The sequence below is a fragment of the Gorilla gorilla genome, chromosome 22 (genome assembly GCF_029281585.2).
Source record: "Gorilla gorilla gorilla isolate KB3781 chromosome 22, NHGRI_mGorGor1-v2.1_pri, whole genome shotgun sequence".
Lineage (NCBI taxonomy): Eukaryota > Metazoa > Chordata > Mammalia > Primates > Hominidae > Gorilla > Gorilla gorilla.
This window is the reverse complement of record NC_073246.2, coordinates 6,475,660-6,608,151: the sequence shown is the minus strand read 5'-3', so window position 1 is coordinate 6,608,151 and position 132,492 is coordinate 6,475,660. Positions and strand designations below refer to the sequence as shown.

Genomic DNA, 132,492 nt, shown 5'->3' with positions numbered 1-132,492 from the left:
TTCCCACTCAAGACTCCCCTGCTGACCTCCTGCCTTCTGGCTCAGATACTGTTCTCCAAGGTTACTTCTGCCTGCCTTCTCCTTGTTCTTCTTAAAGTGGCATGGTGAGTTTCTCATTTCATGCCAACTCAACACTGATTGTGCCTGAGCCACTCAGAAGGTGGGAGGGGCACACCGCTGCCTCTTCATTTCGGCAGTGGTCACGTACTGCAGGTTGTGAAAAGCGCAGGTGAGTTATAGGCGCAGCTTTGCCACCAATTAGAGCTGGTTGTGTCATCTCAGACAACTTGCTTTTCTTCTCCAGACCTTGATCTTCTCATCTATCACATGATTTCTAAGAAGGCTTTAGAGAGGACTAGCATGGGTTCCAATGCTGGCTTTGTCACTTATTAACTGTGGTCTTGGATAAGCTGCTTAACCTCTCTAAGCCTCAGTTTTCTCATCAGTAAGATGGGGATAATAATGCCTGTCTCATAGGGTTATTGAGAAGATTTAGTAACATCTGTAAAGACCCTAGCACAGAGCCTAGCCCACAATCAGTCCTCAATAAAGAGCTGCTGGCTAAGACATATTTCTGCTGGAACATTCTGTGGCTCTGGATCCATAGAGGACAGGATTTGGCCAATGACTGCTTAAGGACATTTCAATGGCCCCTTGACGATGACACCATCGCTGGGCTGCCCACCTCATCCCACAGCTGCAGCCCATTCTTGTGATAGCTTCCCTTTTCCCCCACAAATGGGAATGGCGGCTGCCCTGGCTATGCCTATCTGAAGTGGATCCAGCTGGTGAACAGCCGGGACAGCTCAAATACTAGTGGAGTGCAGCTCTCTGCCCAGCCCAGCAGGTGACTGTGCCTCAGTGTAAGCTAATCTAATCTGCAAGATGACAGACCTCAAAACGGTCCATACAATGAAATGCCCATGGCTTGCAAAAGTTTAACTCATGCAGAACCTTTCCTCACAAACAAAATCTTACACAGAACCCCATCTTGGCTTCAGCAGAATCAGGAAAAATAAAAAATTGGCAGGGGAAGGAAATAAACAGAACAAGTGGTATCTGAATTTATTTGATATATTCTGGTTGATGGCATTAATTATGATATTTAAAGTCACCATGAGGACAACTCATTAGTAATATCAGTATGTTAAAATATGCTGCATAACATTTTTACTATATGTACAGTCATGCACTGAATAACATTTCAGTCAATGAGGAAACACATGTGCAACAGTGATCCTGTAAGATTATAATGGAGCATATATAGAGATCTAATATATGGCACTTAATGTTGGCGTGGCAGATCAAGTAGGGGAAATGACTGATATTTAGTAACAGTGCTGGGACATTTGATTTTCCATAATAAAATATATAAATGAAAATATATATCCCATCTAGGTTTGTTGAAATACACCTTATGATGTTCACACAAGAATGAAATTGCCTAACGAAACATTTCTTAAAACATGTCCCCATCATTAAGTGACCCATGACTGTATACACACACACATATGGTGACATTTGAATCAAATGATTGCAGTATTCCTGAAACACAGAACATTTTGCAAACCTTTTACCTACATTCATAACATTAGGTATCCTTTGAATTGCAGTGTTCTATGACAGAGCAACTACAACCAACCTCCATCCATCTCCTGCAAAGAAGGCTGGAGGCAGGTCAGGGTACACCAGCATCTTCAAGGACTGCTTCTCAGTCCTGGACCTACACTGGAATCACCTGGGGAGCTTTAAAAAAATAACAGTGCCTGGACCCCACCTGGCATAACTGGTCTTAGGATTAATTAGGATTTTTTTTGAAGCTCCACAGATGATTCAAATCAGGTGTAGTAAAGCACTGTTACTTTAAAGTGTCTCTACCTACATGGTGCCAGCCAAGTGCTCAAATGAAATATCTTAAGGCTCTCACTAGCTTTAAGTTTCTCTCTTTGGTAGAGACCCAATCACTGGTTCAAGGAAGTTTCATTCTCCTCCAGTCTTCCCCAGTGCAAAAGAAAAGAGCTGAGACCCATCAGATACTGGCTTTTGTGATGCAATAATGAGTTTAACCAGAATGCATCCTATTTACAGACCTTACAAAGGCACTTGGTCAGCGGATCATGCAGGTCCTCCCCACCCAAACGTAAACAGTGTTAAGTGGCCTGAATGAGCCAGGACAGCAGGGTCAAATCTACTTGTCTAGGCTGGAAGCAGGTTATAAACAATCCGGACAAATAAATAACTACTGGATTGCACTTCAACCACACACATTCAGCTGCACCTGTTTATCAAATACCTCCTTAATTTCCCTCTGCCCCACAAAGGGCTTCTGACCCCTGAAAATAATGCTTCTCAACATAAAAATAATTGTTTTCTTCTTGGCAGTTTAATTCCCCTTCCACACATCCCACCCCACCCCCCATTTCCCTATAATGGTAATACACTGCTGTGCAGACCTCTGCTGCCTCCAAAAAGACACAGGCACCCAACCCTGACCAGGGCATCCTCTGACCCACAGCCCCTCTATCTCCCCTCTCAACCTACAATAGAAAGTTCCTCCCAGGCAAGGATCATTTTTTTTAAATAACTTTTTTAACTTTAGACATTCTGTACTCTTTGGATTACTCTGCAATAAGCAAATATGACTTCTGTAACATAAAAAGAAAGATCAAAATGTTATATATAACTGCATGAAAAGAACTAGAAAGAAAATACTAGGTGACAGGATGGCAAGTGATTTTTATTTTTTTCTTAATATTTTACTCCTTCCCCCAGTCCTCTGCAATGAGTGTGTACCAGTTTTATAACTAGAAAAAAATTTTAGCCGAAAAGAAAAATAATGCATGTTTGCTATATAAAATTCACTACTGTAGTATTTATATATATATATACATATTTGGTCTTTGTCCCCAGTTCCTGGCACTGAGCTTCTAAACCCTTTGGAACTTCCTAAGCAATGGGAATACCTTTTGTTATTTATAAGAAGCCCCTTTTGGCCATCCCAGAGTTTATGCTAATGAGGTGACTGAAGGTGAGCACGGAGGCAGTTTCAAGGAAGGAGCTGGCCACGCTTAGAGTTGTGGAGTTTTCAGCCCCACCCTTAGACCTCCAAGGACAAGAGGGGGACCGCAGATTGATCCAATCAGCATTGGTCAGTGATTTGATCAGTCATACCCATGTAATGAAATCCCATATGAAAACCCTAAATAACGGAGTTAGGAGAGCTTCTGGGTGCTGGAAGCGGCATGCACCAGGAAAGGGCATGGGCAGTCAGCACTACTCCCCTCTCAGACCTTGCCCTATGCACTAAATAGGACTGACCTATGTGACCAATAGGAAATGCACAAATGGTGGAATGTGACTTCCAGGGCTAGGTCATAAAAAGACAAGCACGATGTTATGAGGACATCAAAGCAGCCATATGGGGAGGACTGCATGAGGCCTCCTGCCAACAGCTAGCACTAACTTGCTAGCATGTGACTGGAAGTAGATTCTCCAGCCTCAGTCAACTCAGTCAAGCCTTCAGATAATGTCAACCCCAGGCATCTTTTTGTTGTTGTTGAGACAGGGTCTCACTCTGTCACCCAGGCTGGAGTGCAGTGGTGCAATCATAGCTCACTGCAGCCTTGACCTCCGAGGCTCAAGTGATCCTCCCACATCAGCCTCCTGAGTATCTGGGACCACCAGCACACACCACCATGCCTGGCTAACTTTTTTATTTCTTATAGAGACGGGATGATATGGTTGGGGTCTGTGTACCCACCTAAATCTCAGGTTCAATTATAATCCCCAATGTTAGAGGTGGGGCCTGGTGGGAGGTGACTGGATCACAGGAATGGATCTTTCATGAATGATTTAGCATCACCCTTTTGGTGCTGTGCTCATTAGAGTTCTCACAGTATCTAACTGTTTAAAAGTGTGTGGCACCTCCCCCTCTCTCTCTTGCTCCTGCTTTGGCCATGTAAGGCGTGCTTGCTTCCCCTTCACCTTCCACCATGATTGAAAGTTTCCTGTGGTTGCCCCAGACGCCGAGCAGATGCCAGCATTATGCTCCCTGAACAGCCTGTGGAACTGTGAGACAATTAAACCTCTTTTCTTTATAAATTCTCCAGTCTCATGTATTTATAGCAATGTGAGAACTGACTAATACATAGGGTCTCACTGTGTTGCCCAGGCTGGTCTCAAACTCCTGGGCTCAAGTAATCCTCCTGGCTTTGCTTCCCAGAGTGCAGAGATTACAGGCATGAGCCACTGAACCTGCCCCTTTCCCCCCAACAACATCTTGATTGCAACCTCCTGGGAGACTCTGAGTCAGAAGTATCCAGTTAAGATGTTACTGACTTTCTGAACCACAGAAACTGTGAGATAATAAACATCTATTGTTCCTTTAAGCCTTAAGTTTGGGGCTTTTTTTTTTACACCAATATATAACTAATATCCCTAAGATTGGATGCAAAATTGTGTTACATACACATGAGAGTGTTCTTCTGGGAAAAGAGTCCATAAACTTCAAAAGATTCTCAAAGGCCAAGACCCAAAAAGATTAAGAAACATTGCATCAGACAATAAATTGTCAATGAGCAAGGTCCTGTCCTTTTAGACTGGGTTTTGAAATCACCCATCCCACAAATATATGATACCACTTAACTAGTTTTTCAAGATATTTCTTGTTCAAAGATGCTCCCACTTTTTCTTTGTGCTCAAGTCCTAGATAAACCTGGCTAGGGGCAGGAGGTATGATTCAGGAGTTAGTGAGCCGGGAGGGCTCACTGTGCCTGGGAAAGCCAGCTTCTCATGCAATTTTTGGAATATGCCTTGGCTCAGAAACCTACCTCTCTAGGCACAGGATCCAACTTACATGTTCAAGATGCGTGACTGAGCATGTGAAAGTGTCAGAGGGATCAACCTCACCATTTTACATCTACTTTTCCAGTTGTGGCCCCTACAATCATCAAAGCCCATTCGGCACCATGCTCCTCCAAATTCTGCATGCGACTCAGCCACACTAGTATCTTTCTTCATCTATAAGATGAAAGTAATACAATGCACCATGTAGCAAACTCACAGGAGACCCTAGAGATCAAATAATACTGTGAAAGCCACCAAATGAATATTTTAAAATTTTATCTCATTTCTGTCAAGGTGAGATATCAATCTAAAAACAGGATAAATCTTTGTAAGTACAAGAACATTAAAAAGAACATTAAGTTTGGGTTAAAAATGCAAAACTGCATATGCAGGAAAATTACGTTTAAAAAAAAAAAAAAATCCTACACCTACAAAAACAACCAAACAAAACATTGATGATACTGGGCTGAATCACTGAATGGTGAGAATATGAGTGATTTTCTCCTCTCCTATTTTTCTCAATACCTTTTCTCTATTACCTCCTTTTTTAAATAAGCAAGTATATATTGTTCTAAACTGAAGATAAATGATCATGAGTAGCACTTTCCCAGGCACTGTCCTAGTTGCTCTGCATACATCATCTCATTTAATCCTCACAACAGTGAATGGGGTCGATTTCATTACAGCCGCATTTACCAGACAAGGAAATGGTTTTCAAGGTTAAGTAACCTTCTCATGACACAGAATGTGACTAAGAGTTTTCTTATTCCGTGGCAACAGCCCTCTGAGTTAAATACTCCTAGTGACCTCACTTTACGGATGCAGAACCTGAGGCAAGGAGTTAGGGAGTAAATGAAGCTGGCTAAAGACACTTGCACTGGCCAGGCACAGTGGCTCATGCCTGTAATCCCAGCACTTTGTGCTGGCCAACATGATGAATCCCCAGCTCTACTAAAAATACAAAAATTAGCTGGGTGTGGTGGCACACACCTGTAGTCCCAGCTACTCGGGAGGCTGAGGCAGGAGAATCGCTTGAACCCGGGAGCTGGAGGTTGCAGTGAGCCGAGATTGTGCCACTGCACTCCAGCCTGGTGAAAGAGTGAGACTACGTCTCAAAACAAAAACAAAAACAAAAACAAACAAACAAAAAAAAAAACTAAGCATCAGTCAATAAATCAGACAGAGAACAAGTTAAATTCAAAGAAAGAAAAAGGAAAAACATAACAAACAAATGAAATACAAAAGAAACACACAATAGAATCAGCCAAGCTAAAACTTGTGGTTTTTTTGGTTTTCAGATAGGGTCTCATTCTGTTGCCCAGGCTGGAGTGCAGTGGCTCAATCACAGCTTAGTACAGCCTCCCCCTTACAGGCTCAAGCGATCCTCCCACCTGTGCCTCTCAAAGTGCTGGGATTACAGGTATGAGCCACCATGCCCTACTAAAACCTGGTTCTTTAAAAATACATTATAAAATTCACAGACCTTTAGCAAGATTTGTCAAGAAAAAACATTCAAAAAACAATCTTGCACAGGAGGACTGTACTACAGATAGAAAGACTCTGAAAGGGAGTCATAACTTGCAGGCCAAGAACGATGGCTCACACCTGTAATCCCAGCACTTTGGGAGACCAAAGTGGAAGGAATGCTCAAATTCAGGAGTTTGAGACCAGCCTGGGCAATATGGCAAAACCCCGTCTCTACCAAAAATACAAAAATTAGCTGGGCATGGTGGCACGTGCCTGTGGTCCCAGCTGCTTGGGAGGCTGAATCAAGATGGTGGCTTGAGCCTGGGAGGTGGAGGCTGCAGTGAGCCATGATTGCACCACTGTACTCCAGCCTGGGCAACAGAGTGAGACCCTGTCTCAAATAAACAAATTCATAATGTAAAATTATGAATACCTTTATGCCAACAGACTTTAAAGCATAGATGAAAAATCTTTTTTTTTTTTTTTTGAGACAAGGTCTCATTCTGCCACTCAGGCTGGAGTGCAGTGGCACAATCACAGCTCACTGCAGTCTCGACCTTCCAGGCTCAAATGATCCTCCCACCTCAACATTCCAAATAGCTCACACTACAGGCACCCACCACAACACCAAGCTAATTTTTATTTTTTTTGTAGAGATGGAGTCTCACTATATTGCCCAGGCTGGTCTTGAACTACTGTAGTCAAGTGGTCCTCCCACCTGAACCTCCCAAAGTGCTGGGATTACAAGCATAATCCACCATACTTGGTGAGATATGAATTTCTAGGGAAAAAAATCAAAATTGACTCAAAAAGTAGAAAAAAAACTTACATAGATTAACTATATTGAATCAGTAATGAAAAAACTTCCCATAAAGAAATTTCCAGGCCCAACTGCCTTCACCTAAAAGTTCCATGAAACATACAAGAGAAACAAACCAACCAACCAAACAAAAAAAAAAAACTCTGCCACCAACACAAACAGAGAATAAAAAAAGAAGACTCCCCAGTTCATTTTACAAGGTTAAAATAAAAATAACCTTGATATCAAAACCCAGCAAGGCAAGTGCAAGAAAAAATATTTACAGGCCATCATTATTCAACATGGATCAGCAATTATTTTTAAGATGTACTGGCCAGGTGTGGTGGTCATGCCTATAATCCTAGTATTTTGGGAGGTCCGAGTGAGAGGATGGCCGGAGCTCAGGAGTTTGAGACCAGCCTGGGCAACAAGGCAAAATCCCGTCTTTATAAAAAATACAAAAATTAGCTGGGCAGGGCAGCCCACCTATAGACCCATCCATTTGGGAGGCTGAGGTGGGAGGATCACTTGAGCCTAGCAGGTTGAGAATGCAGTGATCCCTGATCATGCCACTGTGCTCCAGCCTGGGCAACAGAGTGAGACCCTGTCTCAAAACAACAACAGAAAGATATGCTGACCGCCTGTGATGCTGGCCAGGATGGCGTATGCATGCTACGGCCTGTCATTTCCACTGATCACAATTTGAAACTCTGGACAAAATATAAATAGCAATGACCCAAGTACTCTGAAAAGTAACCAGCAGACAGGTTTGGAAACATCAAAACCTGAAGAATTATCTGGATGGCGGTGGTGAGAGATCATATTCTGGGTCATAAAACAAACCCTAAAGTTAAACAATTAAAATTCAGTGAATTATTTTCTCTGATGACAGAATTAAACTAGGAATCTAGAACATTTCTAGAACATCCCCAAATATGAGAAGTTAAATGGCGTACTTCTAAATGGCCCATAGGTCAAAGAGAATATCTTAAGACAAACTGGAAAACAGTTTGAACTTAATAAATATGACATCATCTTATCAAAATGTGTGCTTACATGGCAATTTATAGCACTAAATTATGAGAAATGAAGCATCAAATCAATAATGTAAGCATTTACTTTAAGTAAAAAAAGAACCAAATAAACTCAAATCAGGCATAAGAAAAACAGAGTAAATCAGTAATATTTAAACAAAGACAGTAAAGGAAAAAAATTCAACGAAATCCAAAGTTGGTTCTTTGCAGGGGTGGTGGGAGGTGGAAATCAATCAAATGAGGAAGCCTCTAGCAGACTGACAAAGGAAGAAGAGAAAACACAAATTGCCAATACCAGAAATGAAAGGAATATTATTACAAATCCTGTAGACACTAGAAGGCTATAATGGATACTACAAAAACAAAACAAACTATATGCTTCTAAATTCTACAAATTAGGTGAAATAGATCAATTCCTTGAAAGACAGACTACCAAAACTCAAGAAGAAACAGACAGCTTGAATACCCCTGTATTTATTAAAGAAACAGAAGTGGCACAGCACTTTGGAAGACAATTTGGCAGGTTCTGATAAAGTCAAACGTACATGGACCATGTGACTCGGCAATCCTACCCTTAGGCATTTGCACAAGTGAAATGAAAACCTATGCTCAGACAAAAAGCACTTTGTGAATTCCAATCCACTTATAATTTACCAAAAAGTGAAAATAGTCCATATTCCTCCAATGACAAACCAATAAGCAAACCATGTAGTATTTATACAATGGATTACTATTTGGCAATAAAAAGGAATAACTGTTGATACAGTACATGAAAGTAGCCAGACTCAAAAGGCTACATCCTGAACGATTCCATTTGTATAAAATTCTGAAAAAAAAAGCAATGCTAGAGGAACACAGATCAGTGATTGCCAGAAGTTTACAATGGAAGGTTTTACTATAAAGGGCAAGGTAATTTTTGGAGTGATCATATAATTTTGTAATCTACCAAAAACAAACATAATAAATGGGCAGATAAGTAAAGTTCATGGATTGGAAAGTTCAGTATTGCAAAGGTCTCCCAAAAATGACCTATCAATTTAATCCCGGTGGAAATTCCAATCAGTTTTGTGAAGGCTGCTAAGTCAACTCTGAAATGGCCAAGAATAGACAAGATCACCAGAGAGGAAGCAGGGAGGTGAACACAAATATCTTCTGATTGATGAGTGAAATCATTAGAAGGCCAGCAAAAATACAAGCAAGCCAGAATTTCTAAAGCACCACAAAAGAACACTAGTTAGTAGTGCATATAGGTATCTCTCAAATTTGTTGTAAACATAGGCCTTTAAAAAAATATTAGAAACTGATATTTAAAGAGATATAAACTCATATTAAGCTTTTGAAAAATTCTAAGCAAGGGCCTCACCTAATTTCATAAAAGGTTGTGTAGAACCAACCGTTGCTGCAAACGATGTGCTGCCCTGAGATGTGAGGATCCCAGTGGTCCCTCTGGGTCAACAGCAGCTACCACGGCTGAGCCCAAACTCTGATACATTGTCTATCTACAATCTTTATTTTTAACAATTTATATCAATGCTACCCATAAGGCACAGAGAAGCAGAAATGTTTATGTGGCCTCCTGCCAAAAACAATCACTTGCACTTATTTCTAGTACTCCAGAAGACAGTAATAGAAGTTTTTCAATTTAGAAAAACATTTACAGCAAAGAAAAAAATCTCTGTAAACTTCCTGCTTAACCAATCTAGTGAATTGTGATGAGCCATATAAATTCATTTAGCCACCTTATGAAAGACTTAATCCAAAGTCACTTCTAACTTCTAGAAGAGCTAATGTATTATAATCACAGTTGTGAAAGACTCAAAGGCCAGAAATGTCAAGGTGTGGTCTATATCCTAAGTCCAGAAAAAAAACAAAAAGCAACATGTACAGGCCAAATGACTGCCAATTTCTTCTGCCTATGTCATCTTTCTTCACTATAGCCTGAAATTACATTTCATGTTTGACAATTCTCAGCAAGGAGACAAAACAAGCTTATGAGTAAAATAATAGAAAGCAGAGCCACAGAGAGGACGAGAGGCAGGAGTCATCTCCCAAGTCCAAGTTCAACTTCTATATTATTAGACAGGGCCTCAGTGTCTTTGAACTGCAAGGAATTAATATTGATTGTAGCATGAGTAAAACCTATCTTCTACTCATCATGAAAAGTCACAGTCGTTTTGTTTAAAGACTCCAGAATTATTATAGGCAGAAACAAGAAGGTTACACACCTATTTGGTGAAACGAGGAATCAGGAATGAGCATTCCCAAGAGAATACAATTACAAAAGTAAAATCACCTAGAGTTTTTGGGCTGCTTAAAAAACCCAGAAAGAAGTGCCAAATGAGAAAATAATCAAATTCAGTGGAAAAACTCACTTGAAGGTATCATGGTCAGCTGGGTTTCCACCCCTTTGTTGCACTTCAAATCCTGTGTATTCCACAAAGACTTGCTCCTTTCTAAAGGCTATGGTTCACGTTCAACAGAATAGCAGCAACCACCATGAGCCTGAGGGCTGGCTAGTCTTTAGTATTCTGCCTTATTCAAAGAAATGATCATTTCCCTCATTCCTAAAGATCTCCCAGGTCCATTACAAAAAAAGGAGCAGCAGCCAGGCCCAGTGGCTCACACCTGTAATCCCAGCACTTTGAGAGGCCAAGGGGGGAGGATCACCTGAGGTCGAGAGTTCAAGACCAGCCTGGCCAACATGATGAAACTAAAAATACAAAAATCAGCCGGGTGTGGTGGTGTGTGCCTGTAATCCCAGCTACTTTGGAGCTGGGTAACTGGCAGAGGTTGAACAATTTGCAGGTCTCAGAAGACAGGAAAATGTGGGAAAGTTTGAAATTCCAACAGACTTGTTGAATGGCTTTGACCAAAATGCTGATAATGATATGGACAATGAAATCCATGCTGAGGCAGTCTCTGATGGAGATGAGGAACTTGCTGGGAACTGGAGCAAAGGTGACTCTTGTCACCTTTGATAAGATGGTGGTTGAGGAGAGGTCTTGGCAAGCGGTGATGTGTGAATGTAGTGAGGGGCCTGAAAACGGAACTCAGAGAGGACACTGGGTTTTAGAGGCTGAAACTACAGAAAGTCCGCTGCGTTCAAGGCCTGCTTCCACCAAAATCTAGCAGTGTGGCCTCAAGCAAACCATTTCACTTCTCTTGGCCTCAGTTTCTACATCTGCAAAATGGGATTTATAATCCTACCCCAGCCCACAGAATTCAGAGTTATATGAGAAGGCTAGAAGAGCTCACCTACCAAGGGACTCTTTTAATGGCAAGGTGGGGAAACTGAGGCACCGAGAGGGCTAGGGCTCTGCTAGCTGTCACCCAGAGTCTGATGGACCTGCGATGAGAAACCAGAACTCCTGCCCCTAGTTCCCCCGGCTTTCCTCAGGCTGGGGAGCGAGTGCGGTGAATAGAAAGGGCAAGCCCTCCTGCTGTTTCTCTCTGGACAGGGGCGGGATGCTGGGTGAAGGGTGAAAGGAAGAGGCTGGAGAAGGGAGAAAAGCTCCAGCTCACACTAAGTCTGAAATTTTTTAAAATGCGGACTCCGTGGCCCCTCCCTTACCCGCCCCATTCCTCTCTGAAGTCCTGGTTGTGAAGGGCCAAGTCCCAAAGTCTGCTGCTCCGCCTCTCTGTGTGCAGAGCCATGGGGCCTTCACAGGCTGCAGTGGGTCCCGAGCCCCCAGGGCTGTGCCCAATGGTCCTGACCAAGATCGCGGCTGCCGAGGTCTGTCCAGCGCCAAGGGCACAGGGCCAGGGCAGGCAGGGCAGGGCTACCCGAAGCGCATAGAGGCTGCTGGTGTCAACGTGACGTCTTCTGGGGCGCCTGGCATCCCTAGGAGTGGAAGCCGCTGATGAAGTCAAAGCTGCCTCCTCCTTCAGGAAGACTTTACTCCCACAGCTGGCGAACAGGAAGCGGAGCAGCGCCAGGAGGATCTGCGGGCGCTGCTGAGGGCTTCTTTGCAGGGACAGTGCAGCAGGCAGCGAGGGACAAGACTGCACGGCAGCCCCCCATGGCCAGGGGAAGTTCAGAACCGGAGTCGCCCGCCGCCCGGCGATTCTCCATCCCTGGATCGGTACAGGGGCATTTGGACGCTGTGGGGAAGTCGCGGTCTGGGGATATTGGGTCCAGCCTTCGGGTAGAAGCAGGTGATAAACGCAGTCAGGCCAGCCCGGAGCGTCAGCCACACTGCGGTGCCCACGATGCCCAGGGTGAGCGCCACGAGGCGCAGGAAATTGGCTAGGGTGGGAGCTCACTGGTAGGCGGCCCTGGAAGTCAAAGATCTGCTGCTCCAGTGCTGCCACCAGTTGCAGGCAGCAGAAGGCGAGGAGCGAGTGGCACCCGCGTACTCGCCCATCGCGGACCTCTTTATCCAACCTTCAATAATTATTCTTTTTATTATATTCAATGATTATCTACTTTTCATAGAGAGCAGCTGTCAGTCCAATAACACACTTAATAAATGATATACCTAGTCCTCAAGGTTAACAAACACATGAAGACCAGCCCAACACTGAAAATCAGTTTGCAAACCTTCGCTATGTCTGATGCCATTCCTAAAAATTTTTAGGGACAAGTTTTGTTTGTGGTAAACAACATAAGGTGGGGTGTGTGCTGAGCCCAAAGCTGACCGATTGCTCACAATTACTCATAACTACCCATTGACTTGATTTTATCAAACTTCAGACAGTCTTGTCTCCTCTCCTCAGGCCCCTGGACCTTGGCTCACCACCTAAGACTGAACAAGCACTAAAGGACAGACCAGCCCGCTAACAGCTCACTCCAAAAATGAGCGGGACTCCCAGAGAAACTATTTTTATTGGAGCATCCTGGTTTTGCCACCTGCTCACCCCGCTGCCTGTCCTTCTCTCCAAGGAGGCTTCTGCCAGCCCTGCTTGTCCTTCCCTAGAAAAGGAAAGCCTTTTCCTGTTTGATCCTGAGACACCTGTAGATTGAGTTTGGAATATTCTCCCTATTGCAACAGTATTTTTGAATAAGTTTTATTTTTCCCTACCTCTGGTTGATTTTTAATTAATACCAGTAAGCTTGGATGAAAGCCTGCGCACCTTAGGGGTGTGTGTGTGTGTGTGTGTGTGTGTATGTATGTACTTTAGCATTACCATGAATGTAATAACAGTAAAATCAAACAAACATAGATGGATAAGCAATATGTTGGACTAGTATGAAAACGGCATTGGCAGCAGTGATATGATTTTTTTTCAAAATGGTACGCTTTTTGAAGTGTAATCTTATTTTAACCTAAAATCTTACTATCAGAAAATGCAGTGTACATTAAAATGTTCTGAACTGCTTTTATTCATATATTAAATGGTTGTACTCAAATATCTACAAATTTGTTTTTCACTTATGTAATTGTCTTATAGAATGTTCAAAAGTCATGCAGAATGTGAGACAATTTTCTATTGAATACGATTGCTTTATCATTGCAAGACATCAAACATCCCTGTTTCCCGCCAAATAAATGTACAATAGCAATAAATGTAAAGATGTGTTTTGTAAAAAAAGATATATTTTTGAGTTACAAAACAAGGATTTTAAAACTTGAATTGTTACAGTGAATATGTCTTAATACAGGCCAGAGTCATTTAGGTAAAAAATTACCTCACATCTATTCTTTGCAGTATCACTTAAAGGTGTTTATTTAGCGGCAAAGATTTTTTTTTGTGCCTAGAGGCAGATATTTTGCCCCATGGCTATTTACGGTATGAAACTGTATTTAAATGAGTGTACATATATAAAAGCTGCCATTCTGGCTGTAAACTATTGCAGGTTATCAAGATTAAAAAATAAACAAATAAAAATATTTCTGTTTTTCTATGAAATGTCTTTACTCGAGTCCAAATGTAGAGATATAAAATGCTTGAAATTCATAAAACCAAGTGTTTCACATATTTCAGTTGTGATGGCCTTTGTCCTACTTTTGTTAGTGAAGCAGGCAGACTGCATTTTTTCCCTCTCATACACCTTCAAATGGTGGACAGAAAAATTTGATAAAACTTCTAGGGCATTATCTGATGAAACACATTAAACACTAAAGGAGAAATACAACTTCATTGTTTATAAAAGACGTATAAGAAGGAAACCTACATACATATATCTATCAGTTTTGTATTTTCAAGAAATATTTGCCTTAAAATGAACTTCATTAGAATATGTTTTCTCCCACAGAGCCAAGGAAAGTAAGTTAGACACAGGATCTGGAAGTCTACCTGTGTGATGTAATTACATTGAAAACATTCCACAAATAACGCAGAAATGTATCATTGTGACCCAAAATATTCTCTAAATTTTCTCAAAGCAATGTGGCCACATCTATTATCTTTTACTATGACTAGTCATCATTCCATGCATTTGAACATTACCTCACCCATTTGCAGCCTCCTATCTCTGCAATTAATTATGGCTAACATTCTCAGCAGTCCAAACATCTTGCAAGTGACAGCTTGAAAAAGCCTACCAGAATGATGTTCACTCTGCCACCTGACTAGCTTGTCTTCCATCTAGACATTGCAGTATATAGAAGAGTGCTTTTAGTATTATAAATTTGACCCAACACGTGTTCAATTAGATGAAATCTTAAATATTGCACTACATGTGAATTGGGAAAATGTTAATTTGCTTCTGTAGTTTTAAGTGTATTCTCAGAGGCAGATGAAGACATATTACATCACTGAGTTCAAGAAATAAAGTAAATAGAAGAAAAAAGGTGTTATTTTAGTTTGGTTATGTTTATATTTGAAGTTTTCTTTTCCAGATTTAGGAGAACCTACTAAATACACTGAAAAAAATGTGGTAGCCCTGGGTTAAATATCATACCTTATTTTTTGTTTATTAATCCCAGGGTAGAGTAGAAAAATATGCTCTCTTATATAATATAAAAATGATATGGGGAAAAGAAGTAAAAAATTAACTTAGAGACACCATTAATTAATTTCTTTTATAAATGAAACACTAGATAGTTTCTATTTGTTTTGACAAATAGAGAATATATTTAGAATCAATGCTTTATTTCTTGGAAAGTGGAGTAAAAAATTTAAATGTAGTATTCAGATTGTATTATAACTATGCACTACAGATCACATACATTTGTCTTTTCTTTGTATTAGACATTATTTAATGGTAAGCATCCTTTCAAGGGCTATTTTATATAAGTAGTAAGGTATCTGGAATTTCTGAAATAATAAAAGTGACCTAAATCACTGTGTTTGGTAAATTCACCATATCCAAATAGCAGGAGGGGAGTGCTAGAGGTAGGGAGGGGAATGCTCATGTTCTCATTATTCCCAAACAGATTCTTAAAGTCTTCTCACTGGACACATGGATGCACCTCTGTAATACCCAATGTCTTAGCCACAACTGTCTGCACTTTTTAATGAGATACATTTCAACATTATTCCTTGTCACCTCAATATCAGATACTTTCTCATGTAATCTTTTACTTCTGAGGAGTTGAATTCTTGATCCATAAACTGAATCCATAGCTATGTATCTGTGGATTTTTTAAATTATGTGAAAATTTTGTATATGCATTTTGTATATGCATTTTTCAGGGGAAAGTATCAGATCACCCACCTGGTGATTGTAACAAAACAATCACTCCTGTTGATATTTAAGTCTTAATTAATTAATTCAGAAAAATTTGCACACACCTTAAGGTCAGATAGTATTTTGTACCCTACATATAAAAACTCCTTTTTTTTTTTTGAGATGGAGTCTCACTCTGTTGCCCAGGTTGGAGTGCACTGGCATGATCTCTGCTCACTGCAAACTCCGCCTTGGGAGTAATGAATATAATAATAAGGAAATATTTTAAAAATTGTGAAGATTACCAAAGTGTGAAACCAAGACACAAAGTGAGCACAGGCTGTTTGTTAAATGGCACAAATAGACTTGCTTCACCAGGGTTGTCACAAACATCTCATTTGTAAATAAAAGAAAAAAATGTTCCTATCTGTGAAGCACAATAAAGAGAAGTGCAATAAAATATGTTTGTATTAATTTGGTTAACTTTATTCCAACTTAATGTAAATTAGTTTTAAAACAGTTTATAAAATTCTAAAATGAACCTGGCAAATTTAGAGCAATAATAAAATGATTTAAATTAGAAAAGCCTTTTTTAAAAAGGATAAATAACAAATGTCTCATTGGAATTATTAAAGTTGTTTCAAGTTCAGCTCTGAGGTTCTTAGAAACTAAAGTAAAAAAGTATGACCAGTTTCTGAAGTCAAGATAAAATCATACAATCTTTAACTTAGAAAATTATCTTCTGTGTTGTGTCCTAAGCATAAACAAATGTAAGGACTTGCCCTGACACTCTGTAAGTAGTTCCACTCCAATACACCCTGCAGAAATGTTTCCTGGCAAGAACAGCAAGTCAGAAGCCTTTTCAGCATGGCAAGGAGGGAGAGAGACTATGCTATTAAAAAAAAAAAAAAAGATGAGCAGGAACAATAGCATCTTAGACAAGTGAGAAGTTTCAAAAGAGACATGTATAAGGAGAGCAGTTGCAATTATAAGGAGCAAAATATGGAATGATGAAAAAAGATACTTTAAAGAAAGTTTTCCTCAGTACTTTGCAATGCACTTGCCACCTTCTGAAGAAAGCTGGCTCCTCCTGGAACCTTAGGGTATTTGGACCCATGCTTTGGAATGGGGTGACCATCTGCATCAAGCTAACTTAAATCCAAATTTGTGTGCATAGGATAAGAATAATTGGGTTAAATAAAATTCACTTTTAATCTAAAATGTCATTCATTAGTTTGACCAACTTTCCTTACCACTGGACACTTGGTCCTTGTCTTGTTTGACAGGGTTGTCAAACAAGGTTTGTTGTTTCCTTCTTTGAAGGAAAGAGTCAGTGTTTCTTCCATTCCAATGCATCCACTTGAGGAATTTTTAATAAAGTGGGCAATGAATGGGCAGCAGAAGAATTTACAGGCCTGCTACTCAAATGCTAAGTAATAAACCCTGGAAATTCTAAACTCGTTTGCATGAAGACCTTGCTTATTTTGTAACTATTATGTATTATCAAACGTATACTTAATTCTTTGAATGTGTTAGTATGTGTTCAAAGTACACCTTAATTTTATATATACATATATTTAAATTACATAAAATAAATAAGCCACTAAAAATTTTTAAACATTTTCTTATATTTCCTTTCAGTATTTTTATGTGCATGCATCTGTACTTGGTAATATTGCTGAATGCATGTTTGCATTGACAAAGCCTCTCCGCTTGCCCAAACTCTAGTCAGGATCCTCTAAGCCTCCTCTCAGCCTCAGCCTTCAGTGTTCATCCTAGTCTGGCCCACATCTCTCAGGTTTAGGAAGAAACTTGCAAAGAATCCCCCACTCTCAGTACTGATCACCTTTGATATCTGATCAAATTTGTTATCTCCCACCACCCTCCAGATGATTTCTGATCAGTCTGGCCTGCCTTCAGTAAGAATCCTGTTCGATCTGTTTAACCCAAATCCCCTTTGCCCCTGATGTTTCCTCTTAGTATCCCCAGTTGAGCCAATTTTTAACCATTAAAAAAATCTTGGAAAAATTAAGTTCAGATAGGTTCCAGAGTGCTTATGTTCATTTCTTGGCTTTCTGAAGACCTGGCGTATCCTCTTTAAATTGCCTCAATACAAGAAAATACAAAATGGAAAGAAGTAGACATTAGAAATTGGAAAAATGGAGAAACACAGGAATGAACATAAGTTTCTATTTCAAGTAATTAGGTAAATTGTAAGGTGTTTATATTTAACTTTTTCTCATTAGCTTTAGCCCCTTGAACCTTTGAGAACATGTTATTACTATATTTATCGAATGTCATATTTTTTATTTTAACATAGAATGGTATTTTCACTCAAATCTCTTGAAACATATATTTATAGTCAATAGTTAAATTTTATTTAATATCAATTGTTTCTTTTTATTAGTATTTTCTTAAAAAATAATATTGGCCCAACGCAGTGGTTCACACCTGTAATCCCAGCACTTTGGGAGGCTAAGGTGGGCAGATCACTTGAGGTCGGGAGTTGGAGACCAGCCTGAGCAACTTGGAGACAACCTTTCTCTACTAAAAATACAAAAAGTAGCCGGGCGTGGTGGTGCATGCCTGTAATCCCAGCTACTCAGGAGGCTTGAGGCAGGAGAATTGCTTGAACCTGGGAGGTAGAGGTTGCAGTGAGCCGAGATCGCACCACCGCACTCTAGCCTGGGTGACAGTGCGAGACTCCATCTCAAAAAAAAAAAGAAAGAAAGAAAATGCCAGACATTTATTGAAGGGCTAGAATGGTATAGTGAAGTGTTCTGAGTCAGTTGGGCTCTGATTGATAAAGAGCTTGGCATGTTTGAAGGACAGCAAGGAAGCCAGAATAGCTGGAGCATAGCAGCAGGGAGACAAGTGCCACAAGATGAGTTGGGGAAAGGTTTGTCTTTTAAGTGCTCTGAGAAGCAATTGAAGATTTGAAATAGAATAGTGACTTGCTTGATCACATTTGTACTTTTGAAAAGTTCCTCTGGCTGCTGTGGGGAAAGGCTTGAGTAGATGCAGGGTGGGAGAAGCATAACCAGCAGTAGACTCTTGTGGCAGGTTAGGTGAGAGATGGTGGTGGCCACGACTGGGCTGCTAGTGGTGGAAGTGACAAGAAGTAGAAGGATCGGAGACAAAACTTGAAGATAAAAAGTCTTGAATTTGCTGATGATTTGCATTGACGAAGTGTTGGGGGAGAGGACTGAAGGAGCAGAGGAGAGTGACAAGGGACTGGATGCCATTTATAAGGATGGGGAAGACTGGGATGAAACCGGTTAAGGGAGAAATTTTAAACATGGCAAAATTAAGAGGGGTTTTATGTGAGAAAATGGAAATGCTAAGAAGGAAGTTGAAAATCCTGCTAATTTGGAGATCTTTGATTAAAACTAGAAATAAGAATGTGGGAAGCATCAACTTCCAAGATGCCCTCATTGTAGATAACACCATTTAGGATCTAGGCTCAAGCCCTGGGAAACTCCAGGGCTTCGGAAGTCAAATAGAGGAAGAACACGTACAGGAGATGAAGAAAGATTAGCGAGGAAGTCAGTGAAATATCCACAGGTGGGCTGCTGCCAAATCCAGCAGAACAGTATGCCAGATGTTAGGAGCATGAGTAAAATGAGAAAAGAGAAATGGCTTTTGACAACACTTCCCTACTAATAGTAGGGAAGAAGACATATGTACAGATTCAAGTTGATTTCAAATTATGAAAGTGAGGTAATTGACCTGCAGTGTTTGCTTCTCAGTGAAATCAGCATAGTGATTACCTGAGCTAGGTTAGAGATTTGATGGGTAAGAAAGAACACCTGAGGGTAATCCTGGAAGGGAAAAAAATAAAGTGTTTGCTGGAGAGAATGAGTTGGATTGCTGGACTTCAATGTGTGTGGGTTGAGTTTGTGACTTAAAAATGAAACCAGTCTATTGCTTGTGTGGCTTTTCCAAAATACTGTTATTCCATTATCTATCTCTTACCCCAAGAGTAGTCACATTCTTATTTCTGGTTATTTTAATTCCTGGTATTTGTATGTGATTAATGAGATAGTACTTGTTAATTTGATGATATTCTAGAAACCTGGAAAGTACTATGTACCTTGTCTTAAGTTTTGGTTACTTGATTGGTAAAATTATGCATGCACCATTGAATTACCTAATTCAAAATATATTCTTTTATTGTTTGACATTTGTCTTGTTTTTCTTTAAAATGTTATATTTGTGGAGTAAACATTTTTCTTTATTGCTGTTTAGCATCTTCAGATTAGTTCAGGGTATTGCTGAATGTGGTTGTTTGGAAGTAAAATGCTTTAGTTTTAGTTATATAGATTTTAATAAGATAATACTTTCTATATAATTTATCAGGTACTTTAGGCATTTTAATTTGCAAATTTAGGACTATTTGCTTTAACGTTTCTTCACTTTTGTCCATTGGATGTAATTTCCATAAAGTATTCATTTCTCTAAGTAAAAACCAAAACCAAACCGACAACTAATGGTCACTGAAGAAAGAGTGATTAAATGCTAAGGTTATAATGGTATTTGCATTTGAATGTTACCAGCTCTCTACAGTGTAAAGTTTATGCATTTATCGATTGCTTATGTTTCTCATTGCATTCTTTGGCCTACTGGTTTTGGTTGTTTATAGCTATAGAATATAGAATTCCTTATGGTTATCCATTTCTCCTTTTAAGTAGAGTGATAGTTGTTAGAAGAAAAATAACCCCCCAATACTTTCTTCTAGTGTTAATTCTTAAAGTGTGATTGACTTTTATTTACTTTTTGGTGCAGTAATTGCAGTTCATGAGTCAATGTTGATATCATATAAACCTTAATTTTTAAAGTTTCATTGTAGTGATGTCTCTGTAGCAGCAAACATTTAAGTTATTTAAGTTATACTTAAATGTTTAAATCACTGTTAGAGATTAGCTTATTTTGCCTTCCTTGAAGCAATTTGTCCTAAATTTCCATACGTTTGCATTTGTTTTTGCTGTTCTAAAATTCCTTAGTTGCTGGATTTGACCTTTTATGTTGCTGAGTTTTACACATCTATTTTCTCAACTGCCATATCCTAGGAGGCTTGGAGTACCCATAATACAGTGAGCCCACCTTCCTGGTCCCCAGACATTTCAGAAGGTCGGGAAATTTTTAAACCCAGGCAGCTTCCTGGCAGTGCCATTTGGAGCATCAAAGTGGTAAATAAAATTGCATTTACATTCATATATCATTTCTGTCTGATTTGTTTTGCCCTACTGGGTGTTAAGAATTAAATCTTTCTTTTCTAGATTGAGCTTCTAGAAACACTATTTAAATCTAAAAATTTTAATGTAAAGAAATAATATGCTTGCATTTAAAAATCAAGTATACATTTTTAATACCTCTTTTTATGGTTAATTCCTTTTGTTGTGATTACTACTGGTTTTATGAAGGAGAAGTCCTTGACATGTAGACCAAAAGGTAATTAAGGACCTTTTCATTCATGATATCATAAAACTTTGTTGCTTAGAAAAAAGCAGAAGAAAAAACTCCATTAATTTATTATGTTCTCATGGAGAAGAAATAGCAAAATTGTGGCAGATTTCATTGTCTGTTTAATACCTTAAAATGACAAGGCTTTTTCCCCCATGACATTGGTTGATGGCTCTGCCAGTCCTTGAAGTGAGTTAAGTAGTGTGATGCATTTTGAAGAGAAAAAAATTAATTTGAAAAAGTATTAACTCAAAAGTTAAAATACTTCATTGACTGGAGATGACAGTTTTTCCTCATATTCTATATTTAATATTCTGGAATATGGCTGTTTAATTCAGACTAATCAAGGATTTTAAGGAATTCTAGATTATACTTTATTTTCTTTCATGACTGGAAGAACTATTTTTTTTTAACCTCCCTACCTCCCCATGATATCATCCAAGATATTGAGGTATAAATATACCTCATTTGACAGTTTGATAATATAGATCACCAATTTGTACTTACTTTTTTTCTGGGTCAGCATTTCATGTTTGAGAAAATAAATTGAGAGACTACTGTAGTCTTGATTTTTAATCGCTGACAATTTTTCAAAAATCTTTTATACCAATTTAATAACAAAACAAACTCGGCCTGGCGCAGTGGCTCACGCCTGTAATCCCAGCACTTTGAGAGGCTGAGGGGGCAGATCACTGGAGGTCAGGAGTTCGAGGCCAACCTGGCCAACGTGGTGAAACCCCGTCTTACTAAAAATACAAGGAGATTTAGCTGTGCGTGGTGGCATGTGCCTGTAATCTCAGCTGCTAGGGAGGCTGAGGCAGGAGAATAGCTTGAACCCAGGAGACGGAGGTTGCAGTGAGCCAAGATCACACCATTGCACTCCAGCCTGGGCAAAGAAGCGAGACTCCATCTCAAAAACAAACAAACAAACAAAAAACCCAAAAAACTAACCTGACCCCATCCATCTGTTGTGCAAAGAAGCTGATGCACTTCTCAAAAGGGATCTCAAGGAGAGCAGGGTAAGAGAAGACAGGAGTGGCAGTTTGAAGCTGGGAGCTGGCTGTATTTATTACATCCAAAGGGAAAAAAGCCATTCCTCCCATTCCTTTTGTTCATGTGTTTCTATTTTATGCTTACAGTATCACCATCAATTTTTGACTTGGAAACCATTCTGCTAAATAGGGAATAAGTTCATTTCAAACTATGATAGGGACATCAGTTGAAGATATGACATATTATTTAACTTATGGTGAGGGAAACACCTAAGTATTTTTCTGAGCATCTGGATAATTTTAAATATACATAATTCATCTACTTACGTAGGTGCCAGGTTTTTTCAAGGAGTAATTAATTAGTACAAACAAGGGTGAGGGGGCAGGGAACACCATACTCTGGTACTTAATGTCTGAAATTATCAGGGAATTTAACACATTTTCCAATAGGTTTATTTCTTGTGTAAGAAGTCAGATAAATTATTTCCATTTCAAGTATTTATTATTCAGATTATTTAAAGCAAAGCTTTCACAAAGCCTTTTGTCAGCTTTCCTGTAATCCTCAAATAATTTTTCCTGGCTGGACGCTTTGGCTTACTCCTGTAATCCTGGCACTTTGGGAGGCAGAAGCAGGAGGATCACTTAAGCCCAAGAGTTCTAGGCTGCAGTGAGCTGTGATCACACAACTGCACTCCAACCTGAGTGACGAAGAAAGTTCCTGTCTCAAAAATAAAAGTAATAACAATAATAATAAATTTTCCTCTAAATACAATGGTGAATGAGGTAGAAATGTTGAGTTCATAAGAGAACTGTTGAATAGTGAAGGAAACTGACTTAATTTTAGTGACAGGAAGAATACTGTTACACACTAGCAAAAATGAACTTTCATGCTGATGTAGCAGTACAGAATATGCTTCCAACCCAGGGACGCTGGAGCCAGACTTGCTAGCTAAGCGACCTTGGACAAGTTACTTAACCCTTTTATTCCTCAGCACACTCATCTCAAATGAGGATAATAAAACCTACTATATGGGATTGTTGAGAGTAAAAAATACTTAGATTAGTACATAGTAAGTACTCAACAGATGTTAGCTATTACTGTAATCACCGCGAGACCAGTTAATGAGAGAGTTCTTCCTTATCCTTACTCTATATTGAATACAATTTGTTGCACTTCGAAATATCTGGATAAGGCTATAGTTGTTGTCGTCACCGAGAATGTAGGAGTGGGAAAGAGAAAAATCATGCAAAGGCTTGCTGATAGCGTTCACAGTGACAGCCCGAAGGTATGATTCTAAGGTTGTAAGCATTTTATATTTAGATTTTTAAGTTGTGGAGTATACTTTTAAAGATAAAAATAATAAGCCAGGTCTCTTAATACTTATCTAAAGAAGTGTTTGTATAACATTTAATAAAATGTTTTATCTCAGTGGCATTTGGATTTAAAAATTATTTTGGGCTGTCACAGAATGTTGACTTTTCCTAATCTATTACATAGGGCCGTGGGTCTGGATTTCCAGGAAAGCGGAGACCTCGAGGTGCAGGACTGTCGGGGCGAGGTGGCCGAGGCAGGTCAAAGCTGAAAAGTGGAATCGGAGCTGTTGTATTGCCTGGGGTGAGGCTTGCTTCATGTATATTTTCTCTAATCTAAATGTCAGTTAATGATTAAAATCTCATAGCAAGTTATTTTGAACTTAAGAGTCATATAAATAGGTCAAAATGTTTATTTTACTGTCCTACTTTGCTTTTTTTTTGAGCCTCTGGTTACGTTTTCTTGTATATTTACTTTCTCATCCTTTCTCTTTTCTTACCTTCCTCTTTGACTCCTTATCTTTCTATGCCAACCCTCTCTAAAAAGTCAGTATGTAATATAGTTGCTCTTTAATTTAAAAAATTTTAAGATTGATATTTGCTTACTATCATGTTATGAGTCTTTATTTATATGTGTATTACAAATATATTTGCTAACTACTAGCAAATATTTTATGTAATAACTTTGCTATTTATTAAAATCCTGTTTTTAAAATTCTGAAATGTCATTTTAAGTATAGGAGACAGGTGAAATTGTTCAAGTTTACTACTAAACCAGGAATAAGGAAGCTTAGATTCTCGTCCTTTTTTCAAAAAGAAAAATTTTCAAACCAGGCTTATTGAGGTATAGTTGATATAAGCTATATTTGACATGTACAATTCCATAAGCTTTGATATATACATATACACCCTTGAAAACGACACCACAATCATGATAGTGAATATGTTCATCTCCCAACGTTTCTTCATGTCCCTCTGTAATTTTCTGCATTCCCCATGCCATCCGTCCTTGTCCCCAAGATTAGTTTGCATTTTCTAGAGTTGTATATAAGTGGAATCATACAGAACTGTATGCTTTTTGGACTGATTTATTTCAGCACAATTATTTGGAGATTCATCTATGCTGTTGTACTTGTTAACAGTGTACTCCCTTTTCTTGCTGAGTATTAATAAAACTGTGGATGCACCACAGTTGTAGACCTGTGCACTTTTTTTCTTCTTTTTTTTTTTTTTTTTTTTGTGAGACAGGTTCTCTTTCTAATTCCTGGCTGGAGTGCAGTGGTGCGATCATAGCTAACTCCAGCTTTGACCTCCCACCTCTGTCTCCCAAGTAGCTGGGACCATAGCTGTGTGCCAACACACCCAACTACTTTTTAAAAATTTTTAATAGAGACAGCATCTCACTATGTTGTCCAGGCTGGTCTCGAACTTCTGAGCTCAAGCAATTTTCCCACCTTGGCTTCCCAAAATGCTGGGATTACAGGCGTGAGTCACCATGCCCCAGCCTGTAGTCTTACATTCTTGTAATGTCTTCATCTGGTTTTGGTATCAGCATAACTCCAGCTTCATAGAATGAATCAGAAAGTATATTCTCATCTTCAGTTTTCTGGAAAAGTTGTGTAGTAGTGGAAATGTATCTTCTTATATTATACATGAATTTATTAGTGAAAGCATCTTGGCCTGAAATTTTCTTTGTGGGGGGTTTTTGTTGTGTTTTCTTTTTTTTTTTCTTTCTTTCTTTTGAGATGGAGTTTTGCTCTTGTTGCCTAGGCTGGAGTGCAATGGCACAATCTCAGCTCATGCAACCTCTGCCTCCCAGGTTCAAGTGATTCCCCTGCCTCAGCCCCCTGGTTCACCATGTTGGCCAGGCTGGTCTCGAACTCCTGACCTCAGGTGATCCACCTGCCTTGACCTCCCAAAGTGTTGGGATTACAGGCGTGAGCCACCATGCCCAGGCTGGAGTGCAGTGGCATGATCTCTGCTCACTACAGACTCCACCTCCCAGGTTCAAGCAATTCTCCTGCCTCAGCCTTCTGAGTAGCTGGGATTACTGGCATGCACCAACATGCCTAGCTAATTTTTGTGTTTTGGGTAGAGATGGGGTTTCGCCATGTTGGCCAGGCTGGTCTCGAACTCCTGACCTCAGGTGATCCATCTCCCAAAGTGCTGGGATTACTGGATGAGCCACCGGTGCCCAGCCTGTGGGACAGTTTTTAACAACAAATTGTATTTCTTTAATAGGTACCTATTTAGGTTATCTGTCTCTCCTTGCATAAATTTGCACCTTTCAAGAAATTTGTTCATTTTGTCCATCTTGACAAATTAAAGGAATGGAGTTGATCATAATGTTTCTTATTATTTTAATACCTGTAGAATCTGTAGTGATTTCACCTTCCTCATTCTTGATACTAATAATTTGTATCTTGTCTTATTTTTTTCCTGATCAGTCTGGCTAGAGATTTATCAATCTTATTGATCTTCTTGAGTCAGCCTTTGTTTTCATGGACTTTTCTCTGTTTTCTTTCCTCTTTCTGTTTTATTGATTTATATTCTCATCTTTATTTTTTCCTATCTTCTCACTTTGAGTTTAATTTGATCTTCTTTTTTTGTTTACTCTTACGTGTCCCTGCTTGGAAGGGACACTTGTGAAGTTTAGGTCAGAGCTTTCTATTCTCCTTGGCTTATATCTGTGGTCTAGGAAAATGAAATTTCTATCACTTTCTGGATAAATCACACTATTATCTATGCAGGCAACAATAGCACATATTTTCTCAAAGATTACCTTTGCCCTCAAGTTAGGTTTTATTTTTCTAGCAGTCTAAAGGTCATGAAATAAATTATAAAATAAAAACAGTGGGTTTTCAAGCTAGATGATACTGTTTTCTTTCTTGCGTGGACAATTATTTTAAAATATTTTGGTTTTTCTGCACTTATTATTTAAATATGACTCCCCACCCCCACTTGAATCTAGGGACATTGCAGTTTTCTACTGCAGACTTTGTTTCTGGTTTATACTGGGAATATATTGCTTATCATTTTCAGTGAAAGCATCCACTGGTTAAATTTCCTTTTAAAAATAATAATGGATCTTTACAATTTCTTTGAGCTGCTCAGTGTGTATAATGTGTTGAATTTTCTGTTAGTAGTTGGGAGGTAGAAATAGATACTTTATCTCTATTTTAGCCATTTCCCTAATTATATATCTCAATAGTCTTGTCAATGCATCATTAGTCCTATGACTGAATTAATGATTACTTTTAGTAGTCACTTAATTTCTTACTGATGATGATGATTCTACTTCTGTGAATCATCTTGGATGATTCTCTAAAATCTTAGAAAGCTAATTTTGTTAATGCTATGCATATAACACATCAATACATTTTCTCTATTAAAAAAATTAAAGCGCTATAGGTAGATCAGAATTTACCATTACTAACTCCTCAGTCCTCCTTATTTCCCTGTTACCAGTTTGGTATATTTATATATTAGGTTGATCCATATGAAATTGCCAATATTATTTCTGAACTGATGAAAAGCAGCAATTTCTTATGATTCAACCTATTATATGTGCCCATAGACTACATATAATGACTTTGCAGGTTTTTATATTATAGTGCTATACCTCAAATACTGTTCTGCAATTTATTTTTTCACTCAACAACGTCTTTTGTAATTTCTTTCATGGCAGTCTATACAAGTTTCTACCTCCCTACTTTTAAAATGTTGCATAATTTTCTAATGTTTGGATTTGTCATGGCTTTACTTACTCCCTAATGATGAATATTGGCATTATTAACACTTGTAGTCATTAGAGTTCATATGACTATAAATTGCTCTTATAAAGCATTAGTACTATCCATTAGAACTGCTTTTAGGCTGGACACGGTGGCTCATGCCTGTAATCCCAGCACTTTGGGAGGCTGAGGTGGGTGGATCATGAGGTCTGGAGATCGAGACCATCCTGGCTAACATGGTGAAACCCCATCTCTACTAAAAATACAAAAAATTAGCCGGGCATGGTGGCAGGCACCTGTAGTCCCAGCTACTCGGGAGGCTGAGGCAGGAGAATGCCGTGAACCTGGGAGACAGAGCTTGCAGTGAGCTGAGATTGTGCCACTGCACTCCAGCCTGGGTGACATAGCAAGACTCCATCTCAAATGTAGTCCTTCTATTTAGTTAACCAACCAACCTTCCTTCCTTCCTCTTTTTTTTTTTTTTTTTTTTTTTGGAGACACGGTCTCACTCTGTCACCCAGGCTGGAGTGCAGTGGCATAATCTTGGCTCACTGTAACCTCTGCCTCCTGGGTTCAAGCGATTCTCCTGCCTCAGCCTCCTGAGTAGCTGAGACTACAGGCATGTGCCACCACGCTCGGCTGTCTTTTTTTTTTTTTTTTTTTCGAGATGGAGGCTTGCTTTGTCGCCCAGGCTGCAGTGCAGTGGCGCGATCTCGGCTCACTGCAAGCTCCACCTTCCGGGTTCACGCCATTCTCCTGCCTCAGCCTCCCGAGTAGCTGGGACTACAGGCGCCCACTACCACGCCCGGCTAATTTTTTGTATTTTTAGTAGAGACGGGGTTTCACCGTGTTAGCCAGGATGGTCTCGATCTCCTGACCTCGTGATCCGCCCGCCTCGGCCTCCCAAAGTGCTGGGATTACAGGCGTGAGCCACCGCGCCCGGCGCTCGGCTGTTTTTTGTATTTTTGGTAGAGACAGTATTTCACCGTGTTGCCCAGGCTGGTCTCCAACTCCTGAGCTCAAGCAATCCACCCACTTTAGCCTCCCACAGTGCTAAGATTATAGGCATGAGCCACCACACCCAGCTGGTTAATCTTCTTTCAGTTGTTCCTCAAGAAAAGTAATTCAGTTGTTTTATGTTTTGACCTTGAACATAACCTGTTGTGTTTCAACTCTGTCTTTCCAGGCTTAGGTTATAAGCTTTTTAAAGAAACAGGATTGTATTTTATGATTTTGGCAGTGCCCTTCTTGTCTTCTTTCTACAACTTCTAGTTCAGAGCTTTATTTTGTTTCATAATCACTCTAGAAATTATTAACAAACCAGTGGGTACTTAGTTGATTTAGTCAAATAGAACTAAGTCCAGACTGAACAATATTGGTTGATAATCATTTAGCTGATACTGAAATTTGGATGTTATTAAAAATAATATTCTAAAGCGGTGCTAATAGAAATATAATGAGAACCACATGTGCAATTTAAAACTTCCTAGTAGCCACATTGAAAAGTTACAGTGAGCTGGGTGCAGTGGATCATTTGAGGTCAGGAGTTAAGAGACCAGCCTGACCAATATGGTGAAACCCCGTCTCTACTAAAAATACAGAAATTAGCTGGGCATGGTGGTGGACAACTGTAATCCCAGCTACTTGGGAGGCTGAGGCAGGGAGAACAGCTTGAACCAGGAGGCAGAGGTTGCAACGAGCCGAGATCGCGCCATTACACTCCAGCCTGGGCAACAAGAGTGAAACTCATCTCGAAACAAAATAAAGGTTATAGTGAACAGGCGAAATTAATTTTAATGCCTTCCATTTTGACCGATATATCTAAAATATTACCATTTCAACATGTAATATGTAATTACGTGCTGTATTTTATGTTTGCAGGACATCTCAGTTCAGACTAACTACATTGCAGATCCCAAGTGTGTGTCATTAAAATAGTGATAGATTTGTGTGTGTACATACTTATAATATTATCATTTATAGTTTCTTGATTAGAATTCTGCATAATCAAGTCCTACTAAGACAGGTTTATTATATTTTCTCATTACTTCTTGGTCTAAAGGAATTCTACCTCTAAAGAGAGAATGAGTTGAATAATAAAATGTCATGACTCCATTTTACTGTAGTATCTTAGCATTAATATTTGGAATTGTTATTCTAGACCTTAGCAAAAATATATGTTTTGATTATGAATTTTCTGAAGCTTTCCAGTTAAGTGTAAAACAAGTGAAAAATATAACTTTGTATTTTGTGTATTTTGCTTTTTATAGGTGTCTACTGCAGATATTTCATCAAATAAGGATGATGAAGAAAACTCTATGCACACTACGGTTGTGTTGTTTTCCAGCAGTGACAAATTCACTTTGAATCAGGTTTGAACTTGACAATTTACTGTCTTCCTCATTGAATTCCTCCTTGTACATTTCTGCTTTATCTCATATACACAGAAGTGATCCAATATTTAGCTATAGAGCTGTATTAGTTAAGAAGGTATTTTTAAAGTAAAATTTGTAGGTTTGTAGCTTAGTCTCCATTTAAAATATATTCTGTTTTCTTAACTTCAGGATATGTGTGTAGTTTGTGGCAGTTTTGGCCAAGGAGCAGAAGGAAGATTACTTGCCTGTTCTCAGTGTGGTCAGTGTTACCATCCATACTGTGTCAGTATTAAGGTAAACATCCTTAAATTGAGTTAACAAATAAGTATTGAATTTTTATTTGGTTTTAGTAGTAACATGAGCTCCCATTTCTCACAATTAAGTATTATGATTATTAAACATATGTGACAGTATTTAAGTACTTTAAATACTGCTTTTAAGGGTTTCCTATCTCAAGAAATTTGCTTCTCTATAAATCTTATATTGTACTAATATCCTGCTTTTGCCTTGAAAAAGTAAAACATAAAAATATATGCATTTAATTTAAAAGACAATTTATACTATTCACAAAGATTTTAGGTTTAGCTGATTCATTTTGTCTGTTGATTTATAAAGCTGAGAACTGGAGTATTTAGTAAAAAATTATTAGCCCATTCTGTTCTTTCCCACATTCTCTCTCCTCTGTGCTCACTCATACACAAAATGACATTTTCTCCTTACAGCCAAAAGAAACAAAACAAGTGTCATATTTAATGCAATTGGTAATAATCGAGAGTCAGCACTGCTCACTTTCAAGCATTTCAGGATAGAGGCTTTCTGGGGAACCTTTTAAGTGGTATCGTGTGCTTGGTTTTAAATATGGACAGGTCTCAATACTTCACTAGTTGTATCTAAGGTTCTTGGTTTTATCTTTTTAAGAACTCAGTCTTAATAAAACTTACATATTTGAATAAAGTGTCATGGCCACTGGAAGCAAGCATGGAGGTATAGCTGTACAGCAGAGGTCTTAAACTGTATACTCCACAAGGAAATCTTTTCTAGTATTGCCATACCTTGTAATATAAATACTAACCTCAGTTTCAATAATAGGTTGTGAGTCATGAGTGATTTTTATACCATTCTCCCTGCCCTTCAGACATCACTGTGTTATATGATTGTCAGTAAAATGTCAGTATAGTAAGCAAATCAACATTATCTCCTTCAGAATTCTTTGTTGATAACTACACTAGTATTTATTTTATAAGGTAATACAGGTTTTTGTGAATTTAGGAATCAAAATGAAAGATTGTAATTAATACTATCCAAAATAGAAGACTGGTACGGTTAATTTATGTAGTTTTTTAAAATTAGTTGCTCATGGTATGTGACTGAAAAACACAGAGTATATAAAGCCAATTAAAGATGGAGTTATATATGCATAAAACATGTTTCTTTTCTTCTTTGTGCTTTATATTCTGTATAAAAGTAGCTGCTATCATTAGATTTTGTTTTTTAGAATACTTAATGTTTTGGACCTAAGGAAATTTAATAAGATCCCTTTCAAGATAGTAATATATTTCTTTTAACCCATCCAACAATTACCGAATTCCCATTTTACAGATGAGTACGACTTACATAAGTTAAGATTGGACAATTAGTGCACTATCAGACACCTAGTTATTCCTGTTTTTAAAAATTATGTGTGGTTCCTTTTACACAACACTGTTTTGGACAGTATAGAATACTGCAGTCTCATTGACAAATACAGCAGTATCTAGAAATATACTAGGGATATGTGAATTGGCTCAGCTTGCATTTTTATTGCAGGAGGCAATTGTTTGTGGATAAGCTTGATACCTTTGAAGCTTCTTTTTAAGCTTGCTGGGGCAAGTCTAGAAAGCCTTCACTCTAAGGTGGATATTTTCAAACTTTATGGTTTTAGAACCTTAACACTCTTTAAAATTACTGGGGATGCCATAGTTTTTGTTCATGAGGATTTTAACTATGGACTAATCAGCATTTTAGAAATTAAAACTAGGAACATTTTGTAACACAAGACTACAGAAGCACAACCTGTACAATGTCAGTGTAATATTATGATACAACATGTAGCTTCTATAAACACCACTGTATAATCGTGAATAAATTAAAGTGAAAAAAGGCAAATTAAATCTTAGTATTATTTAAACTTGTTTTAACTTTACAGACCCACTGGGGTTCCCTAGTCCACATTTTGGTAGCTGCAGTCCTAGCATTAGTTTAACCCTATACTTAAGACTTGGCCTTTCTGGGATCACTACTGAATTCTACCCCCTGTTCACCAGTGTCTTTGTACTCTGACTGGTTGTGCTTCACTTGTCCTTGAGCCTTTTGCAAGCTCTGGTAATTGTGCAGCTTTCAAATTCCCAGTAGATGTACTTTCCCCTGGTTGTGGGTCTTTGGGCTTCTAGAAGTACGGCTTGGTGTTCCACCAAAGACTTCAGGGGATCCTTTGTAGATTTCTGGAGCTCTTAGTCCTTATTGCTTCTTCATTTTGAGTACTGTGTCCTGCAAATTCCACTGCCTCACCTTCCCTAACCTCAGCGAGGCCATTGATTGTACTCTGCTGAGGTTCTCCCTCCCTGGGCAGCGTTCTGGAAAATGTTTCTAGGCAGAATATCATAGGACACCCTGAGTGTTTCCTTCCTCTCAGAGACCACTGTCTCCTTTACTATGTGTTGTCCAATATCTGAAAACAGTTGTTTCATACACTTTGTCGAATTTTCTACTATCTTATGGGAGAACAGGCTGGTCCCATCTACTCCATTATCGTTGAAGCATGTATCCGTATTAGATTATAAAACATATCTGTAACAACTTTGGACATGGTACCATGGATGGAATCCTGGATGACATCTTATTTGAAAAAACTTTTAAAACTAAGGCTAAACTGGTTCAACAGAAGAAAAAAATGATAGTACAACCCCAGTACCTAAGTTAAAAGGAAATTTCAAAGAGGGAGAAATTGTTGAAGTGTTGAAGTACTAGAAGTCAAGAAACACAAACACTAATGTTTCCATTAGATTTGAGAATAAGAAGGTCTTGACAAGCCTGGCTTAAGCAGTTATGAGTGGATGTGGGTGTAGAGACCAGACTGTAGTGTTTTGAAGAGTGAATATAAGTGGAGAAACTTGAGAGTTTGGTTGTAAAAGGGACCACAGGTATCTGTGAAGAAAACTTAATAGGAATGAAGATAAATATTTTAAAAATTCTGCCACTAAACACCTCAGATCTGTCTGCCACTTTGTCTTCAGGTCATTGTTTAAGCCAGGGTCAGGCAGACTGGCCCACAGACTAAATCTGGCCCATTTCCTGTGTTTGCAAATAAACTTTTATTGAAATATGGCCATGTTCTTTTGTTTACATATATTTGTAGCGGTTTTTGCATTACACTGGCAGAGTTTTTATAAAGTTGCAACAGATCATATGGCCCTCAAAACTTTGTGTTTACTCTCTGGCCCTTTATTGGAAATGTTTGCTGGCTACTGCTCTAAGCCACCCTGATCTTACCCCAGGCCATTTCCTTCATTTGGGCAAATAATATACTAACTTGGTAATCTAAGACAAATTCTTAAAAATCAATAAGCTAATCAAAATAATAAATATACATGTTTAAAAATCAAATGACATTAAAAGCCTTGTAATGGGCCGGGTGTGGTGCCTCACACCTGTCATCCCAGCACTTTGGGAGGCCGAGGTGGGTGGATCACTTGAGGGCAGGAGTTCAAGCCAGCCTGGCCAACACAGTAAAACCCCATCTCTACTAAAAATACAAAAATTAGCCGAGTGTGGTGGCTCATTCCTCTAGTCCTAGCTACTCAGGAGGCTGAGCCAGGAGAATTATTTGAACATGGGAGCCGGAGGTTGCAGTGAGCTGAGATCACACCACTGCACTCCAGCCCAGGCAACAGAGCAAGACTCCATCTCAAAAAAAAAAAAGGCCTTGTAATGAACAACCAACTCTTGTCTTACTCTACCTCCACATCTGAGGCAATCACTTTTAATCTTTTCAGGTCTTTTTTCTTGTGGTTAATGTTACAGCTCTAAATAATCAACTGGTTTACTGCTTTATCAATGCTAGATTTTGTTGACTTTCTGCTATGAATAAATAAATTCTGATTTAGGTCTTAAAATACACCTCCTTCCTTCTCCCAATATAGTTGTATTACTATGTTTAGTTCAATTAATAAGGTGTTGGTTATGACTCAGTAAATGTTCACTGCAGATCTAAACAGTATACTATGAGTTTCTTTTGTCTTTCATGGAGTTTTTAATAACAAGAAAGTAATAGTGACTCTCCATTCGTTCTTTGTTTTTGCCTACTATAGAACTATCATATAAGATTATTTTTTAAAGTACTGTTTTTTTCTGGGAGAAGTCCTACCCTCCTTCTAGACATTCCCTTCTCCTGCTCTGATATGTGCCAGTGGCTTCTGGGTGTGTTGTTCTCATCCTTAAACTTCCCTGGCCTGATGTTCTTTGTTGGATCTGTTGATTTATAGATCCCAAGTCTTCCTTTCCTTTGTAATACATCCTCATTCTGTTCCGCATATCTCTAAGTAACTTTATTAGAAGGAGAATGAAGGAGCTGAATTTTGAGTCTTCCTGTGTCTACAACGTATTCTGTCTTCACACATAGTTGCTTGTGTAGCTAGGTTGAGAATTGTACTTTGAAAAGTATTTTCCTGTAGAATTGGAAACTTATACTCTTCTAGCATCTGGAGTTGGGAAGTTTTGTGCCATTCTGATGGGTGTTCCTTTGAATTTAACTCTTTTATTTTCTTCTCTGGTAGCTTTTAGGCTTTCATGTACCTCATGATCTGAATTTTTATTCTGTACGCTCATTACTTGCTGTTTCATTATAATGTGGGCACTTGATTGGTTCTGTCTGACGATCCTAGTCTTTTGAGATGTTAAAGAAGTTCCGCAATCTTAATATTACATGGTGTGGTTTCCTTCAGGAGTTTGTTAGGGATTTGGAGATTCCCAAATATTCTGCTAACTTATACCCTTGAGAGAGGGGAGGATAAACAGAGGAGTGAATGTGAACTTCAGAATTCCTAGCTTCATAGTCTAAATAGAAATCCTCTAAGATCATAAAATGTCCCTAAGAACTCATGCTTTACATTAATTTTTTTGGTATTTTTTCTATTGATTCTAAGCATGGAAATGTAGATGGAGATTTTGTTGATGTATTTTCAAATTATGTATCAATAATAGTGAAGCTTACTTGATTTCTTTAAAATCTGGTCACTATATCTATAAATATAGTGGACATTAAATGTACAGCATAAGGTAATTATGTGGACTTTAAAAAGGCATTAAAATATGTGCCATTTTCTATTATTCTGCTCAGTAGGCTCCTAAAAGCGTGTATGAACATGCCCAACCCAGTATTGGGCCTCCGTAGGTGCTCAATAAATGTTAGTTGATTACCCCTTTCTGCTTCTAGGTACATAAGCACCATATTAATTTATATAGTATATTTGATTATGTTAGGTTAATGCATAAATCACATGGATTGGTTGTTTCTTTTACAGATCACTAAAGTGGTTCTTAGCAAAGGTTGGAGGTGTCTTGAGTGCACTGTGTGTGAGGCCTGTGGGAAGGCAACTGACCCAGGAAGACTCCTGCTGTGTGATGATTGTGACATAAGTTATCACACCTAGTGCCTAGACCCTCCATTGCAGACAGTTCCCAAAGGAGGCTGGAAGTGCAAATGGTTCTCTAGGGTTTGTTTGCCTTGTTAGTCTTTCAAGTTCAGAGCTTTTTCATACCACTTTAGTTTTTAAAAATTAGCCATACCTATTTAATTGAATAATACACATATTCTATGATAGATACCACTAATCAGAAAAATTTTCACATACACATTAAATCATTAGCCCCATTATGTTCGTATGTAGCTTCCTGAATTACAGTAACTGAATAACTAAGAAAATAAAATTGAGACTTTTCGGGGGGATTTGGATTTCAGGTGTGTTTGGTGCAGACACTGTGGAGCAACATCTGCAGGTCTAAGATGTGAATGGCAGAACAATTACACACAGTGCGCTCCTTGTGCAAGCTTATCTTCCTGTCCAGTCTGCTATTGAAACTATAGAGAAGAAGATCTTATTCTGCAGTGTAGACAACGTGATAGGTATTGTGCTATTTTTTCATCTTTGTAAAGCTTTTCTCTCTGAAATGTAGCAAAAAAAAAAATGGAAAATAGCTTTTCCTTAATCACAAGTTTTAGGTACAGAACTTTTTGCCTTGTAGATTTTTAGTCACCTAGAAACTTACAGAATTGATTTCCTGTTTTGAATTCTCAACTCCAGACTAAAGTTCTGTTTTGTTTTGTTTTTAAATTTAGAGACAGAGTCTTGCTCTGTCGCCAGGCTGGAGTGCAGGGGCGCTATCTTGGCTCACTGCAAACTCCACCTCCACCTCCTGGGTTCAAGCGATTCTCCTGCCTCAGCCTCCGGAGTAGCTGGGACTACAGGTGCATGCCACCACGCCCAGCTAATTTTTGTATTTTTAGTAGAGACGGTTTCACCATGTTGGCCAGGATGGTCTCCATCTTTTGACCTTGTGATCTGCCCACCTCAGCCTCCCAAAGTTTTATTATTATAGGCGTGAGCCACTGTGTCCACCCAAGACTAAAGATTTTTAATTTAGGCCTTTTTGAGGGTTTAGGAATCCCTTGAAATTAGATGGAGAATTATTGCCTTCATCTATGCCGTTTCTTATGAAGGGTTTCTGAATCTTTTAATAGATTATAAAAAATATCTAACACTTTCTGTTCTCCTTAAACCACTTTCTCTTAAAGCTCTAGATACTAGATATCTAGGTATTAGATAGCACCTTCTGCCCTCCCTACATAATTATGTGGAATTTCAAAATCAAGAATGTTTCCTTGCTTTCATTGGTATATTGTTGTACTCTTCAGAAGTTAAGCAGTGAACATATATTGATAGTATTATTTTATCAGTAGTACAGTATTCTTGGGACTCTGGCTACTAATTATCTGTTCCATTGCAAGACAACTTTTTACTTTATTTCCCAATTACCATTCAACATCGCTTTCCATGAGATATGTCTACTTCAAGTTAGATGCATTGCCTGGAGCCCATATATGCTAGCACTGCCATTTGCAGTTTTCTGAATACCTTTGTGTTTGCCCTAACTAGCTTCCTTGCTGTCTTTGAAATATTTAATATATGATTATAAAATAATTAGCTTCCTTATGTAATGTGCTTTGCTTCCTCTCTAATAGTTGTTCTCATTCCTTTTTATTTCCTCCTTAGCTCTATGAAAGTTTTTCTGTTAATAGGGATAGTTAGGAGAAAAGGGCAAGGTAGGAGGAGCATGTGAGGCTTAGGGCTTTTAAGTTTGAAGACTCAGTGTTACAGGTTTAAAAGGTAGCAGTTCTCAGTATATTCCATTTTTTTAAAAAAATGTACAAATATGGTCTTTTTAGATGGATGCATGCAGTTGGTCAGAACTTAAATACTGAGGAAGAAGTGGAAAATGTAGCAGACATTGGTTTTGATTGTAACATGTGCAGACCCTATATGCCTGCGCCTAATGGTAAGAGAATAATTTAAACTGTGAGTCTGCACTCTTGTACCACTCATTTGCACCTTACTGTCCATGACCAATGAATTAGCTTAGCTCTACTCTATTTTATCTTTGTGAAACTTACTTTGACAAGTATTTTATGAAAAATATTATTGTTGGTTATACATGACTTATCACAACTTGTTATAAAACAATTTACATGAAACAATAAAAAGCACATACTTTAGATGTAAACTATAATTTTGCTTCCAAGGAACATGATCTTGTAGTTATTGACAATATGTCAAAATCCAATGTGTTGATTCTTTCTTAGCCAGGTTTTCCTCCATGACTTGAGTATTTCCTTCATCACTTCTTGTTTTGTTGTTGCTTTAAAAAGTGCTTTTAACTTTAGTGTTCAAACATTTATTTTAATAAAATGAGTATAGAAACAGAAAATTTAATCATATATAAGTATGTAAATACACTTTACCTTTTCTGAAAAGAATTACCTGGATTTTTTTTTTTCATTTCAGTGCCTTCCTCAGACTGCTGTGGACTTCACTTGTAGCACAAATTGTCACAAAAGTAAAAGAGCTAGGTAAAATTTGAAATGCTTTACTTAATTTAATTAATTTACTTTGCTTAATTTTTACATAATTGGCTTACCACTTGTAAAATCTGCTTCAATCATATGGGTGTTCTATCCAAATTCCATAATGTTGGTAATCATTTCCACAATGATATACAAAATGTCATCCAGCTTTACTGGGGCAGTATTCCTATAAATTTCAGCAAGTTGGCAACAAAAATAACAGCTCTTAGAATAACCATTAATGCCATACTTACTTTGGTTTCATTGATATATTACTGTGCTTAATTATCAGTTAGCAGAAAATACCGCCTAGTTAGCAAGCAGATTTCTTTTAGAATTAATTCAATCTCTTAATTTTTTAAAATAATTAATAAGCCTAGTATGGTGATTAATATGATATTCTTATTAAACAGTCATTCTTTTGAATACTTGTATTTAATAGCACCTGATACAAAAACATTTGGATAGTACAGGAATTGTTCTAAGGAACAACAGTTTTGTACATTTAAAATTAAATCTGCAGGATTTGTACTTATTTATTACTTCTCCCTATTAGTAATTATGTTGATACTCTGATTTTTCCAGATGAGCTTCTGGAGTATTCTCTCTTTTCTTGTGTAAATAGATCCCTGCCTTTTGATCTTTTCCAGGAAAAAGCTCATAGTGGATTAGCTGAGCATTGCATTTCTTTGCAGTGCTTCTAACTCTTTTTATTGGGACATGAAAATAGAAATGCCAGGAAGACTTTTTTGAGACGGAGTCTCACCCTGTCACGCAGGCTGGAGTGCAGTGGCACGATCTCGGCTCACTGCAACCCTCGCCTCCCGGGTTCAAGCGATTCTCCTGCCTCAGCCTCCCGCATAGCTGGGATTACAGGTGCCCACCACCATGCCCGGCTAATTTTTTGTATTTTTAGAAGAGACAGGGTTTCACTATGTTAGCCAGGATGGTCTCGATCTCCTGACCTCGTGATCTGCCTGCCGCCTCGGCCTCCCAGAGTGCTGGGATTACAGGCATGAGCCCCCGCACCCGGCCCAGGAAGACCATTTTTTTAAAAACATGTAACATTTCTGCCTATAATCCAAGGAAGTTTGACCTATTTTTCCTAGTTTTTATTGGGTTTCATGAAGTTAATTATTCATGCATTTCATAGATACGTAATTGCTTTCTAGAACTACAGTCACATTCCCTTGACATGGGTATCAGTAATCGGTAATCAGTAATCAGTCAAATTTAAAATGAAAGTTTAAATTTGTATTCTTGGGATTTTGTAATTTTAGACCCACCCAAGACTTATACCCAGGATGGTGTGTGTTTGACTGAATCAGGGATGACTCAGTTACAGAGCCTCACAGTTGAAGTTCCAAGAAGAAAACTGTCAAAACCAAAACTGAAATTAAAGATTATAAATCAGAATAGCGTGGCCATCCTTCAGACCCCTCCAGACATCCAATCAGAACATTCAAGGGATGGTGATATGGATGATAGTCGAGGTAATACTAATTTATTTTCCATGAAATATGTGTGCAAGAATTACAGCATATAAAGTAACTTTTGAAATATGTGTATGATTTACCAAAGGGTAAATCACACTGACTTAGATAACCCCGATGTGACCCTTGCCATCTCCAAATGAGTGATCTTCTTAGACCTTGCCTTTTCAGGTTCTCTTCCTTTCACACGTTTTAGAACAGACCTACCTTACAGAAATCTCAAGGAGCACCATATCTTTGAAGATCACAGGTGGGGAAATACAGGGGGCTTGACTTTAGTTTGCTAGATAACGACACAAACCTTCTCAGATACTGTGAGCTTGGATAATACCATGTTTAAGTGAAGGTAGTTGATGCATACATTCTAGAAATGGAAAAGCTGTCATTTAATATTACTTCAGGTATAACTTAATATTCACCAGTGTGCATCATAAAGTATTGGTTTATAAACATTTTCTTAATCAAAGTAAATATAAGGTTTTTCTAGCTGAATTCTTTTTTTTTTTTTTTTTTTGGTTGGGAGACAGGGTCTTGCTCTGTTGCCCAGGTTAGAGTGCAGTGGCATGATCTTGGCTTACTACAACCTCTGCCTACTGGGTTCATGCGACCCTCCTACCTCAGCCTCCTGAGTAGCTGGGAGCATGGATGCGGGCCACCACGCCTGGCTAATTTTTGTATTTTTTTGTAGAGATGGGGTTTTGCCATTTTGCCAAGACTGGTCTTGAACTCCTGGGCTCAAGCCATCTGCTCTGCTCAGCCTGCTGAATTCTTGAGATAGCAAAATATTTTAATAGTAACCTAAAATCCAATATGAATTAAAGAGGATTACTGTAGGTTTCCTCATTTTTGGGGTGGTTATTTATTTTCAACTGATTCAGAATTGAAGCGATAATTATTTCTGTTCCATTACATTTTATTTCATAGTTTTTTTTTTTTTTTTTTTTTTTTAAGGGGCAGTGTCTTGTTACATTGCCCAGGCTGGTTTCCAACTCCTCGGCTCAAGTGATCCTCCTGCCTCAGCCTCTCAAGTAGCAGGTACTATAGGCATGTGCCACTGCAGCCGGCTTTGAGACAATAGAATTTATTGAATACCTACTGTATGTCAGATGTTGGAAATCATATCAGTGTACAAAACAGGTAGAATTCTCTGCATAGAGTTTATATTTTAATGTTAGGTAACTCAACTCTTAAAAAAAATCAGTTAATTATAATGTGTTTGGCAAGTCCCATGGTAAAAATTAAGTTTGATAAAGAGGAATTGCCTGGCCAGGCACAGTGGCTTATGCCTGTAATCTCAGCACTTTGGGAGGCCAAGGTAGGTAGATCACTTGAGGTCAGGAGTTCGAGACCAGACTGGCCAACATGGTGAAACCCGTTCTCTGCTAAAAATACAAAAATTAGCCAGGCTCAGTGGCATGCACCTGTAATCACAGCTACTTGGGAGGCCAAGGCAGGAGAATTGCTTGAACCTGGAGGCGGAGGTTACAGTGAGCCGAGATTGCACCACTGCACTCCAGCGTGGGTAACAGAGCAAGACTCCGTCTCCAAAAAAAAAAAAAAAAAAAAAAAAAGGAATTGGAAGTACAGACAGGTGTTTAGGGTCCATATGAACAGAAAGCAGTATTTGAGCACAGATTTTAAAGAGGTGAGTGAGTGAGCCACTTGATTACCTGAGAGAAGAGCATCCCAGACAGTGAGGAAGCCAGTGTAAAGGCTCTGGGTGAGAGTGTGCTGAGCATGTTTGAAGAGTGTTGTGGAGACCAACAGAGTGAGCAGAGGGGACAGTCAGAAGGTGAGAAGATTAGAGATGTAAGGAAAAGAAGGACGGCTCAGTATATCTCACACAACCATAAGGTGATGTGTCAGTAGTTTGTGCTTAATAGCAATGGAATAGGAGGCCATTGAATGTTCCTCAAAAGAAGAACACCATGATCTTATTTATATTTTAAGAGGAACACTCTCCTATGATATAAGTATATGATTAGGTGCAGGAGTTATGACAGGTAGATCAGTGAGAAACAATGGTCCAGGTGAGAGGTAATTGTGGCTTTGAAAAGGCATGTCTTTTGTGGCCGGGCTCGGTGGCTCATGCCTGTAATCCCAGCACTTTGGGAGGCCAAGGTGGGTGGATCACCTGAGGTCAGGAGATCAAGACCATCCTGGCCAACATGGTGAAACCTTGTCTTTACTAAAAATACAAAAATTAGCTGGGCGTGGTGGCAGGCACCTGTAATCCCAGCTATTTGGGAGGCAGAGGCAGAGGATTGCTTGAACCCAGGAGGCAGAGGTTGCAGTGAGCCAAGATCGAGCCACTGCACTCCAGCCTGGTGACAGAGTGAGACTCCATCTCAAAAAATAAATAAATACATGAAAAGATATGTCTTTTGTATGTTCTTGATAATTTTTGTTTTTTAGTGTGTTTTGGGTCTATGTTGCTGGGAGAAACACTTTCTGATGCTTGTATGTAACTGATTTTCAGATACAGTTGAACAGGTAATTTGATTTGGGGGCTTGGAGTTTGCAAAGAAGTAGTCCATATACTTGGAGGAATTGATCAGATCAGCATTAACAAGAATTTCCATTTCTGAGGATGTTAAAAAATGTCTGAAAAAGGTTTCCATAGTCTCTTAAATTTGGGAAGTGCTCCATTTCACAAAATATGAAAGGTTTCTTGATAATAGTACACATTGTTTCCCAAATTATGTGATTATAATACCTTTTTAAAGCAACACAGAAGACCTTGGAAGGTTTTCCTTGTGACTTACCACTTGTAAACACTGAGAAATGGTGATATGTTTCAATTTCATATTTTCTCATTGACTCGTATCAGGGTAAAAGAAAATCAGTTGAAAAATTGCCCTTGCTTTTTTAAAATTTACGTGATAAAATAGCCCATCTGAGTTTACTGAATTTGTCCTTATTTTTATTGAATATGAAAAAAGATTGTTAGTGTGTTGGATGTTAAATGCTAAGACAATTTTAGAATTTAAGGAATTGAATATACAGTATTTTCATGACTAGTCCCTCATGTTCATTTACATGCCAGGATCTCACATCCTTTGCAGAAGGAAAGGTACATTCCTAGGGATAAAATAAATGCATGTTACTTAGACAACATTTTTGCTTTCTGTTTGCTAAATAAAAATCCTTTTTAAAAATTTAGTATTGCCACACTTTGCCATATCAAAAATGTTTTAGATTACTATATTATCCTGAAACTACATGTACACACACACCCCTAAAATAAGTTTTATGGTATTTCATATGCCTGTATGGGAGAAAAAATAGGAAAAGAATACAATCATCATAAGTTCTTATTATTACGTTATGCTGAGATTTCTAATAACGCTGCCCTTTTCTGGGTATTTTTTATTAACCTAAAATTTGTGATGTTTTAGACTGTTTCACTAACATGTTTTGATAACGTCTCAGTACCCTTGGGAAAGCATTATAAAGTAGTGGGCAACGATGAAACCTACTCTGGATGTTTTTAGGCAAATTTTTTAACTTCTCTGATGCTAGTGTTCTCATTTATAAAATAGGTTAACCAGGATGAGCCCATAGGATAGTTGTGCTGATGAGGTGCAAGGATGCATGCCAGGCACCCAGCACTGGCTCTTCCCAGACATGGAGTGCTCAGTAACCGTGAGCTATTAGAATACAAGTGCCCAACCAGTGCTTGAGCAATTGTGTTCTCTGTCCAACAGAACTCAACAGAATCCCACGTTTGTCTTTATATGTGAATTCAGTTCCTTTTGAGTTAGTAAGAAATTATGCCTGTGTTGGGGTAATTGAACTTTCAGGAGGAGGGAATTGTCTGCCACAATTATTCTCTGAACTTAATGTTTCCATGTCTTTTTCTTCATTTTGGAAGTTGTGGAAAAATTATAATGAAAGAGTATATAAACGTTTTCCTCTGTATTATAGCGTATCTGACAGTTTCCTTTATTAAAAAGTATGATATATTAGGGAGAGACTTGATGAATTTAAAATTAAAGTTTGAAAAGTGTTACTGACTATAAGTGATCTTCGGCTGTGCAGTTTTCAACTTGAGGTTGTCAGAATGTATTATTACACATTATATTACACACATCTACAGAATCCAAATTGTGATGTTCCTGGAGTATTGGAACAATACCTATGACTTTTTGTTTCTATTGATTTTTAACTCTTCTAATAACCACTTCTTTAAGAAAAGTCATACTTCATCACTTTGGTGTATCAGAAACAAATTCCTTATGCAATAAAAGCATACTTCTTTCTCATTCACCTACTGGGATCTAGAAACCCTGTTAATGCAAGAAAAAAATCCCAAACCTCAATAAAATAACACTCTGTTTGTCTCAAGAGTGGAAACACAACACATTTCCTCTCAACTGGTGGTCCCAGATTGACCATCACAGTGTATGGATGTGTTTGGAGGTGTGGGAATAGGACTGCACTGAGGCTCTAGAAGGCCAGCAGGTGGGGCAGACTGAATGGAGGGAGGGGAGTGGCATTCAGTAACTACTGGAGCGTGGGAAGAGTGAGGTATACTGTCCATCTGGTGAAGGTGGCTGCTTCCTTGAGGTTTGTTACTTTCTGTAATGTTAATTCCCTCAACTTTTAAAATTTGATTTTTAGACAAGTTATACATTCAAATGATTTAAAATTGGAAAATAATAAAAAGGTAAACAGTGAATTCTCTCCCTTTCCCATGCCTTCATGCCCCCAGTTTACATCTCCAGAAACCTCAGAGGTTTCTCGTGTAACCTTCCAGATGTGTTTTATGCATGTACAAGGAAATGTGTGTGTATATATATATATATTTTTGTGTGTGTGTGTATATATATATTTTATTCCTTTTGTCTTACTACTTTTTACTGTCCTTCATTTTTTTATGGCTGCAAATATTCCTTTGTATGGAAATATAAGCAATTTAATTTACCTGTTCTTTCCCCTGTTGATAGACCTTTGGGTGTCTTTCAATCTTTTTTTTTTTTTTTTTGAGACAGAGTCTTGCTCTGTCACCCAGGCTGGAGTGCAGTGGCACGATCTTCGCTCACTGCAAGCTCCGCCTCCTGGGTTCACGCCATTCTCCTGCCTCAGCCTCCTGAGTAGCTGGGACTACAGGCGCCCGCCACCATGCCCGCCTAATTTTTTTGTATTTTTAGTAGAGACGGGGTTTTACCATGTTAGTCAGGATGGTCTCGATCTCCTGACCTCGTGATATGCCTGCTTCGGCCTCCCAAAGTGCTGGGATTACAGGCGTGAGCCACCGTGCCCGGCTTTCTTTCAATCTTTTGCTATGAATAGTACAATATATCACCTGCTATATTTATAATGTTGTATGTAAGTGGGCCTGCAAAGGTGAATTCCTTGCTAAATCCAAAGACATAATGCATTTGAAACTGTTTTTGGAAGGTAGGATACAGTTTTTTGGTTTTTTTCATTTTTTATTATACATATCTGAGGCATACAACATGCTTTGTATACACAGTGAAATGATTACTATGGTCAAACAAATGTCTGTATCCTTCACCTTCCATAGTTTCTGTGTGTGTACACCTAAAATCTCTTTCAGCAAATTTTCTGTACACAATATTATTAACTATGGTTCTCATGCTGTGTATTAATTTGATCTCTAGAATTATTCATCTTACCTAACTGCAGATTTGTACCCTCCGACCTACTTCTGCCCATCCCACCCATCCCCTACCTCCAGACCCTTGAAAACCACCATTCTACTCTCTATACGTTCAGCTTCTCACCCCACTGCCTCCCATTCTGCTTATTAAGTGAGATCATACAGTATTTTTCTGTGTCTGGCTTACTTTATTTAGTATACTTTCCTCCCGGTTCATCCATGTTGTCACAAATGGCAGTATCTCCTTTCTTAAAGCTAACTATTCCATTGTATAAAGTCCTCATTGTCATCAGTAAGTTCTTAGAAACTGTGGTTAAGAGGGGAAAAAAAGTATGACAAAACTGATTTTTTTTTTCATTTTGCATTATGCCAAAATTAGATTGAAGGAAACAGTGTTACTTGAGGACCTGCTGTATGTTCATTTAGCTTAACGTCTCAGTTCCCAAGAACCTATTGATGACATTAAGGGAGGACTTAATATATGTATATACAAACGTCACAATTTCTTTATCCATTCATCTGTCCTTGAATGGGTAAGTAAATTGTCCATCAGGACACTTAGTTTGTTTCCATATCTTGGCTATTGGAAGTAATGCCGCCATGAACGTGGGAGTGCAGATGTCTCTCTCAGATGCTGATTTTATTACCATTGAATATATGCCCAACAGAGGCATTGTTGGATCTTATGGTAGTTGTATTTTTTTTAAGGAAACTCTATACTGTTTTCAATAATGGCTATACTAATTTACATTCCTATCAACCATGTACAAAGGTTTCGTTTTCTACACATCCTCACCAACACTTATGTCTTTGCCTTTTTGATAATAGTCATTCTAAGAGACATGAGATGATATCTATTGTGGTTTTAATTTTCATTTTCCTCATGATTATGATGTTGAGCATCTTTTCATATACCATTTGACCATTAGTGTGACTTTGGAAAAATGGCTATTCAGGTCCTTGCCTATTTTAAAATCCAGTTATTTGGGTTTTTTTTTTTTTTTTGGCTACTGAGTTGTGTGAGTTCTTTATATGTTTTGGATTTTAACCCCTTATCAGATGTGTGGTTTGCCAATATTTTCCCCTAATCCCTGTGCTACCTTTTTACCCCTGTTTTGTTTTTTTTTTTTTTTTTTACTGCTATGCAGAAGCTTATTTGCTTGATGTAGTCCCACTTGCTTATTTTTGCTTTTGCTACCTGAGCTTTTGATGGGATATCCAAAAAATCATTGTCAAGGAGGATATTAAGAAATTTTTCTCCTAAATTTCCTTCAAGGAGGTTTATGGTTTCAGGTGTTAGGTATTTAATCTATTTTGAGTTGCTTTTTATGTATGATGTGTAAGATAGGCATCAGGTCCAGTTTCATTCTTTTGCATATAGATATCTAGTTTTCTTACCACTACTTATTGAAGACACCATCTTTTCCCTATTGTATCTTGTTGGACTTGTCAAAAATTAGCTCATAATATATGCTTGGGTTTATTTTTGGGCTCTGTATTCAGTTCCATTGATCCATGTGTCTGTTTTTATGCCAGTACCATACTGTTTTGATAACTATCACTTTGTAATATAAGTTGAAATCAGGTAGTGTGATACCTCCTACTTTGTTTTTCTTTCTCAAGATTCTTTTGGCTATTCAGCGTCTTTTATGATTTAATACAAATTTTAGAATTGTGTTTTCTATTTTTATGAAAAATGCCTTTGGAAATTTGATAGGGATTGCATTGAATCTGTAGATCACTTTGGATAGTATGGAGGTTTTAACAATATTCTTCCAATCCACAAACTTGGGGATATCGTTATATTTATTTGTGTCTTTAGCTTTTTTCTGTTTTTTGAGACAAAGTCACACTCTGTTGCCCAGGCAGAAGTGCAGTGGTGTGATCTCAGCTCACTGCAACCTCCGCCTCCTCCTGGTTTCAAGCAATTCTGCTGCCTCAGCCCCCCAAGTAGCTGGGATTACAGGTGCCTGCCACCACGCCCGCCTGGCCAATTTTTGTATTTTTAGTAGAGACAGGGTTTCGCCATGTTGGCCAGGCTGGTCTTGAACTCCTGACTTCAGGTGATCTACCCGCCTTGGCCTCCCAAAGTGCTGGGATTACAGGCGTGAGCCACCATGCCCGGCTGTGTGTCTTCAGTTTACTTTGTCTGTATTTTATAGTGTTTAGTATATAAAGCTTTCACTTCCTTCATTAAATTTGTTCCCCAGTGTTTTATTTTTTTGATGTTATTTTAAGTGGAAATGTTTTCTTGATTTTTTTTCAGATCATTATTTGTATAAAGAAATACATCTGATTTTTGTATATTGATTTTGTATCCTGCTACTTGACTGAATTCATTTATTCTAGTAACTGTGGAATTTTTAGGGGTTTCTACATACAAGATCATGTCATCTGCACACAGGGATAATTTTACCCCCTTTTTTCTGCTGATGCCTTTTACTTCCTTTTCTTATGTGATTGCTCTGGCTAGGACTATGTTGAAAATAAGTGTTAAGAGTAGGCATCCTTGCCTTGTAGCAGATATTGAAGAAAAGCTTTCAGTCTTTCCCTGTTGTAGGTTTGTTTTTGAATAGGCAATACCTGTGCATGATACAAGAAATACAAAGGTCTTAAAAAGAGTGAACAATGTTAAGTTAGCCTACCTTTTGGCCATCCCTTCCTTGGAAAGAACCAGTGTTTTCTTTTAACTTTCCAGAGATTAGTCATCTAGATACAAGTACGTATATATGGGAGAATTTCTCATATTTGAGTGATAACGGACTTTTTCTCTTTTCTTTTCTTTTCTTTCTGTCTTTCTTTCTGTCCTCGTCTCGTCTCTTCTCTTCTCTTTTCTTCGTTTCTTTTGACGGAGTCTTGCTTTGTCGCCCAGGCTGGAGTGTAGTGGCGCAATCTCGGCTCACTGCAAGCTCTGCTTCCCAAGTTCATGCCATTCTCTTGCCTCAGCCTCTGGAGTAGCTGGGACTACAGGCACCCGCCACCACGCCTGGCTAATTTTTTGTATTTTTAGTAGAGACGGGTTTTCACCGTGTTAGCCAGGATTGTCTCTATCTCCTGACCTCGTGATCCACCCACCTCAGCCTCCCAAAGTGCTGGGATTACAGGCATGAGCCTCCGTGCCTGGCCGATAATGGTCTTTTTCTTTATTTCAGCCTGTGGGAATCAGAAGGCCCTTGTGAAGATGTTGGTTAGTAGAGACTTTAGCTACAGTGATACCACTTGTGTTAGGGCACTGTATGTGCTACTTTATGCCATTTGTCTCAACATGTATGCTTACTGGTGTCACTATGAACCTCATCAATAAAAGTGCTCTCTTGGTTTTTACTGTCCTTGTGTGCATTATTTCAGGTGAAAGGTGGCCTTTGTACTAGATCCAGTGCTATCCTTGGCCACAAATCATTACATATGATTAATTTGGGGATTTCCTCTTTATCATCCTGGAGATCATCTTCTGTTCTCTCCTGTGTTACATGTGTTTTCTGCAATTTCATGAATTTCCCTTTATTTCTTCCCTCAATTTGGGTGGAACGTATCTTCCGTAGCTCCCTGACAGAGAATGTGTGGAAGGTAAGTTTTGAGCATTATATACTTCTGAAAATGTCTTTATTTTACCTTCCTACCTGACTCATCTTTTCCAGGTTGGAAATACATTTTCATTTATCATTTTTAGTCAATTGATCCACCGTCTTTTAGTTTCTAGTATATGAAGAACTCGGTTTTTTCTATGTGACCTGTGTTTTCTTGGAAGCTCTTAAGATTTTAGGAAATTCTTTGTCCTCAGTGTTCTAAAATTTCATGAGGATAACGTCTGTTTTTGTCTATTTTTGACATTTAAAATCTGTTTTGTTAGGCACTGAGTGGTCTCTTTCAGTCTGCTGTCTTATATCCTTCAGTGGTAGGAAATGTTCTTGAACTATATTATTGATAACAATTCCCTCTCTTTTTCCAGAATTCTGCTTTTCAGATGTGAAACATACTCAGTTTTTCTCTGCTTCTTTCCAATTCATGTCCTTATTTTATCTTCCTCTACTGAGTTTTGTTTTTATTTCAGTTATTTCAAGAGCTTTCTTTCCTCCCTTTGAATGTTTCTTTTATAGCATCCTATTCTTGCCTCAAGGGTATCTTATATTATCCCTCAGAGGATTTTAATCTTTTTGAAGATTTTCTTTACTTCCTACTTAGTCTGTTAATTCCAAATTGTCTTTTATGTTCTCAGGTCTCTGTCTTTTATGTTACAGATCAAGGGTGTTGCAGATCTTCTGGCTTCCATGGCCCACATTGGAAGAAGCGTTGTCTTGGGCCACACGTAAAATACACTAATGGTAGCTGATGAGCTTTTTAAAAAAAAAAAAACCTCATAAAAAGTCTCATAATGTTTTATGAAAGTTTATGAATTTGTGTTGGGCTGCATTTAAAGCATCTTGGCTGCAGGTTGGACAAGCTTGTTATAGACCATTGTCAGATAATCTTTATGGTACATGCATGATTAAAAGTGAAGAACTAAAGATGGAGACTGGATAGATAGTATTTTTATTTTTAAAAAAAGGAATTAAGTAGTTGATTAGAAAGCTTTGAGTATGTGGTGGTGCTTGTCGATTTGTAAGTTTAGTGGGGTGATTTGTGCTGACCATTTGGTGAACCCTCTGGTTTCAGTATCTTTAGATGTTCTTCTTGAACTGATCAGGTTCCCCACAACAGTCTTTTCAAACCTCATACTTGGAGGCTAGAGATCTGGCTGTTAGCTTTCTGAGAATTCAGTGGGGAAATGTGGGGTCCGGCAACGGCAGCAGAATGGGGTTGTCCACACTTAGTATGCCCATATTTTCTTGGTCCTATTTTCGATCTTCATCCCATTGTTCCATTTAAGGTCACCCAGGAATCCTGCATCCCACAAATGAGAGTAGCAGCTTGTCAGTGTGTAATCCTAGGAAGCAGGTGTAGGGAGTATAACTTCTGCAGATAATTAAATCTCTTGTTGCTTCAGTTTTCTCCCACTTATTTCCAAAGGTGGCCAGTTTTCCTAGTTTCTCAGCCTTCTGAGGATTGTTATAAACTGGATTCTTTTTTTCAGTTCTTTCTGCTCTCAACTGAGAATTTGCCTTTGTTAAGTTGTTTTTCTCCTTTCCTATTGTCTTTTTTTTTTTTTTTTAAGGAGATTGGGTCTTTCTCTGTTGTCCAGGCTGGAATGCAGTAGTGTGATCATAACTCACTGTAGCCTCAACCTTCTGGGCTCAAGCAATTCTCTTCTCCCACCTCAGCCTCCCAAATAGCTGGGATTACAGGCATGCCACCATGCCACAGCTTGATTTTATCTTTTAAAAATAGATTATTTCAGTGTGTTTTTAGTACGGTTTCAGGAGAATGTAATTTTAATGTATGAATTTAGTCTGCCACCTTAACCCAAAATTCCCTGTCATTAACTTTTAGGTGGGTTTATTTGAAGGTAAACAATTGGTATTGTCATCTTTGGTGTTTGTTTTTTTCAGTAATTTTCTTTTTTCTTTTCTTTTCTTTTCTTTCTTTCTTTCTCTTTTTTTTTTTTTTTTGAGACAGAGTCTCGCTGTCACCCAGGCTGGAGTGCAATGGTGCCAACTCGGCTCACTGTAAGCTCTGCCTCCCGGGTTCACGCCATGCTCCTGCCTCAGCCTCCCACGTGGCTGGGACTACAGGCACCAGCCACCTCACCTGGCTAATTTTTTGTATTTTTAGTAGAGACGGGGTTTCACCGCGTTAGCCAGGATGGTCTCCATCTGACCTCGTGATCCGCCCACCTTGGCCTCCCAAAGTGCTGGGACTACAGGCATGAGCCACCGCGCCCGGCTTTTTTTTTTTTTTTTTTTTTTGAGAGATGAAATTTCACTCTTGTTGCTCAGGCTGGAGTGCAATGGCATGATCTCGGTTCACTGAAACCTCTGCCTCCCGGGTTCAAGCAATCTCCTGCCTCAGCCTCCTGAATAGCTGGGATTTTAGGCGTGTACCACCACGCCCAGATAATTTTGTACTTTTAGTAGAGACTCACTATGTTGGTCAAGCTGGTACGGAACTTCTGACCTCAAGTGATCCACCTGCTTTGACCTCCCAAAGTGCTGGGATTATGGGCATGAGCCACCGTGCCTGGTCTATAAACTTTTCTTTTCATGGTTTAGTCATAAGTCCATAGCCATTATCAGATTGTTATGGAATTGGCCTCAAATATAGACCAAATATAATAAAAAAGAAAAGACAAATAGCCTGTTCATGCCATTACAGAAATACGTTATCTCTAATACTGAGAATATTGAAGGAGTTAACAACTTGATTTTAAAATGTATTTGATAAACATGTCTTTTTCCTGTAATACAATGTAAAGCATATATAACTTGGAAAAGTTTGATTACCACAGTGTTAAAATAGCATTCTCTAAAATAGCATTCTCTAAGCATTCCATTTACCTCATTCAGTGAAGTATTTATTGAACATGTATTAGGTATCCTACTAACAATACATCTGTTACTAAGAAAATCTGTGTACCTGTTCTCATGGAGAATATAATCTAGCAGGGACACAGATTTTAAAGAACCAATAAAAATGAAGCATGACGTTCATACATACGAGCATAAAACTGTTTGACATAATCTTATCTAAATATCAGGAATTCTTTAATACAGTGAAGTTTAGAATAAATCCTGAAAGATAAGTTAGGTAGAAGGCAGAAATTGGGGAAGATAGTGGAAGAAAGAGCTTGATACATTCAAAGAACTGAGTGTAGTTCACTGGAGGGAGTGAGATGAAGCTGGAAAGTTTACAAGAGACTGTTGTAATGGGCCTTGCAATTTGAAGTTTATTTTGAGGGCATTGGGAAGACATGAAAGGATTTTAAGCAGAAAATTGATACATATTTATAGAAAGATCATTTATGCAGTAATTTAAAGAACTGATTGGAGAGAGGTAAGCTTTGAGGTGGGGAACTAGATAGGAGCATATTGTATTAATAGTGAGTCATCTGAGGTTGGACTAAGATGGTAGTAGAGAGTGATAAAATGCATTTCAGAGGTATTGAGGAGTCTTGGTTGTAGGAGGAAAGAGATTAGGAATGATTAAGGTGGTCTTCCAGGCCTCTGTCTTCTCCAGGTTACATTTCCATGCCTTTTAATGATAGTAGGTAACATGGGAAAAAGGAGAAAGTTTATTTTAAATTAATAGTTCATTTTGGATATACAGTTTTCAGTAACTAGGTAATATTCAATTATAGCTGTGGTTGAAGCTCAGAAGAGAGTTCTAGTCTAGAGACCTGGACCTGAAGACATAATTAAAAGCAAGTGAATGTGTTAAGTGCAAATGGATTGCACTTAACAGAACTCTGAGTTCTGTGTTCCCCTTCTCTGATTATGTTTTATTTCATGGGAACACTGCACTAAGCAGCACAATTTCTACAACCATTTGGGGCTGCTTCTATCTCCTTTCATACTTTCCCTACCAACAGGGATGTACAATTAAAATGGCTCAGCAACAACCCTACTTTTTATTCCCCATTATGTAGGGATTATATATTTGATAGGTTTTTCCAGTTTTGTGTATACATTTACTTTTTTCCAGAAGGAGAACTTATGGATTGTGATGGAAAATCAGAATCTAGTCCTGAGCGGGAAGCTGTGGATGATGAAACTAAGGGAGTGGAAGGAACAGATGGTGTCAAAAAGAGAAAAAGGAAACCATACAGACCAGGTATAGTGCCTGAGGTAGACATTTCAATATCATCAACACTTGGTTAATTAAAGAAAAATACTATACTGAAGACTTCAATTAAAATTAAATATTCAGGATTAAGAACTGTCTAAACAAAAATATGTGCACATAAATTAAAGAACTAAACTATTTGAATACGACTTTTTAGCTCCAGAGTTCTTTATTTTGAATATGTGAATACTTCACAATGAACCATTATTGAATGCCTTATCCCAAATGTTAACCATTTTATTAAATGCTTTACTAGATTGGCTTTTGTTCATACTTGGAGTTTGAAGGCCATTTATATAGTTCCTCTGGATGTGTACTTCTGTAACGCTTTTAATTTTCAGTATTCACTTTCTAATATCTTTTTTTGAAAAAACTTATTTCAGTGTTTATGCAGGAGTGCCAGTAAGTATACAGTGTGAAGGGGAACAAGACAGAGTTATTATGGCTCCTAGAATTTATAGTCCAGTTAAAAACCATGACTGATTAAACACTCATTTCTTATGTGCCTCAGGAGTGGAGAGAAAAGCGGTCTTGCTTGTCAGTTTTATTTGCCTTATTGGAAAAAATTATTAAAATTGTCACAATACAGAAGTTGTAGGCTTTTATGTATTTATTTAAGAAAAATTATTTTCCACTTTTCACACGTGTTGAGTAGGCTTTCCTTAGCCAGTTTATTAATGTCTGTTTACCAATGAGGTTTTAAATTGGATTCCTACAATCTTTATGCTTCTTATTGCTTATATTTTATTGGTAAGAGTGATCTAAATCCCTTTTGATATGTAAGGAAGAACTTTCTTACTTCGTTCGTATTCCATGAGACCTTAAAAGATAACCTGTCTTTTAAATAGGTCATATCTATAATAAGGACCTAAGATGAGTTGCTTCTAAATCGTTTTATGAAAATGATTTCATTTCTTCCTGATCATGAGGCTTATAAGTGTACTTTTTTAGACATTGCAGATTCCTTCCAGGAACTTGTATTTACTGTTTTCTTTTCCTCTGCCTCACATGGAAGTCAACCCTCTAATTGAGGGACCCATTAGGTCACAGAGTATATTGCTAGACAGCGATATCATTTCACAAAAGCTTAAAGTGTTGACTGTGTACCAGACCTCTATTCTAAGCACTTCGCTTATGTTATTTGTCCTTTTAACATATGTATGAGAAGCTGCTTTGCCTTACCCCCATTTTTAACCAGTGAAAGAATTGAGGCATTGAGAAGTATTTAGTGAGTAAGCAGAATTACATAGTCTGACTCCAGATTCCATGCTCTTAACCACAGGGCTCTATGTGTCCCATGTATAAATGCCCTCATACTTTGGAGTACCAGACACCGTCCCCCTGAAATCATATCAGCCAAAGAATATTTGTGTCATCTAGGTAGTTTGTGTCTTCTGTCCTCCAGCTAATGTACCAGTTAGCCAGTTAATATACAGACACAGTCATCCATCACTTAAGTTCAGAGAAATACATTATTAGGCATTTTCATCCTTGTGTGAACATCATAGAGTGCACTTCCACAAACCTAGATGGTATAGCTTACTACACACTTAGGCTGTATGGTACGCTAAATTCATTTTAAAAAATAAAGTAATTGTGCTACGGTGTTATAACTATGGTGATGTCTGTATGTGGTGGGAATTTTTCAGCTCCATTATAATCTTATGGGACCACTGCCTTAACATGCAGCCCTTTGTTTACCAACATCATTATGCAGTGCATGACTGTTATGTGATGTATGAGACACTAATATTTGTCAAATAGATAAGCCAGCGTAATTTAGTGTTTGATATTTACACTGATACTGTTTAGAAGAGGAAGTGCACACAGGTCTTTTTGTATTCTGTTTGATAAGTGATAACAGTGGCTTTGCCTTTTTTTTTTTTTTTGGTTGTTTTTAACTTCTATTTTACCTAAAACTCAGGTTATTTATTTAGACTAGCACAGATTTAATTTTGGAAAATGACTTACTATTCAAGATAAAGCATTTTTATCCTGTGTACTGTGGAAACGTAGGGAGAAATTATTTATCAGTTTACCCAATTTCTTTTTTGGATAGGTATTGGTGGATTTATGGTGCGGCAAAGAAGTCGAACTGGGCAAGGGAAAACCAAAAGATCTGTGATCAGAAAAGATTCCTCAGGCTCTGTTTCTGAGCAGTTACCTTGCAGAGATGATGGTATAGTACTGACTTAAAAAATTTTTTTTTTTTATGTAACCCCTTGATCCTGATATTTCTATTGGAAAGAACTATCCTAAATAATGTTACAGTCAATAAGAACCTTATTGACTCTTATTGTTACTCAATAAGAGTCTTATTGCCTTTTATTGATGAAAGGATTTGAGTGCATATAGAGTTCATATCTGTAATACAGCAATCAGGTTTTATAAGGAAATGGTTTAAATCCAATAGACTTTATTCTTTTGAGATTTTTTGGCAAGCTCTTTTTTCCTGTATCAAGTTATTAAATATATTTTCTATATTTAAATATAAATGGTTTAGGGACTTAATAACTTAGTTACATAAGGTACTTTCTGGTCATCTCCAAAGCCTTTCTTTGACTGCCTTAGATACTTATCACATAATTTGAAATTCTCAAGTGACAGTGCACCTCAATTTTTATCTATGTATGTATGTACGTATGTATGTATCTATCTATCTATCTGTCTATCTTAGGGTCTCACTATGTCACCCAGGTTGGCGTGCAGTGGCACAATCATGGGTCACTGCAGCCTTGCACTCCTGAGCTCAGGCAATTCTCCTGTCCTCAGCCTCTGATGTAGCTGGAGACCACAGGCATACAACCACCATGCCTAGCTAATTTTTAGGCTTTTTGCAAAGACAGGGTCTCACTTTGTTGCCCAGGCTGGCCTAGAACTCCTGTGCTCAAGCGATCCTCCTGCCTCAGCCTCCCAAAGTGCTGGGATTACAAACGGGAGCCACTGCGCCCGGCCGTTAGGGAGTTCTGTTATCCCCATCTGTAAAATGGGGAAAATGGAGTCAAAGAGAGTTCAAAGGAAGCCCCAAGGTGGCACAGCTGGGGAATCGAGTTTTGATTTGAACCCAGAGAGCCATTTTCAAGAGCTCAGCCCTGATCTGCTGCGGGGGTCACCGCTCCTAGGTGCCACTTTGTATTCTGGGAGACTTGGATTCCAACTCTGCCGGGGGATCTCAAAATGGAGGATGGCGTGCTTGCCCCAGAGTCAATGCCCAATCAGTGATTGTTATTATTCTGTTTTCCTAAGGCCAAGGTCAACCACTTAAGACAGAAAAGAATGGTATGAGTCAGCATGGCTTTTGGCATTGGATCTGGGCTAGAATCCCACTTTCTTCTAGTTGTAGATCTTCAAGTAAGAGAATTAAGTCAGAAAGTTAACATCAGGCCCCAGTTTCCTCATCTGCAAATGGATTTAAGCATGAAGGTTATCAGGAGAACTAAGTAACACCATAATATAAAACAGCTTTGGAGCTGAGAGTGGTACATAGTGGGGGTGCAGTAAATCATTTTGCTTTTCCCCTTTTATTATTATTATTATTTTGAGGCAGAGTCTCTGTTGCCCAGGCTGGAGTGCAGTGGCTCCATCTCTGCTTACTGCAACTTCTGCCTCCGGGGTTCAAGCGATTCTCCTGCCTCAGTCTCCCAAGTAGCTGGGATTACAGACACGTACCACCATGCCCGGCTAATTTTTGTACTTTTAGTAGAGACAGGGTTTCACCATGTTGGCCAGGCTAGTCTGGAATTCCTGACCTCATGTGATCCTCCTGCCTCTGCCTCCCAAAGTGCTGGCTTCCCACCGAGCCTGGCCTGTTTTTCCCCTTCTTATCCCTCCTCTTCTCCTCCCTGTTCTTCTTATTTTATTTATTTTATTTTTTGAGACTGTCGGCCAGGCTGGAGTGCAGTGGCACGAACACTGCTCACTGCAGCCTCGACCCCTTGGGCTCAAATTATCTTCCCATCTCAGCCTCCTGAGTAGCTGGGATTAAAGGCGCGTGCCACCAAGCCCGCCAAATTTTTATTTTATTTCATTTCATTTCATTTCATTTCATTTCATTTAAGACAGTTTCACTCTTTTTGCCCAGGCTGGAGTGCAATGGCATGATCTTGGCTCACTGTAACCTCCGCCTCCTGGGTTCAAGTGATCTCCTGCCTCAGACTCTTGAGTAGCTGGGATTACAGGTGCCTGCCACCACTCCTGGCTAATTTTGTAATAATTTTTGTATTTTGTAGAGACAGGGTTTCGCCATGTTGTCCAGGCTGGTCTCGAACTCTTGGACTCAAGCAATCTGCCGGCCTTGGCCTCCCAAGGTGCTTGGATTACAAGCATGAGCCAGCCACTGCGCTCAGCCCTCTTCTTACTATTATTATTATTACTGTTATGGTTGTAGAAGTAACCTGAAATAGAGATACATTTAAATATCTGAGTGATTTCAGCAAAGGAGAGAGACCCTGTGTTACTATTTTAGGAGTGCTCTTGATTGTGTGAACCCATTGAATACACCACTTACTAACCGAGCCCGGCCATTTTGCTCAGATTATTCAGAGCTCTCAGGACCATTCAGAATGAAATTCAAAATCTTTACCATGGCCAGAAAGATCCATGCAATCGAGATGCACCATCCCTATCCTAATTTCCTGGCTTGTCTCCAAGCCAGCCACAATGCCATGCTGGCCTCCTTGCTGTTCTTTGAAACACTGGGTGCACTTTGCTTCAAGGACTTCGCTTGTCTGTCCCTGAACCTGGAATGCTCTTCCCCTAGAACTCCTTGTGGCTGCCACTGTCACCCCCTTCAGATCTTTATTTAGATGTGTCTATGATGAAGCCTTTCAGGGCCAATCTATTTAACATTTCCCTCGCCACCCCTCCACTCTGTAGCCCCTTTGCCCCTTGTATTTCTCTCCATAGTACTTATTATAATATCTAACACACTATAATATCAAATGTTAACTCCATGAGGATAGGCATTTTGATCTATTTGGTTCCCTGCGGCATCTGCAGCACATAGAACAATGCCTGGTGTACATAGTGGGTGCTTATTAGGTACATGTCACATGAAAGAGGAAAAAAACGAGTGTATTAAAGAATCCAGGAGCCGGGTGAGGTGTGTCATGCCAGTAATCCTAGCACTTTGGGAGGCTGAGGCGGGTGCATCACCTGAGTTCGAGCCCAGCCTGGCCAACATAGTGAAACCCCGTCTCTACTAAAAATACAAAAATTCAGCTGGGTGTGGTGGCAGGTGCCTGTAATCCTAGCTACTAGGGAGGCTGAGGCAGGAGAATCGCTTGAACCGGGGAGGCAGACGTCGCAGTGAGCCAAGATTGCGCCATTGCACTCCAGCCTGGGCAACAAGAGTGAAACACTGTCTCAAAAAAAAAAAAAAAAAAGAATCCAGGGAGGCCAGGAGCAGTGGCTCACACCTGTAATCAATCTCAGCACTTTGGGAGGTGGGCAGATCACTTGAGGTCAGGAGTTGGAGACCAAAACGGTGAAACCCCATCTCTACTAAAAATTCAAATATCAGCCAGGTGTGCTGGTGCACACCTGTAATCCCAGCTACTCAGGAGGCTCAGGCAGGAGAATCACTTGAACCCCAGAGGTTGCAGTGAGCTGAGATCACGCCACTGCACTCCAGCCTGGGCGACAGAGTGAGACATTGTCTCAAACAAACAAACAAACAAACAAACAAAAACCCAAGGAGCACAGAACAGCTACATATTGGAACAGCTAAATATTGGAGCACCTACTGTGTGTTGACCGTTCCACAGCATGGAGGAAACTGGTCTTCCCTTGGAAGAGCCTCCCCACTATTCAGGTGGTAAGAGAAATAACATACCCAGGGCTAGGCATAATGCAGACAGTGTTATAAAGGAGGCATTGAACAAAGGAGAGAGTAACTGAAGGAGGTGGCATTTTGAGTGACTTTGGGGCCGATTAGGGTGGTTACAGGTTGATGTTTATATATATGGCATATACGTTGGGGGATTGGGTGGCGGGGAGGGGTGCAGGCATTCAGAATAGAGCAAAGAGAGGAGTAAGTATAGAATGGTGTATCAAATGTTTATCCAAAAGCAGGATATGGAACTAGTAAACATTTTATTCACAGTGTGTATTTTTTTTTGAGAGGGAGTCTCGCTCTGTTGCCCAGTGGCATGATCTCGGCTCACTGCAACCTCTGCCTGCTGGGTTCAAGTGATTCTCCTGCCTCAGCCTCCCAAGTAGCTGGGATTACAGGTGCAAGCCACTACGCGCGGCTAATTTTTGTATTTTTAGTAGAGACGGGGTTTTGCCATGTTGGCCAGGCTGGTCTCAAACGCCTGACCTCAGGTGATCAGACCACCTCTGCCTCCCAAAGTACTGAGATTACAGGCATGAGCCACTGCACCTGGCCTGTTGTCTATATTCTATTTTTTTTTTTTTCTGAGATGGAATCTTGCTCTGTCACCCAGGCTAGAGTGCAGTGGCACGATCTTGGCTCACTGCAACCTCTGCCTCCAGGGTTCAAGCGATTCTCCTGCCTCAGTCTCCTCAGTAGCTGGGATTACAGGTGCCTGCCACAGCGCCCAGCTGATTTTTTTTGTATTTTTAGAGGAGACGGGGTTTCACCATGTTGGCCAGGCTGGTCTTGAACTCCTGACCTCGTGATCCACCTGCCTCGGCTTCCCAAAGTGCTGGGATTACAGGTGTGAGCCACCGCGCCCAACCTGTTGTCTATATTCTAAAATTTGGATAATTTGGATATGGTATAGTTTATGTGGCAATTTTCTTTTGGAGAACATGTAGGTTGTTTCTAGCTTTTCGCTATTGGAAACAGTGCTGCATCCTTGTGTATGCTTTCTGCATGAGTGATATTTCTCTAGGATACATACTGTAATTATATGCTTGTCTTTTTTTGTGTGTTTTAATTTATTTAATGTCTGTGCTTCCTGTTAAAATACAAGCTCCATGAGGGGAGGAATCCAATTTGTTTTGCGCCGCACTCTTTAATTACTATCTAGCCAAGTGCTTGTGAGAAAGGAGAGGTCAATAAATATATACTGAGTGAATCAGGCTGAAAGATTGGCTGGGACCATGGTGTGGTTTTGTATCCTAAGAGAGGGAGCCTGACTTATTTTGGAAAAGTAAAATATTTTTTGGAGAATTTCACACAAAGCAGTAGCAGGATGGTTATTGGTGGAATTTAGGAAAACGTATTCTGGACTACAAAGAAGGCAGGTACAGGAGGTGCGATTATGAGATTATTACACAGGCCAGAAGGAAACAAAGAAACATGGGTGGTGAGAATAGAAAGGAAAGGGTACATACATTTCAGAGAGATTAGAAGGATAGGATTTGTGAGATTTACTAAGTAGCTATAAGGGGTGAAGTAAAGAAAGCATAGAAGGAAAGTTGATTTCTAGCGTAGAACATTTTAATTTTACAAACATTTATTCTCTCTCCCAGCTCCATGGAAAAAGTACTCACTAATTGCTGTTGGTATATTAATTTGTATTACATTTTCTTCCCCACTTTCTCTTTTTTTTTTGAGACAAGGTCTGTGGCCCAGGCTGGAATGCGGTGATGCCATCTGGGCTCACTGTAGCCTTGACCTCCTCGGGATCAAGAGATCCTTCCACCTCAGCCTCCTGAGTAGCTAGGACCATGGGTGCCAGCCACCATGCCCAGCTAATTTTTTTTTTTTTTTTTTTGAGACAGAGTCTCACTCTGTCCCCCAGGCTGGAGTGCAGTGGCGCAATCTCGGCTCACTGCAGCCTCTGCTCCCTGATTCATGCCATTCTCCTGCCTCAACCTCCCAAGTAGCTAGGACTACAGGCACCTGCCACCACGCCCGGCTAATTTTTTTTGTATTTTTAGTAGAGACAAGGTTTCACTGTGTTAGCCAGGATGGTCTGGAACTCCTGACCTCGTGATCCGCCCGCCTCGGCCTCCAAAGTGCTGGGATTACAGGCGTGAGCCACCGTGCCCAGCCCTATGCCTAGCTAATTTTTATATTTTTCGTAGAGACAGGGTTTCGCCGTATTGCCCAGGCTGGTCTTGAACTCTCAGGTTTAGGTGAGCGCCTTGGCCTCCGAAAGTGCTGGGATTATAAGCATGAGCCACTGTGCCTGGTTTCCCTTTCAAAAGAGATTTTGGGTGTTTCGTGTCACTGTATCCACGCCGCATGCGGTCTCTTGTGCGTGGCTTCTTTTCCTGAGCACGCACAGCTGCCTTCTAACCCGCGAGCAATGGCTTTAAGGTTTTTGTTTGTAATTCGGGGGTGACCCAGGGGTTCGGGCCGCGGGCCCCTCCCCTCGCCCAGGCACACCTTGCAGAGGAGGGGGCGGCGGGGACAGGACCCGGGTCTGTGCCTGCGCACACCCTCGCGGGCCAACCCCACCCCCCCGCCGGGTACCTGTCACGGCTACTGCCGCGGCGTGCGCCCGCCAGGTTAAGCCGGATGGCGGGAGGAGGGGTGCGGGGCACGGGGTGCGGGGAGGGTGGCACGGCGCGCGCTTGCGCAGGAGTCGCCGAGCAAGAACTGGTAGTGCGCGCGCTCGCCGCTCGCTCGCGTCCCGGAGGCGGAGTCTGCGGCAGCGGGCGGAGCGGGGGCGCGCCTATGCTAGTCACGTGGGCGCTGGGGCGGTGCCGGGGCGGGGCCGGGCGGCCGTTCAAGGCAGGGGGCGGGGCCGGCGCGGCCGTTCAAGGCAGGGGGCGGGGCCGGCGCGGCCGTTCAAGGCAGGGGGCGGGGCCGGCGCGGCCGTTCAAGGCAGGGGGCGGGGCGTCTCCGAGCGGCGGGGCCAAGGGAGGGCGCAACAGCTGCTACCTCAACACTTTCTGACCCAACGGTCACCCAGCGCCGGACTCGCTGCGCCCCGGCGGCTCTAGGGACCCCTGGCGCCTACACTTAGCTCCGCGCCCGAGGTGAGCCCAGGCCCTAAATCCTCCGGGCGGGGGTAGGGGTGAGGGACGCTCCTTTTTTGTTGGGGCGGGGGTCTTGGAGGCGCGAAGGCACTAGGCGCCTCGGCGGATGGCTGCACCCCTCGCCCGCGGCTCCCCGTGTCTTTTGGGGGGCCGGGTGCGGGCGCGGAATCCGGGAGGTGTCCGCACAAAAGGCCGAGAAAAACTCCACGACGCCTCCCTCCCTCCCTCCGCCCTCCCCGCCCCCTCCTCTCCGCGCCCGCTCCTCCTCATTCAAACCTGGACGGCCTGAGTGGTGTCAGCTCAGTCCTGGCCGCCGCCGCATGAGGAAATGGCCGAGGAGCTGGAGCCGCAGGTAAAGGGGGCGCGCCCCCCGCCCGCGCCAGCCGGGGCGCCCGCCCGGTCCTGCGGAGGCTCCCGCGCCGCCCCCAAGGCGCCCGGCTCTCGTTGTCTTGTCCCTTCCCCAGGCTGACCTCAGTTCCCCGCGTCAGCTTTCTAGCCGCTCCTCTAGGGCGCGGCCTCCCCAGCCGGCTCCTGCGCTTCCGCCCACGGGAAGGTGCGGGCGATCCCGGGCTGCATCCGCTCTTGGCCGTCACACTCACACTGCACAATTTAGAAGGGCTTGGGGTGCGGGGTTCCCTGAATCTCCGCCGGGAGCGGGGGTCCGGGGGTCTGCGGGGGTGGGCGGTGGGGGTCTGTTCCGAAAAGTTGGGTCGCCCCGCGGGGCGGGTCTCCCAATTTGCCCAGTCGGCCCTTGGGGCGAGGGCGGAGGGGGGATGTCGGCGTAGGGTCCCCAGTGATACCCCGGGAAGGAAGGGCCGGGGCAAGTTGGAAATGGTCAAAACAATGCGTCTGGACGGGCAGCATTGCTTCTTATTGTAGTTTTAATCTGCATTTCTCTAATAGCTAGTGATGATGACCAGTTTTTCATTTGCTTATTTGCCAGTTGCAAATCTCTATTAGTGAAGTATCTGTTCACATATTTTGCCCATTTTTTAAAAGTTGGGTTGTTTTCTTATAATTGAAGTTTATTTTTTCTTATATTCAAAATTTTAATTCACACATAATAAATTGGACATATTTATGAGGTACAATGTGATGTTTCAGTACATTTTACATTGCATAATGATCAAATCATGGTAATTAGCATATCCATTGCCTTAAACATTTACCATGTCTTTGATGTAAGAATATTCAAAATCCTCTCTTCTAGCGAGAATATGAGTGTATTTTAAACGTCCATCTATTTGTTTTCTCACAATCCTATAAAATGATAGCTTGAGTCAATGAGTTATCCCCCCAAGTCCTATCAACCTTGTCTATTTTAGTGAAATTTAATATTGTCTAGAAAACACTAAGCAAACATAGTTATTCAGAGAGCATAACTGAGCCCTCTGGTTATTCTCTGTAACCCACAAAGGAAGCTGAACACTTGATGTAAACTTCTTCATCAGAGTAAATAATAAGAATCCTCTCCATTACATACAAAAGAAAAAATAACTGGAGAGATAGTCTCTGCTCTGAGGTTATTATCCTGTGGTCTTTGGTTTTGGTACATTCTCCCCCACCCCATGCCCTTCTCCCTCATCTTTAATGAGTATCTGTATGTATGGCAGAACAGTATTTTTTTTTATTATACGTTAAGTTTTAGGGTACATGTGCACAATGTGCAGGTTAGTTACATATGTATACATGTGACATGCTGCTGTGCTGCACCCACTAACTCCTCATCTAGCATTAGGTATATCTCCCAATGCTATCCCTCCCCCCTCCCCCCACCCCACAACAGTCCCCAGAGTGTGATGTTCCCCTTCCTGGGTCCACGTGTTCTCATTGTTCAGTTCCCACCTATGAGTGAGAATATGCAGTGTTTGGTTTTTTGTTCTTGCGATAGTTTACTGAGAATGATTTCCAATTTCATCCATGTCCCTACAAAGGACATGAACTCATCATTTTTTATGGCTGCATAGTATTCCATGGTGTATATGTGCCACATTTTGTTAATCCAGTCTATCATTGTTGGACATTTGGGTTGGTTCCAAGTCTTTGCTATTGTGAATAGTGCCTCAGTAAACATACATGTGCATGTGTCTGTATAGCAGCATGATTTATAGTCCTTTGGGTATATACCCAGTAATGGGATGGCTGGGTCAAATGGTATTTCTAGTTCTAGATCTCTGAGGAATCGCCACGCTGACTTCCACTGTGGTTGAACTAGTTTACAGTCCCACCAACAGTGTAAAAGTGTTCCTATTTCTCCACATCCTCTCCAGCACCTGTTGTTTCCTGACTTTTTAATGATTGCCATTCTCAAAGAACAGTATGTTTTTAAGTGTCTGCAGTCTTGGGCCAAGCTCGTTCTATTCCCCACTCTACAAGAATCACAAGAGCGCTAGGATTCTGTTTGGGGTTGCTGTGGACACAGAGTTCTTATTACAGAACTGACTTATTCTCAATAGGAGGTAAAGACCTAGAGGTGAGGTCTCTGAGCAAGGGAGTCCCATCCCATCCTCTGCCCTCTCTGTTGGCTGTTATCCTCTCATCTTCATCAGGAGAATTAAAATCATGTAAAGTTTTGGCGGGGGGACTAGATGGTGGTCTCTGCGGCCCATAGACAGGAAAGTTTGCTTATACCCAGCTGGGGGGACCACTAATTGACATTCCTTTCCCCTCCCAGGGACCTTACAGAGTCCCCTTACCCTCACGGTACTGGGGGACAACCCGTGGGTGTAAGGCCAAATAGCAATAACCTTGTTACTTGCCAGGAATTGGGTCAAGATTTGATTTAACAAGCTTGGTTTTGGGAACTAAAAAATGAAAAAAGGAAAAGCCATAATCTTGAAAGGCAACAAGAGAGAAAACTGCTAACAGGATCTTGATTAAATTTCTCCCTCTTAGAGAATGTTGGACCGACGACACAAGACCTCAGACTTGTGTTATTCTAGCAGCTGAACACACCCCAGGCTCTTCTGACCGGCAGTGGCTCTGGAAGCAGTCTGGTCTATAGGTAAGCATGTCCAGGGCTTACAGGGAGAAACTCCCAGAAATCCAGCTCTGCCTTGGGTTGCCCTGGTTCACGTCCAAAGATGTGCTTGGGCCACATCTCTGGAGCACAAGGTGGTAGACTGAGAGCTTTGATATTTCTACTGCTACGGCAGATGAGCTGGTATAATTCCAAAGGTATGGAATTTGCTGTTGTCTGTGACCCAGCAAATAAAAATAGAAAAATAATTCGATAGAAAAATAATAGAAATAGAAAAAATTTAAAAAACAAACCAAGCCTCATTCTATGACATTTTAGGCAGTGTGATAATATGCATATACTGGTCACTTTAATCTTTCCTACAGGGGCAGCTGGTTGCCCTAATGTTGGATGCTCTGTTCAAGGATGGTGAGCTAGTGTTCAGCTCAGGAAGCCACTCCACAGAGATGGCCACCAAAAGGGCTTCAGTGGTCCCATCTCAATTAACACCTGAAACACTGTTAATAATTACAGTAAAGGTCACAAATGGGTTTTTATTAGTGAAATTGATGGCTTACAAAGCAGCATGATGGATGTTACAATTATATGACATTTTAAGATCTGTTAATCAACTAACGTGTTTTGGAGACAGCCCATCCTTGCATAAACAGGATAAAGGTGTATGAGGGTGGCCTGTAGTGTATATTTAGAGACGACACCCAAGGCTTGATCCTCATATGGTCCTATCTCCAGGAAGGTTTAGGAAGATTTTGGCCTCTGAAACATTAGGAATCTGTTGAGAATGAAGCTTTCATGCTTGGAGCACCTAAAGTGCGGAAAGCTTACAGAAGCTTGTGTACTGTGTCTGCTTGCTACTGAATGTTTTGTTAAATGAATATCTGTATGTGTGGCAGATTTGGTCGGAGACCTACTTTTCATTATAACCTGGTAGCATGATTATAAAGGTGTAGCTAACCTTCAGCTAACTCAAACTTCTATGGTTGCTCCTATCTACCAAAAAGCATTTAAGAATTCTGCATGACCACTTCAGTTTAGGACACTTTGCAATTCTCACCTTCCTTAGAGGGCAATTTAGCTAGTTACTTATTCATGTCCCATGAGGGAAGTCATTCTGTGCCCCAAAGCAGCTTATCAAAGTATTATTTCAGACTGCATGCAGTACTCTCCCTGAAAGGAGTTCAGGTAACATCTATGGATGTCTCATGCCCTTTTTGGAGATTAGTTTCCCAAGGAACTTGCTTAGCAATCCTGGCTTGTCACCTGAATCTGGAGTAATTTGAGTGTCTTCCAGTTCTCTTCCTCAGTAGAGGATGTCTGAAAAATCCAGTAATCATTTAATAAGGCTGCTTATGTCAGAAACTCAAATTCTTACCTTTTTGGTGTTTTGAACATTTTCCCCTGTTATGATTTATTAGTGTATTCTGCATAGACAATCCAATTATTCATCCTGCTGAAAAGTAGCGGATGCCTATAGATGCCTTTCTTTTTGTAAAAGGTATTGTTTTTCCTGAGACCTGGATGAATTTCCAGGAGCCATTCAAGGACATGAGAACACCCACTTAGAACTTGAAAGGTTCCCCTCATGGCCCTCAGACCAGGCTAATGAGATGCGATAATTTGAACTCTGGCACTCCTTTCCTCACAGGCTGAAAGACTAGCACAATATTAGTGTCTATCTGTGCTTAAAGGTTGGAGCTATTGATCAGAGTCCAAAATTAGTTTGTGTAGGGGAACTTTTCTTAAAGACATAAAAAGATACCATTTAATATATTGTTTCCAAAATGTGTTTCTCACACATTTCCACTGTGAGAAAGAGGTTCTGTGGTCAAATAGGTTAAGAAACCTCAGCACACTCTTAGAGAATCCCAGTTGTTATCAGCAGCAAAAAAATGTATGTGATCAGTTTCTTAAACTTATTTAAATGTTTGAAAAGTTAGAAAATTGTGGCAAAGAGCATTAATTCTTGAGTCTTGGGAGTGTATTACCTTGATGAGAATGTTTGTGTATTTGAAACTAAAAATGTGTATCAGTTTATATTGCCACATATTGATTTTTATGGCATAATATATGGTGTAGAGAGCAGGTTGTCTAAAAACCAATATTGGCAAAATGCTGAATATTCAGCATGGTTTTATGAAGTTGACAGATGTGGAGTGTATTTTGCATGTGTCTTAACTTACAGATGAGGAAATGAAGTAGCAGAGAGATTAAATTAGCCAAGCCAGGGGTTTCGGTGCTAGGAAGTCTTGATATTGTAAAACATAGCCATATAACTTTAAGAAAATGAATCCAGACAAAAAGAAAACAAAATCATTGTAAACACATAATCCACTTTAAGTTCACAAAATGTTTTAAACATAATTAAGGCTATGCTTGACTTATCTACTTGTTTATTTCCTACCAAGGATGACCGGGAACTAGCCATTGATATAGAAACATTCATTATTCTTACATTTTCTTTCTTTTTTCTGTGTCCTCTCTCTCTCTCTCACACACACACACACACAGTCTCAGAAGTACTAGTGCTGTATCCTGAAATTGTTTCTTTAGTTCTTGTCAAAATTCCTCCGATTTTATTTTTTGTGTCCTGAAATACTGTTGACATTAACATCCTCATTGCCTTCCAAAATATCTGACTTTATTTTTTGTATGTGCTTTTTACTCTTTGGTAGAGTTATGGATTCACTACCAGATTCTACTGTATGCTCTGACAACTATGACCACAATGGGTGAGTTGACTGATCTAAGTGGTGAAAAACACTGGGAGCATCAATGGCAATAACAGCTTTCTATCAGAGACTTTAAGCATCTTTGGTAACATTGTTTTTGAACCAGAGTGGAAAAAATAAGATCAGGTCAGAAGAGGGATGCTTGGTACTCAAAGATTGTTTGTGACTCCAAGTAATTAGCAAACAAAACCTTAGGAAACTATCAGAATGCCTGTGTATGAGACTCTCTCAAGAGTGATGCAAGAGAGTAGAGAATCCTACTTGGAGAAAGAAGGTGGTAGCATTGGACAGGCAGCAGAGGAGCCCTCAGCATAAAGAAAGGAGCTAAGAGACCCTGTATCTGTCCCTCACCCTTCAGAGCTGGTGCCCCAAACTCAAAGCCATCATCACATTGGATGGAGCCCCTGCCTCAGGTTTAGTCACTTGATCCTATTTGAGGAGAAGCAAAGATATCTGTGACTCATGAAGAGCATGAAGGTGGTGGAGGGACTTGATAATTAGGAAATCAAAATGGGCAAGAATAATGTGTGACTACAAATGGGACATGAATTTGAAGGAAATTTAAGTTAAATTTGCTGCCACACATGATGATCAGGTTCAGTAATAAAGAATTGTATTTAAATCTTGATTCATTAAACTTTTTTGAGAGTCCTAAGCAATTTTTATTACCAACACATAGAGACTTGTTTCTAGAGAAAAATCAAGTACCAGGTGCCCAATAACAGATTTACATGAGAATTTTTAGGGACGACACATTGTAATTTGTAGCGCAATCATAGCCAATTTGAACCAAAAAAAAAAAAAGTCGTGTATGCATTTATGTTGTTTCTTACTATTTACCTTTCAATCCTTTGCACTGACTCCAATGAATTGACATCAGAAATCTGTGCTGGAGTCAACAATGAAAGGTGATGTCATAATATATATTGGAGATGGGAGGAATTCAGGTTTGTGAAATTCAGTCTCAGAATTATTCATGGGAAAATAGTTTTCTGGACACTGATTCTAAAATTCTTTCTAAAAAGTTGGGTCTTAAGTAAGCTAAGTCATATTTATCATATCTTTTAGATTCAAGGAATTTTGTTGTTCAAATAAATTGGTCATATCACCGCTCCATGTGGCAAATCTCTAATATATTTTTGCATTTGATGTTTGAAGTAAAATGCAGCAACCTTACATAGAGCTTTATAATAAGCTTCATGTGTTCAAATATAATTGGTACTTTTATAACCGATGCTGTTTGTTATACTCAGAAAGTTATTTCTTATCGTAAGATTACCAATATAGTCACCAAAATATTTTTTTATATTTTGAATTAATTTTCCACATTTAAATAAAACAAGCACTGTTGCTGTTGTTACTATTCCCTTTTAACATCTCCCCAAATTAGTGTTTTATTCTGTACACTTTATGAGATGGCAGCTTAACAATACCCTTAATATGGCCCAAGGATTCTACAAAAGGAAATGCTGGTGTGTTTGTCAAAAGTGTTTTCTGGCTGGGCATGGTGGCTCAAGCCTGTAATCCCAGCACTTTGGGAGGCCGAGGCAGGTGGACCACGAGGTCAGGAGTTCAAGACCAGCCTGGCCAATATGGTAGAACCGCGTCTCTACTAAAAATACAAAAATTAGCTGGGCATGGTGGTGCATGCCTGTAGTCCCAGCTACTCGGGAGGCTGAGGCAGAAGGATCACTTGAATCCGGGAAGCAGAGGTTGCAGTGAGCTGAGACAGCACCGCTTAACTGCAGCCTCGATGACAGAGCAAAACTCTGTCTCAAAAAAAAAAAAGTGTTTCCTGTGCAGATTATCTATTCACCACTTGCAGATTTGAAGTTTGCTAAGCATGTGTGATATCTAAAAGTTCATTTGAAGAATAAGTTTCAATGCCAAAAATGTTTAAAAGTGGGATATAGGAAGATGATGCAAAGATCAAATATCCAAACATTTCCATTTTCACCAGGAGGACTTAATAGAATGTCTAACAGCTACTTTTAGATATTTTTGAAATGTGAGAGGGGTGAGTTAACACAAAGTAGACTGTGAGATTAAAATGTCTGTTCACTCTAAAATCTCAGCATTCACTTTCTTATTGTCAAGTTATTCATCAGACTCTTTTCAGAGACAACCTAAATGCAAGCTCTTAGAATATTACAACATCTTTTATATGAGATGACAGGAAATAATTTCATGGCCTTTTAAAGGATAGATGAGGGATTTGAATACCACTTTCAGATTAAGTAACTCCTCTATTGAATATTACACTGTTTTATGGTTCATATCTCTATTGTGGTTGAGAGGTATTGCCAGATTTATTCGCTGACAAGTAAATATTATTCAGTTTATAATTAATATCCACCTTGGGGGGAGATACTTTCAGTCTATGTTAAAACTATCTTCAATGTTCAGTATCCTGTTCCACATAAAACTTTCATGCCCTAGTTTTAGCATTCATTGATTTTTATGTGAATCAGTTGTAACTGTGATCATTACAAAATGGTGATTTTTTTTTAAAAAAAGTAGTTTTTCTGTGTTTAACAAGTATCATTCTATTATAAGGAGAGCTATTCCTACCCCTATTTGTTCACTATTACTATGAACTTATAAATTCTTACATTATTTCAATGAATTACAATCCTTTCTGTCATTATTTATTTTGATCTTTAAATGGTCCCATATTTGGCCAGTGGGACTCCCTAAAAGCTAGTCCCTGTGTCCTTTTGACTTGACATGTTCCCATCACTTTTTGAGCATTTCCCCAGCCCTGGAATCAGCCATTTACCCAAAGAACCTCATGCCCTTTAGAAACCAATCAATATTTTGCATTTGGTATGCTGATTGCCATTGGCTCATTGCTACTTGTAGGCCTTTTTAATATGTAGATGAGAGTACAGTTATACATATTGACATATACAGATACATGCACATATGCAACAATTTTAATATGTTTAATACACAGTATATACATTTATATGTGTTCTGTAAACTACGTATTATTGTTTTGCCTATATGTTTTTAAATTTACTTAAATGGTATTAAGTTGTATCTCATTTTGTTAGTTTTTTGCTTAGTAACATAAGATTATTCTTCTTGTGCATACCTTTTGTTGTTGCTTTTAACTGGTATGAAAAATTGCACAGCATGCATGCATCCCCTAGTGAGGAACACATATATTGCTTCCTACCATTTGCCTTCACAAAGAGTGCCGCTAAATGATTATCCTTATGCCAGACCCCTATAGACCTGTTTGAGTATTTCTGTAGGAATATGAAACAGGACTTGATGGGCCATGGGATTGCATGTTTTGAATTTTACTGAATACTGCCTATTGCCCTCACAATGGTTATACCAGTCTGCATCTCATGAACAGTGCATGATGGTTCCTACACATACACATTCACAACAACACTTGACATTATCAGACTTTCTAATTTATATAATCAATCTAATAGGTCATAACATATTGCATTATGTTTTACTTTGAATTTATGTGATAACTTATGAATTTGAGCATCATTTTATGTTCTTATAGCATTTGGGATTTCTTCTGTAATGGTCCATTCATGAACTTAGCCCGTTTTTCCACTAGTGTTCCTATCTTTGTCTTGTTAATTTACGTGTGCTGTTTTTGAATATTTTATATTTTAGAATAAGTTAATCAAATTTCTTTTAAAATTGTGTTTAATTTTCAAAGTGATTATGTTACATTTGTAAACAATATAGCAATGATTCACTCTTTTTAGTAACATTAAAAACATGATGCTATTGTTTGGAGGTTTGTACCCCCAAACTGCATGTTGAAATTTGATCCCCAATGTCGGAGGTGGGGCCTAATCGAAGGTGTTTGGAAGATGAATAGATTAATTCCCTCCCTTGGAGTGAGGGTGAGTGAGTACTCACTCTATTAGTTCTTGCAAGAGCTGGTGGTTTAAAAAGAGACCAGCGGCTTCCCGCACCTTGATTCCCATCTTGCCATTTGATCTCTGCACGTGTCAGTTCCCCTTCATCTTCCACCATAAATGGGAGCAGCCTCAGAAGCAGATGTTGGCATCAGGCTTCTTGTGCAGCACACAACTGTGAGCCAAATAAACCTCTTTTCTTTATAAATTACCCAGCCTCAGGTATCCCTTACTAAACAGACTCAGATGCATGGAATCCCATTCAAAAGTTTGGACTATCGCTTTATGTATTCAAATCATCCTTCATGTCAGTTTGAGACATTGAAGTTATGTTCCCTAATCCGTCATCTGCCTGTTAGCTTTGGCATTGTTGTTCTTCATTCTCTTCATGACAGAACTTTTTGCCTTATTATTTTACTTGTGAAGTTTGAAATTTTCCCACTTTCAGTCTACAAAGGTAATTTCTAATCCTCATAGTTTTAATTTACACATTTAATGCTTTAATCTACTTAGAGTCTACCCTTCAATATGGTGTTAGGTAGGGATTTGGTTTCATTTTTCTCCCAATGGTAGGCTGATTTTCCAAATACCATCTATGAAACAATTCATCCTTTTTCCTTGTTTATGTAATCATTGTCAGTGACATATATCTACATAGGTTTATCTCTGAGCTCAATATTTTGCTCCATTGATACTTATGGCATCCCTACACCTTTTTTTATTAGCATGATTAGTTAAGTTATTAATGGAGCCTTTATATGTTGACATAGATTTTGTAGTAAGTATGTCAATATTCTAAAAAATTTTGAAAAATACCTATGTGGGCCCTGTGGTGTTTGGGAGAGGGAAGGGCTTTAAATACTAGGTTGATTTCTTTGTTACTTGAGTATTCTATTTCTATATAAATATACTTTCTTGCACTAATGTTAGTGTTTTATATTCGTCTAGGAATTTTTCCATTCCATCTAAGTTTTCACATTTATTAGCATATAATTGAATAATCTTATTTTAAAAAATTTTAGTTGTGTTCTAGTTATGCTCCCTTCTTGTACATTTTATTTGGATATTCACTTTGTTTGTTCTTGATTATTATTGCCACAGGTCTATTGTAGTAATCTTTTCAAAGAGACACACTTTTGTTTTGTTAATCTTCTCCACGGTTTTTTCTTCTCCAGTTCAGTGACTTATGCTTACCTCCTTATGTTTTGCTTCCTTATTACTCCATAGACTTTGCCTTGTGCTCCTTTTCCAACCTCTCTACTTAAATGTGTACTCTTTGCTTTTAACCATCTTGACTTCTTATTAATGCTTATATATTGGTAAATTTTCTTCTAAATATTGCTTCATTGTATCCTACAAACTTTGTCATGTTATTATCAATCAGTTCTTAGTATTTAAAATATTTCATGATTTCCCTTTTAACATAAGAGGCATTCAGTGATGTGTAATTTAGTTTCAAATGTGGGTTTTTTTAAAAAAGCTAATCATATTACAATATATTCAGAGAACAGCAATATGATATTGATCCTGTGGACTTTATCCTGTGGAAGCTTTCTTTATGGTACAGAGAGCTATGATGTTGGTCTGTCCTTGTGCCCTCATAGGTCTTTTGCTGTTTCTAGAAGGTGTTAGAATTTTCTCTTTGTCTCCATTAGATACTTAAAGCTGATATATTTCTTCTTTCTTGAATTTTGGGAAATTTATCATCATAAATTTTCACATTTTATTTTGCATTTTTAGTTTTCATTTCTTCTTAGATTTTCATATTCTAGATGTTAGATAGCTGTTTTTATCCTCCATAACATTCTTCTTTAGTATGTTCTCTTTATTCTTTTCTACTATTTTCTGGGTAAGTTTCTCAATCTAATCTTCTAACTCTAAATTAATTAGCTTTTCACATGTATCCAAACTACTATTTATCCCTCAACAAGTTATATTTTTTTGACAGTCATACTTTTACAGTTAAGGCTTTCTCTTTTATTTTTTCTTACGACTCCCATTCTCATTTCATGTTTCAACATCTTCCTTTGTGTCCTCTTATCCTTAAGAATATTTGTCATGCTTACTTTAAAATCTTGGTCAGTGTGTTCCAGTAGTTTTGCTACAGTCGGTATGCTGTTGTTCAGCTTGTTGTATTTCTTTTTCAGTAGTTGTATTCCTCAGATATCTAATCATGTTGGTTTGTGAACTCAGATTTTTTGTGGCTGTTGGCTACTCTGGTCATTTGTATTGGGGAAGGACTGAAGGACAATCTCAGTCTGCTGCTGTTCTTGCAACATAATTATTAATAGCACCCACTTTTTCCTTTCAAAAGTGTCCTGGTTTGGGCAGGAATTATATAGTCAGTCTCACTGAAATCTAGGACGTAAGCTGTGTCATTGTCAGTAAGTTTAAAATGAAGAGAAGTGATGTGCCCCAGGGTAGAGAGTCTCAGAAACCATGAAACACTGACCAGGCAACTCCTCTGGGTTGTGAAAAGGAAAAACTTTAGACAAGGTAAATTTAAGAGTTTAATAGTGCAAGAATGATTCGTGAGTTGGGAAGCTTTTAGAACGAGAACAAGTTCTGAGAACTGCAAGCTGGCAACGTGGCCAGACAGCATTATGGACAGAAAATGGAAGCGAGGTCCAGAAACAGCTTTGTTGTTTACAACTGGTTACAGCTGGATGTTTTGTCTTATTTGAATCAGTCAGCCACCCGCAATTGACTGAAGCTCAGCTGCTGCAATTGACTGAGACACAGCTATCTGTTACAAGTGTATATTCTATTCATAATTATGCTGTTAGTTTACACACTAGGTTAGCTTGCAGTTTGTTGCATAAGGACTCAAGTACAGAGGCAACCACAGGGAAAATTTTGTTTAATTAAACAACTATATCACCTTGAAGCTCCTGAACAAAGCAGCATTGGAGGAGACAATCTCTCTGGTTTGTAACCTGGGCTTTGGAGATGGAGGCAGGTGGAGGAGTGAAGGCCCAAGGATGGCTCTTCAGCCCTTCCCTGTTTTCATCAGCCAGCCTAATGCTCTCCTAATTTTACTGTAACTACTCCTGGGTAGTTGCTGTTGTTGTCTATGGAGACAGGCAGGGATGGTCACTATTGTTTCCAAATGGCTAAATTGCATGTGTTTTGTTTTGTTTTGTTTTTTCAGAACAGCTACTTTATTAGTTGTAGGGTTATTGTAGCTAATTTGAATAAAAATTAATCCTACAAATTCACATGGTATTTGATTATGTACAATTTAGTTTAATTCTTTAGCTCTGACCCAAATGAAGTGATATCACTAACCCATGATGGAGTCCTCAGTGAAAGTGAAACGATATCACTAGCCTATAATGGAGCCATCAGTGAAAGGTGTTATGTGTGTGTATGTTCATAAAGATACACACAAATGTTAACTATAGAGTTTCTTGGACACTGTTTCTAAAGCACTGGTAGTTTCAGCTTCTGTATGTAACATCCTTTTCTTTTTGGGTCTAGTTGGATACAAGATAAGTAGATCACAAGAAGTCTACTTCTTCTTCCTAGCTGAATTGACTAGTAGCTAAAACTTTTAGAAAACTGTTGGATTGCCTGTGTATGAGATTCTACCAGGTTAGGCTATATTAGTTTCTAGGGCTGCTTTAACAAAGTATCACAAACCAAGTGGCTTAAACAAAAATTAATGATCTCATAGTCCTAGGGACTAGAAATCTGAAATTGAGGTTGTCAGTAGGGTTGGCTTTTTATGAAGGCTATAAGGAAGAATCTGTTTGATACCTCTTTGCTAGCTTTTTCTGGTTGCTGGCAATCTTTGGCATTCCTTGGCAGGTAGACTCTTCTCTAGAGTAACTGCAGCTATTTGACCAAAAGTGTAAGTCCAAATTGTGTTTGTATCTGAGTAATATGCTTTTATAATTCCCCAGCCCACAGCCAATTGAGTTGATGGTAGTAACCTATGATAGAGCCACCCATGAAATGTGAATGAGAAACAAAGATTTATATACAAGTAAGTGTATATATACATATATACACATAACATACACGCATGCATACACATACACACACAGAAACATAAAACAATGAAAGAGAAAGAGAAGTTGATATTTGTAAAATTCACTGTCAGGTGTATCCTTGGAAATACAGAGTATCTTTGACACTATGTCTAAATCTTCTCACTGTAGGATCTATAGATAACCTTCTATTTTTTTTTCAGACCAAATTGGATAAAAGAGGATGAAGTCATGAAAGGGATGCTTCTTCCTCTTAGTATATTTGTCACTCTCAGTTAGTAGTATCCAATCCCTTAGGAACCTCTGAGGTTTTCCATTTATGAGACTCTCCTACTACTAGAGTGGGCCAAAGGGAGAGAGAATCCTATATGGAGCAATGGGGAGGTAACAGGTGACAGGGAGGAGTGAAGCACTCAGCAAAAAGAACAGAGTTCATGAAACCGTAATGGGTTCCTCACCTTCTAGAGTTCTACCACCATGTGAGGCTGGTGCTCCAAACCCAAACCCACAATCATTTTGTAGGGAGTTCCTGACTCAGGCCTACAGCTACATGGTCATATCTTCTGGGCAGGAAAGACAGCCATGATGGGTGAAAGTAAAGAAGTGACAGAAGGACTTAGGAATCAAGAATTTAGATGGGGTAAGAGGCATGTTTCCTTACAGACTGCAGTTACATTAGAAATAAATGCCACTGGCCAGGCATGGTGGTTCATATCTGTAATCCCAGCACTTTGGGAGGCCAAGACAGCTAGATCACTGGAGGCCAGGAATTTGAGACAAGCCTGACCAACATGGCAAAACCCTGTCTCTACTAAAAATACAAAAATTAGCCAGGTGTTGTGGTGCATGCCTGTAATCCCATCTACTCAGGAGGCTGAGGAAGGAGAATTGCTTGAACCTGGGAGGCGGAGGTTGCAGTGAGCCAAGATGGCACCACTGCACTCCAGCCTCAGTGAGAGTGAGACTCCACCTAAAAAAAAGGATACACCTAGTTCGAATTAGTGATATACACATGAATATTTAAATGTCAACCAGATAGTACATCGTAGAGTAACTGTAGCTGTTTGATTCAAAAAGTAAGTTTAGAATTACATGTGTGTCCAACTATCTACTTTTATATTCCTTTAGCCTGCATACAGAATTGACATCAATGACCTATGATAGAACCACCAATGAAATGTGAATTATAAAATATATATACACAAATATTTAAAGAAATATATATGTAGATATACATACTTCTGTCTATCTAGACACACAGGGAGAGAGAGAAAGGGAGAGAAAGAGAAAAGAGAGAGAGAATTGACAGAGAGAAAGATGAAGATTATGTGCTTACACTCAGGATCATCTATGGCCATACAGAATGTCTTTTACACTGTTTATAAACCTCCTCACTATAGGCCCTGCAGGCCCCTTATCCAACTTTTTGATTAAATTGGATAAAAAAGGAACAGGGCAAAAAAGGGAAACTTCTTGTTATTGTCTTGTCACCCTTAGTAGCAGGCACATACTTAGGAAAGTCAGATTTTCTGTGTATGAGACATACTAGAGTGGACCAAGGGAAGAAAATCCTATGCAGAGCAACAAGCGAGTAACAGTGGACAGGGAGCAGTGGAGCCCTTAGGGAAAAGAAACAGAGCTAATGGCCCTGGCAGGGTTCCTCACACCCAGAGCTCTACCACCTTGTGAGGCTAACACTGCAAGCCCACACCCATCATCACATTGTATGGGGCAGTTTCTTGACCCTGTGTGAGAGCAGAGAAGACACCTATAATGGCAAAAACAAGGCACTCATGAAGGGATTTTAGTGTCAGGAAATGAGATGGGGTCAAGGGGATTTGTATACAGAAACTGCAGCTGAATTTGAAATAAAGTAAACCACCAAATTCTTAGTTTGTGCTGTATTCAATTGTAAAGAACTAAACATCGCTTGTGAGTAATTCAAACCAGAAAGTGAAGTCCAGGATGTCATATTGGTGTTGGACGATACATATATATATTTAAATTCTGTAGCACTGCCAAGTCTAAATTCAAATCAGTACCCTGGAGTGGAGCTGTCAGTGAACTGTGAGACAGAAATAATATAGAAGCTGGGTGCGGTGGCTCACGCCTGTAATCCCAGCACTTTGGGAGGCCGAGGTGGGTGGATCATGAGGTCAGGAGATCGAGACCATCCTGGCTAACACAGTGAAACCCAATCTCTACTAAAAATACAAAAAATTAGCTGGGTGTGGTGGCGGGTGCCTGTAGTCCCAGCTACTCAGGAGGCTGAGGCAGGAGAATGGCATGAACCCGGGAGGCGGAGTTTGCAGTGAGCCGAGATCGTGCCACTGCACTCCAGCCTGGGCAACAGAGGGAGACTCCCCCTCAAAAAAAGAAAAAAAAGAAAAAGAAAAAGAAATAAATCAATATAGATATAAGGATGTATGAACAAGGGAGGAAACGATTATATACCATTTATATATACCTATATGCATTCATATTAAATCAAGGCATGCACCCACAGGTACTGCAGAGAAATATAAAGGTTGAGATTAGGGAAGTTCCCATTCAAGGGCATTAATGGAAAAACAAAAAACTTTTGACACATGTATCTGCGTGATCTCACTATAGGATATGAAGGTGACTTTATGTCTTGAATGAATTTAGATAAAAGATGGCCACATAAAAAGAAGAATGATTTTTCTTACTAGTCTGTTTGATACTCTTGAGTAAAAATAAAAAATAATTTTCAGACTGCCTGTATGTGAGACCTTACTATAATGGCTGAGGACAGCAGAGAATCCTCTTTGGAAACAGGAAAGCACAGCAGGGACGGAGAGTAGTGAAGACCTCAGGAGAAGAGAAAAAAGCTAACAACCCTAGAAATGTTTTCGACCCTGCAGAACTCTGCCACAATGCAGGGTGGTACTCAAAACCCCAAATACCATCATATTGGATTGTGTCCTTGACTCAGACCTGCAGTTACTTTATCGTACTTGTGGACCAAGAGAGACAATCAAGTGAAGAAGTAATGGAGGGCTTTCGAGGCAGCACATTTAGTGGAATAAGAGGGCTGACTATCTCCACGCAAAAGTTTAGTTTGAAATAACTGCCACCACAAAGGCTGTCACGCATTGGGACTGAGGTCATAATAAAGAGGTTTATTTAAATCTGAAAGCATTACTATTTTCCCCAGCCTAAGATGTTGGTTGCCATCATATAAATCCTCCTTTTTAATAAAAAAAATGACATTTTAGAACCAAATAGTGCTATACACATGAATAGTCAGAACTTAACTGGTTTATGTGCAGAGTAATGAAAGCTAGTTTTACCAGAAAAGTAAATTTTGAATTGTGTCTCCTGTCTGACTGTATTCTTTTGTCATCCTCTAGTCCACCCACAAATGAATTATCAGGAGTGAACCCAGAGGCACGTATGAAGGAAAGGTGAGTTATGCATATGTGTGTCTTTATTTATCGAATTATAACTGAGCATAGAAGTATTCACACACACAGGCACATAAACAAATATATCCATCCATCCATCCATGCATCCATCCGTACACACTTCTCTCAAACACATCCACTAACAAATCCATGCATACAGTGGAAACATACAACAAGGAGACAGACGGCCGGACATTTGTGGAGTTTATTCTGGGAAGCCTGCGTGGCCATAGAGAGTGGTTTTTAACAGGATTTCCAATTCTTCTCCTCGTAGCCTTTGTAGGTAACATTGCTTCCTTTTCTAACGGAGTGATATAAAAAGGAGCAGGTCATAGGAGAGCTGCTGCTTCCTATGTTAGTGTATTTGTCACTGTTAGTTCCTAGTAAGCAGCTTCTTAAAGGACTCAGATTTCCTGAGTTTGAGAGCCCACGAGATTGACAGAAAGGAGGAGAAAATCCTGTTTGCAACATGGAGGAGATAGCAGCTGACAAGGAGCAGTGAAGCCCTGGGCAGAAAAGAACAGAGCTAATGGAACATGGACTTGTCCCTCACACTCCAGAGCTCTGTCAACATATGAGGTTGGTGCTAAAACATAAACACAGGCACACCACCTCATTGGATGCAGCCCTTCCTTAGGCCCACAGCTACTTGCCTGTGTCCCATGGACAGGAAAGACTAGCATGATGGGTGAAAGGAAAGACGTGATGGAGAGATCCAGGAAGTGGGCCATAGATGGGATTAGGAGGAGGAATGCCTACACAGTGGAGTTGAATTTAAAAGAAATTCACCCACAAAAGGCTGTCTGTCGTGCATTGGCCAGCTCCAGTGGTACAGAGTTTTGGTGAACTCTTGAGTCAGTGAGTCTTAGATAGATGTGCTGCAATCATATAAAGTATGATGTGTAGGGTAAATGGCATGGTAGATTCCAAAGAACCCAATACACACATGACTTCTGTAAGGGTAAGGCAATTTACAGGTTGAAAAGTAGTTGGAAGGTCGGGTGCGGTGGCTCAGGCCTGTAGTCCTAGCACTTTGGGAGGCCAGGGCGGGTGGATAACGAGGTCAGTAGTTCAAGGCCAGCCTGGCCAACATGGTGAAACCCCATCTCTACTAAAAATACAAAATTAGCCGGGTGTGGTGGTGGGCACCTGTAGTCCCTGCTACTCGGGAGGCTGAGGCAGGAGAATTGCTTGAACCCGGGAGGCAGATGTTGCAGTGAGCCGAGATCATGCCACTGCACTCCAGCTTGGGTGACTGAGTGAGACTCTGTCTCAAAAAAACCAAAAACAACAACAACAAACAAAAACAAAAAAACAAAACAAAAGCAGTTGGAATTATTTTGAACTGAAAACCTTAAGTCTAGGAAGTTACATGTCGTCTTAGTATGTACATGTTAACTTCTTTGGCATGGCCCTGTGTGTGAATTGAGAGTACCTTCTAGTAGGCTGGCCAATGCACCATGTGATATCAAGGAATACAGTTATACATGTATCTATGCATATACAAACACATACATACATGCATTCATACACACAAGAGAGACTGAGTAGGGCTATTGAGTGTGACAAGCATCCATGGGAACAAGGAGTTCCCTTGAAACTATTTCTAGAGTCCTCTCAGAATGAGCTTTGTATGCAATATTGTTTTGTTTTTTGGATGGAGGTAGGAAAATGGGGAGGAACTCATAGAGGGAGACTTTTTATGTTAGTGTTTGTCACATTACCTTTCTGTGAGAATGAGACTTTCCTAGTAGCATGAACCAAGGGAGAAGTGAATCCTGCTTGCAGGGAGAAGGAGATAGGAGTGGACAAAGATCAGAGAAATCCCAGCCAAAACAAAGAACAGAGCTAATAACCCTGGAATTATTTCACCCCCTCCAGAGCTCTACCGTTATGTGAGGCTGACTGCCTTTGCCCATACCCACTCTCACATGGGATGGAGCCCTTGCTTGAGGCCTCCAGCTACTTGGCCGCAACTCTTGGGCAGCAAAGGAAACTAGGATGGGTGAAAAGTGAGGAGGTGATTGGAGGTGATAGAGAATGAGGAACTCAAATGGGATTATAAGAAGGGAGACTCAGGAACTAAATTTGAACTAGAATTAAATGCTCTCCAAAAATGCTGTTACACCTTGAGGTGTAGATACCCTTACTTAATCTGCATGCATCGCTATGGTCACAGCCTAAAATGCTCACTGTTGGCATATGAAACCTCATTTCTAATAAAAAGACAAATGCCATCCCAGGTCAATTTAGTGATATACATACATGTGAATAATAAAAGTGTAACTGGGGAATGACACATAGACTAACTGTAGCTATTTGTTGCAAAACATTGGAATTACGCATTGTGTCTGACTCTGACCATATTTGTCCTTTAGTCCCGATCCGACTGACCTGGCGGGAGTCATCATTGGCTCGGCCCCAATGAGAGGTGAGTTATAAAAGATGTACGCATGACCAGGTGCAATGGTTCACACCTGTAATCTGAGCACTTTGGGAGGCTGAAGCAGGCAGATACCCTGAGGTCGGGTGTTTGAGACCAGGCTGGCAAACATCGTGAAACCCTGTCTCTACTAAAACTACAAGAACTAGCCAGGTGTGGTGGCAGGTGCCTCTAATCCCAGCTACTCAGGAGGCTGAGGCAGGAGAATCGATTGAACCTGGGGAAGTGCAGTTTGCAGTGAGCTGAGAACATGCCGCTGCATTCCACCCTGGGCAGCAGGAGCGAAACTGTTGCAAAAAAGAAAAAAAGAAAAAAAAAAGATGTACACACACACACAAAACAGTGACAGAGAAAGAGACCGAGATTAGTGGGATTAACTCTCAGATGTGTTCATGATAATACAGTGTTTCTTTCACACAGGTTCTTTATCATCTCACTGTATCATGTATAGATAACTTCCGCATTTTTACATTGTTTAGAAAAAAAGAAACTGACTATAGAGAGAGGCTTCCATCTGTTACTGTCTTGTCACCCTTAGTAAGTAGCAGGCAAATGCTTTGGAAAAGCAGATTTTTTGTGTACCAGACATACCAGAGTAGGCCCAGGGAAGAGAGAATCCTGTTTGGAGTGAGGAGGAGGTAGGAGTACTTGGGGAACTGTGAAGCCTTCAGCAGAAAGCAACAGAGGTATGAGCCTTAGAGGTGTTCTCCACCCTCCAGAACCCTGCCACCACAGAGGCTGGTGCTCCAAACCTCAAATCACCATCCTATTGGATTGTGCCCCTGTGTCAGACCTCTAGTTACCTGACCCTTTTTGTGGGACATGAGAAACCACCATGCTGGGTGAACATAAGGAGCTAATGGAGGGCCTTTTAAGCAGGACATTGAATGGAATAAGAGGGCTGACTACCTACAAATTGGAGTTGAGTTTGAAATAACTGCCACCACAAAGCTGTCACACATTGGGACTGAGGTCATAATAAAGAGGTTTACTTAAATCGGGAAGCATTACTATTTTCCCCCGCCTAAGATTTTGGTTGTCGCCATATAAATCCTCATTTCTAATAAAGACGAAAAGACATTCCAGGTTCCAGTAGTGCTATACACATGAATAGTCAGAAATTAATTGGTTTCTGTCTAGAGTAATGAAAGGTAATTTTTCCAAAATATAAATTCAGAATTATGTCTCCTCTCTGACTGTTTTCTCTTATCATCCACCAGTCCACAGACAAGTGAATTTAAAGGAGCAACCGAGGAGGCACCTGCGAAAGAAAGGTGAGTAATAAATAGTTAAAGTCACCCGTCAGCATAAGTGTGCATAGAACTATACACACACAGGCACATGAGCAAGTATACCCCATCCATCCATCCATCCATCCATCCATTCATCCATCCATCCACACGTCTCTTCAACACACTTACACAAACTAATCCATGCACATGATGGAAACATAGACCGAAGAGAAAGGAGACTGGTGGACATTTGTGGAATTTACTCTCAGGAGCCTGCATGGCCATAGAGATTTTTTTTTTTTTTAACAGAGTTTCCAATTCGTCTCATTGTAGCATTTGTTAGTAACTTTGCATCCTTCTTTGGTGGAGTTCTATAAAAAGGAGCAGGTCATAGGAGATTTGCTTCTTCCTGTAGTGTATTTGCCACCCTTAGTTCCTACTAAGCAGTTTTTTTATGGGACTCAGATTTCTGACAGGAATTCATTGGTTTCTGTCTAGAGTAATAAAAGCTAATTTCCAAAAAAGTAAATTTAGAATTGCGTCTCCTATCTGACTGTATTCTTTTATCATCCTCTAGCCCACACACAAGTGAATTTAAAGGAGCAGCCCTTGTGTCACCTATCAGTGAAAGGTGAGTTATAAATACATGAAGACACACGTATGCATAAGAGTGCATAGAGCTATACACACACCAAGCACATACACAAATATATCCATCCATCTTCATCCATACACACTTTTGTCAAGACATTTACACAAACAAACCCATGCACAAAATGGAAACACAAAACACGGAGACAGATGGACATTTGTGGAATTTACTCTCAGGAGCCTGCATGGCCATACAGAGTGTTTTTTAACAGGGTTTCCAATTCTTCTCATTGTAGCAGTTGTAGATAACTTTGCGCCTTTTTTTGATGGAGTTGTATAAGGAGGTCAGTTCGTAGGAGAGCTGCTTCTTCCTGTTAGTGTATTTGTCACCCTCAATTTCTGGTAGGCAATTTTTTAAGGGATTCAGGTTTCCTGAGTTTGAGACCCTACCACAGTGTTCCAAGAAAGGAGAGAATCCTATTTGCAACATGGAGGAGATAGCAGCCAATAAGGAGTAGTGAAGCTCTGGGAAAAAAAGAACGGAGCTAATGGAACGTGGACTTGTCCCACACACTCGAGAGCTCTGTCCACATGTGAGGTTGGTGCCTAGACCCAACCCAAACCCACCACCTCATTGGATGCCACTTTCCTCAGGTGTGCGGGTACTTCACTGTGTCTCATGGGCAGGAGAGACTAGCATGATCAGTGAAAGGAAGGAGGTGGTGGAGGGTTTTCCCAATCATGTGAAAACCTCTCCTGGAAATAAATCATAAAGGTGTAAGTAATATGGAAAACATGATTCAAGTTAATTATAGTGTAATGCTCAAGAAACCTTGCAAAATGAATGAGATTTTACAGAAGGAATAAAAGGATTGTGTTTAATCAGTGGCTGATTAAGGAAACATCTAGGTGAGAATTCTTAGCTGCTCATTAAGCAATAGCATGTGAGTTTTGTATGTAGTATTGATTTTTAAGCCAATAAATAAATTTTTAAAAGAATTTATTTTATAGGACGTTGGAGGCATGGGCAAATTAAAACGTATTTCTATTATTATTATTATTTTTTGAGATGAAGTCTCGCTGTTGCCCAAGCTGGCATGCAGTGGCGTGATCTCGGCTCACTGTAACCTCCATCTCCTGGGTTCAAGCGATTTTCCTGCCTCAGCCTCCTGAGTAGCTGGAACTGCAGTCATGTGCTACCATGCCAGACAAATTTTTTGTATTATTGGTAGGGGCAGGTTTTCACTATATTGGCCAGGCTGGTCTTGAACTCCTGCCCTCGTGATCCACCCGCCTCAGCCTCCCAAACTGCTGGGTTTACAGTCATGAGCCATCAGATTGTATGGAGGCCCTGCCTTGGGTCTGTAGTTACTTAACCCTATCTGAGGGGCAGGAAAGACATCCATGATTGGTGAAGAGTTACTGGTGGTATTTGAACGTGAGAAGGCAGAAAATTACAAGGGCGAGCAAGGTGGGTGTTTACAAACTAAAGTTGATTTTACGTAAATTTTGCCAGAAACAGTAACTTGGGGATTAGGTTTAGGAGTAAAGAAATGTATGTAAACTTGATTCATTAAGTTTTTTTCACAGGCCAAAAAATTTCATTACAAACATCTAAAACCTCATTTCCAGAGAAAAATTAAATACCATGTTTCAAATAAATAACTGATTAATGTCCATTTTTCAGGGGAACTAGATTATAAATTGGAGAATAATTATTACTAATTTGTATCAGAAAATTAAGTCTAGGATAACATGTGGAGTCTTGCTATGTTCATTTTTAATCCTTTAGCTATTACCTCATTGAATTAAAAAGAGTAATGTGTGGTAGAGTCATCAATGATGGGTGAGATTTCAAAATACGGAGAGAAAGAAGAGAGGCATATATTAAGATTGGTAAAATTCACTCACAAATGAAGTAATAAAGAACTGCACTTAAATTGTGATTCATTAGTTTGTTTTTTAAGGCCCAAGAGCACCTTTACATAATATAAGGTTTTCTTCTAGGAAAAAATGATATATTAATAGTAGATTCCAAATCATTGACATATACATTTTCAGAGTTCAGCCAGTTTATAAATGTAGAGCAATTGTACATAATTTCAACCAGAAAAGTATGTCTCTGAAGTCACTTGACCTGAAGTGTACATTTTTAATCGTTAGCACTGGCCCGGATAAAATGACATCAGTAGTCTTTCACTAATTTGATATATATTTGATATAACTCACCTTTCAATGGTGGTGTCATTGAAAACTACTGACATTATTAATTTGGGTCAGTGCTAAAGGATCTATCTACACACACACACAACACACATGTATGTGTGTGTGTGTATATATACAGATATATCTTTTAGCTATATATGTAATATATATAGATATATAAATATGTATTTGTGTGTATATAGATATACATATATCTATATACATATGTCTACATATGTATATAGATACACATATCTATATACATGTCTACATATGTGCATATTTAAATGTGTGTATATATATCTATATATACATATCTATATATAGATATATTCTTTAGCACTGACCCAAATTAATAACATCAGTAGTCATATATATATCCTTTAATATATATATGAGCATGTGTGTGTATATATATGTAAACATATATGTATATATCCTTTAGCATATATATGTATATATACACATATATAGTTTATATATACATATATGTGTGTGTATATGCAGGTATATCTTGTTTTATTGTGCTTTATTTTATTGCCCCTCAGATATTACTTTTTTGTAAACTGAAGGTTTGTAGCAACCCTACATTGAGCAAGTCTCCTGGTTTTATTTTTCCAACAGCGTGTTCTCACTTTGTGTCTCTTGTCACATTTTAATAATTCTTGCAATATTCCAAACTTTTTATTATCATATCTGTTATGGTGATCTGTGATCAGTGATCTTTGATGTTACTATTGTAATTGTTTTGGGGCAACACGAACCATGTCCATATTAAGATGACAAGCCTAATCAATGACATGTGTGTTGTGACTGCTCCACTGACTAGCCATTCCCCCATCTCTCTCCTTCTCCTTGGGCCTCCCTATTCCCTGAGACACAACAATACTGAAAGTAGGCCATTTAATAAGCCTATGATGGTCTCTGAGTGTCCTAGTGAAGGGAAGAGTCACATGTCTCTCACTTTAAACCAAAAGCTAGAAATGATTGTGAGGAAGGCTAGACTTCTTGCACCACTTCAGCCAAGTTGTGAATGTAAAACAAAAACAAAAACAAAACAAAACAGAAAAGCCAAAAAACTTCTTGAAGAAAATTAAGACTGCTACTCCAGTGAACATACAAATGTTGAGAAAGCAAAACAGTCTGATTGCTAATATGGAGAATGTTGTAGTGGTCTGGATAAAGGATCAAACCAGCCACAGCATTCCCTTAAGCCAAAGCGTAATCCAGGACAAGGCCCTCACTCTCTTTGATTCAGTGAAGCCTGGGAGAGGTAAGGAAGCCGCAGAAGAAAAGCTTGACACTAAAAGGTTTGTTCATGAGGTTTAAGGAAAGAAGCCATCTCCATCACATAGAAGTGCAAGGTAAACAGCCAGTGCCGATGCAGAAGCAGCAGCAAGTTATCCAGAAGATCTAGGTGAGATAACTGATGAATGTGGCCAAACTAAACAACACATTTTCAATGTAGACAAGATAGCCTTTTATTGGAAGAAGATGCCATCTAGGACTTTTATATTTAGAGAGGAGAAGTCAATGCATGGTTTCAAATCTTCAAAGCACAGGCCAATTCTCTTGTTAGGGGCTAATGAAGCTGGTGACTTTAAGTTGAAGCCAACAATCATTGACTATTCTGAAAGTCCTGGGGCCCTTACGAATTATGCTAAATCAAGCAAGATGGGTGACTAGAGATGTCTGGTGCTCATCTCCCCTACAAGAAAGAACCGAGGCAAGAAATACACATCTAAGATTTGATTAGAGTATCAAAGGGATAGTCCTGGAGTGCAGCAAAGGAGTGGAGACACATCTGTGGTGACTGAAAGTTGCCATAGTACGGAAGCACTCAGCCTGTGCAGCCGCTTCTGCCCCATCTGGATTGAATTGGCCCAGAGACAGGAGGGACTTCTCATTGCAGGGTGAAGGTAGGCAGAAGATCCCCACCAGCCCCACTGCCATCACAAACACAAAGTCTTTACAAGAAGAGAATCTCACAGTCTTTGCAAGCCCTCAGGCCAGTTTGGAGTATTGCCAAGAATTGACACAGCTGCATGTCCTGGACTAGGAGTACAAGGTGAAGACTTCCCACCCCCAGAGACTTAAGCTGCAGCAACACAGCACCATCTTGAGAACAGAGTCATCTCTTGAGTGTGCCCTCCTCTGGGGGCCAGTAGCCACTGCGCCTCTCCAGCACTGGAGCTTTATCTTCAGTACACCAAGCCCACATGGGTGGGTTAAAGCCACAATCCCAGCTGTGTGGAGGTTGGTCCCAGGACTGGCTGTAACTCAAGTAATGCAGAGTAGGGAAATCAACCCCCACCACCACACTTCCAGAAAGAGGAATAATCTGCAGTCCCATCCAGGGTAAATTCACTCTTAAGACAGCCAAACCACTACATGCCCTCTCCCAAGTGGGAGAGGCCCCTAAGCCTCTGAGCAGCTGATACACCCGCAGGTCAACAGAGTGACTATGAGCCCATGCTCAGGACCTGAGAAACAGCCTTGTGGGCCCTATCAACCACAGACATGCTCCTGGCGTGCCCAGTAGCCCTCTGCTTTTAATAAGGGCCTGAGAAACAGTCCCACAGGCTGCCCCCAGCAGGCACACCACCAAGTGGGCCTTGCACCTGTGTCTCAGACCTGAGAGACAAGCAACTGTGTATGCCCAAGTCTCAGGGCCGAGAAGCAACCCTGGGAGCTTACTCAGGCCAACTAAGCAGCCACACACCTATGTCCCAGCTTGAGGAAGAGCCCTTTAGGCCACCCCCCACAGAAACACTCCCAGGCCAACTAAGCAGCTGTGCAACCTTGGATGAGCCTGAGAAATACTCCTGTATCCATTCCCAGCAGATGCACCTCCAGACCAGCCAATCAGCCATGAATGCCCATGTCCTGGACCTAAGAAAGAGCTCCATGGGCTACTCCCAGAAGACATGCCCTTACGCCAGCTGAGCAGCCTCGTGTCCACATCCTGGCTCATAGAAGCAGTCCCCAGGGCTTCCCCTGGCAGGCACCACCCAGGCCAGCTGAGCAGCAGTGTGCCCACATCCTGAGCTAGAATAGCTCTATGGACTACCCCCAGCAGACACACATCTAGGACAGCTGAGAAGTCATTTGACTGTATCCCAGGCCTGAGAAACACCCCTCTTGGCCAGCCCTGGCAAAGATACCTTCAGTCCAGCTTAGCAGCTATGCACCTATATATTTGGCCCATGAGTTTCCCCCAGCAGACTGCCCCCAGGCCAGATGAGCAGCTGTGTACCCACATACCAGTTATGGGAAACAGCCCTTCAGGCCACTCCTGGAGTGCATGCTTCCAGGCCAGGTAAACAGCTGTGTGCCTGCATCCTGGGCCTGAGAAACTGTCCTGCAAAGCACATCTGGAAGTCATGCCCTGGTTGAGCAACTGCATCCCCATGCTCCTGGCTAGAGTGATGGCACCATGGCCAGCGGCATAAAGCCATACTCCAAGTTTTCTGACCCACTGTATGCCTGCACACACCCTTACCCTGAGAAACAGCCCAGTGAGCCCACCCCTGGCAAGGCTGCACCACCATCACTACAAACTTCCTTAACCTAGGCCACTGAGTAACTTGCAAATGTTACTAGTGTGGATCACAGCTGAATAAACTACATGGAGACTACACTTACTGCATCCATGTAGAACCAAGGCCGGTATACCCCAATGAGCTGACATCCAAGACCCATTCATACAAATTAATTCATACAAGTAAACCTACTCCATAAAATTGGAAAAGGTGACTTTTTCACCAGATGCATAGAAATCAATTTAGAAACACAGCAACCATGAAAATGCAAGAAAACATGTCACCTACAAAGGGAAATAATAATTATCCAGTAATAGAACCCAATCATAAACATATGATGTGACAGAAAAAAGAATAATCTTAAGGAAACTCAGTGAGATGTAAGGTAATACAGATAGACAAGTCAATGAAATCAGGTGAAAGAGAAATTCAGTAAAGATACAGATATCATAAAAATAACCAAACAGAAGCCCTAAAAGCTAAACAGTTCAATGGATGAAATGAAAAAATACAATCAATGGCTTTACAGACAAGAACAAGCAGAAGAAATAATTTCTGAACTTGAAGACAAGTCTTTTGAAATAACACAGACAGGCAAAAAAGGATAAAAAAGAATGAAAAAGGCCTACAGGATTTATGGGACACCATTAATTTGATCAAATATTCATATTATGGGCATTCCAGAAGGAAAAGTGTAGAGAAAATATGAGGAAAACATATTTAATAAAATAGCATAAAACTTCCTAACTCTTGAGAGAGAGCTAGACATCTAGTTCCAGGAAGATCAAAGAACCCCAAATACATTCAACCCAGACATTATAGTCAAATTGTGAAAAATCAAAAGACAAAGATTTTTTAAAATAGCAAAAGAAAAGTAACACACTTATAATGGAATCCCCATTAGACTAACAGCTGATTTCCCAGTGGAAACCTTAGGCTAGAAGAGAATGGGATGATACATTCAAAGTTCTGAAAGAAAAAAATCTTTCAGCCAAGAATATTATAGCCAGCACAGCTATCCTTTACAAATGAAGAAGACATAAAATCTGTCATAGATAAACAAAAACCAAGATAATTCATCACCACTAGACCAACATTACAAGAAATGCCCAAGGGAGTCTTACATCTGGAAGTAAAAAGATGATAACCACCATCATGAAAACATGCAAAACTTTAAAAGTCACTGTTAGAGTCAATACATAAAGGAGAAAGAGAAAGGAATGAAACCTTATCACTACAGAAAACTATCCAACTTCAAAAGTAAACAGGAAGAAAGGAATAAAACATATACAAAACAACCAGAAAACAATAAAACGTTGGAAGTAACTCCTCACCTACCAATAATAACTTTGAATGTTAATAGATTAAATACCCCATGAAGGATATAGACTTACTGAGTGGATTAAAAAATAAGACCCAACTATATTTTATCTAAAAGAAACTCACTTTACCGGTATAGAAACACATAGACTGATAATAAAGAGATGGAAAAAGATATTCTATGCAAATGGAAGCCCAAAGTGAGCAGGGATAGCTATACTTGTATCAGACAAAACAGAGTTCAAGTTAAAAACCATAAAAATTGACAAACAAGAGTATTATGTAATAATAAAGGGTTCAATTCAGCAAGAAATATAATTGTAATATGTGTATAATTGTAAATATGTATGCACTCAAACACCAGAGCACCTAGATATATAAAGCGAATATTACTAGATCTAAAGAGGGAGATAGACCCCATTACAATAAGAGTTGGACACTTCCGTATCCCACTCTCAGCATTGGACAAATCATCTAGACAGAAAATCAACAAAGAAACATCAGACTTAAACTCCACCATAGACCAAATGGACATAAATAACAAACATATACAGAACATCTCACCTAACAGCTCCAGAATACACATTGTTTTCATCAGCACATGAAACATTATCCAAGATAGACCGTATGTTAGGCTACAAAACAAGTCTCAACAAATTTTTAAAAATTGAAATTCTATCAGGTATCGTATCTTACCACAATGGAATAAAACTAGACATTCATAACAAGAGGAACATTCAAAACTATACAGACATATGGAAATTAAACAACATGCCCTTGAGTTACAGTGAGTGAAGAAAGAAATTAAGAATGAAATTTAAGAATTCCTTGAAACAAATGTAACTAGAAACGCAGTATACCAAAACAGGGGATGCAGCAAAAGCAGTTATTAAGAAATATGTTTTTAGCTTCATCCGTGTCCCTACAAAGGACATGAACTCATCATTTTTTCAGCAAACTGTCGCAAGGACAAAACACCAAACATCACATGTTCTCACTCATAGGTGGGAATTGAACAATGAGAACACTCTGACACAGGAAGGGGAACATCACACACTGGGGCCTGTTGTTGGGTAGGCGGAGGGGGGAGGGATAGCATTAGGAGATATACCTAATGTAAATGACGAGTTAATGGGCGCAGCACAGCAACATGGCACATGTATACATATGTAACAAACCTGCACATTGTGCACATGTACCCTAGAACTTAAAGTATAAAAAAAAAGTATATTTTTAGCAATAAATGCCTGGATCAAAAAAACTAGAAAACTTTCAAATAAACCACTGAACAATTCTACCTCAAGAAACTAGAATAGTAAGAAAAAAGCAAACCCCAAATTATTAAAAGGAAATAAATAATGAAGACCAAACAGAAATAAACAAATTTGAGGCAAAAATTACAAAAGGTTAACAACAAAAAGGTTTAAAAAATATCAACAAACCATTAGCTAGACTAATTAAGAAAAAGGGAAGACCCAAATAAGTAAAATCAGAAACAAAAAAAGAGACCGCATAACAGATAATGACAGAAATAAAAATAATTATTAGAGACTATTATGAGCAACTCTACAATAAATTTGAAAACCTAGAGGAGGTGGACAAAATCCTTGACCCATACGACCTACCAAGACTAAACCAAGAAGAAATAGAAAACCTGAACAGACCAAAAACAAGTAATGAGATTAAATCAGTAATAAAAAGGCTTTCAACAAAGTCCAGGACCTGATGGCTTCACCACTTAATCCTCACTTGTGAAAGGAAGAGCCATTTGCTACAGCAAACTTCATTGTTGTCCTATTTTAAGAAATTGTCTCAGCCACTCCGACCATTGGCAACCACCACTCTGATCAGTCAGCAGCCATGAACATGGAGGCAATGCCCTCCACCAGCAAAAGGTGATCATTAGCATTTTTTAACCAATAAAGTAGTTTTTAATTAAGGTATACACATAAGTTTTTTGAACATAATGCCATTGCAAACTTAACAGGCTACAGTGTAGGGTAAACATAACTTTTACATGCACAGGGAACCCAAAACATTTGTGTGAGTTGCTTAATGCAGTTTTTGCTTTATTGCAGTGGTCTGGAATGAAACCCACAATCTCTTTGAGATATGTCTATACACATATTATTTATATATTATATATCCATATACATATTCTTTTATATATCTTTATATACATATATATAGAAAGAGACAGAGAGAGAAAAGAAGATAAAAATATGCAAAATTCAGTGTTGGGAGGATCCATGAGGAAAGAGTTTCTGGTTAATGATTGTAATTTTCTTTCTTAAATATTAGGTCTTCCAGTGAGCTAAGTCATGTTTACTATATCCTTTAGATTCATGGGATTCTTGTTATTCAAATATATTTTTCATCACTATTTTGTGTAGCAAATATCTAATGATATATTTTTGCTTTTATTTTTTGGTGGCTAAAGTGTGTTAGCACGACTTTCCAAGTTTGAAGTTGAAGATGCTGAAAATGTTGCTTCATATGAGTAAGTCAGTTTGAAGTTTGAAGGGAGGGAGCCATTGATGGATCTCTTACCTTTAGTTAAACAGGGCTTCCGCTGAGGCAAGAAGGAAAAAGGGAAACTATGGAAAGATATCAAAATGTATGGGTGGGAGGGTACACCGTATTTACTCCAGTTGAATTCTTAGACAAGTATTATTTTGAAAAAAAAATTCCATCCATTCAGAAATAAATGTTCTTCTAGCTTGAAAATGTAAAAAGTATTCTTAGAGGAAATTAATTCCATTAAAAGTTTTTTTAAAAAAAAAACAGGAATGCAGAATGTTACTTAACTCATCAATAGTGAACGTTTCTCATTTTTACTGGATATGGTGTGATTCCCAATTTTGTACATTTTGCCTATGAGTAAATAGTATTGATAGCAAAAGCAAACATATTTTGCTGACTAAAGACCTCTTTATGCTCATTGGGATTTTATTCTTATTTGTTTCTAATCTCACTAGAGTACTTCCTGTTGCACTGACCTGAAGGCATTTTATCATGTACTCACTGTAATGAAACAATACATTCTTAAACTGGCTTGTGTCTGAACTGCAGACATATTCAGGAGATTTTTCTTCTGCTTCTTTCTTGCCCAGTTGTATAACCATTCACCAGCTTGTGTCAATGCTGGAGAGGAAGTACTGCCATAGAGGAAGTTAACTCACCATGGTTGTAAGCTGTTGGTGACTAAACAAAGATTGGAAACAAAGAGGGCAAATAAAAATAGTTCTTCAAATTACCCTGAATTTGCCACTGAATTAAACTGTGTGTCTGCAGATTAGCTATACGTTTTCTGTAATGGAGCTGCCTAGGGCTGAAACAAAATTAGACCGATTAAGCAAGGCAAGCATTTCCTTCTTTCCCCACTCCAAACAAAATAAAGCAGGTTTTCATTTTATTTTATTTTTAAATTACAAAGTCTCATTACATAGATATAGGAGGAATTTGCAGTAGTCCCTGTGAGAAATGCTGGTGTTTCATAACAGGGGAATGATATTGGATTTATAGTAAAAGCTGGAATCAGTGCTTGGCTTTGGCATCATATATTCATTCACCTGATACTCAGCAAGTCACTAACCCTCTTTAACTTTCAGATTATTCAAATGTAAACTGGCTATTATGCAATCCATGTACTGGATAAGGTATTTAAAAAATTAGTAATAAAATGAAAATAACATGCAAAAATACTTTGAAAACTCTGTAGTTCTGTAAATAGGTTTTATTCTAAAAGCTAAAAATAACGTAAGAGTTCATTAAGGAAAATCTGAAAATACAATCAACAAATCTACCCACATTTAGTCATTCTTAAACTTTGATGCATGCACTTCTAAGTTCTTTAAGCATACACTTTTTTTGTTTACAAATATGAGACCATACTTATTCTTTTGTAAATAACCTTATTAATGACATCATGGCTATATTTTTTTGTTAATATATATTCATGTGCACTTACAACATTATTTGTAACAGTTGTGTGATATTTCATGGTGTAGATGTGCTATAATTCATTTAATAGTCAGATATTGCTGAACAATTCAGTTTTTTACCAGTTTTTAACTTACAAAAATGAATATATTTGAGGCTAAATCTCCATATATTGTTGGTTATTTGCTTGTTATAAATTCTCAGAAGTGGAAATTCTGTGTCAAAGGGAATGATTGTGACGCTATTGATATTGATATGTGCTTTAACATCAAGATGCAAAGTGTACATTTCTCCCCTCCCACACTTAACACTAGCCATCATTGATTTCTCTGATATTAGTAAATATATTTGTTCTAATGCACGTTCTTTGACACACCTTCATTTATCCTTTTCTGTCTTTGGACTGAAAAGTTAAATCTATTGATCCTTTTTCTATTTTATGTAATATAAGCAATTTCTCCCAGGTTGTCTTGCTTTTCACTACATAAAAGCATTTAATCCTCATGTAATCAAATGTATCTGTACTTTTCTTTGAGATTTTGCCTTTAATGTTATTCTCAGAAAGTCCTTCTCACCCCAAGATTTTAAATATATCCACCAAACTTTCTGTTTTGAATTTATTTTCTTCATTTAAATAAAATATCTGCCCTGAATTTACTTCGTCTTAAGGTATAAAGTGTAGAAATTTACTTTTCTCATAAGTGACTCATAGTTTTTTCAGCATGAACATGTCATCCCTCTGTATTGTCCTTACCCTGTTTTAGTGATCTAGAGTGAGCAGGAAGACCAGAGTCACTACAGTGTTTTTCGTGCTTTGCATCATGGCCACCTCCCTACCCCCAGAGTCTGCACAAGAGAAAAATGTGTCCAGTGGGGGAGATAGCACCTGCCTTCAATACAAATCCCATTTCATTAAACACGGTCTTGTTAGTGTCATGTAGCTTCCACCTTCTATTGATAAAAAATGAGTCATGTTCATAGTTAATATTTGTGCTTTTAATTCAACTTTGATATTATTGGAACTTTCAGTGTATTAAGGTTTAGTATCTCATATCTTTTTTTCTCTCTTTTTTTTTTTTTTTGAGCCGGAGTCTTGCTCTGTCACCAGGCTGGAGTGCAGTGGCTCCACTCAGCTCACTGCAACCTCCGCTTCCCAGGTTCAAGCGATTCTCCTGCCTCAGCCTCCCGAGTAGCTGGGACTACAGGCATGCACCACCACGCCCAGCTAATTTTTTGTATTTTTAGTAGAGATGGAGTTTCACCATGTTGGCCAGGATGGTCTCGATCTCTTGACCTCATGATCCACCCACCTTGGCCACCCAAAGTGCTGGGATTACAGGTGTGAGCCACCGCGCCTGGCCTCTATCTCTTTATTTTTGAATTGTCATTTAAATTTAGTTTTTGTCTCTTGTGTATAGCATGTAATGCCTTTAATTTCAAAGTTACCTGAGAGTATTTCTCAATATGCAATATGAGAGTAATATGTTTGTATTTATGATTTCTGGTACGTTTGGTTTTATTTATCATCTTTTTCTTTATTAAAAATACTTTGATATTTTCTTTGTAAATTTGTCTATGTTTTGCTATTAATTGATTTGTTTTTATCCCTTGCATTTTTTGTTGATATGCAAGTCAGAAGCCCATTTCTAGTCTATCAATGTTTATATTTAAATGTTTAGAAAACATAATTATACCATTCTTTCCATCAATATCGAGAATAAAACTGGACTTGTACTTGTGAAAGATAAGAAATGCAACCTGCCTTTACTTCTATCTTCTTCCACACCTTGAATCCTAGTGTAAGAATGCCTAAAAATTCAAATCAATACTATTATTCATGATTTTATATCATTTATCTTTACTTTTAGAATCATTTATTTACATTTTCACCGGCTACTTTTTTTTATTATTATACTGTAAGTTCTAGGGTACATGTGCACGATGTGCAGGTTTGTTACATATTCATGCATGTGCCATGTTGGTGTGCTGTACCCATTAATTCATCATTTATATTAGGTGTATCTCCTAATGCTATCCCTCCCCCATCCCCCCACCCCACGACAGGCCCTGGTGTGTGATGTTCCCCTTCCTGTGTCCAAGGGTTCTCATTGTTCAATTCCCACCTATGAGTGAGAACATGCAGTGTTTGGTTTTCTGACCTTGCGATAGTTTGCTGAGAATGATGGTTTCCAGCTTCATCCATGTCCCTACAAAGGACATGAACTCATCCCTTTTTATGGCTGCTTAGTATTCCATGGTGTATATGTGCCACATTTTCTTAATCCAGTCTATCATTGTTGGACATTTTGGTTGGTTCCAAGTCTTTGCTATTGTGAATAGTGTCGCAATAAACATACGTGTGCATGTGTCTTTATAGCAGCATGATTTATAATCCTTTGGGTATATACCCAGTAATGGGATGGCTGGGTCAAATGGTATTTCTAGTTTTAGATTCTTGAGGAATCGCCACACTGTCTTCCACAATGGTTGAACTAGTTTACAGTCCCACCAACAGTGTAAAGGTGTTCAGTTTCTCCACATCCTCTCCAGCACCTGTTGTTTCTTGACTTTTTAATAATCACCATTCTAACTGGTGTGAGATGGTATGTCATTGTGGTTTTGATTTGCATTTCTCTGATGGCCAGTGATGATGAGCATTTTTTCATGCGTCTGTTGGCTGGCTGCATAAATGTCTTCTTTTGAGAAGTGTCTGTTCATATCCTTTGCCCACTTTTTGATGGGGTTGTTTGATTTTTTTCTTGTAAATTTGTTTGAGTTCTTTGTAGATTCTGGATATTAGCCCTTTGTCAGATGAGTAGATTCCAAAAATTTTCTCCCATTCCGTAGGTTGCCTGTTCACTCTGATGGTAGTTTCTTTTGCTGTGCAGAAGCTCTTTAGTTTAATTAGATCCTGTTTGTCAATTTTGGCTTTTGTTGCCATTGCTTTTGGTCACCTGCTACATTTTTGTTCTTCATTTTGATTCATTGCTCAGCTGACTCAAGCACTTTGAGTAATTGTTTTTAGGAAAGGTACATGGAGGCTATGCTTCGTGTTGCTTCATGTTGGAGTGTCTGTCTGTTGCTCCCGAGTGTGAACAGTACTTTTCCTGGATATGGATTTACTGAGTCATAGTTATTTCCCTGCAAACTCTGCACATAACTGCTTGAAGCTTCATTTACATAGTACTCTTTTTTTAAGCAAAAAAGTCTCAATTGTGTATTTACTTGGTATAGTTTCAGGGTACACTGAAACAGATTAAGGGGCTAAAGCCACCCAAGCCACTTCTTCGTGCCTTCGTAATCTGTCAGACTTGGTTCTGTATGGTGACATTGTCAAGTGAGTTCAGATTTATGACATTTCCTTGATCCCCAGTGATCTAGTAGACTGTGTGGGATCAGAGGTTCTTGTAGTAAGGGAATGGCAACTTGAGGAGAGAATTCACCTCTTTTGGCCAATTGATCCTCCATCTACATCAGCCTTAACTCTCCAAGCCTGGGTGGAGGTGGTGGGTCCAGGTGGAGAGGGGAAGATTAGAAGGATTGGGGATTTCCTTTATCTCAGGTTAACCTAACATCATTCATCAAAGGCCAATGTTTTTTTTTTTTAACTTTTATTTTAGGTTTGGAGGTACACGTGAGGTTTGCTACATAGGTAAACTTGTGTCAGGGAGGTTTTTTTTTTATTTTTTACATATTATTTCATCATCCAGGTATTAAGCTCAGTACCCAAATAGTTATCTTTTCTGCTCCTCTCTCTCCTCCTGCCCTCCCCACTTAAGTAGACCACAGTGTCTATTTCCTTCTTTGTGTTCATAAGTCCTTATGATTTAGCTACCACTGATAGGTGAGAACATTCAGTATTTGGTTTTCTGTTTCTGCACTAGTTTGCTAAGGATAAGAGCCTCCAGCTCCATCGATGTTCCCACAAAATACATGATCTCATTCTTTTTTATGGCTGCATAGTGTTCCATGGTATATATGTACCACATTTTCTTTATCCAATCTGTCATTGATGGGTACCTAGGTTGATTCCATGTCTTTGCTATTGTAAATAGTGCTGCAGTGAACATTCATATGCATGTATCTTTATAGTAGAATGATTTATATTCCTCTGGGTATCTACTCAGTATTGGGATTGCTCAGTCAAATAGTTCTGCTTTTAGCTCTTCAAGGTATTGCCATAGTGCTTTTTACAGTGATTGAACTAATTTACACTCCCACCAACAATGTATATGTGTTCCTTTTTCTCTGCAACCTTGCCCGCATCTGTTATTTTTTGACTTTTTAGTAATAGCCATTCTGACTGGTGTGAAATGGTATCTCATTGTGGTTTTGATTTGCATTTCTCTAATCTGTGATATTGAGCTTTTCTTCATATGTTTGTTGGCCACATGCATGTCTTCTTTTGAGAAATGTCTGTTCATGTCAAAGGCCAATTGTCAGTGCCCCAGTTCTGCTCAGTATCTGCCCTCTTTGTTCTCCCGTCTTAGGCACAGGCTGTGAGCATTGTCTTAGGATTCATGGCTCTTGGAGTGGAATTTGAGTCCTGTGTTGGAGGCTTCAGTATGACAGAGACTTCCTGAAGTCTTCTCCTACTGAAGCTTCCTGTGTTGGAGGCTTCTCCTCCTGAAGAGCCTCCAACACAGGAGGCTTCAGTAGGACAAAAAAAATTGTTCCTCATGAGCTACCTTGTCTCCAGCCATAAGGTAAAATGAGGCATTATTGGAGGCTCCATCAAACAGGTTCTCCTTCCTTTGATTAATGGAAGGAGCCCAGTCTTTCGGGTGTTTCTCCTTTGAAGTATATCTTACTAAAATGTCTTACCTCTGAAGTTCGTTTGCAACCTCATATGCGACTCTTGCTAATGTGTATCTGTTCACTAGGTGTCTAGTTTGAGGAGATGACAAGAGCACCATTTACTCCCTATGCTCATTCCTGAAACACCTTATTTTATTGCAGTGGAAACTGAGATCTGGCCAAAGTTTGATGATTTGCCCAGGCTGGCATTAAAATACAGTTCTCTTCTACCACCCTTTTCTGTCTTCATGCTATACTCCTTGAGATGATGACCACAAGTTTAAGTTTAGTATTGCCATAAAGTTGGGGTTGGAGCTTTGCATGCAATGGAAATGTTACTAAACATCCAAAGTTTACTGTCTTATTTGCATATATTCTGGATAGCATAGTAAACAAGTAAAATGATCATGGAGCAGGAAGAATAAAATTTTAGCTATTAGTAAAAAGCATTTTGTTATACAACTTCTGAATAATTTTCTTTTGAAATTATATTTCTAAGGCCCTTTGTTTTTTGGTTAAATTTACAATATATGTTAGAAGAAATCTGATTAATTTTATTTTTACTTCTTTTTGCAGCAGCAAGATTAAGAAAATTGTGCATTCAATTGTATCATCCTTTGCATTTGGGTATGTGAGACATAGAAAACACCATGTATTAAATATATCTGAGACTTGGCTGGGCACGGTGGCTCACGCCTGTAATCCCAGCACTCTGGGAGGCCGAGGCGGGCGGATCCCATGAAGTCAGGAGTTCAAGACCAGCCTGGCTAACATGGTGAAACCCCATCTCTACTAAAAATACAAAAGTTAGCCAAGCATAATGGTGGGTGCCTATAATCCCAGCTACTCAGGAGGCTGAGGCAGAAGAATCGCTTGAACCGAGGAGGCATAGGTTGCAATGAGCTGAAATTGCACCATTGCACCGCAGCCTTGGCGACACAGCAAGACTCCATGTAAAAAAAAAAAAAAAAAGAAAAGAAAGAAAATATATGTCTCATATATATCTATACATACATATATATATATGAGACTTAATACTTCAATGAGAAACACTGAAATAAAATAACAAAAAAGCATTTCCACTGTCCATCAGTTGCTAAGTAGCCGTGTGCCCCATCTAATGTAATCTAATTTATCATGGAATTTTGGTTTAAGCTGGACATTAAGAATTGCAAATAAATGGCTTTTGCCTAAGATTAATAGTAATATATTAATATTGTTTTTCTTCCATCTGCAAAAGTAACATTAATGAAAATCAAATGTTAAAATTCTATAATTATTAGTAAAGTGTTTTGTTAGTACCTTATACATCAGGAATTACTCTTTAAGTCTGGAAACAATTTACTTAGACTCTTCTCTACATAAGAGTAAGATTTCATACTATGATATAGATTTATGCAATATAATTGTTTCCTTTTGAATTAATAATATTTGAATTTGAGCTGCAAGTTTTTAAAAAGTACTTCAAAGACGAATTCACCTTCATAGACTAGGCAAATAGTCTAATCAATTTATGGAGAATGTATTTAGAATATGTAACAGCAAGTGGCAGGAGGTACTTTAGAGTTCAAAACTCATGTGCCCATCACTCTGCTAGAAGCACCCATAAATATGAAATCATGTGCTTGTTGAAAATGTCACTGATGAAAAATCTTGGTCTTTTAAGAGCTTATGTTACTCATGCTTTCATTTGGTTTTTATTAATAAATTCTTTAGAATTATCCAGATTAATGAGGGTTTATTTTTTATGAGAAATTGGTATAAACTTCTTATGAAATTCGCAAATTTTAAGAAGAGTTTGTAAACAGACAGGTGATTTTAATTCAGTTTTACTTTTCTCTCTTGAGGTGTTGGCCTGGTGTGTTTACTGTAAAAGGTCACAGTAATATCTTGTGAAGTGGTTTGGTGAGAATTTTGTTTATTAAGAACTGCTTCTATTGGGTGAAAACAGTGATTTTTCTGAGATTCTAAGGCATTACAGTTTTTCCTGCCACTGGGCAGCTTAATACTAAATAATAACATTTTGGTACCTGATCAGTGGCTTAAATATAGTATAGCTACAGGGACAAATGCCCCTTTATCTTTGCATTTATTTATTTATTTATTTGTTTATTTTAGACTATTTGGAGTTTTCCTGGTCTTACTGGATGTCACTCTCATCCTTGCTGACCTAATTTTCACTGACAGCAAACTTTATATTCCTTTGGAGTATCGTTCTATTTCTCTAGCTATTGCCTTATTTTCTCTCATGGATGTTCTTTTTCGAGTATTTGTAGAAGGGTAAGTTTGATTATTTTTATAATGCATTAAGCTACTTTGTAGTTTTATAAAAAGCACTTTCGGAGGCTGAGGTGGGAGGATCCCAAGGTCAGGAGTTCGAGACAATCCTGGCCAACATGGTGAAACCCCGTCTCTACTAAAAGTACAAAAATTAGCTGGATGTGGTGGTGGTTGCCTGTAATCCCAGCTGCTTGGGAGGCTGAGGCAGGAGAATCGTTTGAACCTGGGAGGCAGAAGTTGCACTGAGCTGAGATCATGCCATTGCACTCTAGCCTGGGTGACAGGGTGACTACATCTCAAAAAAAAAAAAAAACATTTTAAAATAATTAACAGGAGCATTCACTACAAACTGACTTAAGAGCCTTTGGGCCTTATGAGAACATTGGTGGTAGTCTGGCAGTACCCCCCCATGTCCTGTGTTTGAGGTGGCCATGGATTGATGTTCCTCTGCCTTTGGACAGGGGTGGAAAGAGTGGGAGGGACTGCATCTTGTGCATATTGTGCTCAGCCATAGCACAATAAAACACTAGGTAGACTTTTACAGTTTTTGATCTAGGCCCTGATTCCCAGACAGCACCTGTGGATCCACCTGGAGGCTAGGAGAACTTGCCATCCTGAAGGCAAGGACACACGCCTGGCTGTTTTTACCATGTGATGACTGTAGAGCCCCAGGGCCTTCAGTAAACTCCTGCAATAGCTAAGGAGTGGTTACAGCAGGTCTTGGGCAAGACCCCGTGCTGTGCTGGCCTCAGGTCTGACCCAATGCAGTCACAGTAGTGGTGGCCACAGATGTGCTTATGTCACTCAACCCCAAGCTTTAGGTGCCTCAGAACAGAGAGAGAGACTCTGTTTGTTTGGGAGAAAGTAAGGGAAGAAAACAAGAGTCTCTTTTTGGTAATGCAGAGAATTATCCTGGATCTTGTCCAAGACCATTAAGGCAGTACCACTATGAGTCTGCAAGAACCAGAGTTTAGGAGGCTTGGGGTGCCCCCTAAAGCAGATAGAGATTAGATCACAGTATCCAAGTTCTTTCAAATATCTGGAAAGCCTTCCCAAGAAAGATGGGTACAAACAAGCCCTGACAGTGAAAACTACAATCAATACAGTGAAAACTACAATCAATACCTAACTCTTCAATGCCCAGACACCAAAGAATATCTGCTAGCATCAACACTATCCAGGAAAACATGACCTCACCAAATGAACTAAATAAGACACCAGGGGCCAATCCTGTAGAAACAGAGATATGTGACCTTTCAGACAAAGAAATCAAAATAGCTGTGTTGAGGAAGGAAACTCAAAGAAATTCAAGATAACACAGAGAAGGAATTCATAATTCTATTAGATAAGTTTAACAAAGAGATTGAAATAATTTAAAAGAATCAAGCAGAAATTCTGGAGCCAAAAACTGTAATTGGCATGCCGAAGAATGCATTAGTCTTTTAATAGCAGAATTGATAAACCAGAAGAAAGAATTAATGAGCTTGAAGACAGGCTATTTCAAAATACATAGAGGAGACAAAGGAAAGAATAAAAAACAATGACGCCTGCCTACAGGATCTAGAAAATAGCCTCAAAAGGACAAATATAAGTGGTATTGGCCTTAAAGAGGAGGTGGGGAGTGTAGAAATTTTATTCAAAGGGATGGTAACAGAACGTCCCAAACCTACAGAAAGATATCAATATCCAAGTACAAGAAAGTTATAAAACACCAAGCAGATGTAACTCAAAGAAGACTACCTCAAGGCATTTAATAATCACAGTCCCAAAGATCAAGGATAAAAAGAGGATCTTAAAAGCAGCAAGAGAAAAGAAACCAATAATATACAATGGCGCTACAATATATCTGGCAGCAGACTCTTTAGTAGAAACGTTTCAGGCCAGGAGAGAGTGGCATGACATATTGAAAGTGCTGAAGGAAAAAAACATTTACCCTAGAACAGTGTATCCAGTGAAAATATCCTTCAAAGTGAAGGGGAAATAAAGACTTTTCCACACAAAAGCTGAGGGATTTTGTCAACACCAGACCTGTCCTAGAAGAAATGCTAAAGGGAGTATTTCAATCAGAAAGATAAGGACATTAGTGAGCAATAAGTAACAACCTGAAGGTATAAAACTCACTGGTAATAGTAGGTATACAGAAAAATGCAGAATGTTATAACACTGTAACTATGATGTATAAACTACTCTTACTCTAAGTAGAGAGACTAAACTATGAGCCAATCAAAAATATTAACTACAACTTTTCAAGACATAGATGGTATAAGATATAAATAGAAATAACAAAAAGTTAAAAAATAGGGAGACTAAGTTGTAGAGTTTTTATTAGTTTTCTTTTTACTTGTTTATGAAAACTTATAAGATTAAAATAATGGATTATAAGATAGTATTTACAAGCCTCATGGTAACCTCAAACCAAAAAATATAACAATGGATACAGGAAAAATAAAAAACAAGAAACCAAATCATATCACCAGAGAAAATTACCTTCACTAATGAAAGACAGGAAGGAAAGAAGGAAGAGAAGACCCCAAAACAACCAGAAAACAAATAACAAAATGGCAGGAGTAAGTCCTTACTTATCAATAATAACATTGAATGTCAGTGGACTAAACTTTTCAATCAAAAGATAGAGTGGATGAATGGATGAAAGAACAAGACCCATCCAGGTGTGGTGGCTCACGCCTGTAATCCCAGCAGTTTGGGAGGCCAAGGCAGGCAGATCATGAGGTCAAGAGCTACAGACCATCCTGGCAAACATGGTGAAACCCTGTCTCTACTAAAAATACAAAAATTAGCAGGGTGTGGTGGTGCGCACCTGTAGTCCCAGCTACTCAGGAGGCTGAGGCAGGAGAATCACTTGAACCCGGGAGGCAGAGGTTGCAGTGAGCCGAGATGGTGCCACTGCACTCCAGTCTGGTGACAGAGCAAGACTCCAGCTCAAAAATAAATAAAATAAAAAAACCCATTGCTCTGTTGCCTACAGGAAACACTCTTCTCCCATAAAGACACATGTAGGCTGGAAGTGGTGGCTCACTCCCATAATCCCAGCACTTTGGGAGGCAGAGGCGGGTGGTTTACTGGAGGTCAGGAGTTCAAGACAAGCCTGGCTAATATGGTGAAACCCCGTCTCTACTAAAAATACAAAAATTAGCTGGGTGTGGTGCCGGGCACCTGTAATTTCAGCTACTCATGAGGCCGAGGCCAGAGAATCACTTGAACCTGGGAGGCAGAGGTTGCAGTGAGCTGAGATCACACCACTGCACTCTAGCCTGGGTGACCGAGTGAGATTCAGTCTCAAAAAGAATAAAAATAAAAACAAAAAACCCAAAAACCAAAACCAAAACCAAAAACATGCTAATATATCTGATAAATATTGATGCGAAAATCCTCAACAAGATACTAGAAAACTGAATTCAACAATATATGGGAAAGATCATTCATCATGACAAGTGGGATGTGTCTCTGGGATGCAAGGATGGTTCAACATTTGTAAATCAATCAATGCGATACATTATATCCACACAGTAAAGGATAAAAACCATAAGATCATTTCAGTTGATGCTGAAAAAACATTTGATAAAATTCAACATCCCTTCATGGTAAACACCCTAAAAAAACTGGGTATAGAAGTAACATACCTCAACTTAATAAAAACCGTATATGACAGACCCACAGTCATTACTGTACTGAATGGGGAAAAAATGAAAAGCTTTTCTCTGCGATCTAGAACACAGTGAGGATGCCCACTTTTACCACCGTTGTTCAACATAGTACCAGAAGTCCTAGCTAGAGCCATTATAGAAGAGAAAGAAAGGGAATAAAAAAAGAAATCCAAATTGGGATGGAAGAAGTAAAATTATCCTTATGTTTGCAGATGATACATTTTATTTGGAAAATATTAAAGACTCCACCAAAAAAACTATTAGAATTGATAAATTCAGTAAAGTTGCAGGATACAAAATCAATATACAAAAATCAGTAGCATTTCTATATGTCAACAGTGAACCATTTGGAAAGGACATTTAAAAAGTGGTCCTATATACAATAGCCACAAATAAAATTAAATACCTAGAAATTAACCTAACCAAAGAAGTGTAAGATCTTTATAATGAAAATGATAAAACACTGATGAAAGAAATTGAAGAGGACACCAAAAAATGGAAAGAGATTCCATATTCATGGATTGGAAGAATCAATATTGTTAAAATGTCCATACTATCCAAAGCAGTTTACAGATTCAATGCACTCCCTGTCAAAATATGAATGACATTCTTCACAGAAATAGAAGAAACAATCTTAAAATTTATATGGAGCCACAAAAGACCCAGAATAGCCAAAGCTATTCTAAGCAAAAGAACAAAGCTGGAGGAATCACATTACCTGACTTCAAATTATACTACAGAACTATATAATGAAAACACCATGGCACTGGCATAAAAACAGACACACAGACCACTGGAATAGAATAGAGAACCCAGAAACAAATCCACACACACTTACAGTGAACTCATTTTTCATAAATGTGCCAAGAACATACATTGAACAAAAGACATCTCTTCAACAAATGGTTCTGGGAAAACTGGATATACACATACAGAAGAATGCACCTAGACCCCTACCTCTCACCATATACAAAAATCAAATCAACATGAATTAAAGACGTAAATCTAAGACCTCAATGAAACTACTATACTACAAGAGAACATTGGGAAGAATCTCCAGGACGTTGGTCTGAGCAAAAATTACTTGGGCTATACCTGACAAGCACAGGCAACCAAAGCAAAAATGGGCAAATGGGATCACATCAAGTTAAAAAACTGCTTCATAGCAGAGGAAACAATTAGCAAAGTGAAGAGACAGCCCACAGAATGGGAGAAAATACTTGCAAACTACCCACCTGAAAAGGGATTAATAACCAGAATATGTAAGGAGCTCAAACAACTCTCTAGGAAAAAATCTAATAATCTAATTTTTTAAATGAGGATAAGATTTGAATAGGCATTTCTCAAAACATACAGATGGTAAACAGGCATACCAAGAGATGCTTGACATGATTGATCATTAGAGAAATTCTCAGTGTAGAAAACTACCATGAGATATCATCTCACCCCAGCTAAAGTGGTTTACATCCAAAAGTCAGGCAATAACAAATCCTGACAAAGATGTGAAGATAAGAGAACCCTCATACACTGTTCATGGAAATGTAAATTAGTGGAACCAATTGGAGAACAGTTTGGAGGTTACTCAAAAAACTAAAAATAGAACTACCATATGATCCAGCAATCCCACTGCTGGGTAGATACCCACAAAAAAGGAAATCAGTATATAGAAGAGATATCTGCATTCCCTGTTTGTTGCAGCACTGTTCATAATGGCTAAGATTTGGAAGCAACCTAAGTGCCCATCAACAGATGAAGGGGTAAAGAAAATATAGTACATATACACAAGAGAGTATTATTTAGCCATAAAAAACAATAAGATCCTGGCCAAGTGCACTGCCTCATGCCTCTAATCCCAGCACTTTGGGAGGCTGAGGTGGGCAGATCACCTGAAGTCGGGAGTTCGAGACCAACCTGACTAACATGGAGAAACCCCATCTCTACTAAAAATACAAAAATTAGCTGGGTGTGGTGCCGGGCGCCTGTAATCCCAGCTACTCGTGAGGCTGAGGCAGGAGAATCGCTTGAACCCAGGAGGTGGAGGTTGCAGTGAGCCGAAATCACGCCATTGCACTCCAGCCTGGGCAACAAGAGTGAAACTCCATCTCAAAAAAAAAAAAAAAAAAAAAAAGAGATCCTGTTATTTGGAACAACATGGATGGAACTGGAGATCACTATGTTTGTTAAGTGAAATAAGCCAGGCACAGAAGGATAAACATCACATGTTCTCACTTATTATGGGGCTCTAAAAAAAAAAAAAAAAAAAAAATTGAACTCATAGACCTAGAGAGTAGACGGATGGTCATCAGAGGCTGGGAATGGTAGTAGGGGCTTGGGGGTGGGGAGGTGAGGATGGCTAATGGGTACAAAAAAATAGAATGAGTAACGCCTACTATTTGATAGCACAACAGATTGACCATAGTCAACAATAACTTGATTGTATATTTTTAAATGACTGAAAGAGTGTAATTGGATTGTTTGTAACATGAATGATAAATGCTTGAGGGGATAGATACCCCATTGTCCACAATGAGGGTGATTATTACGCATTTAGTTATATCTCTTATTATGTTTGAATTGCCATGTTGGTGTTTTAGTCACATATAAGTGTCAAATGATGAATATAATTTTATTGTTTGAAAACTTCCCATGAATGTTATATTTTTCCCTTAGTCTACTCTAGAAAATACATTTTAGTTCAACCATTGTGGAAGTCAGTGTGGCGATTCCTCAGGGATCTAGAACTAGAAATACCATTTGACCCAGCCATCCCATTACAGGGTATATACCCAAAGGACTATAAATCATGCTGCTATAAAGACACATGCACACGTATGTTTATTGCGGCATTATTCACAATAGCAAAGACTTGGAACCAACCCAAATGTCCAACATTGATAGACTGGATTAAGAAAATGTGGCACATATACACCATGGAATACTATGCAGCCATAAAAAATGATGAGTTCATATCCTTTGTAGGGACATGGATGAAATTGGAAACCATCATTCTCAGTAAACTATCGCAAGAACAAAAAACCAAACACCGCATATTCTCACTCATAGGTGGGAATTGAACAATGAGATCACATGGACACAGGAAGGGGAATATCACACTCTGGGGACTGTTGTGGGGTGGGGGGAGGGGGGAGGGATAGCACTGGGAGATATACCTAATGCTAGATGACGAGTTAGTGGGTGCAGCGCACCAGCATGGCACATGTATACATATGTAACTAACCTGCACAATGTGCACATGTACCCTAAAACAAAGTATAATAAAAAAAAAAAAAGAAAATACATTTTAAATAATTCTTGATAGTAGAATTCTTAATGGGGATGAGTCAATAGTTTGTGGTCTTTAAATATTCCTATCTCTTCTTGCAGGGGGGAATGAACTTATTTTTTTGTTTTATATTACAGGAGACAGCAGTGTTTTTCTGACTTATTTAACATTTTAGATACTGCCATTATTGTGATTCTTCTGCTGGTTGATGTCGTTTACATTTTTTTTGACATTAAGTTGCTTAGGAATATTCCCAGGTATGAAACATAAGACTTACCTCTCTTAAAGTTTTTCATTAATTTTAGCATTTTCTGTGCCTTTTATTCTATATAATCTTTTCAACTTCAAATGTTCTCATTCTATACCAAATACATTGCTTTAAAATGAAATGTTTAGGTAAATTCCCACATACTTTGAAACTAAAAGATTGTGATATTTAGGGACCAGTGAAGAGTATACAGGCTAAGTACCATTAATGGAATAAAGAAGATGCAGTACCCCAAAGAAGGATTTTTACTCTTGTACTAACTTTAACTTCTCTACATTTTGAAGTTCTCGTCAAATTCCCATTTGTATCATTTTTTGGCCTTTTGGCTAAGATCAAGTATAATATTATTATCAGTTTAATATCTGCTATATCAAAAAAATTTATATTGAAAACAATTCCCCTCTGCGCTTCAACTACAAATCCCTTACACATAATGTTCTGTCTGGATTTTTCCTACAGCCAAGAGGGAATTTATTTGAGCATACGCAAAATTAGAGTGACTTCAATCATGAGTTTCTAAAAAATAGCAAACAGAACAGAAACTAGGAGATGACACGTGGCAACACAATAGTAGAGTTTTGCAGTATAGTTGTGGTAGAAACAAAGAAAGCTTAGGCAAAGTTAGAAGTGTTAGGGATTGGGAAACTAAAGAGTATATGAAGCCCTGGTGACTCTTTTTTTACTGTGACAATGAGGAAAATGAAAGAGCAAATGTATACTGGGATGTAGATGGTGGCTTCCTAAGCTTGTTCATGGGTCAAATAGCTGGTTTGTTTTTGTACCCTAGCTTCCCTGGACTACAGCTCAGGCCCTAACTAAAAGCATGTTAAGTGATAGGCTTTTGGAGTTATTTGAAAATAACCTCAGCCAATGTGGTCCTCTGACTAGAAACGTCAGCATCACTTGACAGCTTGCTAGAAATATAAGAAGAAAAATACCTTAGACCCCACCCTGGACCCACTGAATCAGTATCTCTGGGACCCAGCAATCTGCAGCTTAACAAGCTTTTCCAGGTGGCTCTTATTGATGTGTGCCCAAATCAGAGAAGCACCAGTCCAGACCATCAGTTCTCTGCTTTGGTGGTTCTGATGGTAGGGGAGATTCCAGCTAGCACACTTCAGAAGTATCTCAATCTGTTGCCTCCCTGATGTGTAGTAGCAGCTGTAGTGAACATCTGTTACTCATGGGAATAACAAAGATGAACAAGAATAATCGATTTGTTTTGATGTGGAAAAATTGAAAATGCTAGTCTTAAATCCCAAAATTAAATTTACAGATGCTAAGAGTCTATTGTATCACTATTTCTCTAGACCAGAATTTCTCAGCCTCAGCATTACTGACATTTTGGGCCAGATCATTGTCATAAGACGGTGGTGAGCAGTTATATTAATTGTAGGGTGTTTAGCAAAATTCCTGGCCTCTATTCACTAGATGTAAGTAACACACAGACACACACACGCACGCACGCCAGTGGTGAAAACCTAAATGCCTCCAGACATTGCCAAATATCCCCCAGGTAGGTAATTGGGGAGAGGAGGGAAAATTGCCTCTGGTTAACAACTGCTGCTCTAGACATAGTTTATATTGATAAAATTCTGTTTCTGAAGCAAAAATGGATCTTTTAAATTTATTCTTAGATGGACACATTTACTTCGACTTCTACGACTTATTATTCTGTTAAGAATTTTTCATCTGTTTCATCAAAAAAGACAACTTGAAAAGCTGTTAAGAAGGCGGGTAAGTGGGCAAAACATGCTTATGATTCGCAAAAATATTTTGTGTTTTGGGACCCATTGACAAGGGTTGATATCTATACTATATAATGTTTTTTATTTTTATGTTGATGAGTGTTTCACAAACTAATGATGATTTTAAACTGTCAGGTTTCAGAAAACAAAAGGCGATACACAAGGGATGGATTTGACCTAGACCTCACTTACGTTACAGGTTTGTGACACTTAACCGTTGATTTACTTGTATTACTTCACTTTTTCTTGTAATTGTATTTTTTTTGCCTCATCTAAGACACATTCATTCAAAATATTCTTTATTCATGAGGATATATGCTACTGTGATAGTGTGACATATTTGTGGTTTAGCCCTGGCAATGGAAGATCTGCATGTCTTCTCAATTCAGGACTACTCAGTTGCAGCATAGGAACTTGAACGGATTTTCAGCTGACTCCGTTTGAGTTTCAATTTATTAACCTCTAGTAGTTATTTCTGAGTCCCAAGGATCCCACAGAGACCTCTTCTTACCCTAGAATCCCAGAGAATGAGGTCAGTGCTTTGTAGATCTCAGGTTTTCTGAGTCAGAGGGCTGCAAAGCACCTTGGAAGTTCCCACCATCACTGGTGCCCAGAAATCTTGGATTTTCTGTGGTATTTAAGATAAGAAATAAATTCGAAGAACAGGGGGAACTTCAGACTGAGGCCATCATAAATACATGGCATACAGTTAGAACTAGTGGAGACTTAAGAACTCCATGGCAGTTTAATGGTCATTGTGTTGTATAATTTGTTATTTGATTATCCTGAGTATTAGCTCTTTTCTGTCAACCTCAATCTTAAAAGGTTTTTTTCTGTGAAAATGGAGTCTGATCATGTATAAGTTAATTTTTTTGTATGTTATATGAAATCTATAATAATGTTTGTAATAGTGATGATTTTGACTTTTAGAGTGTATTATTGCTATGTCATTTCCATCTTCTGGAAGGCAGTCTTTCTATAGAAATCCAATCGAGGTAAGGGTCTTTATCTGACAAATACTCATTTCTTGGTGAATGTAGACTGTGTAGTCATAAGTTTAATACTGACCCAGATATGGCAGTATTCTTTTAAAAATGTACTCTTTCAAGGAAAAAAATCATAATGGATTGATACCAGTTACAACTGTGTCAGTGGTCACAAACCACCCCAAAACTTACTGGCTTATAACAGCAACTATTTATTTGGCTCATGATACTGTGGTTTGTGAATTTGGTATGGGCTTAACTGTCCAATTTAGGTGCTTGCAGAAAGGATTTCCTGTCTCAACTAAGCTCATTCATGTATCTGTGGGCAGCTACTGGGTCATCTGAGGACTGGCTAGTCTAAAATGACTTGGCTACCCTCGACTGACAGAGCCACTGCATGCTAAATGCACCTCCCAAGGCCCAAGGCCCATCCCATCTGGCACCCACTGCTGCCAACAGCCCCACCCCCTTCACCAGCAGAGCCCCCATTTGCCACATGCACTTCTAAGGCACTGAGGACTGGCCTGACTGGTGCCTGCCCTGCTGTTGGCAGTACCCCACAACTAGCAAAGCCACTGCAGCTAGCATGCATATGCCTAAGGCCTGAGAACTAATCTGAATGATGGCTCTCACACCAAGAAAAGCCATACCACTGTCTCCACAAACACTCACCATCAGGCCACTGAGGCACTCACAGACACCACTGAATGCTGATTACAGCCAAAAAAGTCACCTGAAGACTATATTACTGCACCCACCCAGATCCAAAGTCAAAGCACCCTACTCAATGAACACTATAGGAGACAACTATTGGAAAAAGTATTTCTCTGTGAAAACTCCCTGATATTGGAAGAGGCAACTGTTCCCCCAGATGTGCAAAAATCAGTTTAGGGCCACAAGAAACGTGAAAAGCAAGGAAACATTACACCTCCAAAGAAACACCATAATTCCCCATTAACAGACCCTAAATTTAAAGAGTATATCAAATGGCTAAGAAGGAATTCAAAATAATGATCTTAAGGAAACTATGAGATACAGAGAATACAGATAGACAAATCAATGAAATTAGAAAAACAATTTATGATCTTATGAGAAATTCAACAAGGATATACATATCATTAAAAACCAGACAGAGATTGTGGAGCTGAAGAATTTAAGGAATAAAATAAAAATACAATCAAGAGTCCAGGTGAAGTGGTTCACACCTGTTATCCCAGCACTTTGGGAGGCCAAGGCAGTGGATCACTTGAGGCCAGCAGTTCAAGACAAGCCTGATTAACATGGCGAAATCCTGTCTCTAAAAAATACAAAAATTAGTTGGGTTTGGTGGTGCATGCCTGCCATCCAAGCTACTTGGGAGGCTGAGACACAAGAATTGCTTGAATCCAGGAGGTGGAGGTTGCAGTGAGCCAAGATTGTGCGACTGCACTCCAGCCTGGGTGGCAGAGTGATACCCTGTCTCAAAAAAAAAAAAAAAAAAAAACAATAAAGAGCTTTAAAAACAGACGTGGGAGAGATATGGCCAAAATCTAGGAAGCTCAAAGGTTCTCAAATAGATTCAACCCAAAAAGGTCTTCTCTGAGGTGCATAGTAGTCAAAAGTCAAAAAGAGGGAATATTCATCAGGTGCGGTGTCTCACACCTGTAATCCCAGCACTTTGGGAGGCTGAGGCCGGTGGATCACTTGAGGCCAGGAGTTCAAGGCGAGCATGGCCAACATGAAGAAACCGCATTTCTACTAATAATACAAAAAAATTACCTGGGTGTGGTGGTGTGAACCTGTAGTTCCAGTTACTTGGGAGGCTGAATCACGAGAATTGCTTAAACCCAAGAGGTGGAGGTTGCAGTGGGCCAAGATCACACCACTGCACTACTGCCTGGGTGACAGAGCAAGACTGTATCCAAAAAAAAAAAAGGAAATGTTAAAAACAGCAAGAAAAAAGCATCAAGTCACATATAAGGGAAACTCCATTTGATTAGCAGTGGATTTCCCAGTGGAAACTTTACAGGTCAGTAGACAATAAGATGGGATGATATATTCAAAGTACTGAAGGAAAAAAAGAAAAAACAACTGTCAACCAAGAATACTATACCTAGTAGAGCTATACCCTAGAAATGAGGGAGAAATAAAGTATTTCCTATACAAGCAAAAACTGAAGGAATTCATTCCCACTAGACTGACCTTACAAGGACTGCTTAAGGTGGTTCTACATCTGGAAGCAAGAGGATGATTACCATTGTCAAAACACACAAACATGTAAAACTCACCTGTAGTGCAGATATACACATGAAAAAGAGAAAGGAATCAAACTTTGTCACTACAGAAAGTGACCAAACCACAAAGATTAAAAAAAAAAAAGGTGAAGAAAAGAACAAAGGATATACAAAACAACCAGAAAAAAATGAACAAAATGACAGGATAAAACCTAATCTATTAATAGTAACCTTGAATGTAATGTAAACAGATCAAATTCCGAATTAAAAGATACAGAGTTGGCTGCCAAGATTTAAAAAAAAAAAAAAAAAAAAAAGACCAAACTGTATGCTGCCTACAAGAAACTAACTTCACCTGTAAAGGATCATACAGACTGGAAGTGAAGGGATAGAAGAATATATTCCAGGCAAACAGAAAACAAAAGCGAGCAGAGGTAGCCATACTTATCAGATAAAAACAGACTTTAAGTCAAACTGTATGAAGAGACAAAGAAGGTCATTTTATAATAATAAAGACATCAACTTAGCAATAAGATAGAATAATTGTAAATATGTATGTACCCTACACTAGAGCACTCAGATAAACAAGGCAAATATTTTTAGGTCTAAAGGGAAAGATAGACTCCAATGCAGTAACAGTTGGGGCCTTTAGCACCCCACTCTTAACCACTGGACAGATCATCTAGACAGAAAATCAACAAAGAAATATCAGATTTAAGCTTACAGATAGGAATAAGTTCTGGTGTTCTGTAGTGCTGTAGGGTGACTACAGTTAACAATAATTTATTGTATATTTTTAAATAGAGAGGATGTTAAGTGTTCCCAACACAAAGAATGATAAATATTTGAGGTGATAGATATGCTGATTATCCTGATTTGATCATTACACATTGTATACAAGTATTGAGATATCCCTCTCTACCTTATAAATATGAACAAGTATTATGTGTCAATTAAAAATATTTTTAAAGAATGAAGGAAACAGATTTTTTAAATGAAAGGAAAGAATATTACCTGACTTGGCTGAATGGCCCCATGTGGTCTCTCGTTCTCCAGTAGGCTACTTCAGGCCTGTTCACATGATGGCAGAGGCAAGAGTCTGAGGAGCGGCAACAAAACAATGCAAATCCTCTTCAGGCCCAGGCTCAAAATTATATATTAATTCTACCCCATTTTATTGGACAATGCAAATTACACTACCAGTCTGGATTCAAGGAGTAGAAAATAAACTCCAACTCTTGATGGAAGGAATTATAAAGAATTGTGGCCGTTTTTGATAGTCTACCATAGGGAAGAAAGATGGGGATGCCATAACCCAAAATGTGTTTTCTTAGGTTGAGATCCTAAATTATAGTCGGGGCATATTGCTTTAGGCTCTGTGGATGACTAAATTAATTTCAAACATATAATGCTGTTTACTGTGAAATGCCAGCTTGAAAGGATCATTGTTTAATTTTATGTAATTTACAATACTTATTATGCCTCAATAAAAGTCTAACTATCTAGGGCTGCTATCAGTTGCCGAGAGGTGGAAGGAGTACCTCTCTGCAGTGTGTTAGCTCAGTTCTGAACAGGACAGGGCTGCAAGTTCAGCTACTTCCCAGAAAATGTCCTGGATACCTGGCCTGAGTCATCATCCCATGACTAGAGAACGTGGACGGATTGTTTTATCAAGAAACTAGTGATAAACCAAGGGCTATAGGAATTAAGAACTACGGCTAAAAAAGAAATGTTTAGAGTGATGCAAGATGGCCAATTAGAAGCAGCTGCAGTCTGCAGTGCTCACGAAGAATGAAAAGGGGCGAGGGAATTCAGCACCTTCAACTGAGATAACCAGGTTCTCACATTGGGACTGACTGGATGAACAGGTTGACCAATGGAGAATGAAGACAAGCAGGCAGGGGGTGCGACGGTCCAGCCGGGGGCGGCATGGAGCCAAAGGAACCCCCACTCCCAGCCAAGGGAAGCAGTGAGTGAGTGTGCAGTCCTGCCCGGGAAACCGTGTTTCTCTCATGGATGTTTGCAAGCCGTGGATCAAGAGATCCCCTTGTGAGCCCATGCCACCAGGGCTGTGGGTCTGATACACAGACCTGTATGGAGTCTGGGCACATCAGCTGCTCAGGCACACACAGAAACCCAGGAGTTTTACACACTCTAGCCCCGGGGATCTTCAGCACAGTGGGAAATCTGTCCATACGTATCTCTGGGAAGGGGGCTGAATCCAGGGAGCCAGGCAGCATCATTCTGCAGGCCCCATTTCCTTGACACCTCACAAGTTAAGACCCACTGGCTTGGAATCCTAGCCTGCCAACAGCAGCAGGTTGGAATCCACCTCAGATGGGTATGAGTTCCCGGGGAGGTGGGGAGAGGCAGCCAGCATCACTGTGGTTCATAGACTCAGCCACTCCAGACTGCCAGCTATGGAGAATACAGACAGTCGGGAAAAGGAAGAGTTCCCCATGACACAGCACAGCTGGCTTGCCAGATCATGACCAGACTGCCTCTTTAAGCAGGACCCCAATCCATTCCTCTTCACTGGGCAGGAATCCCTGTAGGGGCTTTAACCACTCCAGCAACGGTTCTATGGACAGAGCTTTGATCTCTCCCTGAAATGGAGCTCCTGGTGGGAGGGGCTGCTGCCACCTCTGCAGTTTGGTCAACTCAGCCATTCCAACCTGCTGGCTTTGGAGAATACAGGTGGTCCGGAGGAGGAAGGATCCCTCACAGTGCAGCACACCTGCTCTACCCCAAAGCAGCCAGACTGTTTTTTTGGATGGGTCCCTGATCCCATGCCTCCTGACTGGGTGAGAATGCCCAACAGGGGTCTCCAGCCACCTCTTGCAGGTATGTGCGGGCTGGCTACAGGTCAGTATCCCCCTGGGATGGAGCTTCCAAAAGAAGGAGCTGGCTGCCATCTTTGCTGTTTCTCAGGCTTCACTGGTAATATCTCCTTCAGAGTCTATGAGGAACCTACATTTACAAGAAAAACACAACCCCATTAAAAAGTGGGCAGAGGATCTGAACAGACACTTCCCAAAAGAGACATGCATGCAGTCAACAAAAATATGAAAAAAAAACTCAACATCACTGATTATTAAAGAAATGCAAACAAAACCACAATGAGATACCATCTCATGCCAGTCAGAATGGCTACTATTAAAAAGCCAAAAAATAACAGATGCTGGGAAGGTTGCAGAGAAAAAGAAATGCTGTTGGTGGGTGTGTAAATTAGTTCAACCCATGTGGAAGACAGTGTAGCAATTCCTCAAAGACCTAGAGGCAGAAATACCATCAGACCCAGCAATCCCATTATGGGGTATATACCCAAAGGAATATAAATCATTGTCTTATAAAAATACATGCATGCACACATATGTTCATTGCAGCAGTATTCACAAGAGCAAAGACATGGAATCAACCTAAATGCCAGTCGATGATAGATTAGATAAAGAAAATATGGTACATAGAGCGGGACATCTGGCTTCTGAGCGGGAACCTTTGTAGTGCCAGTGATGAAAGAGAGAATTAAATATGGGTGATGCTGAGAAAGGCAAGAAAATTTTTGTTCAGAAGTGTGCCCAGTGCCACACCGTGGAAAAGGGAAGCAAGCACAAGACTGAGCCTAATCTCCATGGTCTCTTCAGGTGGAAGACAGGTCAGGCCACTAGATTATCTTAACATAGAGATTGATAAGAACAAAGCCATCACCTGGGGGGAGGATACACCTGAAGTATATAAAACTATTTATCCTTGCCTCCCCCACTATGCAGATTCAGAGTGTTCATCTTTTTGACTTATTATTTCCTCTTAACAGAGATAGCCAGTTTAATAAATGGATGACTTTGATACCTTCATTTTATTTTTCTCAATATTAAGCCAGTAAACATTGCTCTGAGGGTACCATACTAATCAGTTTTAAAATTTTGTGTCATTTTTGTTGTTGCACAGAGATATATACGTATGTGTGTGTATGTTTCAGAAAGATGTATTTACTGAAAGTTGGATTCATATAGTGGTATTGATTGTATTTTAAATTATAACTACTATTTGTTTTTCATTTTAAAGGTTATACATATATACATATATATATATACACACACACTTATAGGTACACATATATCTTCATTTAAAAAAATAAAGAGAACAAATGAGCCAAAAAAGTCTCCATATTGTTACCAGTTATTTAAAATTTGATATGTTTATCTTTTTCTATCACACATACACACAATCATACTATATACTTTTTGCATTTATTTGTTTACATGGTGCTTAGATAGACTGTAATATGCAGATCACTCTCTAAAGATGTATCTATTCAGAACTAAATTTAAATAAGAACGAATATGAATTAGATTTAAACAAGAACCATATTAACTGTGAATTAATGATTTAGAACAAATTAAAGTTAGTTAACCAGCTAATTTACTTATCGGATAGCTTTAAACAGTGTGTATTTACAATAGAGACTCATCTGAGTAGGCAAACATACTTGTGGACTATTTGAAAAATCACAGTGGATTAGAACTTGAAATTTGCATACCCTCTTATTCCCTGAATCTCCCCTAGAAGATGCTAGTGAGAGACAAATTAATAAAAGTAATAACCATTTTAGGTTCCCCCTAGGAAATAGCTTATGTTGGTGCCATGTAAATATGTAAGATATGTGTTTGTCTTTTTTAGGAAGTTGTGCGGTTTCTAGATAAGAAACACCGAAACCACTATCGAGTCTACAATCTATGCAGTATGTACATTACTCTATATTTTGCTACTGTAGATAGAAAACAGATTACTGCACGTAAGAAGATGATTTTGTTTTTTAGATTGCATTTAATCATAAGTATTTGGTAGTGGCAAGGAATGAATTTAAAAATCCCCATCTTGGACTGGCCCCATTTAGTAGAAGGAGTTAGCCCAGCAGCACAAAGTACCATATGAAGGATGTGGCTTTGGCAGGACCAATGAGGCTGCAGTGGAAGCAAACCATTTTAGGGAAGATCTGTTCTAGCGATATTAGGTTTAGGAAAATCTTTCTGTTTTTCTTGCCAGATTGCATTATGAGGACATAGACAATTTAACAAATGAGTCTTCTGACCCATCAGCAGTGGCATGTGATGAGAGCAAGGGTCTAGATGGGAAAAAAGCAAAAAACTGTAGAAAATAGGTTGTAACCCAGTTTAATACCCTGTCTCTCTTGATTTTTTCCTCTACCTGTATACTCAATAGACATTTTCAGGGGGCAAACATTCTGGTCAGCTACATTTGCCTCGTGTGGTTTCTAACTACCCTGAAATAATATAATGAATAGTCTGCTAGAAAGTTTAAAATTATACCTATTAAACAAAAATAAGTTGAGTTTAGGTTATATGAGATGGATAAACCACTACCATCCTTACATTTTTGAAACGCTTGCGTTTATTTTAGAGTGGCAGGAGCAACTTGGAAAGCTCTTTTTGAAGATAGATAAGGAATTCTAATAAGATATGTTAACTTATTCATAACTTCCTCATTTATCATGTTATTCCCTATAGAGATATGACATACATGTTATTTATTTTAGGTGAAAGAGCTTATGATCCTAAGCACTTCCATAATAGGGTCGTTAGAATCATGATTGATGATCATAATGTCCCCACTCTACAGTAAGTTTTATGCTAAATTGACTATCAGAAGAGGGCTAAATATATTGGGCTTGATTTTTTGAAAATATTTTAACTAAAAATCTTAAACTTGAAATCAGTCAGATGGTGGTTTTCACCAAGGAAGTAAATGAGTGGATGGCTCAAGATCTTGAAAACATCGTAGCGATTCACTGTAAAGGAGGCACAGGTAATAACATTTTCCTTTTTATTTCTCCATTTCTAAAGATATGTAAATATACATAAAGTACAAGAACAAGATACGTATTGCTATTAATGTGTATTAATAATTGTTAGCATTTTTAAATATTAGCTCCAAGACTGAAAGAAGGGAAGGAGAAAGGAAAGAGGAGAGGAGGAAGGGTAGGAGATAGGGAGAGGATAAGGAAGGGAAGAAAGTAGGAAAAAAGAACTAAGGAAGGTTGAGCATATTTTCCCTTGTTTTACTAGTATTTGGATTTCTTTATTTTTGGTTTGCCAGTTTATATCTCTCAAAATACAAACAGTCTTTAATTTTAGAATATCAGAGTACTTTTATTTAAGGCTGATCTTTTTTATTTTTAAATTAACAAATAAAAAACCAATATATTTATGGTGTACAACATGATGTTTTGATATACGTAAACATTGTGAAATGGCTAAATCAAGCTAATTAACATATGCATTACTCCACATATTTTTGTGTGAGAACATTTAAAATCTACTGTCTCAGCAATTTTCAAGTATACATGATTATTAACTGTGGTCACTATGTTGTACAATAAATTTCCTGAACTTATTCTTCCTGTCTAACTGAAATTTTGCATCCTTTAATCAACATCTCAGGCTGGGCACAGTGGCTGACACCTGTAATCCCAGCACTTTGGGAGGTTGAGGCAGGTGGATCACATGGTGAAGCCCCATCTCTACTAAAAATTACAAAACATTAGCCAGGTGTGGTGGCATGCACCTGTAATCCCAGCTACTCGGGAGGCTGAGGCAGAAGAATCGCTTGAACCTGGGAGGCAGAGGTTGCAGTGAGCTGAGATCGCACCATTGCACTCCAGCCCGAGCAACAAGAACAAAACTCCATCTAAAAAAATAACAATAATCATAAAGTAAAAACCAACATCTTCACAATCCCCCAAGTTTTGTCTCCCCAGCCCCTGGTAACCACCATTCTACTCTCTGCTTCTATGAATTTGACTTTTTTAGATTCCACAAATAAGTGAGACATGCAGTATTTGTCTTTCTACGCCTGGCTTATTTCACTTAGCATAATGTTCTCCAGGTTCGTCCATATTATCTCGAGTGACAGGATCTCCTCTAAGGCTGAATAGTATGCCTTTAATTATATATACCATATATTATTTATCCATTTATCCACTGATGACATTTAGATCGACTCCATAGCTTGGGTATTATGAATAATGCTGCAGTGAACATGGGAGTGCAGATTTCATTTCCTTTGGATATATACCCAGAAGTGGAATCTCCAAATCATATGGTAGTTCTATTTTTGGTTTTTTGAGGAATCTCAGTGCTGTTTTCCACAATAACTACTAATTTACATTCACACCAACAGCGTACAAGGGGGTTCCCTTTTCTCTTCATCCTCACCAACTCTTCTTTTGTCTTTTTGTTAATGACCATCCTAACAGGTGTGAGGATATCTCTTTGTGGTTTTAATTTGCTTTTCCCTGATGATTAATGATGTTTAGCATTTTCTCATTATACCTCTTGGCCATTTGTGTGTCTTCTGTTGAGAAATATCTTTTCAGGTTCTTTGCCCATTTTCTAGAGAAGTAACTTATTCTCTTGCTATTGTGTTGTCTGAATTCCTTTTTTAAAAAATCTGTTAACCTATTATCGAATGTATGCTTTGTAGATATTTCTCCCATTCTGTAGGTTGTCTCTTTACTCTATAAATATTTCCTTTGCTGTGCAAAAGCGTTTTAGTTTGATACAGTATCATTTGTCTACTTTTTCTTTCGTTGCCTATGCTTTTCAGTCATATCCAAAAACATCTTGGCCCAGACCAACGTCAAGAAGATTTTCACCTATCTTTTCTTCTAGTAGTTTTCCAATTTCATGTTTCACAGTTAAGCATTTACTTGGAGATGATTTTTGTATATTGGGTGAGATAGGTTGCAATTTCATTTTTCTGCAAGTGGATATTCAGTTTCCCCAGTATCGTTCATTGAAGAGACTGTCCTTTCCCCATCTTGGATTCTTGGCACCTTTGTTGAATATCAGCTGAGTATAAATGCATGGATTTTTTCTGGGCTTTGTATTCTGTTCCATTGGTCTATAAGTCTGTTTTTGTTCCAGTAATATTTAAGGTTGTTCTTAAACTTTGTGAGAACATTTTAGATTAAGGGAGCCAACAGAGATGCTATATCAAAAATTATACTGGAATTTTTATAGTGTAATGATACGAAGAAGTTGACATTGGTGGGGTGAAAATGGGGAAAAAAAGCCATTTGTAAATCCAACCAATTTAAGTTTAGTTAGATTTTCTCTCATTCAGGTTTAGGCTTTAAATAATCATCTAAGCATATTTCACAAATTTTGACAGACATAAATAATTACATTTTTAGTGGGCTCTAAATCAATTTTTATATCAAATTCCAGGAAAACATAGCACCATCAACTGACTTATATAATTCAGTAAAATCAAGTTTTAGTCTTATTGACTAGTTTCAAGCCCATTAGTTAAAATACAGGTTCTGTGTTTAGCTGTATACTAGTTAATATACAGGTTCTGTGTTTAGCTCTACAGGTTGGAATATTGTATATAAACTGGCAATTTACAGTACCATAGTTAAGAATATAGAGGTTGAATCATTTGAAATTGCCAGTTTTTAACCATCTTTTGCTTTAAAAATGGCCATTTCACATTGTCCAACCTAAAATGTTATTATTAAAGAAGTTAGCATCAGTTTTCTATTAACTAATGCTAATTCCTTGCTTGAAGGAAAACAATCATTTCAAATTTGACTTTTTTTCTTTTTTGCTGAGAGGGGGTTTACATTATTCTGTGTTCACATAATATTTTGTTGTTTTGTTAAAGGTTGTTTAGAGGGCTAATATTCAGCTGGTATGTACGAGAGCAGCCTCTTTTTTATGTGTTCATTCATATTAGTCTTGCTGTCTTCTGGTTGGTTGCTGCCTGCAGGTTACCAGTAGTATCATGATAGTAAAAATATTTCATATTGATTTATAGGAGTTCTTTAAAGAATCTGAATGCCAATTTTTCTTAGTATTGTAATTATATTCTCCCCACATGTTGCCTTTTAAATTTGATTGTGATTTATTTTGTTGTACAAAAGTTTGTAAATTTTTGTTTTGTTTTGAGACATGATCTCACTGTGTCACTCAGGCTGGAGTGCAGTGGCACGATCTCGGCTCATTGCAGCCTGAACCTCCCGGGGTTCAAGCGATCCTCCCATCTCAGCCGCTCTGAGTAAGTGGGACTACAGGTGAGCGTCACCATGCCTGGCTAATTTTTGTATTTTTTATAGAGACAGGGTCTCACTGTGTTGTCCAAACTGGTCTCGAACTCCTAGACTCAAGTGATCCATCCACCTCAGCTTCCCAAAATGCCGGGATTACAGGCATGAGCCATCATGCCTGGAGAGAAGTTTGTAATTTTGAATATAGTAAAATTTGTTTTTCTATGTGTGTGTATATATTTCACGCTTTTCTGTCATGTTTATGAAATTCACACCCCTATACTGATGTAGTAAAGATATTCCACATTTCTTCAAAAATATTCAAGTTCCATTTTCAATATTTGGGTCTTTAATCTAATTGGAAGTTGGGGGAAGTGTTTTTTTCATATAGATAGCCAATTGTCCTAACACCATCAATTGCGTGCTGTTTTGTTCTCCATTAATTTGTAATCCCTCTCAGTAATATACCAAGTTTCTATAAATATTCAAAACTGCTCCTAAGTTCTCTCTACCACACTTTTGTAATTATTGTAGCTTTATAATGTGGTTTGATAAAGGCATAATTGTCTTGCTCTTCTTGGAACTTTATTGTTACATTCAATTTTAAAATCATTTTGTGAAGCGCCATAATAAAACACTTTTAGGATTTTTATTGGAACTACATTGAATTTATAGATTAACTTGAGAGAAGTGACAACTTTGCGATATTGAGTTGTACATGTGAGTCATCTTGCTCATTCTTTAATAATATTTTATACTTTTTTTATCATGTCTTTGCACATCTTTTCAAATATTCATTCTTGCACAAATTGTGACTGAAAATGGAATCTCTTTTTTTCTATTACATTTGGGTTGTTTCCAATTTTTATTGTGATAAATTATGTTTTTTTTTTGTTGTTTTGAGATTAAGTCTCACTCTGTCACCCAGGCTGGAGTGCAGTGACATGATCTCAGTTCATTGCAACCTCCACCTCCTGGGTTCAAGCAATTCTCATGCCTGAGCCTCCAGAGTAGCTGGGATTACAGGCTTCCACCACCACACCCAGCTAATTTTGTATTTTTAGTAGAGATGGGGTTTTGCCATGTTGTCCAGGCTGGTCTCAAATTCCTGACCTCAAGTGATGTGCCTGCCTCTGCCTCCAAAATTGCTGGGATTACAGGCATGAGCCACCGTGCCTAGCCCAATAATACTGCTTTTAAAAATACACGTTTCTTGTTGCACATGTGGCCACATTTTTGTTGAATGTATACCTCAGACTAAAATTGTTCTGTCTTAGGGTAATGAATCTTGAACTTTATTTGATAATGTCACCTGTTTTCTAAAACAGTTGTACCAATTTTTACTCCACTGGTATTGTAGACTTCAAGCATTCCATATCTTCCCCAATACTTGCAATTCTGAGTATTTTTATCTTTAGCCTTTGGGTGTTTGTGTGATGGCATCTTGTGGTGGTGATCATTTGCATTTCTGTAATTAATAAGATTGAGGAAGTTTTCTTAAGATTATTAAGTATCTGGATATCCTTTTTTGTAAAGTAACTTTTTAATTTTCTTAACCACTTTTCTCTTGGATTATTCATCTTTTTTCTCCTGATTGTAGTTCTTTGTGTATTCTGATTTCAATTCTGTTATTGGTCATAAATGTATTTCAAGAAAGCTTTTCTGCTCTGTGATTTGCCTTTTCTGTCTCTCAGGAGTAGCTTTTGGTTAACAGAAGTTCTTAGTTGTATTACCATCATATGTATCATGCTTTCCCTTTATAAAGTTTGTGTTTTTGTGTCCTGTTTAAGAAAATTTTCCTTGAGTTTAAAGGACATTTTACTACTGTATTTTCTTTGGGAAGGTTCATTCGTTTTAAAATTGATCTATGTGTGTGGTGTGAGGAAGGCGTCAGGTTTCATCTTTTTTCATGTATGGCTATCCAGTTATTCCAGCACACTGGTTCAGAAGATTTTCATTTCTTTACTACCCTGAGGAACATGAATCTCTTTCTGACCTTTCTCTTCTGTTCATTGATTTTTCATCTGTGTGCCAATAGCACAACTATCTTACTGTAGCTTTCTAATATGTCCTCATCATCTTCTTCTTATTCTTCACAATTGTTTGGGTATTTTAGGTCATCTATATTTCCATATAAATTTGGGAATCAACTAGTCAAATTACACACACTGGGTAGAAATTTGTTTGGACTTGCATTGAATTTATAGACTGGGGAGAATTGAATCTTTACAATATTGACTCATCCAACCCATGAACAGAGGTATTCTCTCATTTAATTAGGTCCTCTTCAATTTCTCTTTACAATGCTTTCTCATTTTCTGTATAGAAAGCTTATATATTTTTGGTGAGATTTATTCTTAGATTTTTTTTGTGGTTATTTAAATGATATCCCTTTAAAATGTTTATTTTCTAAATGTTTTTTGTTGTTTTAAATGCACTTCATTTTATTTATTAATCTGGCAGTTAGCAACTTTCCTAAACTCACTTTCTTTTTTTTTGAGGCAGTCTCATTCTGTCACCCAGGCTGGAATGCAGTGGCATGATCATGGCTCACTACAGCCTCAACCTCCCTGGGCTCAGGTGATCCTCCTATATCAGCCTCTTGGGTAGCTAGCACTGCAGGCAGGTGCCACCATGCCCAGCTAATTTTTTCATTTTTTTGTAGAGATGGGGTTTCGCTATGTTGCCCAGGTTGGTCTCAAACTTCTGTGCTCAAGTGATCTGCCAGCCTCAGCCTCCACCTCCCAAAGTGCTAGGACTGCAGGCCTGAGCCACCGTGCCCAGCCTAAACTCACTTATTAGTTCTACTAATTTATCTATAGATTCTTTTGGATTTTATGGTACATGATTACATCATATGAAAATAATAAATTATACTTTTTTCCATTTCAGTCGTTCATCTCCCCTATCACTGGCTAGAACATTCAGTACAGTGTAGAATTAGAAGTGGCAATAGCAGCCATCAACATACAGTTCCATTATCAAAGAAAAAGCTTTCAACATCTCTCCAAATGCTTTGCGAGTGTGTGTGTGTGTGTGTGTGTGTGTGTATTAGTGACCATTTATCGATTAAGAAATTCCTTGGCTGGGCGCCTTGGCTTACACCTGTAATCCCAGCACTTTGGGAGGCCCAGTGGGGGCAGATCACTTGAGGCCAGGAGTTTAAGACCAGCCTAGGCAACATGGTGAAACCCTGTCTCTACTAAAAAATACAAAAATTTGCCAGGTGTGGTGGCACATGCCTGTAATGCCAGCTACTCCGGCTGAGGCACGAGAATCACTTGAAACCAGGAGGCAGAGGTTCCAGTGAGCCAAGATCGCACCACTGCTCTCCAGCCTGGATGACAGAGTAAGACTCTGTCTCAAAAAATGAAACAAAAAAAAAAGAAGGAAAAAAGAAATTCGTTTAGCTTGCTAAGAGTTTTTTTTTTTAATCATGAATGGATGTTGAATTCTTAAAGATTTTTCTGAATCTTTGAGATGATAATTTTTCTACTTTATCCTATAAATAAATGTGGTTAATTACATTGATTAAGTGGTAAACCAACATGTTTCTGGAATAAATGTAATTTAGTTGTGCTGTATTATTTTGTTAAATACTTATTAAATTATTTTATTATTAAATTGCTGGATTCTGTCCGTTAATATTTTGTTTAGGATTTTCAAATTCATGTCGTCTGGGTGATTGGTTATAATTTTCCTTTCTCATAGTTTTTTCAAATCTTGGCTTTGTAAAGTGAGTTAAATTTCATTTTCTCTGTTTTTATTCTCTGGGCAAATTTATGCATGCTGATTTTTTTCCTTCTTAAGTGTAAAGTGAAATTCACCAGTGAACGCACATTGGCCTAGAGTTTTCTCTGGAGAGAAGTCTTTAAATTATGGCTCAATTCCCTATATAGAATGTTTTTATAATTTTATTTCTTTTGCCCATTTTGGTAGATTATAGTTTTCCCAGCATTTGTCCATTTAATCTAACTTTGCAAATTGTCTTGACATCAAATTGTTCACAATATCATTTTACCATTTTAGTGTCTGCAGAGATGTTCCCTTTTTTATTCCTGACTTTGCTTTCTTGGTGCCTTCTCCCCTTTTTTCTTCTGAGTAGTCTCACCAGGGATTTATCAATTTTACTAGTCTTTTAAAAGAACCAAGTTTTGGGCCTATTTGTGGTCTCTATTTTTTACTTATTTTTTATTTCATCAATTACTATTATATTTAGTACTTTCTTCTGTACTCCTTGGGTTAATTTGTTCTTTTCCTGACTTCTTGACATGGATAATTCTTAGAGTGTCAACCACTATCTTTTCTATTTACCATTTAAGGCTACAAGTTTTCCTCTAAGAATTGCTTTAGTTTCGTCCCATAAATTTTTATTTTTAGTGGTTTTATTTTACTTAGTTCAAACTATGTTCCAACTTTGTGCTTGTTTTTTTTTTTGACCCATGAGTTATGTAGAAGTATACTTCCTTATTTCCAAACATATGAGAATTTTGTATTTATCTTTAAATTTTTGATTTCGGATTATATTGTGTGGTGGACACAGAACATACTATGTATTTTTTTTTTTAGTTCTTTGAAATTTGTTTAGACTTGCTTAATGGCCCAGAATTTGGTCGATATTGTCAAATGTTTTCTGTACATTTGAAAAGAACATGTATTATGCATTGTTGAGAACAGTGTTCTATGTACATCTATTTTATTTAACCCTTCTGTTTTCCTACTGACATTCTGTTTTCATTCGATTGAATTTTAATAATATAATTCTTTCCTTCTCACCGTCTGTCATTACCTTGGAAGTCATATACTCTTTTTCTATGTTTTTAGTAATTACTGTAAAGATTTCAACCTGCATCCTTGATTTAGCTATTAATTTTGTTTATGTTGAGCCTGCATCTAGAAATCTTCCTGAATTCTCTCATTAGATTAAGGAGTTATTCTAAAGATTTACTTACTACACTGACTTTCTACACTGGTTAGGCTCTGTAGTATACTGTTAAATGGAAGCAGTGAAGAGAGGGCATTTTTGTTTAATTCCAGGCTTTAAAGAAAATGCTGTCAATATTATGTCATTAATATGATGTTCCTGGTAGGTATTTTGGTAGATTCTCCTTGCTGAGTTAAGGAAGTTTCCTAGTTGTTAATTTTTAAAGTCACAGGTGCAGGCTGAATTTTAGTGAATGCTTTTTCCTGCATTAATTGAGATAATTGTAAGGTGTGTCTTCTTTAATCAATGAATATGATAAATTGCATTAATATAGATTTCTGATGTAGGAAGATTATTGTATTTGTTATTATTTGTTTTTTAATGGGCAAAAGACTTTGTTTTTCTTTTTGAGCTTAGATTTTTGGTATAAATTAACTTTTAGATTTGGAAGGGCATATACAGGTTTATTGGTAATATTGTGTGATGCCGAGGTTTGGGGTATGACTGATCGCATCACCCAGGTACTGAGCACAGGACCCAATAGTTAGTTTTTCAACCTGTGCCCTTTTCTGCTGTGCCCCTTCTAGAACTCCCCAGGGTCCATTATTGCCACCTTGATGTCCATGAGCACCCATTGTTTAGCTTTCACTTATGAGTGAGAACATATGGTATTTGGTTTTTTGTTCCTGCATTAATTTGCTCAGGATAATGACTTCCAGCTGCGTCCATGATGCTGCAAAGGAAATGATTTCTTTTTTTTTTTTTTTTTTGAGAGGGAGTTTCGCTCCTGTTGCCCATGCTGGAGTGCAATGGTGCAGTCTCGGCTCACTGCAACCTCCACCTCCCAGGTTCAAGCTATTCTCCTGGCTCAGCCTCCCAAGTAGCTGGGATTACAAGCGCCTGCCACCACACCCAGCTAATTTTTGTATTTTTAGTAGAGATAGGGTTTCACCAAGTTGGCCAGGCTGCTCTCAAACTCCTGACCTCAGGTGATCCACCCAACTCAGCCTCCCAAAGTGCTGGGATTATAGGCATGAGCCACCGCTCCCAGCCTATTTTTTGTTTGCTTGTTTTTGAGATGGAGTCTTGCTCTGTCACCCAGGCTGGAATGCAGTGGTGCAATCTCGGTCACTGCAACCTCCGCCTCCTGGGTTCAAGCGATTCGTCTGCCTCAGCCTTCTGAGTCACTGGGATTACAGGTGTGCACCACCATGCCCGGCTAATTTTTGTATTTTTAGTGAAGACGGAGTTTCACTGTGTTGGCCAGGCTGGTCTTGAACTCCTGACCTCAAGTGATCTGCCTGCCTTGGCCTCCCAAAGTGCTGGGATTACAGATGTGAGCTACAGGGACATGGGAGATTGTGGGATACTGGTGATGACAGAGGTGAGTGTGGTGAAGCCCTAGGGGATGGTGAATGGTAGCTCCGGATCCCTGGTGAGGAGCTTCCTCTTAAGTCTGAGTTTCTGAGAGGGGAGAGTGAGAAGCTGGGTGAGGCTAGCATGGATCTTGAGGAGTCCGGGCTGGGGGACCGTTCATAAGAAGAGCCAGACAAGACCCTAGTGTTCTTAGGTGCAGACATGATTAGGAAACCTGCAGCTCCCAGAGACCCCTACTAATTTCCTAACCCGCAGAATGAAGGAGTGTGTGTGTGTGCGTGTGTGCGTGTGTGTTTGTGTGTGTGGGGTGTGAGGTATGTGGTCCTTAAGAAAATGGAAATAAACCAACCAATGAGACAGACAGACAGAGATTCACTTGCCCAAGTGTTCTGTCCTGTCCTCTGAATCCGCTTCCAAGTCGCAAGACGCTGTGAGCTCCAAGTCCACGCAGATTCCGCCAAAGGCTCCGGCCGCTGCTCCGATCTGCGAAGATCTGAGTACAGGCCAGCCAGGGTGGGTTTAAATAGCCTCGGGCGCAACCTCGCAGCGGAAAGGGCGGAGCTTCACTCCTCCTTTTCATCAGTCACCCCCAACTTTCCCAGGCTACACCTCGTAGGAAACTGTTCTCCTGATTTGATTTCATGCGCCACCTTTGGGACAATCTGAGAACTTACAAGTTTTCTTGGCCAAAGGTATGATGAATTAAATGCACGGAAACACTGAAAACCAACTAGGGGTTCTGTGGTTCCCACGTTGTGGTTTTGACACCAGCAGCATCCTTGTCACCCTCAAACCCCGGAGATCCACAGATCTGTGTGGTAACAAGCCCTCCCCCTGACCCTGATGCATGGCAGTTGAAGAATTACCCGTGTAAGCGAAAAGACTTTGAAAAAGAGGTGGAGATAGGCGTTGCAGAAACATCCTTTTGCTCTGGAACCCCGTAGAGGCTTGGGAGCCAGTTGGGTGGAGCATTCGTTGGATGAGGGTGCTCGGGTTAGGAATATCAAGGTGTGGCTCCAGATAATTCCATCATCTAGTTAAGTTTCCAGTTATGCTAATCTGTTTTAAAATTCCGTTTGTGTAAATTCTTTTACTCAGACTGAGAATGACAAAGCCTCAACCCCAATTTCCAGGGAGGGTTGAGAGCCTCAGGTTGAGTTGATGACCAATAGCCTATGGTTTAACCCATCATGCCTATAGAATGAGGTCTCCATAAAAACCCAAAAGGACTGGGTTTAGAGAGCTTCTGGATAACACTTCCTGGAAGGCAGTGCGCCCCTCCCCACATGCCGGGCCCAAAAGTTTTTTCTGAAGTTTTTGCAATATCCGCTAAAATACAGAAAATGGCAAATGTAAGTGTTTCCCTGCGTGCTGTGAGCTCTTCCAGCAAATGAATGCAAGTAAAACTGGGAGTGGTGGCAACCTGATTTCTAGCCAGTTGCTGAGAAGCACAGGTAAAACAACGTAGGGCTTCCCATTGTTATTAGTGTGGGAGGCCAGTCTTGCGGGACTCGGCCCTTTGGAATCTAATGCTATGTCCCGGTAGATAGCGTCACCGTTGAACTCGAAGCCACACGTATGTTGAGAACAATTTTTCTGGTCATCCGCTGCATGTCTTCTTTACAATACGTAATCAAATTCTTTATCCTGACCTTATGGCACCTGGGTCGAGAACCATGATTTGAACCAAAAATTGGTCTGTCACTTTCTGAGTTTGAAACTTTGTTTTGCCGTTAGCGTTTTGCTATTGCTTTCTCGTTTTCTTTGCTTTCGTTTTGTTTCTAAGTTCTGGGATATAGGCAGGGTGTGCAGATTTGTTACTAAGGTAAACGTGTGCCATGGTGGTTTGCTGCACCTGTCAACCCATCACCTAGGTATTGAGCCCAGCATGCAGTAGCTGTTTTTCTTAACGCTCTGCCTCCCGAAAGGCCCCAGTGTGTGTTGTTCCCCTTCCTGTGTCCATGTGATCCGATTTTTCAGCTCCCATTATAAGTGAGAATGTGGCGTTTGGTTTTCTGTTCCCGGATTAGTTTGCTGAGGATAATGACTTCACATCACCAGTGTCTTTGTTTTTTATTATAAAGAGTAGTATTTTATTGAATAAGATTTGCTCACAGAAAACGAAGCTTAAATCTACAATGAATGCCAGACTCTACAGCAGAAAGGAATTTTCTCAGTTTTCCACACACAAAGGTTCCTACTAAGTGAAAAAAGCCACAGAATTTCATACACAAATGTACTACTCTGTCTCAAAACATCTCACATAATCACGCACTGTACTAATACCATTAGATCAGCCCTTCAGTCAGGTTAAAGTATCCCTCTAATAACTGATTTTTATAATGTTATCCACATCCACGCCCAATCAGTCTGCCATTGTTAATGGTGTACAGCATTATTGAAGACAATGGAATTGATGGAGCCCATATCCACCGACAAACCGTGACTTATGTTGGTTTGATTTATGATTTTTCAACGTTATGATGGGTTTACTGGAATATTAGATGCGTTTCTGAGATACACTGGGTTTATGAGTATGCGACCCGATACTCCAGAAACAGGTGTATAAAGAAAAACAGGTGTACCTAATTAAAATATACTTAGAGACCTGGGATAAACCAATAGATGCTTACAACTGATGGAGAACCATGAAAGAGAGATAGCGGTAAATAATCACAATAACACAATTTTCCAGCACCTGTTGAGGATTCCCCAAAAGGACGCAGGACGTAGGATGCACCTAAGGCATATGAAAGAGAGAGGGCAGAAGGAATAAGAGAGAAATAGGAGGAAGGAAGGAAGGAAGGAAGGAAGGAAGGAAGGAAGGAAGGAAAGAAGGAAGGAAAGACGGAAGGAAGGAGAAAACACCCGGTGTTACTGAAACCACAAAATGCGGTTTCCCCCTGTGGGTAAGGCTGCAATGTGGATGAATCTTGAAAATATTGTGCTAAAAGTGTTATGTCAGTCATAAAACTCACGTATTGTGCAATTCCGTTTATAGGAAATGTCCACAATATGGAAATCTATGCATATGGGGTTGATCGCTCTATGCAGTTGTTACCTAGGGCTGAGGGTCAGGGAGAGGGTTTGAGACAGAATGAGGAGTGACTAATGTCCACAGGGTTTTTCTCTGGTCGGGGGTGATAAAACCTTCTAAAATGGATTGCGAATTAAAATTGAATGTGCACAAGCACAAATATACTAGAATCCACTCAATTCATGACTTTTAATGGGGCAATTTTATGTGGCACACTCTTCTGGAGACCACGGCAGACATAGTGAGAGAGAAAAAGGTGAGTAAATATCTGAAACGGAGGCAGAAACAGAGAGAATGAGAAGCCCTGTGAATGGAAGGGAGAGAGAAAAGGGAAAATGTTCCTATTTACAAATGACAGCCGTGAAACTGGGGTTCACATCAGCAGTGTCACTGCCAGGAAGGAGGGTCATGCGAGCCATGTCACCGGTAGTGTGGCCTGCAGGGACGCCGACATGCTGGAGCGTCGTGCCAGCATGGGCTCTGGCAGCCATGTGGGCCAGCAGGAGGGTCCCGCTGCACAGCCGTGGGGTGAGGATAGACTGGGCGGTGATATCGGCCCTTACAGGGGCCTCTTCTGCTGGCAAGAGTGTGACAGTAGCCAGTGGATGGAAAGGCCTGTGTGTGAGGACGGAATGCAGGAAGGGCTCTTCTGCGGCTGGGTGTGGGGCCCTCCCCAGAAATGTGGAGACATGGCCAGTCAGCTGCATCATGATGGCTAGTAGATTGGCCAGGGCTTCGAACTGAAGGACAATAACAGGGAGTAGCTGTCAGGCCCTGGGAGTGTCTGAGTGTAAGTGGAGATGGGTTTGGGGTCCCTGAGGGAAGCGTGGGAGCCATCCCTGTATAGATACAGGTCATTGGGAGGTAGCCTGGTGAGGCCTGTGAGTGTCCAGGGTTCCCCTGGGTGCCTGGGGCTGACTGTGGCAGAAATCTGGGGAAGGCTGGAGAGAAGCTGGGAGACACAGGAGAGTCCCTGAAGGCAGGGGGTGAAGAGGTGAAAGAAATGGGGGAGGGTTGCAGTAAGGTCCGTGAGTTTGTAGGTGATACCTGGGTGTGGGAAGCTGACCCCAGGTGTAATGTGGAG

At 39.2% G+C, this 132,492-nt stretch overlaps 3 protein-coding genes and 1 pseudogene across 3 annotated transcripts; all 4 read left to right on the top strand.

Annotated features, from left to right (window-relative positions):
• Positions 1–17,856: 17,856 nt before the first annotated feature.
• LOC129530485 (histone-lysine N-methyltransferase 2C-like) lies at positions 17,857–35,675 on the top strand. Its single transcript, XM_063702802.1, has 7 exons — positions 17,857–17,895; positions 20,767–20,886; positions 23,651–23,767; positions 29,468–29,569; positions 29,762–29,866; positions 35,131–35,312; positions 35,568–35,675. Exons 1-6 carry the CDS (start codon positions 17,857–17,859, stop codon positions 35,257–35,259), a joined length of 612 nt encoding a protein of 203 aa, XP_063558872.1. The 3' UTR covers positions 35,260–35,312; positions 35,568–35,675.
• Positions 35,676–37,056: 1,381 nt separating this feature from the next.
• On the top strand, positions 37,057–78,485 carry LOC129530491 (histone-lysine N-methyltransferase 2C-like). The gene is made up of 8 exons (XM_063702801.1): positions 37,057–37,133; positions 37,669–37,733; positions 39,008–39,220; positions 52,422–52,550; positions 54,622–54,741; positions 64,356–64,464; positions 67,113–67,169; positions 78,432–78,485. The coding sequence occupies exons 1-6, from the start codon at positions 37,057–37,059 to the stop codon at positions 64,400–64,402; spliced, it is 651 nt and encodes a 216-aa protein (XP_063558871.1). The 3' UTR covers positions 64,403–64,464; positions 67,113–67,169; positions 78,432–78,485.
• Positions 78,486–79,169: 684 nt separating this feature from the next.
• Positions 79,170–119,000, top strand: LOC129530492 (putative tyrosine-protein phosphatase TPTE). Its single transcript, XM_063702800.1, has 14 exons — positions 79,170–79,327; positions 80,864–80,916; positions 82,106–82,202; positions 82,738–82,791; positions 92,259–92,318; positions 99,134–99,184; positions 100,676–100,837; positions 107,923–108,042; positions 109,691–109,790; positions 109,937–110,000; positions 110,732–110,796; positions 117,681–117,741; positions 118,558–118,639; positions 118,738–119,000. The coding sequence occupies exons 1-14, from the start codon at positions 79,170–79,172 to the stop codon at positions 118,880–118,882; spliced, it is 1,272 nt and encodes a 423-aa protein (XP_063558870.1). The 3' UTR covers positions 118,883–119,000.
• LOC129530493 (uncharacterized) lies at positions 108,360–108,471 on the top strand (annotated as a pseudogene).
• Positions 119,001–132,492: the final 13,492 nt, after the last annotated feature.

Coding starts and splice junctions, on each gene's coding strand:
- LOC129530485 (XM_063702802.1), top strand. CDS start 17,857: ATGGAGAAACACAGGAATGAACATAAGTTTCTATTTCAA. Junction 17,896..20,766: donor AACATAAGTTTCTATTTCAA/GTAATTAGGTAA, acceptor GCCATATCCTAG/GAGGCTTGGAGTACCCATAA. Junction 23,768..29,467: donor GAGCTGTTGTATTGCCTGGG/GTGAGGCTTGCT, acceptor TGCTTTTTATAG/GTGTCTACTGCAGATATTTC.
- LOC129530491 (XM_063702801.1), top strand. CDS start 37,057: ATGCATGCAGTTGGTCAGAACTTAAATACTGAGGAAGAAGTGGAAAAT. Junction 37,734..39,007: donor CACAAAAGTAAAAGAGCTAG/GTAAAATTTGAA, acceptor TTGTAATTTTAG/ACCCACCCAAGACTTATACC. Junction 54,742..64,355: donor GTTACCTTGCAGAGATGATG/GTATAGTACTGA, acceptor TCTCCCTCTTAG/AGAATGTTGGACCGACGACA.
- LOC129530492 (XM_063702800.1), top strand. CDS start 79,170: ATGGGTGAAAGGAAAGACGTGATGGAGAGATCCAGGAAGTGGGCCATA. Junction 80,917..82,105: donor TGGCTCGGCCCCAATGAGAG/GTGAGTTATAAA, acceptor ATATAAATTCAG/AATTATGTCTCCTCTCTGAC. Junction 108,043..109,690: donor TTGCTTAGGAATATTCCCAG/GTATGAAACATA, acceptor ATTTATTCTTAG/ATGGACACATTTACTTCGAC.